Consider the following 110,279-nt stretch of genomic DNA (forward strand, 5'->3'; position numbering starts at 1 on the left):
CTGCTCTGCTCTGCATACAAGAACACACACAGAATAATGCTTGCAGCACAACTATCAAAGCTTTTTGCTCCAGTGCAACATTTGCTCCACTGCAAATAAACAACAGCTCATTTTCCAAAACTGTCCACAAGATATGTGAAATTAATACTGGATTGGGGGGTTTATGTGGAAGTGAATTTGTAATTATGAAAACCAAATTGACATTATGTTAATATATAATTGTGTTACTTTTAGCAAACAATATATAATGCTAAACTGAAATCGCTAGCCCTTTTTTAAGTGTTACTTTTGAAATATGTAATACTTTAATGAACTAATTGTTGAAATGATTGTTGTGTAATAAAGTGGTATTCGCTTTTCTGTTGAATTGTTCTGACTGATTTCGTTGAGGAATCAACAGTTTTCTGTAGCTTTGTAGCACAAACTGTGGCTTAGTTAATCAACACTATATCTGCCCCGCACTCCCCTTCTTTTCAAATCCACTTTTAGTTAGAAGATTCGTAGAATGAATCAATTAAGAGATGAAAGGGTGACATCACAGAAATGTTTGAACTCTGTATTTTTTCATAATTAGAGTTGGAGCTCTGCATCCAGTTTGTACCCTGTGATTAAAAAGCAGGTCAGAGCCCAGGCTGAGGGAGTCCTTCAGCACACAAAGCACACTGGAAAGCACTGCCGGTTTAGCAGCTGTCACTGTCACCCCCATCCTGAGAATACTGCATGGCAGTAAATGCTTTTGGAAAGCAACAGCAAGCATAACAGATGCTTCCACAGATCTGCTGTGCAGTTTCTAGAGCCAGGTTATAATACAATGAAATGTGCCAGGTACTGTCATGACAATCCCATTGACTTCCATTCTAGCTGAGCTTCTGCAGAAAATTGAAAAATATTAAGGCCAGCGTCTGCAGTCCCAAGTGTATCAAACCTCTTTTAAAGTGGTTCTAGCCTACCAAATCATTTCATCATTTCTACCATTTCCCATACAGACAAACATCTGTTTGCATTTTAAAACACCTGGTACTACACCAAGTAAAGAAAGTTCTCAGTTTGCTTGCCTTCCCTTCCACAAAATCTGCTGCTGCTTCACTTCCTGAGTCATTTCACCTCAGTGGTGCCTATTTTTGAAAGGAGAACAAATACCAACTGACTTTACAAAACTACTAGCAAACAAATAAGGAATGTAGTTGATGGTCTCAAGCATTCTTCAATTGTTTCTCAGTTTTGTACATTACTGTCGTACATTCAAAATATAGGAGCTAACTAAAGACTGCAGTAAACGCTTTGAAAATATAGCCCTATAGTCCTTATAAATGTATAAAACCCATTAGAAATCATCTTTCTTACAATGTAATAGTTATGTACATACGTGTAAGCAATCAGTCTGCAGTGCTGTTTCTCAAACTGCAACACATGCTATCATCTCAGCTGCTACAGATTTCTAATTTCCCTTTGGAATCTATATGTTACCTCGAGTGCTTTCTCTTAAGCTGAGGGAGCACAAAGCCACGAGACTGGGAGACCTAGTTTGAGGCAACTTTGCTGTATCAAACACTTTCCTAGCGTGCCATGCAGTCTCCTGAAACCAAGTTCCAACTAACAAAGTGGCTGTGCGTTTCCTCAGCTTAACATCCAGAAAACAAAATAAAAAAAAAAACCTTAGCCACAGTGCTCTCAACATTTCCCCCCATTCATATCATACATAAAAGAGTTTGCAGAGATTGGAATGAAAAATAACCTGTTATAAATAGATAGAAACACAGAGGGAGCATTTAAAAAAAAAGAAGCGACTAAATCTAATTGGATTCTGTGAGTTAGAGACCACATCTCCTGGAGTGCAGGTTTAATCATTTTTACATTCATGTATTTAGTGTGCTTTACAAATCAACAGTACTAAAAGGTTAACAGATATGTACAAAACAGGTATGACAAACATTAGGGTACAAAAAAATAAATTATTAAAATATAAAATCTGAAATACTTTACAAATACCACATTCAAGAAGTCATAGGGTCTGCTTTCCAAAGGCTGTTCTAAAAAATATGTGTTACCTTCAATTGTATGCTTAAAATGTAGTGTGTCCTGTTTTGATCAAGCAAGTTACATTGTTAAAATACATCTACACAAAACAGGACGCCCGACATGGTACAATAGATTTTCTACTGGCTTGTGGGTGCACATACATCTTTATTAAGACTCTAGCCTGGCAATGATACTCAATGTTAGCTTCCAAGTCCTGAGAGCAGACCCATAAGTGTAAAATAAAGACTGGCTGAATATTTTTAATATACGATTACAGTCCATGACTTGCTTTACAATATCTTACACAAGCTATTAATAATCACTATGCTTTAATACATTGTGATAGAGGACCTGTTAGAAACTAAATCAGGTATGACTAGGGTCCCATGCACAGCACCAGCATATAGAAAACATGCAGGACGCTCTCTGGACTGTCTCTAGGCAGTGCTGTCTCCGAAGTCTCTAAGTCTGTACTGAATCTCAACGTCTCCCTTTGGCTGAAGCATTCCGAATCCATAGCGGCTCACATCAATGTCAGGGATTGCAGCTTCTGGATCACACAACTCCAACTCGAAGGAGGTGAGGACCATGAACAGGAACCTAGGAGAAACATGAAACAGCTTTCACCAAAGGATTTAAACAAAGGTTTATAAACCCCTTTGTTTTTGGACTAAGTTAGTGGCAGTTAGAGCTGCTTACTCAGTTACTCGGATCAAGCTCTCTGCCAGTGAAGCTCATTGGTGTTGATTGGGCTGATGTACCATTAAAAGTGAAACAAGTGAAGACGCAGCTGCTTGGGTTTGTGGGTTTGTGGGTTTGTTCTCCACAGAGTCTAAGAAAATCAGCATTCACCACAAACCCAAGCAGCTGTTTCTTTACTTGTTTCACTTGGAATGGTACAGCCCAATCAACACCAATGAGCCTCACCTGGTTGTCAGCACCTGATTTCTGTGGAGAGCTCCATCTGTATAATCTGTTCGTGCAGCACCAGTGGCAGTGCTTGTGTTTCTGTGCTACAGGCACTAAGACCCCTCCTGATTCCACGCAGGAAACTAACGCAGGTGTGAGACTCCAGCGGGGTTCAGTGATTAAGGTAGAACGATGAGATGAGACAAACATATCTTCTCCAGTGTAGCTGAAATGCTTGTCTACTAGTTTCGTATGGTTTCACTGCATAATTCTTACTGTGTCTTGAAGTTATGGATTATTCAATTACTTGTAACACAGGAAGCGAATCTAAAGCGTCATGTCTGAAAAAACATCAGCAGCAAATGGGACTTGCGAGAAAACAGTGTGCTAATGCTGAAAAAGAAAATGCTGAAGTCTGTTCGTTTAACATAACAGTTCACAGCATACCTGCACTTTTAACAGCAGTCTTAATTTGAAAGCGTCTGCTGTGTTAGTGATTGCCATTTGTCAAGCTGTGTTTTCATGATCATGTATTTCTAATGGTGCTGTATGAGGGAGGCTGGTCTGCAGATTCATTCTCATGTATTTCTAATGGTGCTGTATGAGGGAGACTGGTCTGCAGATTCATTCTCATGTATTTCTAATGGTGCTGTATGAGGGAGGCTGGTCTGCAGATTCATTCTCATGTATTTCTAATGGTGCTGTACGAGGGAGGCTGGTCAGAGAGTCGGTTGAGTGGTTTAACAAGGACAGCTCTTCCACTCTCCTCTTACTGTGCTGGTTGGAAACCCAGGCCGGCTCATGCATTCTTTAACACACTTGGCAGTGGCTTGTTGTCAGCAGTGCTCCCTGTACTAAAAGTTTTCTTTTCCTCTCTGAAAACTTACTGTTTGATGCTATTGATTGCGAAGAACCTTCCCACGCACATGTGACTGCCTGCTCCCCACGGCATGTTGTAGTACTTCAGCTTTGACCCGTCTTTATAGAAGTCCTTCTTCTCCGTCCCATCAGGGTTGAGAAATCTATCGTATTTAAATTTCTGGGAAAAGACACAAATGGGGTCATTAGCATTTCGGACAGAAAACTGATAAAATCCCTTGCAAAATATCTTCAGTGGCAATGCAGCAGTGGTACTACCATGCAATGGTTCTTTACTGAGTTTAGCCATAATGGTATGAGGGTGCCATTGGTAGAATGGTGCCACAGTAGGAACAATTTCCTATTTTGTGTTGGTATTGAGTAAATCACCACACTAGCAATCCATTCCAGTACTATATTAGAACCACACAGCATGCTACTGTATCTAGAGCACTCTAGATACGGTCCTTCAGATTTTCTTTGTTGGTAATGCTATAGTCTGATAATGGCTCAGTCACAATTTTCTGGGCTAAACACTGAATGTTTCTTGAACGTTTGAAATAAACTGGTATTTGCACTTGCTTCTTGTGTTACAGGCAATAGGGCCCCCGGCCCCACCTGTGCTTTACACTTTGGTTCAAAGTTGCCCATAAGAAAAAAAAAAAAAGGTTTGAAAGGAATAGAAGTGCTTGGATAATCAGAACCACAGCAAAACCACTAGGAAGCTGCAATGCTAATAAAGTTAAAAAAAATGTTTTTGAAAGGAATGATTTAAAATCGATTCACACCTCAGTATTAGCAACAGTTTTACTGGCTCCTCTTTTAAGTCTTTTGTTTCTTCACTTGCTTTTCTTTTCTTATGTTAATTCAGTAGATGGAAAGATATTTGAACTACGACACGATAGATAAACAGCTGCATCCTGACTGCTGTAGGTCCTATAGTCTGAATCTAATACACCATTGGAGTCAGTTTGAACTTCAGCACATCAAGGGATTACTCTAAGTACGTGGAAGCAGTAGTAACCTTTCCTCTATAGTGTTGTCTTTGAAATACCTACATTTCAAAATACAAGCAAAGAACCAAATCTGAAGAAAAGGGGGCCAGTGATAACACTGCTAGTGCTCATGCGAGCCAAGCACATGGCTTGTTAGCACTTATTTAAAACCTTTTTGTTATCCAGTAAAGCAACCTCACTTTAAGCCAGCAGTAACTTTATCCATTCCAGATCTCTCAGATGCTGTTTTCTGGTTGTCTATTATCTGCTAATGAAGATTGCGGAGATGAGCACGTATCTAGTGTCCCTTGAGTTGGTGACATACCTATTTAAAGTGATGAACTAATGATTGTTAATATACCCACTTAGCCAAGTGTAAATAATAATTAACTAAGGACTGACTGGAGCTTCATCTACTGAAAACAAACAACTTGCAGATAATTGAAATTCTCCCTGATGGCTGTCCCAGAAGGAATGTCAATACGTTTCATTAACTGGCTTGGGGGTGAATATGGCAGGCTTAGCTGATTTACAATAATGAGAAATACTGTTTGAATGGCCTGAATTACCTATAAGTGCTCCTAGAGGCTTTATTGGTTTGGACAGTAAATTCACACTGGTATAATACATCTATAATAGCTTTCTTGCTTATGAATGGACATGATAAGATACAGTGCTCCCCCTTTATAACGCTGTAGTCAGGGGCAATAGTTAAGAGATAACTATAACTAGACAACTAGTGTTAGTGTAATGGCATTATGGGGCAAATGGGAGCCATGACCGTACTGCCTTCTAACCTGTTCTGCAGTATAACGGACTGCCTTATGAAGGGGAACACTGGAATTGTTTTATAGGTATGAGATTGAGATTTTTTCACTTATAGAGGTCACATAGTGAAGTCATGCAAACATGACATCCAGCTGAGGCCAAGCTGCTGATCTTTACTGGGAACCCACAGGGAACTCGGCATTGGCCTTTGTGCTCCTTTAAAAGTGGCTTTTTAAAAAGAAAAAACATAACTGTGATAAATCTAACAGATTTTGGTGTGCTATGCAGTGTTAGCATTAATGATTGCACACTGTTATTTTAGATTCTGTTAGTACATTGTAAAAGTTACTACTAGGCAGCAGCCACATAATTCGTTGAATCTAAGTTCATACCCAATCCCGGGTAACTATGTAAATACATTTATTAGACTCAAGGTTGGATTACTTTTGGAATATTTCACTAGATTGTTCATTACAGTATTAGTAAATGCTAGTCACTGTGCCAACTGTCAGATATCGTCCCAACTCACTAAGAAACAGATTGAAATGCTTATAATCTGGCAATTATAAAACCAGTACTATCTAGTTACCTGGGGCTCTTGGTGGATTTCGGGGTCCATCTGGGGGCTCAGATAGGGGAAGAGGCAGATGCGGTCCCCCTTCCTTATGTTGTATTGCCTGCCGTCAGCAAGGCGCAGCGGCATGTCCTGAAGGACTTCTCTGGTTATAAAGGGGGCTGCCGTCAACCGCAGGGTCTCGCACAACATGCTGTCTGTGGGACAAGACTCCAATCAGTGCACTGTACTACTAAAAAACAGCAACACATGTTCTTCTCTGACCTAAAACAGAATCCCCCTGCTGTGTGTCTTATGCTGATGTCAGTTTTATTAACTCATCAGTCACTAGGGAGAGATCCATTAAATGTTCACCGACTGACAACATGGAAAGCTTCAAGGGAGGGGAGGAAGCTTGTGCGCCTGCAGCAATAACAGCCTTAGGTAATGTAAACAAACTGGTAAGCCAACAAAACATGCTTTCTGATGAAGGCACAGAAGGCTATGGAAGAATGCAGCAAACATTCCCCTAGACAAGGCCTCACTGCTGCACCCACGTAGCGATCAGAGGGGCTGAAGATCAGTGTGTGAAGCCAATCACCTCTTTTCACCTTCTGCCAAACCTAATCAATGGGTATTACTGAGCTACTGCTCCCAGGGGCCCCGACTCGGAAGTGTCTGCCTGGGCTGGGCGTGGATGCTGAAGTGTGAGCAGGGAAACTAGCCCCAGACAGCTTTCTCTCCCTGTGGGCCGTCCAGTCAAGATCACAAACTAGGCATGAGTGGGATTCAAAACCACTCCAAACGCCTGTGCTTTTTACTGGGGGAGCCACAGGGGCTCCACCCAACAGGACATTAAACAGATCATGAAAATGTAGCTGTCCTGAAGTATTTGAAGCAGTTCTCCTTGTTTAACAAATTAAGGGCGGTATTTCTGGTCAGTAAATGAATATCTAGGAGCGAGACGAGAGAAGGACATTATAAGCTTGCAGTTTCACAGCAACCTCAGGGTCATTCAAATCATATGATTTATATATTCCAAACACTCCAGCTAAAGAATGGAGAGAAACGGAAGAGAAGCATTCCTCCACTCTGTCACATTGAAGCAATCTTGACAGTTATGGTTTCTTCTTAGAGCAGTGTCAGTGATACAAGATGAACACATTGAAACATGTCAGTTTAATTAGAGGGAAGCTGTTTCTGTTCCTATTATAGCAGAAGCATTTTAACACAGCGCCAACAGTCTGATCTATTGAGAATCTGTGTCAAAAATTCATTTCTTTTACATGAGGGCTGAGATCTGGATTGGTTTTGCTTTAAACCGTGTTTGCAAGGGTATGATTATTCATAAAGGTTTCATATCGGTTTTGTAACATTTTACATTTAGAACCTAAACATTATAATCAAATCCCCTAGTTTTGCAAATGTATTCATGACATGTCATATGAGCCACTGGCCCTAAATAAGCAGTATGAGAATAAAGTGCAACTATTCAGCAACAGCCATGGGAAAGCAGAAGAGTCTCAGTGAATCAGAAAAAAAGTGGTTTTGATAACTTCAGCAAGCCAAATGTTCATTTGTGCTGATCTCAACAGTTTTTAATAATGCAGCAATGCTGGTGATTACAGCATGGAGTGGACGGCTTTTGCGGTCATCTAACGTGGGTTAACGACTGCTCTACTCGTAACCCGATTGGCTGGACCGTGAGGTTTATAATAATATTAACAATAATAATAACACATAAGTTTACCGAAAACCGGAGTGTTATCCAGCATTTCTTGGGTGACGCTGTGCAGTGGAGGATTTTGACGCTGTCCCTGCTCTTTTGACCGCTGCAGGATTTTATTAAACTCATTCTTCAAGGCTGACATGGCTTCAGGGTTCTTCAACAGGAACACAAGCAACCAGAACGCAGCAGGGCCAGCATTCCCCTGAAACAGGAGGAAGGGAAATGAACAACTAAAAACAATCAGCTAGCTTCACCTACCTTTAACACAATCCATTTAACACAAATTTACTGTGATGGTTACAAAATAATCCCACATGTCATTTTCCAGGCCATGCATATCCATTCTCTAGCAGTTTTGAATATAATCATTTTTCAGACATGCATTTTTAAAAACATGTGATATCTGGTACTACGCTCGCACTTTCTCTGTCATTTCACCTTTAAACTGAAATTGTCCCCACTTATTCAGGGCCGTCTTTCCTGTTATTAACCAATCACCTGCTGCCCCTAGTGACTGACATGCTTTGCAGCCAATAGACAATCTTGACCCCATAGAAACTGCTGAACTGAAATGACCAAGTAAGTACAAGTGTATTTCCTGAGGACAAAGCAAGCACATTTTAGTTTACAAAGTGTAGTACAGATGTATCATTTTAAATTCAAAATACATGTTAAGATGTCATATTTTCTTATATTTGAGGCCTTTCTATTGGATGGCAGTGTACGATAGGTAAGATTCCTGTAAGGATTTTGTTACCTACACCCATATGGACTGATCACTGCAGAATGTACTGTATACCATGCAATACGACAGTTTTGTATGCTCAATGGGGGGAGGAAAACAGCACAACCTTGAGATTTTTTCTGTTGCTGTGTACTTTATAAAGCTGACAAACCTTCTGTCTTATACATGCAGACGTCATTGAATTCAAAGTTATGAGCATGGGATGAGCTGAAAACAGTTCCTCATTCCTCAAGAATGTACCACAGCATCGATTATACGAACACCTCTGAATATCTTCTTGTAACCTGGCTTGTTATGTACAGCACTCCCCTTACAAAAGTGTCCCATAGTAAAAGCACAGCAAAGTGTAATAAACCACAAAGGAAGCATGGTAAAGCCCAGAGAGGTATGGTAAAGCATAACAAAAAAAACCACATGGAATCAGCGGTAAACTATGGTAAATGCATTGTATAGCCAGGAGAAAACATGGGAAAACTAAAAAATGACCATGCAAATTTACAGTGGAAAACTAGAAAGGTTTTCTACCCTGTTGTCATAGAAAGGCCCTCAATCTCCGGTATTTACAGAACAGTGCAATATTGGGTGGTATTTATTTAAAGATAAAGGGGATGTATTATATATTTTTGATGGGGTTTGATGGGATTGGGAAAGTCATATAATCACATTAATTCAATAATCTGAGCACTCCATGGTCCCAATTACTTAACATAATAGAGGTTTTACTGCACTACAAACAAGGCAATGAAACCTAGTGAGCCTACTACTCAGACAAGCAAAGCCAATGGCACTGCATTCAGAGCAAGATATACTGCAGTCCACTGCAGGTTCTTAGTGCTTTAAATGGGATTCTCGTCCTGATAAGCTTGCACTTGAATGCTGCTAAAAGTGATAGAAATGTGATGTGATTACATGCTGATGGCACTAGGCAGTAATGTACAAGCTGAAGTGACGCTGTCACTGCCACGCTACCCAAACCCAGCACTTCAGCAACCCTCTGCGTCTCTGATCACTTTAAGGTCTGGTTCGAATGAACACTGGCGAGATTAAAACAGGCCAATCTGTTTCTCAAGCAATAGCCCATTAATATTTAAAACCCCGTTTTCAGTGCACTGAAACCTGGCTGGAAAACAGTTTCATGTGCTGTTGTGAATTATATTACTTTAAAAAGGTGCTATAAATATTTAAATATACAGGAGTAATTCATGTCTGCTTTTCATGTCTTTGTGTGTTGACTAAAGCAGAGACATACGCTTCTTCTAGCCTGTGGGATTCCATTATAATCCACACCCAGTCACAACGCTTGCAGGGCCATTATGGTTATGAACAGCTCTGGCTGTTATCGTTATTGTCATTTTTTGTTGTAGTAATTAACTCTGTCTGCTGTCCTTAGTAGGATCAACATTTGGGAGTATTGTCTACCAAATACTGTTGTACTTTCAGAGAATTTTCAAAGTGGAGAAAATCTATGAGAAATTAAAGTCAGCTGTTTTAAATACACACACAAAATGAGAGCTACCAGTAACATGAAAAAGTAGGTAATCACAACCTATACCCACTGTATACAGACAAATCCATGTGTCACATAAAGACATTCTGATATTACCAATATTGCGTGCAAAAGAATGTCCTTACCAAGTTTTATCATACTTAATTAAGCCTTTCTCTCTCCCTTTACAATTGATCGCTTCTCTAGATATATACAACATTTGAAAAGGTGACTGACATACAGGAGTGAGCAAATGTATTACAACACCTCCAGATGTGTCATTTATATCCTTTTATATAACTACCTGCATGAAAACCTCTGGGGGTGAACATTTCAGTTTTTGGTCAGTAATCAATGCTATAGAAACAGCACTCATGTGTAGAAAGTGTTTGTGCTTTAATTAGGCATCTTAAACCACTTCTAGAAAGCCTTGTGCATTTTATCATTTGTGGCTATGTTCCTTTTCTCTTATTATTTTAAATTGCATCAATGAAATTAGACAATCACCAATTTGCCTATTTTGACCATTTTTCTAGATTTTCAGTTCCAGTGGTTTGATTTCATATGCACAACAAATGAAAACTACATAAGTAATGGGGTGTTGTACTACATGTGCACACTGCTGTATTATATACAGAAGCAATGGGGTGTTCTAATACATGTGCATGCTGCTGTATTATATACAGAAGCAATGGGGTGTTCTAATACATGTGCATGCTGCTGTATTATATACAGAAGCAATGGGGTGTTCTGATACATGTGCACACTGCTGTATTATATACAGAAGCAATGGGGTGTTCTGATACTTGTGCACACTGCTGTATTATACTCAGTGAAGAATGAACTGAAGCAATAAAGGAGTGTGAAACCTCAGGGAGTACACTTCTGTTTAAAGTCAGTCCAGTGAGTCTATTTTGCAGAGAGAGGCGCGCTACAGGCATCACGTCTGGGTCATGTCTAGGATTTAGTGTTAGTGCTGAGGTACTGCTTACACAGGATTCCAGTCTGGTGACCCAGCCCCTGGAGTCTGCACTGAAGGTTTAGACAGGGACAGTTTTTTCTTTTCTAAGTCACAGGAAGTAAAATGTGATAAACTGTGGAATGGAAATGGTAGGAGACAGGCTGTCATCTCCAATTCAAGCCATCTGGTAAAGATTCACACCCCCTGGGGAAACGAGACACCTTGGCTAGGGACACAAGGCCGTCCTCATTGTGTTGCAGGGCTCCATCTGGTGGCCATGAGAGGGAATTGCTACCTAAAGTCCAGAGCTTGATTTGCTGTAAGTGTAAATGTATTTCTATTCCTGAAGGGCCGGTGTCGCTCCTGGCTTTTGTTCCAACTGTACCCTAAACCAATTAAGCTTCTAATAAGCACTTAATGGGTCCAATTAGGTAATTTAGGGTACAGTTGGAACAAAAACTAGGAGGGACACCAGCCCTCCAGGACCAGGATAGTCGTTTTTTTATTGGTTTGAATGTGGGTGGTATTAAGCTCTGACCGTATTCAGATGAAATTAATAGACTCCATGTGCTGGAGGTGCAGCCGTGTCCGCTCCTGCTCTGGCTAGCATGTGACAGTGTGACATGTAGACTTGATCAGAATGACTGAGAGAAACAGGTACCTGTGTTGCCCAAAGCTGCAACAGCATGGCTCGGCTCTGCATTTCCTCATCGAGTCCTTTCTCCACCAGGTGGCGCCGGTAACACTCCAGCCAGGAGCTCCTGTTCAGTTTGCTGACGATTTTCATTGTGGACAGCAGCTCCCAGAGGATCTCCTTTACACCCTGGGCTTCCTTCTTCTCCGCTGTTAGGAAAACAAATACAGGCATACTGGTGAATATGGGATACATGTCAGCTGAGCCAGTCATGGCATTTTGCTCCCTATAATATATAAAACTTGGTTACTTCTATCAAGTGTCTGTAAAATTGTTGGTGGTAACCATAGGTATTGACGTTCTGTAGTTAAATACTTAATTCACGTTCAATTGCATAACTTTGAATTCCAATACATATTGTTTTTATCATTGGTTCAAAATAATAAAAAAAAGACCCAAAATATGTTTAGTAAAGAAAATCTTTATCATTAGTACTGACACCCATTTGGCATATCTTTATTCAGATGTATCACTGCTTCTAGATTGAATGTACAATCTTGATTGCTCGTCTGACATTTTATTTCAGCTGCCTTCTGCAAGCATTTCTACACAGATCTGCCCCTTAAAACATTACTTTTAAACTAACTTACAAAGTGACCCATTGTACAAACATAATACAGATGGGTTCCCAGTGACAGATCAGACTTTCTTCCAGTTGTGAATCAAAGCCTGTGCGGCTAACTTGTGGCTTTGCCATTTGCTACGCGCTAGTCTATAGCAGGCCTTTTCTCACTGAGATCCACTGTGGTTTTCTTTACCAGATGTCAAGGTGGTTCGTGCAATTTTCATGAGGAGCTTGTCAAACTTTTTGAACTCTCGGTAGATGTCTGCAGACTGGCTCCTGTCTCTGGATTTCTCTGCCTGGTCGCCACCCTGCTCTGATTCATTGCCGTACAGAGTGAGGTATCCGGCTCTAGGGGGAGACAGGGAAACTATCTGTGAATGTGCTGAGAACGATTTGGAGCAAACCGCTGTCAACCTTGCACCTTGCATTTAAACCAAACCCTGATGGGATTCTCCACGTTTGATATGTTATTAACTTAATATTCAATGCAACTGCACTATTAATTATAAAATGAGACACTATGACACTGTGTGTATTGATGCCTGCCATTTGGATATCACAGCAAAACCACTTGAACTGCATGGAAGAGGACCTTGTGGTCCCAAAGCCACCTTAACCACTATGAAAGTTTCCCATTGTAAAAGCATGGCAAAGTGTATTAAGCACAGTGAAAAGATGGTAAAGCACAGGTAAGCATTGTAAAGCCCTGAGAGGTATGGTAAAGCCTATAAAAAAAAACATGTCAAACCATCGTAAACTATGATAAACACACAGCATAACTATTTAAATCACCATACAACTTTTGTAAGGGCCACTATACAAAACAATCAATCCCATTGGACAAGTATCCCTATTAAAGAGGAGCAAAGCAACCTATTTTATTACCTCATTTTTGCTTCCTTAACGTTATTACTAGTCACACCTTTATTATGCCAAGAATCTTGTGGTTCTTCAATTGTTTTGTTGTTTTGCATTATTTCAGGATATGCAGTTATTTTACATAGAATGCTAGATAAACGTCTGCATCCTGGTACCTTTGCTGTAGGGCACAAGGTTCGATTGAGTTCGACACATGACTAGGTACCAGGAAGCAGGAGCGACAGCTTTCATCTCCAGCTCTGTCTGACATCCTGTATCTGAATTTACCAAATTGACGAATAATAATTCAAGCAAAAATCCAGAAGATCTTAAACACAACAGTATTGGATCAGTATTTCTAAAGCTGCTAAGATGTCAGGAAATTGATTTGATAGCCTTGGTGAGCACTCCTTTAAAGGTTCAATAAACAGATCTCTGAAAGCAGCACTTGAAGCACATTGTAATTGCTGTGGATGTCTGTGGAATTCCCTACCTGAACAGAGCGCTGTAGCAGAAGTTAAAGAGCCCGTCTCGCCTCCACGTCCTCCTCAGGTCGTTGCTCTCTGGAAGTAGCACAGTGTCGAGGTTTGACTGCATCATTGTGCTCAGACTGTGCAGGGGCTTACCCTGGAAGTGTCTGCCAGACAGAAGAGAATAAAAAACGCTCTGAAACTGTCCTTCAGACCTCAGGAGCACTGTCATTGTACTCTACAGAGCGGAGGAATGGGAGGTGTACCAGCGATGGGCACTCAATCTTTGATATATAAAGAAATAAAAGAGCTTTCATTTTCTTTGGTTTTGTGTCTGTGTTTGTATGAGTTTGGGAACTGCTCTTCAGGTCTAGTTGCGTGTCTTAAACATACATAATGCAGTCTTTGTACAGTGTTAGTAAGCGCCAGCGCCATCTAGTGCAAAGCTGTTTATTGCCAGCAAGACAAAAGAAAACAGATGAAAGATTACTTCTATAAAGGCACCAATCCAGCCTACGTTACATATTTTGGCAGCAACTAAAACAGAAGAGCAGCTCCTGATCTCTAGAGAAAGCACTTTGACACAGACTTGATCATTGCCATTGTAGTGCCATGAGTCCATTGAAGACCATGTGGTACTTACAGCTTCATCATTGCCTTCTCTGTGTTGGGCTCATAGTCGGGTAGCCTTAGATTGAATATTCTCTCCATTAGCAGACAAGCGTATTTACTGAAGTTGAATTTGGAACCGGACTCCCTAACAACCGCATCGTAGGATTTTGGATCAAGGAGGACAGTAACATATCGTCCAGCCATACGCACCTAAATAATGCAAAAAAATAAATCACTAATTCAAAATGCATTTAGTAACAAACCACCTTGGCAAGTCCAATAACTGACTGGTTATTAATTTATTGGAGATATTTTTAACCCGTGATATGTTCTCATTACATAGCTTAAAGTATAAATCTCACATACAGTATAAAGTATAAATCCATTTGCCCTTCCAGTAACATATTGTATAATAATTAAACAAATATTGCATAGAAATTATAGAAAGGTAGCAGCTTCAACAGGCTAGTGGTATATTTATATGATAAACACGGATAGAGTGCTTACTCCCACATTATTTAACTTTGCCAAGTGTCAAATGTTCAGTCAAAACGATGGCTGGCTAATAGAGAAGTATGACCTCAGCTTTTGTGTTTATACAGTAAAGCATATATGTTAATAAGGCTTGTATAGTTTACTTTCCAAGGGAGTCTTCAATGAACTTCTACCTTTTGAAAGGAGAAAATTCCACGCTCGTTTTTCAAAGTCGAGAAACGAACAATGTACTAAAGAGACTCTGGGGTGGAATCACTGAGCTAAGCAGCAGGGATGGAAATAAGACTCCCATTGCACAGCAGTTTGATCCATACCTGGTTTTACTATGAGTTACACCTGAGCTTGTTACTTATACACTGTGACTAATCAAGCTCATAGTAAAACCAGGAATGGATCAAACTGCTTTGCAATAGGAGTCATATTTTCATCCCGAACAGTGACGAATCAACAAACTCATATTTGCTGTTACTAATTCACTCTGGCTTGATTTGGTATAGGGGAGCTATTAGTTTAGAGCCTAAAGGGCATATTTAACAAAAGGAGCATCACATAATTTAGTTATATAATTCAATTCTTTGTGGTTATAAACATGAAATGTTCTCCTGGAGTAAACTCTTTGAAATACTGGGCTCTATTCACAAAGCTTCAACTCATGAGCTGTTCAATATTGATTAAACTGTTACATTATTGTTGTTAATGAAACCATCAATAGTCCAGAACAGTTTCAGGAATATATATATATAAAAAAAACAGCTTTTCAAAAACCATTCTTGAACTAACTCCTGAGGCTGAGCTCTTTAGTTGCGTTTGGTTTTAATCTTGTTCAGCTTTCTTTCCTTCTACACTCTGTTATGTGAGCAACCTTTTGCACTCGTTACAGAACCCAATTCTGCCCTTTTGCATCCCAGCTGTATTTATTAAACTGTTAAGGTCTTTTAAAAGGCAGTCCCCAGCGCTTGTGCTGTGCCTTACCGTGAAGATGTCTCCATGTTTGCTCTTCATCCGACTTAAAAATTTAGCAGCATCTTTTCCAAACTCTAAGGCATGCCCAAGCCATGGTATACAGCCTTTATCTAAAGGTGGCTCCTTCACTAATCTGCAATAAATACAAAACATAAGTACATACATACTTACATACTTACATACATACATACATACATACATACATACATACATACATACAGTCAAAAGTTTTTCATTACAGAATTTTAGGATTGAGACATAACAAACAAAGACGTAATTTAGATCTTTCATTTAATATCATGTAATCAAAGAAAATACAAAACCATACCCTCCTGCTGTACCGATTTAGCCGGTGCAATACCTCATTTCTAACTTTGGTATCGAATCCCCACAAATGGATTGTGTGTCCCGAATTGTAAGCTTCATCTGAAGCCTTTGTTTTATTTATTTTTTCTGCACTGCCCCGCCAGGCCACTAGAGTCATGTGGGTGCTAGCGTCACATCCCCATGGTACTGCCTGCCCGGCAGATAGTTACCAGACAGCATCGGTAGAGACAGTCCATGCAAAGATATTCTGTTATTATAGAATCTGTTTGGTTCATTTCCGAGTAGGAGCAGTACGTCTTTTCCCTTCCTCGTTTCTCCCACGCTAAACTGCAGCTCAGCTCCCTCCACTTGGCTCTCTATCGCGGCTCGCATCCAATTCAAAACTCTTGTAATCGCCTATCGCTGTCTCGACCTTTATGCTCCCTCCTATCTCCAGACTATTATCTCTACCTACACCCCCTCTTGCCCCCTTCGCTCCTCCACCACCAGCATATCAGCTGTACCTCCTGTATCTTGTAATTGATTTTACTCTTATAGGTATCCGTATTCACATTTTTTGTAATATTTGAAATCATTTTTATCCATTTATCATACTTTCTACATGCTCTTACTGGACTTTACTCGTATAACAAAGCAAATATTTTTACAATAAGTTTAACGGCTCTTAGTGGAACTCTTACATGTAATTATTTACTGTATTCTTTATTTTGATCTTATTTGAATGTGATCTTATTTTCTATTGATTTTACTGTACTTTCTAACTGCTCTTATCTGTAATCTGTAATTTTGTAATGTGATATTTTGTATTGTGATAGTTTGTAACAACTGTAAGTCGTAAGAAATAAATAATAAAATAATAATAATAATTAAAAATGTCACATTTTTCAATTTTTGCCAGTTTTTCAGCATGCACATATCTGACCCAATCAAATTCTGTCTTCAGGGACGGTTAAACGCATGTGACACATATCTGATTATTTCATTTTGGCCCGTTCCAACCCTTGTCTGTTTTTCTGGGAAGACAGACAGACAGATAGACAGGCATCCAGACAGATAGACAGACAGACAGGCAGGCAGACAGACAGACAGACAGACAGGCAGACAGGCAGGCAGACAGACAGGCAGGCAGGCAGACAGACAGACAGGCAGGCAGACAGACAGACAGACAGATAGGCAGGCAGACAGGCAGGCAGACAGACAGGCAGGCAGGCAGACAGACAGACAGGCAGGCAGGCAGACAGACAGACAGATAGGCAGGCAGGCAGACAGACAGGCAGGCAGACAGACAGCCAGACAAACAGGCAGACAGATAGACAGACAGATAGACAGACAGACAGACAGGCAGGCAGGCAGACCTAGTTTATTTGCTTGTGCCTGTGTATTAAACTTCAACAGTGGTGGTTTACAAGTTAAACACACCTCAAACTAATTACTTTACAATTGGATTCGGAAGTAACAGTGACATACATTTTTCAAGCTGCTATTTAACACACCCAACACGTCAGCCTCCCGTGCAAAACAGGATTTTCTTTAGTAATGAGTAGCTTCCACGTTGCTATGGGTTACTGACATGAAGACTTGCCGCCATGAACAGGAAAGGTGGAGACTTGAGGCTACCGCTCCCTCGTCTTTCAGCAGTGTCTACTGTATCTTAAAACTACTGTACACATTTGAGAACGTAGTTACATATTGTTCAATCCATTCATTAGGTAAAATAAAGAAATACAATAACCTCGCACTGCACATTAAAATAACCAAATAATGCAACAGTTGACAAATCTATATCCACCAAACCTTTAAGTAGTATTGTTATGTATTTAGATGTGTTCAAAATGCCACTTCGTTTAATGTAATTTAAGAGTAAGGTAAACGTGAGACAGGTGTAATCACTAAACGTGTGCTTGTTGCATATTCTTCTTCTTCTTACTTTAATAGAAGTGCCAATATAATTACAGCCCATAGGAAAACACTACAGAACGTCACTAAATGATACCGCTAGTTTGTATTGGGGGTGTTTGCATTGGATGCATGTTTCTAACACACTTTTCAATGAACGTTCAGCTTGAAATTTAAGTTTTATTAAATCCATTCCTTTGACCGTATCGACCGTGAACATGTAGCCTACTCGTAATGTGAGCTGGGAAATGTCACATACATAATAAATATGTTATTAACATGAAAGTTATGAGGCATGTATACGACAAATGTATAATGAACGTATCAACATACACATAGTTTAATTCATCCTCTGTGAATAATTTAAAATGAAGCATTGGGAATGTAACTTACCTCGTTCTACCTCTGAAGATTAAAATGAGAATTAAAGGTACTGGCAAAATTAAAAGCACGGTCCAGATCATTATTTCCTTTAGTCTGAAATGTATTTATATATATATTCCTGTTTCGACCGCTTGGCTTTGAATCTTGTCGGTCTTCTTGAACTCAAAGCTAAAATGTAAAGCAGTCTCCGTGCTGTTGTCAAGAATATATACACTGCGTGAAGCGCGTGAGTTTAGTGCGCAATATTAATAGGCGTGTCTGTTTGTTTGTTTTTCTCACACAGGCTATGGATTTACCGTAATTGATCAACAGTCTCATATTTATTTTAATTATTTGTTGAATCAGTGTGATTCAACAGTACACGTTTTTATTTTAACAAGATATTTATGTTGTTGTTTAATAAAAAAAAAATTGTATTGCAGTTTGGTGATGCAAATATACGATATACACACACACTCTGTTTAAAGTATACCGTAATAATACCAGAGCGAGAGGATAAAATAATGTCCTACTCATAAAACAAACGTTACGAGCAGTAAAAAAAAGAAAAGAAAAAAAAAACTGTACCATATAGTATACAGCTCTGGAAAAAATTAAGAGACCACTGCAAAATTATCAGTTTCTCTGGCTTTACTATCTAGGTATGTGTTTGGGTAAAATGAACATTTTTGTTTTATTCTATAAACTACTGACAACATTTCTCCCAAATTCCAAATAAAAATATTGTTATTTAGAGCATTTATTTGCAGAAAATGACAACTGGTCAAAATAACAAAAAAGATGCAGTGTTGTCAGACCTCGAATAATGCAAAGAAAATAAGTTCATATTCATTTTTAAACAACACAATACTAATGTTTTAACTTAGGAAGAGTTCAGAAATCAATATTTGGTGGAATAACCCTGATTTTCCCCAGATTATGTTACCTCAATAACTCACGCTAAAGAAGCTCTTAGCAAATTTCATCACAGTTGGACAAGCACTTCTCTAAATATATGTGACATGTAAGCATGACAAATAAAAAAGGGAAACCACACACTCAAACATACTTCTAAAAGTCTTCAAAATGTATTGAGAAAGAAAACAACGTTTCCGCTGCAAAGCCTTCATCGGGGTTTAGAGAGACACTATTTTTTTTTTATAAACAAAGTAGCAGATGTTAACAATCAACAAATTAAGAAGTCCCAATCAGTCTACATAACTGATAGTTGTATAAAGACATAATAGATTGAAACAAGTTATTAATTAAAGATAAGTATAGAATCATTTGGATAATGTTGCGTAATTCATCAATAGTAATAATGCAAAAGATAAAGCTAATATATTCTACTTTATAATGGATAATATATTCCCGCCCCCAAAATGCCCAGTGTGTGACAATAAGAACTCACCTACTTGTTTTATTCACATTCTGTGATGGGCCCTGTTATTGGGGGGAGTGTGACTTTGTTGTAGCTGCTTTATTTTTTGTTTGAGTTCATCCTTATGACAACTCAAAGAAGAAATGCTGTGAGAAATAATTAAATACCCCATCAGCAGACAACTAGAGCATTCACTTCCTAAAGATGCCAATTATAGCCTTCTTAAAACCAGCCTCTCTAGTCACATCCTGTGTTTGGTAGTCAAGGTAACGGTGTACATCACAGTATCGACTTCCATGCCTACCTGAGGCCCCGTCCTCTTTATGCAGTTTAAAACATGCTGAGTTTATTATGGCTCATCGGTACTGTACACAGTAAGTGAAGGTTATACTCAGAGTTCATACAATTTCAGTATCTATTGATTCACACATTCTAGTTCAAGTACGTCATGCTGCCTCACGTTACTACCAATTGCAGCAGTGTACAGTATGTTCATTATCTGTGACTAATGTGCACCTGAAACTTGCCTTACAGGCTACAGCACTGACATCAGATGCTGCTGCTGTCATTGAATCACCGGTGAGTTAAGATCAGCAGCACAATGTGTAAGATAAACAAGAGGCTGTTTTGCTATCCTTACTGCATAGCACATGCTTAAAGAAAAAGTATATACAACTTTTTACTGGAGAAAAGTTGTTTCCCAAAAGCCAGCACTAAACCTAAAACACAGTTATACTGTACAATATAATACAATACAATACAAAACAATACAATACAATACAATACAAGAGAGCAGAGAGTAGAGCTGAGTGAGAAGAATGAAAAGAACGACCAAGAGTGGACAGCTTCACCAGCTCACAGTGTAATCAGGGCCAAATTCCCTACAAGCCTGATAGGTCACAAGTAGGACTTGAAACTCAATTCTCTGCTTAACAGGCAGCCAGTGTAGGGATGCCAAGACAGGGCTAATGTGCTGTCATGGCTGTGAGAGTCAAGAGAGCTCAGGATCAAAGATAACTCCAAGATCCTCTGCTGCAGATTTAAGTTCAAGTTGATTGTCATCAAAGCACAGTCTCTCCACTATCTCCCCATTACTGCGGAGGTGTTTTGCGTGTGGTGTGCCTACATTCTTAATGAAACAGAAGCACAATGCCATTCAGATGTTTATCCCACTAAGTTTCCATTGTGTACTCTACACTACTAAACACTGAGTCGAAATGCTATGTCAGGTCATGGAACATGTTGTGGTTAGGCCATCTTTCATCACATTATAGATACATTACAACAGACTACAATACATAATTTAGAATGCAGCTCGGAGATGATTACATTTACAGCAAAGGCTTCTGTTACCATACCGGAATTTGTGGTAGATTAACATAAGCAAGTATATAATAAAAAACTACTTGTAACCAAAACACAATATGCATTTTTCCATTCGTTCATCAATAACATGGGCTGGAATTGAAAACAAGCCAAGCATAACTTTGAATGCAACTGTTGGCGTCTTGCTAGTGTGTACTTTAATAATACTGACATGCCTGCGTAGGCTTACAAGGAGCTCATGTGGATAGATGGATAAAGTGCTAACCAAGGTTGTGGCAGTGGATATTTTTAAGGCTTGGCTACTGATTTCTGTGATTTGGCTTTTGTTGAAATGCAGTTTTGTTTTGGGTTTGTAGAATCCTCCAATGTGCTGCGTACATGTAAATGTTATGGTTTGGGTATGTGGGTAATCATATGTTTCTGCTTTGCTACCTAGTTCCAAACATGTGCTTAAGAAGTATCAGTGTATCTGCTGCGGTCTTGTGTGGGAGGAGGGTTAATGAGGGTGTAATTAATGGTTTCATTCTCTCAATGACTTACACAGGAGTCATTCTAACAAGTGCAACAAACCTTAATATAGAAAGGATGACGTCACTTCGTATTTTAATGAGTCATTTATTTAGGCTTTAGAGAACTAATTGAGCTAACCTTCTAATCTCTGATGCTTTTTTTTAAATTGAAGGATATATATATATATATATATATATATATATATATATATATATATATATATATATATATAGTGCCTTGCATAAGTATTCACCCCCCTTGGACTTTTAAACATTTTGTAGTGTTACAACCTGGAATTAAAATGGATTTAATTAGGATTTTTGTCACTGATCTACACAAAATAGTCCATAATGTCGAAGTGGGGAAAAAAATCTACATATTTTTCAAAATTATTTATAAATAAAAAACTGAAAAGTCTTGATTGCATAAGTATTCACCCCCTTTGCTGTGACACCCCTAAATAAGCTCTGGTGCAACCAATTGCCTTCAGAAGTCACATAATTAGTTGAATGGAGTCCACCTGTGTGCAATTAAAGTGTCACATGATCTCAGATTAAATACACCTGTTTCTGGAAGGCCCCAGAGTTTGTTAGAGAGCATATCTAAACAAACAGCATCATGAAGACCAAGAGCTATCAAAACAAGTCCGGGATAAAGTTCTGGAGAAGCACCAATCAGGGTTGGGTTATAAAAAAATATTCCAAACTTTGAACATCCCCCGGAGCACCGTTAAAGCCATTATTAAAAAATGGAAAGACTATGGCACAACCGTGACTCTGCCTAGGGAAGGCCGTCCACCAAAACTCAATGACCAGGTAAGGGGGGCATTAGTCAGAGAAGCAACCAAGAGGCCAATGGTAACTCTGAAGGAGCTGGAGAGATCCACAGCTGAGATGGGAGAAACCACCCATGGGACAACTATAACCCGGATGCTCCACAAAGCTGGGCTTTATGGAAGAGTGGCGAGAAGAAAGCCATTGCTGAAAAAACTCCATATCAAATCCAGTTTGGATTTTGCCAAAAGGCATGTGGGAGACACAGCAAACATGTGGAAAAAGGTTCTTTGGTCTGATGAAACCAAAATTGAACTTTTTGGCCTTAGCGCAAAACGCTATGTGTGGCGCAAAGCCAACACTGCTCATCACCCTGAGAACACCATCCCCACGGTGAAGCATGGTGGTGGCAGCATCATGTTATGGGGATGCTTTTCATCGGCAGGGACTGGGAAACTGGTAAGGATTGAGGGCAAGATGGATGGAGCCACATACAGGGAAATTCTAGAGAAAAACCTGTTTCAGTCTGCAAAAGACCTGGGACTGGGGTGGAGGTTCACCTTCCAGCAGGACAATGACCCTAAACACACAGCCAAAGCTACACTGGAGTGGTTTAAAAACAAGAACCTGAAAGTCTTAGAATGGCCCAGTCAAAGCCCAGACCTCAATCCGATTGAGAATCTGTGGCAAGACTTGAAAATTGCTGTTCACCAACGGTCCCCATCCAACTTGACAGAGCTTGAGCAATTTTGCCAAGAAGAATGGGCAAAATTTGCAGGATCCAGATGTGCAAAGCTGGTAGAGACTTACCCAAAAAGACTCACAGCTGTAATTGCTGCCAAAGGTGCTTCTACCAAGTATTGACTCAGGGGGGTGAATACTTATGCAACCAACAAATGTCTTTTTTTTTGTTGAATTAACTTTTGTGTCACAATAAAAAATATTTTGCACCTTCAAAGTGTTAAGTATGTTGTGTAAATCAAATGGTAAAAATCCCAATTAAATCCATTTTAATTCCAGGTTGTAACACTACAAAATGTGGAAAAGTCCAAGGGGGCAAGGCACTGTATATATATATGAAAGAGTTAATCAGTCACTGAGAGAATGAAAGAGTTCATTACACACTAACTGACATGATCATTTCAATGAAACAGACACAGACCAGTAGTATTCAAATAGCTGTCTATACGATTTCCAAAAGATAATAATAATAAAGGCATCGGTCAGTTTATTTCCCCTGCATACCCACAAGCCCTAAACTTTGCACTTAATTATATGACTTTGGGATATCAGATCCTGTTATGTGAGATGACAGGACAGATTGGACAAGCAAATGTCACAAAGAGTCCGCTAGCATAGCCCAAGGGTGGCCAACTCTGGTCCTGGAGATCCACAATCCTGCAGGTTTTCTGGGTATCTTTAAATCACCAATTAAGAACATAATTAGTTCAATTAAGTAATCGAGAACTCAGGTGGAATGAAAGCCAGAAGACCCTGTGGCTCTCCAGGACAAGGGCTGGCCTCCCCTGGCATAGCCTGTCACCAAGCTAAAAGCATCAATCAACTAACTGTAATTGAAGAAATAGGACCCAAAGCGAAGAAAGATGAAAACGGCTGTCATATAATTGCTCTATAGTGTCTGGGGTGCAAATTGTTTTGAAAGTTGATGCTAAACTGTTCTGAAAGTGTAGCTGGTGCTAAATTATCAAGCCCCCCCCCCCCTCTTCATTTCGTTTTTAGGGTTTTGAGTTACAGTGCGACACAATGAGAAACTATCATCATCCAAGGTTGCTAAGGAATTAAAAAATAAATATAATAAACATTTTTTACCTGTCTACTGGCACCAGAATGTAATGTTGTTGACGCAATAGTATGTAAACTGAGGCTAGATTCTTGTGTCATAGCACCAGATTTGTCCCCCCTGAGTGTACTTGCAGACTCCCTCCCTAGTATAACATAGTCATAGATAGTGTAGTCCAATTGAAAGACTACTATCGCCTCTTACATTGTATGCACCCTGTAGTTACTTCTTAAATCACGGAAATGCTTTTTGGCATCTAAACAGAATTTGAGAAGGAGCATTGCCCCTCATAGTGAACCTCTTGTTTCTTAGATACTCCATAGGGCCAAAGGACCAAATAACTGCACCTTGCAAAGTTATTTCAATTCCTTTATTGCACAATAATCAACCTGGGATTCAGCAGCATGAAAGCTATAAGTAATGTGTTAGTAATAACAGCTGGGTGTGTGGCTATTGTGTAAATTACCATGCCTTCAATATGCCCTTCAGCATGGGGTGTGTACATTACACAAACTGGAGAGCGCTGTTGAGTTTATAGAATAGCGATGAGGTCATGGTGAACTGATGAAACCTGACATTTAACTGCCGAGGTTGTCATGGGATTTGGGTATTGGCTTTGTTTTAAAATGTAATCTAAACCATGCTAGTATTGGTTCCAAATTAGGAACTGGAATTCAATTTAGAAATAGCACTGCAACTGTTGTACTCCGACACATCAATGCCATCTTATTTTCTGGTTGAATTGTATTTTGCGGTTCTGGAGAAAGCCTTACCAAAGATTACTACCACAAATTGTGTATTTTGGTCTTTGTCGTATTAATGAGTGGCAAATGTTTACTTAATGCTTGTGGTTTACATGTTTTCTTGAATGATCTCAAGGTGTAGATAATGTAAGCTGTAGGGTGCCAATGCTGTTGTCAGAGACAGTAAATCAGATCCTTCCTCTGTACACACTGCATAGAGCGTGATATCTGCTAGAAAACCCCATGCATGAAAGGAGTTACACCCTGAGATTGTGCTGTGATTGTATAAAAGATCACACTGAAAAGTCCTGCTGAAGTGCAATAGAAAAAAAACACAATGAGTTTGATTGCAAAATCAATCGCATCTTCTTAAAGGGACAGCCAAGGCTATGAAAATAATGCAAAACACCACACATTTTTTATTTTCTGTTTCTGCCCTGCCCAGTTTTTGTTTTTCATTTTTTTTTGTGCCACAGAGTATTGTATGCTCCAAACCGTGCTTCAGCAGAGGCGTGGGAAAGCTTCCCTGAAGCCATGGCACTGGTTTTTATAATCCCAGCGTTTATGTTTCAACCTAATAGCAGTGGTATCTGGAGAAAACAACATGAAAGCTGCTTTGATATCAGCCTCCTTTGGCTTGGAAAAATGCTGTGCTTTGTTTAAAACTAAAATGTTCCTACTAAAATTGCCTCACCTTTGTTTGGATACATTTGTTGATGCAGTAATGAGTGATTACATACTTCCGGCTCAAAGTGGGCTGTTCGGTTGACCGGTCAGTTCAAAAAGGCCACTACACACCACAAGCGATGCGGTTTTTCATCGGGCAAAAAGACAGGATCATACAAACCTGAAGAGACAGATTTGAACTACCAGATCTATAAAACTGTAAAAAATTGCTATTGACACAACTATGGAAATGGAGCGAGGTAACCAGTGGAGTACCACAGGGATCAGTATTGGGTCCTCTGCTCTTCCAAATCTACATTAATGATCTAGGTTCTGGTATAGTAAACAAACTTGTTAAATTTGCAGACAACACAAAAATAGGAGGCGTGGCAAACACTGATGCAGCAGCAAAGGTCATTCAAAACGATCTAGACAGCAATCAGAACTGGGTAGACACATGGCAAATGACATTTAATATAGAACAGTGTAAGGTACTGCACGCAGGCAATACAAATGTCCATTATAAATACCATATAGGAGACACCGAAATTGAAGAAGGAATCTATGAAAAAGATCTAGGAGTTTATGTTGACTCAGAAATGTCTTCATCTAAACAATGTGGGGAAGCTATGAAAAAAGCCAACAAAATGCTTGGATATATAGTAAAAAGTGTTGTTAAAACTTTACAGTGCATTAGTAAGACCTAATCTAGAATATTGTATTCAGTTCTGGTCTATAAAAAGGCTATTGCTGCTCTAGAAAGCGGCCAGAATTATTCCTGGTTTAAAAGGCACGTCATATGCAGACAAGCTAAAAGAACTGAATCTATTCAGTCTTGAACAAAGAAGACTACGCTGCCATCTGATTCAAACATTCAAAATTCTAAAAGGTGTTGACAATGACGACCCAGGGGACTTTTTCGACCTGAAAAAAGTAACAAGGCCCAGGGGTCACAAATGGAGATTAGCTAAAGGGGCATTCAAAACAGAAAATAGGAGGCACTTTGCATTTAGTTTCAATTTAAAATAATCTTTTATTCACCAATGTGTACAATGCAGCAGCATGATTTATTTTGTGTTACCGGTAGCCTATAGGCTAAGTAAAAAGAAAGTGCGCTAGGTATTCATTTGATTTTACTACTGTACTGTATACTGTATAGGCCTACTGTACAGAGTTATATTTTTTCATAATGTAATGTGTAACCTACCCAAAACATATTTTGCACAATGATCATTTAAAATACATTGAGCACTATAAATGTGTGTGTGTTATTGTATTTTTTTAAACCTGACACATCCTTATGAGCCCCGCTGTAGAATCTGATGGGATTAAACTGCCTTTCATTGTTTATTCGAAAAAATGTTGCACAGCTCTCGCAATGCTAGAGATCTCGCTAAGATAATACAACAGAGATTTAAATTAGTATATTGTGGCTCTCTTTATTAACATATTTTCTCTTAGTATATTTGACAAAATGTATACTTTGCAAATTGTTGTAACAGGAATGCAAATTGTGGTAACTCATAAGAGGCAGATAAGTGATAGCTGACACTGACAAGACCTGTTTTAAGGAATGTTTTGTTCAGGAATGAAGGAAATCAAGTTTGCAGTAAATGAAACCCTTTCAACTGTTTTAGAATGGGATTATTAGTTCATTTTCATTTATCAAAGCACTTTTTGTTAACCTGCTGTACAAGAACTCTTCAAAAAGCAGTCCTAAAACACATGTGTTGCATTTTCTTTTAAGTTTTGTGAATAAGACCCAACATAAAAACAAATAACTAAATAAAAATGACATAGTTCATTTGTCTGGATGTTGATTACTATGACAACAAGACTAATATGGTGTGTTGGTAAGGTGACCATATAGCTTTATGTTCAGCGGGACAGTTTGGGACAGTTCAGGCTTTTCAACTCACAACCCAATGCATTCTGGTACGTTTTACCTGTCAACCCAATGCATTCTGGTACGTTTTACCTGTCAACCCAATGCATTCTGGTACGTTTTACCTGTCAACCCAATGCATTCTGGTACGTTTTACCTGTCAACCCAATGCATTCTGGTACGTTTTAACTGTCAACCCAATGCATTCTGGTACGTTTTACCTGTCAACTCAATGCATTCTGGTACGTTTTACCTGTCTAAGGTACCATTCTTTCCTTTAAGAGAAGCAGGACTGCGCTTACCAGAATGCATTGGGTTGTGAGTTGAAAAGCCTGAACTGTTCCAAACTGTCCCTCTGAACATGGAGCCATATGATCATTTTATGTATTGTTATCTGTTTACAGCATTCCTCCAAACCTTAGTTTGTATAATTTTAAGCATGACTTTAAGTACAATTGGAAATGTACTTCAAAGAGACATTTGTTTCTGATCAAATATTTGGATTGGAACAATCATGTGTTTGTTCTAGTGTAAAACCAAGCCCAAAGCTCTCTTCAAATACTATTTTCTTCAGACCCACTGGTGTGCCAATCCTAACAGAGCCTATCTTCCCTGTGTTGATGGTGGCATGAAAAGACAAGGGCGTGCATTTCAAATGTCACAGGCGTCTGAACAGGTTTTAATATATATATATATATATATATATATATATATATATATATATATATATATATATATATATACAGTACTGTGCAAAAGTTTTAGGCAGGTGTGAAAAAATGCTGTAAAGTAAGAATGCTTTCAAAAATAGACATGTTAATAGATTATATTTATCAATTAACTAAATGCAAAGTGAGTGAACAGAAGAAAAATCTAAATCAAATCCATATTTGGTGTGACCACCCTTTGCCTTCAAAACAGCATCAATTCTTCTAGGTACACTTGCACAAAGTCAGGGATTTTGTAGGCATATAGTCAGGTGTATGATTAAACAATTATACCAAACAGGTGCTAATGATCATCAATTCAATATGTAGGTTGAAACACAATCATTAACTGAAACAGAAACAGCTGTGTAGGAGGAATAAAACTGGGTGAGGAACAGCCAAACTCAGCTAACGAGGTGAGGTTGCTGAAGACAGTTTACTGTCAAAAGTCATACACCATGGCAAGACTGAGCACAGCAACAAGACACAAGGTAGTTATACTGCATCAGCAAGGTCTCTCCCAGGCAGAAATTTCAAGGCAGACAGGGGTTTCCAGATGTGCTGTCCAAGCTCTTTTGAAGAAGCACAAAGAAACGGGCAACGTTGAGGACCGTAGACGCAGTGTTCGGCCAAGGAAACTTACTGCAGCAGATGAAAGACACATTATGCTTACTTCCCTTCGCAATCGGAAGATGTCCAGCAGTGCCATCAGCTCAGAATTGGCAGAAAACAGTGGGACCCTGGTACACCCATCTACTGTCCGGAGAAGTCTGGTCAGAAGTGGCCTTCATGGAAGACTTGCGGCCAAAAAGCCATACCTCCGACGTGGAAACAAGGCCAAGCGACTCAACTATGCACGAAAACATAGGAACTGGGGTGCAGAAAAATGGCAGCAGGTGCTCTGGACTGATGAGTCAAAATTTGAAATATTTGGCTGTAGCAGAAGGCAGTTTGTTCGCCGAAGGCCTGGAGAGCGGTACACGAATGAGTGTCTGCAGGCAACAATGAAGCATGGTGGAGGTTCCTTGCAAGTTTGGGGCTGCATTTCTGCAAATGGAGTTGGGGATTTGGTCAGAATTAATGGTCTCCTCAATGCTGAGAAGTACAGGCAGATACTTATTCATCATTGTCACAAAGACGGCCAGAGTGGGTGGCGTCAGACCAGACAGGAATACACAGACAGAGACGGTGGTTGTGATGAGCTGAGTGCAATGGCTGCACTCAGCGTTTAATAACAAAATAAAAAGGTTTAAACAACGGAATACAAAACAGGACACGGCACTTGACGCCAAAATAAACAGACAGACAAAACGACTGACACTTAACAAACGGTGCACGGAGACAAACAAACACGGTGAGAACAAACACTTATCTTTACTTCTAATGATTTTAACTCTCCTCTCTCTCTCACCCGTTCTCCTCTTCCGAACACCCAACCCTGACTGAGTGCTACGTGTCTCTATATATACTGTTGTGCTGGGATTCAATTACTAATTAATTATTCACTTGAATCCCAGCACGTGAATTAATTCTGTGCAACCCCGTGCTCACATATTACATTTTAAATGCACGTGCGTGATGTGCAATCCCGTGCCTAAATACAAATATACACTTTTTAAATACACGTGAAACACAGACCCGTTTATATCCCGTGTACCAATCTATACACCAACATTTACACACGCACGCATACACACAAATGCACACAGGGACGGGGCACATTGCCACATATACCCCCCCTTGTGCGCAGCACACATGGCCTCAACGGCCACCTCCCCCCTTAAAAACCGAGCCGTCCAGGACAAAGTCTCGGGCTGGGAAGGGAGGCTTCAGTGGGCCCATGGCTGGACATGCTGTCAGCACCCCTGCCGGTAGTGGCACGGCTGACAGCCTGTTGGTCCCGTCCTGCAGCGAAAAAGCTGCAGGGGCAGGTGGTCCCCCGACCTCCCCCTTCTTCGTAGCCGGCAGCTCCCTCCTGTGGGGCTCCGACCACAGTACTGCCGGCAGCGAAGAAGCTGCAGTGGGAGCAGGTCTCCGGACCTCCCCCACGATCTCCGGCAGCGAAACTGCTGCAGTGGGAGCAGGTCTCCGGACCTCCCCCACGATCTCCGGCAGCGAAACTGCTGCAGTGGGAGCAGGTCTCCAGACCTCCCCCACGTTCTCCGGCAGCGAAACTGCTGCAGTGGGAGCAGGTCTCCTGACCTCCCCCACGATCTCCGGCAGCGAAACTGCTGCTGGGGTTGGTGGTCTCCAGACCTCCTCCCCCTTCTTCGTGGCCGATGCTCCCCTTTCTGGGGCTCCGGCCACCGTACTCCCCGTGGTGGAGGTATGGGAAGCAGAGACAGCTCCTGCTGTTCTGCTTCTGGCAGTGGCAGAGGCAGAGGCAGCTCCTCTGCTCCTGGAAGTGGCAGAGGCAGCTCCTGCTCCTCTGCTCCTGGAAGTGGCAGAGGCAGCTCCTGCTCCTTTGCTCCTGCCGGTGTAGGTGGCGGAGGCAGAGGCAGCTCCGGCTGCTCTGCTCCTGCCGATGTAGGTGGCGGAGGCAGAGGCAGCTCCTGCTCCTCTGCTCCTGGAAGTGGCAGAGGCAGCTCCTGCTGCTCTGCTCCTTCCGGTGGAGGTGGCGGAGGCAGAGGCAGCTCCGGCTGCTCTGCTCCTGCCGGTGAAGGTGGGAGCAGCGTGTAGTCTCCTGCCGATGGAGGTGGGAGCAGCGTGTAGTCTCCCCCTTTTTCAGGGGACTGGTGCTGCTCTGCCTCTCTTGCAGCGGACTGGTGCGGCTCTGCTTCTGAAGGGGAAACCAGCAGGCATTCTTCCTCTGCTGGTTGTGCTGGGGAAACCAGCAGGCATTCTTCCTCTGCTGGTTGTGCTGGGGAAACCAGCAGGCATTCTTCCTCTGCTGGTTGTGCTGGGGAAACCAGCAGGCATTCTTGCCCTGTTGGTTGTGCTGGGGAAACCAGCAGGCATTCTTCCTCTGCTGGTTGGGCTGGGGAAACCAGCAGGCATTCTTCCTCTGCTGGTTGTGCTGGGGAAACCAGCAGGCATTCTACCTCTGCTGGTTGTGATGGGGAAACCAGCAGGCATTCTTGCTCTGCTGGTGAAGGTGGGAACAGCTGCCTCTCAGGCTTCGGATTCCCGCGGTCCCACCGTCTGGGCGCTGGACGCTCGCGGTCCCCCCGTCTGGGCGCTGGACGCTCGCGGTCCCCCCGTCTGGGCGCTGGTTCCTCCTCTTCATACTGGGTGGGGCATATGGCTAACGTGTGCCCATAAGCCCCACAGCCAGGGCATAACTCTGCTGCGAGGTTCTTTAAAAAAACCTCCCAGCCATCATCCTCGACCTCCTCCCTTTTGGGCTGTGGACGCCCCGACTCCTCCCTTTTGGGCTGTGGACACTCGGGTTCCCCCCACTCAGGCGTAGGACGTTCGGGTTCCTCCCACTCAGGCGTAGGACGTTCGGGTTCCTCCCACTCAGGCGTAGGACGCTCAGGCTCCTCCCACTCGGGCGTGGACGCTCAGGCTCCTCCCACTCGGGCTGTGGACGCTCAGGCTCCTCCCACTCGGGCTGTGGACGCTCAGGCTCCTCCCGCTCAGGTACTGGAGAGGGCAGCGACTGCTCCTCTCCCTCTTGCTCACTGGAAGGCATCCCTCCCATGTCTGCAGCTAGGTAACCCAGCACCACAATGGTGAGGTCACGAACGGATGCCGGGTTGTGCTGTTGCTCCCAGTCCTCCCATCGTTTCCCATCTCGCATCTGCAGTGCGTGAATAACCATGGGGAGGTCACTGGCGAAGTTCCCCTCGGGGTGCACCAGCCAGTCCCATATTTCCCGGGACGGTGGGGAACCCGGTGGCAGTGGGGGTAGAGGGGTGGCTACTGCCCCGTTGTGGCTGTCCTCCTCCCAGCCCGGCATGCAGGATGAGGGCTGCAGCTGTTGTTGTTGCTGCTGCTGCTTCTGCTGCTTCCTGCAGCTCTTTCTTCCCATCCTCGCTTTACTATATTTTTTTTTTTTTTTTTTTTTTCACAAAACCCCCTCTCCTGGTCTGACGCTTGGAGGCGCTATTATCCCACGATGACACCACGTGTCACAAAGACGGCCAGAGTGGGTGGCGTCAGACCAGACAGGAATACACAGACAGAGACGGTGGTTGTGATGAGCTGAGTGCAATGGCTGCACTCAGCGTTTAATAACAAAATAAAAAGGTTTAAACAACGGAATACAAAACAGGACACGGCACTTGACGCCAAAATAAACAGACAGACAAAACGACTGACACTTAACAAACGGTGCACGGAGACAAACAAACACGGTGAGAACAAACACTTATCTTTACTTCTAATGATTTTAACTCTCCTCTCTCTCTCACCCGTTCTCCTCTTCCGAACACCCAACCCTGACTGAGTGCTACGTGTCTCTATATATACTGTTGTGCTGGGATTCAATTACTAATTAATTATTCACTTGAATCCCAGCACGTGAATTAATTCTGTGCAACCCCGTGCTCACATATTACATTTTAAATGCACGTGCGTGATGTGCAATCCCGTGCCTAAATACAAATATACACTTTTTAAATACACGTGAAACACAGACCCGTTTATATCCCGTGTACCAATCTATACACCAACATTTACACACGCACGCATACACACAAATGCACACAGGGACGGGGCACATTGCCACAATCATGCAATACCATCAGGGAGGCATCTGATTGGCCCCAAATTTATTCTGCAGCATGACAACGACCCCAAACATACAGCGAAAGTCATTAAGAACTATCTTCAGCGTAAAGAAGAACAAGGAGTCCTGGAAGTGATGGTATGGCCCCCACAGAGCCCTGATCTCAACATCATCGAGTCTGTCTGGAATTACATGAAGAGAGAGAAGCAACTGAGGCTGCCTAAATCCACAGAAGAACTGTGGTTAGTTCTCCAGGATGTTTGGGCCAACCTACCTGCCGAGTTCCTTCAAAAACTGTGTGCAAGTGTACCTAGAAGAATTGATGCTGTTTTGAAGGCAAAGGGTGGTGTTGTGTGAAATTTTAATTACTTTAAATTTAGAAGGAAGTTGATGTGGAGGTAAATAAGACAATTACTACACAGAGTAATTCCAAATAAGGTCCGCTTTATTTCACACCCTTGATACAATAATAGACAAACACACATACAAGAATATATTAATCAGAGATATAATATATTTATGAGACGCAACTGAACTAATTCTTACCCTTCCAAGCAGATCGGGAGAGCCCCTCGACCCTGGTAAGAGAAAGCAGCTGTCTCCAAAAATACCGAGCAGGACTGCGCAAATCCTCACGGCTGACTCTCACCAGAGTAGGGGAGGAACCCGTCCTTTTATTGCTTACCAAGTTAGGTTTCTGTGTGCGAGAGAGTAATTGGCCAGATCACTTTCTCGAGGCTCGCCCTGTGAATCATTTCTGTAAGCTATCCCTTTCCCATAACATTCTGAGAAAAACAAGATAAATTAGCAGTACAGAAACAAGTTAGATAAGTGGTACAAAAACAAGTTAGATATGCAGTACAAAAACAAGTTAGATAGACAGTACAAAAACAAGTTATTACAGGGCAAGGGCACAGATGAACTCGAACGCATTTCCAGAACTTTCTAGAACATTTTTTTTTTTATTTCAGGTGGTCACGCCAAATATTGATTTGATGTAGATTTTTCTTCTGTTCACTCACTTTGCATTTTGTTAATTGATAAATATAAACTATTAACATGTCTATTTTTGAAAGCATTCTTACTTTACAGCATTTTTTCACACCTGCCTAAAACTTTTGCACAGTACTGTATATATATATTTATATTTATTTTTTATGTCACATAACAGTAGATAAAGACTGAACAGTAAATGGACCATTTATAAATAATAAATTCACCTTTGATGAAAAGATCATACTGAATAATGAAAATACAATGGAGTTTATTTTAGTGACAGAGGATGATTGTAATACTGCCACCTTAACCCTGTTGCAAACTGGTTCTGTCCCATCGTTCATCATCTATTTACCCTAAATGTGGTGCAAACACTGATAGCACAGCAGGTGCACAGGTCCCAAGTTTCATCAACTGGAATGCTGGTCCAGACTATCTGCAGCATTTTTTTAAATCTCCCAAACAGTGATCTTACATGTAGGTTGTATTCTGCAGGTTGCACAATGGCTGTCGCAGGTCTGCAGGTTTGAATGTCAGTTTGCAGGGCTGACCTGTGAAATGCGGGTCACTTGGGTGGTCTGCAGATGAGTCTTGTCTCTTGTACATTCATTGCAAAGGTAACTTCTCTACTGTTTCAGGTCAGGTGTCTCCCTACAGTAAATATCATGCTGCATTTTTAATGCACGTTTCCACTGATCGGATCAAAATGATTGGGAATCTCAAATTAGCGTTTCATATACCATATACCAGTTACATTTTATAGGCAAATTGCTGCAGGCAACCCACTCTATTAAAACCTTAAAGTTTCTCACAAACACACAACGTCAAATTGTTAATCTTATCTAGGAGAAAAGGGGTGGCACAGTAGCGTGGTGGTTAGTGCTGCTGCCTCACAGCTCCAGCATCCTGGGTTCGATTCTGGCCTCGGGTCTGTCTGTGTAGAGTTTGCATGTTCTCCCCGTGTTCGCGTGGGTTTTCTCCGAGTACTCCAGTTTCCTCCCACAGTCCAAAGACATGGTGGATTGGTCTCTCTAAATTGCCCCTTAGTTGCCCTGCGATGGACTGGCGTCCCATCCACGGTGTAGTCCTGCTTTACGCCCTGTGTCTGTCGGGTTAGGCTCCAGCTCACCGCGACCCTCTATAGGATTAAGTGGTTACAGACAATGGATGAATGGATGGATCTAGGAGAAAACACTCTAGAGCAGCAATAACATATAGACAGGAAATCAGTGGGGAGTTTAAGCACTTTAAGCACTGAGAAACAGTGCTGTCAAATCCTGATTGCTGATACATCCTTTATATATATGTAAAAGAAGAACATAATGTGACTTATTTACCAATATATTCCTGATGGGAGCTGATGTGGCTTATTTACCAAAAAATTCCTGACAGGACCTCTCACAGTCATGAGCAGATTAGCAGAGACAGTAAAAGGACCTGGCACTGAAAAAGCTAAAATAATATGAAATCTCATACGTTATGCTCAGATAAATAAACAGATCCTGTGTGCATTGACCTTATCGCAGATCTGTTTACATTGTACTTTAATGTTTCCTATGATGTCAATCCTCACCTAACTGACATCACCCTTCAGCAATCACATTTAACAGTACATTGTTAAATCCTGATAACCTTTTGGCAACATTCCTTGTATTTCTAAACATGTCATCCAGCATGAGGGTGGTGCAGATGCTGCTATCTGGAATGTTCTGCCAGTTAAAAGGACAGGAGGGGCTTGCATTGCTTTTCCTAGTCTGATAACTGCTTGATTGAACTCTTGGTGGAAATGTGCTCCCATTAGCCGTTCATTACGATCAAGATTTCAGCTTTGTTGCAGGAGGGAGCAAGATCTGGATGCACGATGATGCTCAAGAGACAATTTTCCTTCATGTGTTGGAAGCTCCCAAAAGTTGAGGAATGTTTTTGGTTTTATTTCCCAGCTGATTTATGTTTTTTACTCTCTTTATTCTAAGAAACGTTCTGGCTTTTTGGAGATGGCCGAAAACGGGTCTTTAAAAATGTAAGGGAATTGACTGGCTCTGCAGCTCTGTCTAGTATTGGCTGACAGTACTTCCATACTTTTTATTATTATTATTATTATTATTATTATTATTATTATTATTATTATTATTATTATGATTTATTTCTCAGCAGACGCCCTTATCCAGGGCGACTTACAATCATAAGCAAATACATTTCAAGTGTTACAATACAAGTAATACAATAAGAGCAAGAAATACAATAACTTTTGTTCAAGCAAAGTACAAGTGTGACAAACCACAATTCAATAATACAGCAGATAATAGTGATAGTTACATCAGGATATGATTAAATAGTGATAGTTACATCAGGATATGATTAAATACAAAGTACTACAGGTTAAACACTTGGCAGATTACAGTATTCTGAAGTACAGGATTAAATGCAGTAAAATAGGGGGCAGATAAGAGCAAAATAAAGCACATTTACATGAAGGGTGATAGTGTCCCAGGATACAACAGAGGAGTTCTACAGGTGCTGTTTGAAGAGGTGAGTCTTAAGGAGGCGCCGGAATGTGGTCAGGGACTGGGCAGTCCTGACATCTGTAGGAAGGTCATTCCACCACTGCGGAGCAAGGGTGGAGAAGGAGCGGGCTCTGGAGGCAGGGGAGTGTAGCGGAGGTAGAGCTAGTCTTCTAGTGCAGACGGAGCGGAGAGGTCGAGTGGGGGTGTAGGGAGAGATGAGGGTCTGGAGGTAGCTGGGTGCAGACTGGTCAAGGCATCTGTAGGCTAGTACAAGAGTCTTGAACTGGATGCGAGCGGTGATCGGGAGCCAGTGGAGCGAGCGGAGTAGTGGAGTAGCGTGGGCGAAGCGAGGCAGAGAGAACACCAGGCGGGCAGCAGAGTTCTTGATGAGCTGGAGCGGACAGGTGGCGGACGCAGGGAGGCCAGCCAGGAGGGAGTTGCAGTAGTCTAGGCGGGAGAGTACCAGGGCCTGGACCAGGAGCTGGGTAGCATAGTTGGTGAGGAAGGGTCGGATTCTTCGGATGTTGCTCAGGAAGAATCGGCAAGTGCGTGCCAGAGTGGAGATGTGCTGGGAATAAGAGAGGCAGGGGTCCAGGGTGACTCCAAGGTTCTTAGCTGAGGAAGAGGGAGAGAGTGTGGTAGATTCCAGAGGAACAGAGATAGAGAGATCAGAGGAGGGGGAGGAGGAGGGAAAGAAAAGGTCAGATTTAGAGAGGTTGAGTTTGAGGTGATGCGAGTGCATCCAGGAGGAAATAGCAGACAGACAGGTAGAGATACGGGAGGAGATGGTGGAGTCAGAGGTGGGGAAGGAGAGGAAAATCTGAGCATCATCAGCATAGAAATGGTATGAGAAACCATAGGATGCGATGAGGGGGCCCAGGGAGCGGGTGTAGAGAGAGAACAGGAGAGGACCCAAGACTGACTCTTGGGGGACTCCAGTTAAGAGAGGGTGAGGTGTGGAGGTTGCTCCACGCCAGGTTACCTGGTAAGTGCGGTTGGAGAGGTAGGAGGAGAACCAGGCCAGAGCAGTGCCAGAGATCCCCAGGTCAGCAAGAGATGATAGTAGAATAGAGTGATCAACAGTGTCAAAGGCAGCAGAGAGGTCGAGGAGAATTAGGACAGAGGAGAGAGAGGCAGCTCGGGCACACTTAAGTGAGTTGGTGACAGACAGGAGGGCGGTTTCAGTGCAGTGAGCAGAGCGGAAGCCCGATTGGAGAGGGTCAAGCAGAGAGTGGTTGGACAGGAAAGCAGAGAGCTGGCGGTGTACAGTCCGCTCGAGGGTTTTGGAGAGGAAGGGTAGGAGGGAGACAGGATGGTAGCTCTGGAGGGAGGTGGGGTAGAGGGTAGGTTTTTTGAGGAGGGGAGTGATAGAGGCTTTTTTGAAGGCAGAGGGAAAGATACCAGAAAGTAGAGAGGTGTTGAGGAGGGAGGAGATGAAGGGGAGTAGAGCAGGAGCAGCAGCTTGAAAGAGGTGAGTGGGGAGGGGGCCCAAGGCACACGTGGTGGGTTTGTGACCCTGGAGCAGGGAGGAGAGGTCAGAGTCTGAGAGGGGCGAAGAAGGTGGAGAAGGAGGGCGAGTTAGTAGGGGATGTAGTGGGTGTAGGGGTTGGAGCAGGAGCGGGTGCGGGGGAGGGAGAGGTGTTAAAGAGTTTGCGGATATCTGAGATTTTAGAAGAGAAGAAGGAGGCAAAGTCATCAGGGGAGATAGAGGAGGGAGGAGGAGGGGGGGGAGGGTTAAGGAGGGAGGAGAAGGTAGAGAATAGTTTACGTGGGTTGTTAGTGGAGGCTTGGATTACAGATTGGAAATAAGCACATTTAGCAGAGGAGAGAGTAGAGGAGAAGGAGGAGAGGAGAGTGCGGTAAAGGTCTAGGGCAGCAGGGAGTTTGGTTCTCTTCCATTTCTTTTCAGCAGATCGCAGTGTGATTCTTGCCGAGCGGAGTGCAGAGGAGAGCCAGGGATGGGGAGGGGAGGGGCGAGCAGGTCGGGAGGTGAGGGGACAGAGGGAGTCGAGGGAGGAGGTGAGTGAGGAGAAGAGGGTGGAGGTAGCAGAGTCTACGGAGAGTTGTGAAAAGGAGTCGATAGGAGAGAGGTGAGAGAGAGCAGTGGAGGCAAGGACAGAGGGGGAGAGAGACAGAGAAAAAGAGATGAAATAGTGATCAGAGAGGTCCAGGGGGGTGACAGAGAGGGTGGAGGGGCAGCAGGCCCTGGAGAAGGTGAGGTCCAGTTGACGGCCAGCTTTGTGGGTAGGAGGGGACGGAGAGAGACAGAAGTCGAAGGAGTGAAGGAGAGGGAGGAATCCAGCAGAGTGGCTGGGGTTGGAGAGATGGATGTTGAAGTCACCCAACAGGACAGTCGGGGTAGACAGAGAGGGGAGGGAGGAGAGTAGATAGTCGAGTTCATCCAGAAAGTGAGTGAGAGGCCCAGGGGGGCGGTACAGAACAATGAGCAGGAGTTGACAGGGAGAGGTTATTTGGACTGCATGAAATTCAAAGGTATTGACCGAGAGTGAGGTGAGATCGGAGGGGACAGAAAAGAGTAAGGAGGGAGAGAGGAGAAGACCCTTCCCACCTCCCCATCCAGTGAGACGCGGGGTATGGGACAGGACGTAGAGAGAGGACAGGGCAGCAGGAGTAACAGTGTTATCAGGGGACAGCCAGGTTTCAGTGAGAGCAAGGAAATCGAGCGAGAGGTGGGAGGCAGATATGAAATCAGCTTTGTTAGCAGAAGAGTGACAGTTCCAGAGTGCACCAGAGAGTGTGCGGGAGGGGGGGAGAGGCAGAGAAATGAGGTCAGAGGGGTTGGAGGAGCAGCGGAGGGAGGGCAGAGGACGAGGACGGGAGGACAGAACATGGATGTGAGAGACAGTCATAGCAGGACAAGCAAGACAAAAGGCACAGTAGGAGCAGTAGGGTGGAGGGTACAGACCTGGCTAGTAGATAGCTTCTTCTAGAGGCCCGTTAGGTTCGGATCTAGTCGAACAGCGTCTCAGCGCAGGCCTCCCCTCGCTGGACTCCCACAGCTAGACTCACGGCTCTTTTGTTGAGGCTCTTCTGTTTGCTGACGCTTCGTGCTGGCGTGGAAATAGGCTGCTTGATTAAATGTTACACCTGCTTGGCAAAAGAACCAACTAAACTGTGTGGAAACCAATCAAATAGCAAAATCAACTGCTAATCAATTTAGCCACTCACCTGGCACTACTCACACACTAACTCAGCCAATTCAAACACCACCTTACAATGTCACCAAATGTAGTTAGTTAAAATTACTAGAAGCAGGAACTTATCTATCTGCCTCTGTCCCTGGTTACCTGTAGACATGTGTTGATGCATCCTGAGAGCTGCTCAAATCCAATACCAGCTATGGGGATTGCAGCCAACACTGTACCTCTATTGCACATAACAGTAAACTCAACACTGTAACCACTGCAAGGTGTTCTGTTACCCTTTATAACTACTACAAAATACTTCACTAGATTAAACAGTGTGCTCCAAGATAAAGGGGAAAGAAGGTAAAAACGGTAAACACGCAGAAGGACTTCTTTAAGAAGAGAGACATAAGCAGCTAACAGCGAACTGACTAGTGCAGAGCACAGTCCTTGAAACTAGTCTGATATACTAAGACCATTAGCCTACTCTGAGAACGGTGGCTTGAATTGTGGCTGCATTTTCAATCAGGCAGGCCAGTGAGTGTGTTCAGGAGACAGGTAAAGAAGGTCTACAGAGTGCAGCTCACAGGGGAAGTCTTGTTCATGTTGTGGCTGCTGCCATGTCAGTGTTATTGCTTTTGTGTAGCTACATCAGCATATAAGCTGTAGCTGTGCTGTTTGCTATGATAGATTCAGCGGTTCTTACCAGCGTGATGTGAGTATAATGGAGATGAGTGGTAGGACTGGTTTAGAAAACAGTGAAAAACTAAAGCCATCACATATATGCAATTCATTTTACACACACACACACACACACACAGTGCCTATAGAAAGTCTACACCCCCTTGAACTTTTTTCACATTTTGTTGTGTCACTGCCTCAGAGTTTCATGCATTTAAATGAGGATTTTTTCCACTTATCTACACACCATACTCCACACTGTTAAGGGGAAAAAAGTTTTTATTGAGAAAAAAATATATATTAAAAATACAAAACAGGAACATCATAATTGGATAAGTCTGCACCCCCCTGAGTTAATCCAGTTTCAGCTTTCTTGCAGAGGGCAGCAGGTTTTCTTCAAGGACTTCTCTGTACTGTGCTCCATTCATTTTCCCTTCTATCCTGACAAGTGCCCCAGTCCCTGCCAATGAGAAACATCCCCATAACATGATGCCATACACCTTCCACTTCTTAATAATCATCTTGACCGTGCTCCAAGGGATATTCAAGGCCTTTGATATTTTTTTATACCCATCCCCTGATCTGTGCCTTTCAATAACTTTGTCCCGGAGTTCTTTTGAAAACTCCTTGGTGCTCATGGTTGAGTATCTGCTTTGAAATGCACTACGCAGCAGAGGAAACCTACAGGAACTGCTGAATTTATCCTGAAACCATGTGAATCACTACAATTTAACACAGGTGGAGGCCACTTAACTTGGTGTGTGATTTTGAAGGCGATTGGTTACACATGAGCTAATTTAGGATTGATATTACAAGGGGGGGTGGACACTTATTCTACCAAGCTATTTCAGTTTTTATTTTTAATAAATTTTCTACAAATTTCTAGAATATCTTTTTCACTAGAGAAGTTGTGGGGTAGGATATGTAGATCAATGAAAAAAAAAACAATTTTAATTAATTTTAATTCCAGGCTATAAGGCAACAAAAGGTGAACATTTTGAAAAGGGACGTAGACTTTCTATAGGCACTGTATATATATATAAGTATATATATATATATATATATATATATATATATATATATATATATATATATATATACAGTATATATATATATATATATATATATATATATATATATATATATATATATATACAGTATATAACACTTATTTTAGGCTTTCTATCATTATAAAACAGTTTTTGGTCCTTTTTGTTTGCAGTTTTAGCTCAGTTATATCCCGTTTCAAATGTATGCATTTCTGCCAAAGAAATGTGCAAATAAAGCAGATTGTATGTATCCTCACGCGCATCCTGCTTGAAAGTTATCTTTCAGTAGTAAAGAGGTTCGGTTTTCTTCTATTTACGGAGTTGCCATGACGGTGAACCCTGTGTGCCTCAAATAGTTCTGAAAACAGCTGTAAACACTGGGGCTGAATCAGTGATTACAGTATAAACAACACTTCCCGAAGGCAAACACACATCTGCAAAGATAAGTCCAGGATTTCAAGCATATTGTGAAGGAGCTAGGAAACGACACTTTAACTGCCTGTGCCCCAGTCTTCTCTGCTTGAACATGCACATTAGAAAAATGACTGTCATTCTTTGAAAGCTGTTAATAGGTATAACAGGCAGTGCCTGTAGTGGAGGGCTTCCTCTTAAAGATATTGCATACTGTAGTGATCCCTGGAAGGCAGAGGTTTAAACCTTTCTGCACTTACTTTAAACTTCAACAGGTTTGCATCACCGTACAGAATTAACTTATTTTGCTTCATAAAGTCGAATGAAACCAGCTGAATAATGTTATGTTAACATATTGAATTACATCCCGCTTTGTAGTTTTCCATATACTTAACAAAAAACTGACAAAAGTGGAAAAAAGTGATATTTCAAAATCTAACATGAAATACTGTACAACTATTGTGGCTTCTTGTAGACTTTTGCAATATCATTTGATAGTTATTTGATTACACGATGTTAAATAAAAGATCTAAATTATGTTCATATATATATATATATGTCTCAATCCTAAAATTCTAGGTGATGCAAAACTTTCGGCCATAGCTTGAAGCATAAACATTGAAATCTCTTCATTAGGACCAGTCAAGGAACTTTAACAGAGAGGTGGTCTTAATACTGAAGGCACATACAGTTTGTTGTAACTAATTAATATAGCAGGATTTTGACTGTCTAAAATGTTATTAGTTTATTTTCACTGGCTTGTGTAGTTAAACAACAAAATCTAATGTGTGAATGAATTGCATAAACGTTTTAAGAGTTGTTTTTTGCCCAATTATTTTACCCCCCCATTTTCTTCCCAATTTGGAATGTCATTCATGTTCTCTCACTACAGCAATTCCACACACAGCTCAGGAGAACTCACGTTGGGTGATTCCATGACCAAGCCAATTGCCTTTTAACACCCAGGAACTCGAGACTAGATGCAGGGAGCTCCCGGCCTCTGTAGGATGAAGGCCAGCTCTGCAGGTGTCCGTGTGAGCTCTCCAGGCACCTGAAGATCCAGCTATCAAACCCCCTTGTTCCCTCCTCTGACACCCTTTCCCAGCAAGCGTGTTCATGTGACATGCAAGGCTAGCATCGTCAAAACGCTTTATAATTTTATCCATTAGCCATGGTTTTTAAACAGTAATACATACATTGAATAGTTTACCAGGTGAGGTAGAAGCAGTTAAAACTCCTTCACATTGAGGCAGCTGAGATCAGATTGATAGGGACAGTATGCCCGGTAATTGTTCTAAAGAACCTGTAACATTTTGAGAACATGCTACAACGTCTCCAGACTGTTTGTTTTTCCTTGGAAACCGGTCAAACATTGCAGAAACAACATCAGTTGTTCTTTAATGTGCCTTGCAATATTTTCAATCACATTTCTGATCCATTGAAAGGGCCTGTAATTAACATAGGACAGCTTGTCATTATGGGTATAAAATATAGTGTAAAAGCACAGGTAATGAATGGAGGACAGTATTATCTGGGAGCGTGTGTCAGTTACACATATACTCTGCCAAGGCTCTAATGATGCCGCACACCCCCTCCCGCCTTCAGTTTGTGTTTGTGTTCTTGCAGGTTGTCACGTAAACGGAAAATTCCAACTGCTGCAATTGAATAAATATATACTGTGGTGTTGAATGACAAAACCAGAGCCATGAAGCGCTCTGTGGTTGGAGCACCTTGACACAGTGTAGGTTCAGGACCAGGCTAAGACACTCAATCATCCAACACGCAGCCTCTGGAAAACTTTCTTCTACCCTTTCAAGTACGAAATGTAAGCATTACCTAACAGGTGTTTACCTCCTAAAGACCCCCAACCTAAATATTCTTTACCAAAGCTGCTCGCAGAGCCTGTGATGCAGTCATGCCCGCCCTCGAAGGTATAAAAGGACTACCCGCACAGATCAGCGTCATTTTTCCTTTTAGAGAACTGAACCTGACAGGACAGCCTATACAGAGAAGAACTTGTTGCTTTTAGCTACATATATTACTTGCTAATTTTGTGTATTACACTGATTTATGTGATAATTATTAATGGTTTATTAGTTGACTTATTTTTTGCACATAGCCTGATGTTTGTTACGTCCCGCAGTGGCCTTGTGCCCCGCGTGAAGCCGGCAGCTCGTGTCACCTCTTCCCCAGGGACCAAGCAACTTAAGTCAGCTGACTTGTGCTCTCCTCAGAGACCGTTGCTTTTTGTTTTATGGTAAACAATATTATTATTTTCTGAACTGTAATTGTTTTATTATTATTTTCTGTGAGAACATTTTTTCCTCGTGTGTTTTTCTTTTTTTCACAGAAAGACCAGCACAGCAGCTGTCTCTATGATTGCTCTGACGCTGATCTGTGCGGGCAGTCCTCTTTTTATGCCCTCGGGGGCAGGCATGACTGCGTCACAGGCTCTGCAAGCAGTTTTGGTATAGAATATTCAGGTTTCGGGGTCTTTAGGAGGTAAACACCCCGTAAGGTAATGGTTACATTTCTATTTCAGGGACCAGGGTCATGAAATTAACCTAATGTTCTTCGTGTTTACTTGTGCAAACATTGTTTATGCAACAATCTGCCTCCTTAGTCACTGTTAGGCTGTATTTTTGTTACTGTAAAAATAGCTTCTTTCACAAAATTTGTACTTCAGGTACTTCAGTATATTTCACGATAAAACATATTAAAGCAGACAAAAATAGTGCTGTTGCGTTAAAAATGTATCATTTTCTCTAGTTATTATACAACAAGTGTGCCTAAATATTTAAATGCTTACCTGGAAAAGTGTAGAATTTTTTTTATAACCACCTTTTAAAGACCTTCTATTTTCACCATCAGTGAATTATCTATCAAAGAAAATAAAAAAATAAATAAATGTAAAAAATAACACAGACAGACACATGACACGTTCTCTTCTTGTGCTTAGCAGAAATATTTCCTATCTTTGATGCAGCTGGTGTCTTTTTCGTTGAAGACATTTGAAAAAAAAAATGTGCAGGTCTATGTAGTGTGTGTTCAATCATTTACTAGAAGCAAACAAAACTGGCTGCCAGGTTGCTAAATGCAGCGTAACAGGTAGTGTGTCAAAAAGACAAACGTCTGCTGTATGTATATTTACACTATTCTTTCAGATATGGGAATTTTCACTGGGGAACTACACATTACACAGCAATGAGTAAATTTCATGGAAATCATGAAATCCGTGAAAGAATACAGCCTTAGTCACGGGTATCTTAACTCATGCATTCCTCTTCTTTAGAATGACTGTTCAGAACATACAGGGATGGCAATAAGACTCATTTTGCAAAGCAGTTTCACCTTTAAAGTTATAAGTGTAAAAAGTTGATGATTTTTCTTTTCATTGGATGTTAACAATGCAAAGAAAAATGCTAGGTACATTATTTAAAGAGTTGTAGCAACATGTATAACGCTATATTTTTCAGAACTCTGCTACTTACTCTTTAAATCACCATGGTGGCCTCAGTAGAGCTCTCAGACAGCAGTTCTTGTACTGTGCAGGGAGGGACACAGAAAAACCAGTCCAGTTGTATTTTACTGATGATCTGTAAGACGAAGCTCCCAAAAACTGTTTGAAAGTAGGGGTGTAGCGATTCACTGTGTATTGATGAATTGTGATCATTTCGTTACATGATATACTGAGGTAAATGAGTTGATTAAGAATCTGCGTTGTTCAAGCCAGCCGGTGGGGCGGTGGAAATGTGATGATGTGGGGAGGAATCTCCTTTAACACAAGAACGCCTTTGGTGCAGATTGAGGGCAACCTTACTGCTCAGTGATACATTGATGAAGTCCGTGAGGCAACAGTTTTTCTGTTCCTGTAAGCCAATCTGGACGTGTTGGTTTTCCAGCAGGACAATGCAAGACCACACAGTGCTAGGAATACAATTGCACGACTTCAAGAAAACAATGTCGTGGCCAGCTTTATCTCCTGACCCGAGTCCAATAGAACATCTGTGGGACCAAATCGCCAGTGCCATCCACAGGAGACAACCACAACCAGCCAACCAGCTGCACAGGAAGAGTGGCGGAACATCCCACAGCAGTCTATCCAGAGGCTGATCAGGTCTATGTGTCAACTCTGCCAGGATTGTGTTAATGCTCAGGGAGGTCATACCCGATACTAACTTTGTAATGTTTTCATTTTGACAGTGTGTCACGTTTCGTACTGAAAACGTATCATGAATCTTTGATCTGTATTTTGTTCACACTTTCTGTGATTTCTGATATCTATGTTTAAAACATTTGATTAAATCCATCAGACCGGAGTGTTGCTCTTTCATTGTGCATCAGCATATATTGTATCATAATAGAGGCATGAGCAAGACCAAAAGCACAATAACGTGATGTATAGATGGGATGAATACATATTCTCTATATCTCGGTACATTTGTGTCTTACAACAAAATAGTCCATCATTAAATGATCATTTGATCTTATTGTGCATCATACAAGTAGCCAATCAGGAAAATGGTATCATGACATTAGTGAACCGTTACACCCCTAGTTTACATACAACACATTTTTCTTTGCCCTGGGCTATCGTAAAAACAATGAGATTGGCAAATACACACTGTGTTTTTTCAAACCTGCATGCAGTTTTCAGTCCAGTTAAAAAGATCACAAGTTGCTACTTCTAGAGATCCTAATAGCTGTTGCATGCACAGACATGTAAATCACAACTTTCTTTTAAAAATATAATCCTTTCTCTGACCCTGCAAAGCAGTGCTTACTAAACTCCTCAGCATATAATCCTAGTTAGGAACTATCAGTTGAAAATGTAACACAATAAATACATACATTTTGATTGCTATTAACAAGTTCAACATTTTGATTTTATTTTTTCTTAGATAAAACTAAATTCTGAAACAGAAATACATCAAATTAAAAACATATATGATACAGTATCAAACAGTACTACATATGCTATTAAAATACAGTGCTTTTAGGATTACATTTAACCGCAAGGTATGACTGATATTCTTCATATTACCTGGACGTTATTTAGCTAGCTTGTGTGTGAGTGTGTGTGTGTGACTATGGTTGTGTGTGTGTGTGTGTGTGTGTGTGTGACTATGCTTGTGTGGATTTTGTTGGTACATGGTAAGTGTTGTGGGTTTCAGCTATCCAGGACATTACGTTAGTATTTATTATGTAATACAATAGAAAATAATTTTTTTGCTTTAAATTGGCTACTTTTATCTAATTTCATTTATTTTAATTCATATACTGCTCGTTGTCTATACCATTCTTAATCATATATTGTCTTTATTATCATAACTGATATCACTGATAGTCATTGAAATTGGGGATTTAATCTTACATCTCTGTCAGTAAATATGGGAAACCTCTGGACATAATAATTTACTAACTGAAGTGGCAGCAAAGCTTTTGGAGGCTAGCTTTAACTCTGTAGTGCCCAGGTCATCTTCCTCCTAAACAACCATTGTTTAATGCAGCACCAGGGCCAAAAGGAGAGAAAGAAAAGACAGGAAGACAGGAAGAAACAGGAAAGACAGACACAGACAAAGGAAGAAAGAAAAAACACCTATTTCAGGTACCCAGGCAACTGATGATCTATTGTAACCAAGACTTTGGAAGCTAAATGTACAGTTTCTCTGCTTAAAAAAGACAAGCATGTATTGACAGGTGACTTAGGAAGTCATACATTACTGAAACAATATTTTTGCTTAATATGAACACACAGTGAATGACAATGATTTTGAAAAAGCGTTCTACAGTAAAACAATATGCATCACCAAACCTGTTATTGCAATGGTGAGGAGAGCCTCATCTTTCACTTGTGACAGCCTACTTCACATGTCACTTAGTTTTTCTCTTTCATCAGGTTATTATTTGATTTGATTGTGTCTGAGCAGTGCTGTTTGTGTTCATAGAAACCCTCTGTCTTCCCTGATTAGCCCTCTCCTTTTCAAAGACCCGAATTGACTCCACCGACACGTCAACCCTGAACTTGCAGGTGAATCCATAAACACTGCTTCATCAGACCTCATTGTGGAGTTTCAGGCTTCATCAGACCTCATTGTGGAGTTTCAGGCTTCATCAGACCTCATTGTGGAGTTTCAGGCTTCATCGGACCTCATTGTGGAGTTTCAGGCTCAGTAGTCAAAATAAGCATCACCTGGAAATAATAATGAAATATTTCAATCAGCAGGATACAGATCAATAGTAATCCCTGCTGTGGCAATGTGCTCCGCCCCTGTGTGCGTTTCTATGTTGTAATTTTGCGTGTGCTGTGTTAATGTTGGTGTATAGGCATTGGTACATGGGATATAAACGGGTCTGTGTTTCATGTGTGTTTAAAAATGTATAATTGTATTTAAGCACGAGGATTGCACATCACTGCACGTGCATTTAAAGTATTTAATATGTGAGCACGAGGTTGCACATAATTAATTCACGTGCTGGGATTCAAGTGAATAATTAATTAGTAATTGAATCCCAGCACAGCAGTATATATAGGTGCACGTTTGACTCACTCGGGGTTGTGTGTTCGGTGAGTGGAGAACGGGTGTGGAGAGGAGAAAGGAAAAGAAACAAAGATAATAATAATAATAAGAAGAAGAAGTATTATTTCACTCACCGTGTTTGTTTGTCTGTTCGTGCACTGTTTACTGCTTTATCGTTTTGTTCATCTATTTATTTTGTGTCCTGTGTTTTCTGTTTAAAACCTTTTTTATTTTATAATAAACCGGCGCAAGCAAGCGCTTTCATCATTTCATTTCATCTGTCTGTGTTATTCATTTCCTGGTTCTGACGTCACCACTCAGCCAGCCGTGTGACACACTGTCAGTGGTGTATAATCCCTGCTGTATCACCGTCAGTGGTGTGCATAACTACATAATCCCTCAAAAAGGTATATCAGATCCAAACAAACATTCTCACATCATCTTTTTATTTGCACACAACTGTTATGTTATCTGATGTATATCAGGAAAGGGTCATGCATTTCTGACATCCATAACATCCACACCCAGTTCTCACATCACATATCTTGAAAGCCATATCTGCAGATGCTCAGAATCAATGCAGAGCTCAGTATTGTAATTGTAATATTTCAGTTTCCTGAATACCATTGCTTGGGGTTCCAAATACCGTAATTATCAGATATAGCCGCACACCAGTGTAAAACACTCTCTGATGCATTCCACACACTTTTTGTCATTCCTGTAATGAGTCTGTTGTATTACAGGCTGCTATGGATAACACGCACTGTTTTATCAACCCTGGTATCGGTTCTTAACACTGCATACTTCACACAGTAACTAGCAGTGTACAGTCAGCTACTAACTCTGCCTTAGTGCAAGAAAAAGCAGTTCAAAATCTGAAACATTAATGTGACTTCTGCTTGAATGTATTTGGTTTATTTATTTTATTATTATTTAGTATTTTATGAAAAATACAAATCTGGTTAGATGGAGTTTTGTACTGTTTTTTTTGTAATCGTATTTGGAAAAGGGCTAACACATTTCTACAGTACTGTGTTGATATGTTGCAGAATTCAAAACACAAGCTCGTTGAATTTCACAATTAAAATAAAAATATGCGCTGTTCTGAAATATTTTTTGTAAAGTATTACAAAACTTCATTATTTCCTTTTGTTTTAAAGATCGGCCAATGTATTGGATTTTACATTAAGATGAGGTTATGTAATCAAAACACTATACATTGTGAAATTCAGAACAAGGAGCTGTAACTCTTATAGTATAGGAATTGAAACTGAATTTACGAGCTGCTGTGTCTAAAATGATCTACTCCTCGGGAGGGGGTGGAAGGGGTATTTATTAATGTATGGAAATGAGTCGAGCAAAGATTTGTGTGTTTGGGAGAATAAAATATAGTGCACGTGTTTCTTCTTTATAAATGAATCCAATACGTGAGAATAATAGCCAGAAATTTAGAATGAATGCCAGTGGAATACTTTAGGAAGAACTGCGTTTTCCATCGGAGTGGATGGAAGTTTGTGGACCTCGTTGTAAAGTGTTAGAGCGCGCGTGGCTGCTCACCTCGTGGTTCTCCCCTCTGACACCCGCTGCTGTCACAGCCCCCAGGGGGGCCCATCTCTCCTGGTGTCCCCACGGCCCCCTTCAGCCCCGGGGCTCCTGGCTGCCCAGGCACTCCCTCTGGCCCCCTCGGCCCCACCTTCATTTCCCCTGGAGGACCTGCACACGGAAAGACAAAACAGGGGCTTGAACAGGAGCCTGATTGAACAACACAGGGGCTTGAACAGGAGCCTGATTGGACAACACAGGGGCTTGAACAGGAGCCTGATTGGACAACACAGGGGCTTGAACAGGAGCCTGATTGGACAACACAGGGGCTTGAACAGGAGCCTGATTGAACAACACAGGGGCTTGAACAGGAGCCTAATTGAACAGCACAGGGGCTTGAACAGGAGCCTGACTGAACAGGAACCTGATTGAACATCACAGGGGCTTGAACAGGAGCCTGATTGGACAACACAGGGGCTTGAACAGGAGCCTAATTTGGACAACACATGGGCTTGAACAGGAGCCTGATTGGACAACACAGGAGCTTGAACAGGAGCCTGATTGAACAGGAGCCTGATCGAACAGGAGCCTGATTGAACAGGAGCCTGATTGAACAACACAGGGGCTTGAACAGGCTGCAACATCTACTAATATCCAGAGAATTCCTGTGGGTGATTTCAGGGGTAATTATTTTAAAAGGGACACTTTATATCATCTACATTTTACCTACAGTTAATTTTTTACCTGTTTAATATCCTATTATGCATGTTCTGTATGGTTTCCGTTGGCTGTTTCTGCTCAGATCACTATTTGCCATTAAGAACGTGTGCTTCCATCAATGCTGGTTCGGTTCCTAATAGCTGATTGATCTCACTTTGTCAAGTCGGGTCTTATAGGATCCCAGTGATTCAGCCTCATGGTTAGGTAACCCATTCCCTACCCTTCTGAAAGTGAGGTTTGTGCTGTGTACTGAAACTAGCATTGTACGCTGAAACCCATACAACAATGATTAGCTTACCCACCTCATTACCCCACAATCAGCCCTAGGTGTCTTTTCAAAAGCAACGTTGGTTGGAATAGCAGGCACAGTAAATAATGATCATACAATAGACAATCTTAGGAAAATATAGATGACATCCCTTTAAATTAAACCCATAAAACAGTGGAAAGATGTCCGTGATAGAGATGGTTCACAATATTAAGAGGATTACCTGGTGGCCCTGGTGGCCCCCCGGGCCCTTGCACGTTGGGCCCTTGAGTTCCTTTCTCACCGACTGGCCCTGGTCTTCCTGTTAAAACAAATACACCAAAAGTGTATAAGACACAGTTCTCTGGAGATTTGAGTCAGGCTTGGCTTTGGAAATTCAGTTTGTTTGACTTCTGCATTTGTAATTGACATTAACAATGTACTTTGCTAAATCTGAAATATACAGTATTCTTAATTGGTAAAAATAAATACTATGAACATTAGTCCCTCATTCATATGAGGAAATATAAGAAGCATTGATCGGAGAAAGAGAAGTTATGAAATGTGTGATACGACCGGTAATTATGCAACCTGCCCATGTCAACATTAAAACAGCAAGAGTTTAGGATGATGGTGCAAAAGCCAATTAAGGAAAGGCTCACTGTCACACACTATTTATATTTCATGTTAACATTACTACAGGTTTACTACATACTCAAAGAGATTTTAATACTGTATATACAAGTTACAGATGAGATAATCATGTTTTTGCAAACATATTTTTGGAGGTGATCGCTCATGGACCTTTGAGCTCTCTCTCCAACCAAATAATCAGAGTGTGGACAAGCCCATCTGTGTTTAGTGGCAGTACAGGCTGAATATATTACATACCACTAGCTAGTAAAACTAGGATGGACAGAGTTGTTTTGTAGCTAACATAATTCAATTACATAAGGTTACATTCAGCCTCTGGAGGATGGCCAGCCCTGCAGATGTCCATTTGAGCTCACTAGGTGCCTGACCAGTAGAGTCCGCTGTAGCATGATGAGGAGAAACAGTCCCAGCCGGTTTTGCCTCCCTAACGTGTGGAAGCACCACAGCCAACGCGATGCTCCCTCCACATTCCCATCGAAGATGGGCGACTTCGCTAACCTGCGCTACTCTGACTGTATGACTCCCCCTGCACACAATGCATCCATCCCTTTACCAGGCTGTATGACTCCCTGGGCACACCAAACGCCCGTGCCTTTATCAGGTGAACCATTCAGGGACCCCTCTGAAGGCTCTGATCTTAAACTCATACTTCCCCCCCACTCCATCCAACTATCGTGGCTCCAACATAGTCAGAACCATGTAGTAAACCAATAGAGAAATTGGTGCCAAAATGGCAGGGCAAAACTTAAAGGATATTTGGAAACTGATGCCATTCCGGCGCAAAGGGAGTCAGCCTCCTGCAGTACACTATAGAGCAGGCAGAGCCAGCTTGGCAGGTACAGGGATTCAGTTCCACAGCCCAGTCCGTGTGCTCACCTCGCTCTCCCGGGTATGCAGGCTTGCCGGGGTCTCCTGCTGCCCCAGCTCTCCCCGGAGCCCCCCTCCTTCCTTTGGGGCCGGTGGGTCCCGGGATGCCTGGCTCCCCTATAGGCCCCACCTCCTCCTTCAGTGGGGCCGGGTTCTGCATTTCATGAAGGAGGGAGTCAAACTTCATCACGTGCGCTGCAATCACAAATATTTCATGTTAGATTTTGAAATGTCATAGTTTTCAATTTGTCAGTTTTGGTATATGGAAAACTACAAAGTGGTATGTAATTCAATATGTTAACGTAACATTATTCAGCAGGTTTCATTTGATTTTATGAAGCAACATTTGTAGATTCTATAGGGTGATGCAAAGCATTTGGCCATAGCTGTACAAGCACATACAAAGATTAAGATTATACAATTTATATATATATATATATATATATATATATATATATATATATATATATATATATATATACATACAGACATGCTCAAATTTGTTGGTACCCCTCCACAAAAAACGAATAATGCACAATTTTCTCTGAAATAACTTGAAACTGACAAAAGTAATTGGCATCCACCATTGTTTATTCCATATTTAATAGAAATCAGACTTTGCTTTTGATTTTTTATTCAACATAATATTGTAAATAAGAAAACAAATGAAAATGGCATGGACAAAAATGATGGGACCGCTAACCTAATATTTTGTTGCACAACCTTTAGAGGCAATCACTGCAATCAAATGTTTTCTGTAGCTCTCAATGAGACTTCTGCACCTGTTAACAGGTAGTTTGGCCCACTCTTCCTGAGCAAACTGCTCCAGCTGTCTCAGGTTTCTGCAAGTTTCAGCTCTTTCCATAGATGTTCGATAGGATTCAGATCAGGACTCATAGAAGGCCACTTCAGAATAGTCCAATGTTTTGTTCTTATCCATTCTTGGGTGCTTTTAGCTGTGTGTTTTGGGTCATTATCCTGTTGGAGGACCCATGACCTGCGACTAAGACAGAGCTTTCTGACACTGGGCAGTAGGTTTCGCTCCAGAATGCCTTGATAGTCTTGAGATTTCATTGTGCCCTGCACAGATTCAAGGCACCCTGTGCCAGGCGCAGCAAAGCAGCCCCAAAACATAACCGAGCCTCCTCCATGTTTCACTGTAGGTATGGTGTTCTTTTCTTTGAAAGCTTCATTTTTTCGTCTGTGAACATAGAGCTGACGTGACTTGCCAAAAAGCTCCAGTTTTGACTCATCTGTCCAAAGGACATTCTCCCAGAAGGATTGTGGCTTGTCAATATGCATTTTAGCAAATTCCAGTCTGGCTTTTTTATGTTTTTCTTTCAAGTGGAGTCCTCCTGGGTCTTCTTCCATGGAGCCCACTTTCGCTCAAAAAGCAACGGATGGTGCGATCAGAAAGTGACATACCTTTACCTTGGATTCAGCTTGTATCTCTTTGGCAGTTATCCTTGGTTCTTTTTCTACCATTCGCACTATCCTTCTGTTCACTCTGGGGTCGATTTTCCTCTTGCGGCCGCGCCCAGGGAGGTTGGCTACAGTTCCATGGACCTTAAACTTCTTAATAATATTTGCAACTGTTGTCACAGGAACATCAAGCTGCTTGGAGATGGTCTTGTAGCCTTTACCTTTACCATGCTTGTCTATTATTTTCTTTCTGATCTCCTCAGACAACTCTCTCCTTTGCTTTCTCTGGTCCATGTTCAGTGTGGTGCACACAATGATACCAAACAGCACAGTGACTACTTTTCTCCATTTAAATAGGCTGAATGACTGATTACAAGATTGTGTGATGATAAACATGTGCGATACTAATTAAAGAAACTAATTAGTTTGAAATATCACTATAATCCAATTATTTATTATCTTTTCTAAGGGGTACTGTCACAAAGACGGCCAGAGTGGGTTGCGTCAGACCAGAAAGGATTTCAAACACAGAGACGGTGGTTGTGATGAGATGAGTGCAATGGCTGCACTCAGCGTTTAATAACAAAATAAAAGGTTTAAACAACGGAATACAAAACAGGACACGGCACTTGACGCCAAAATAAACAGACAGACAAAACGACTGACACTTAACAAACGGTGCACGGAGACAAACAAACACGGTGAGAACAAACACTTATATTTACGATCTTTCACTTTTAATTACTCCTCTCTCTCTCACCCGTTCTCCTCTTCCGAACACCCAACCCTGAGTGCAAGAAATGTGCGTCTATATATACTATTGTGCTGGGATTCAATTACTAATTAATTATTCACTTGAATCCCAGCACGTGAATTAATTCTGTGCAACCCCGTGCTCACATATTACATTTAACCAGCACGTGAAGTGATTTGTGCTCTCCTCGTGCCGAAATACAAATCTACACTTTTTAAATACACGTGAAACACAGACCCGTTTATATCCCGTGTACCAATGACTATACACCAACATTTACACACGCAACATACAACACATAACACACAATTGCACACAGGGGCGGGGCACATTGCCACAGGTACCAACAAATGTGTCCAGGCCATTTTAGAATATTTTTGTAGAATAAGCAATAATTCATCTCTTTTCACAGCTTCTTTGCTTTATTCTATGAAATACCAAAGGCATGCAAGTATACATGATAAAAATAGCTTTTAATTTCATCACTTTTCAGGAGGAATGAAGCATTATTTCAATGAGCTGTAAGGGTACCAACAAATTTGAGCATGTCTGTATATATATATATATATATTGCATATATATATATATATATATATGTATATATATATATATATATGTATATATATATATATATATATATATATATATATATATATATATATATATATATGCAATTTATGTGTATATTTGCTCTATTTGAAATGCTAGTGTTCGAGGTTGGATAAATGAAAAACTTACTATGGACAAGTTGTTCACAGGACTGGGTTACAAGTTGATAAATGGTAGCTAAGGATTGCGGTTCACCCTGTAAATCAGAAAAACACTGACTTACTAATACTACAGTACATACAAGCACTTAAGATAAGCTAACTGCAGTAAAAACAATTCCAATCATTGAAGTGTAACAATCACAGGTCCCAAGTTTCAACAACTGGAGATTATTTTGAAATTTACATTTCGAATCAATAAAAGAAAAAGAAAACAAGAACATTGCTTCATTTACAATGATATCATTTGCAACTTGAAATAAGATCCCATCAATAAATGCAGTGTACCTACAATCATATGCAGAGAATGACAAACTACATCACCAAACAGTGATCTTACACAGAAGTTTGGTTTTGTGGGTTGTACAATGACTGTCGCAGGTCTGCAGGTTTGAATGTCAATTTGGGCGGTCTGGTAACAAACTTGTGCACTAACATTAGAACTGCACACTGCAGCCTGGGCTTTTCAGCAGTGTTTCTTGCATGAAGAATATTTCAGAATAAATAAATAGCAGCTAGGATGTTGTTTAAACTGCTGTTAAAACTGAAGCCCACAGAAAAACCCTGAATGGTACCAAATTCTATGCGAAGGGAGTTGTGAATAAAACATACACCGACCTTTTCTCCTCGCTCTCCTTTGTGACCAGGGAGCCCCTGTAACACAGCACACCATTAATATTGCTCAACGGTACATCAAAGGTGAGTTTAAGCAACTTGATAAGTAGTGAGGCTTATCAAATCAAATGGATTTCTCTAGATAGTAGTTTGATGAATAACAAAACTCATGGTATTGTTTGAAAGGAGTCCAAATCGTTATTTATCTTTCCATGGGAGGCTGTGTGGTCCAGTGGTTAAAGAAATGGGCTTGTAACCAGGAGGTCCCAGGTTCAAATCCCACCTCAGCCACTGACTCATTGTGTGACCCTGAGCAAGTCACTTAACCTCCTTGTGCTCCGTCTTTCGGGTAAGACGTAGTTGTAAGTGACTCTGCAGCTGATGCATAGTTCACACACCCTAGTCTCTGTAAGTTGCCTTGGATAAAGGCGTCTGCTAAATAAACAAAAATACATAAAAATACGTAATGCACAAAAGAACATTGCATGGATAAGGTGTCAAATTTCCCTGGGCACCCACAAGATGGCTCCCTTTTCAGTAGGCCCTCACTATCAGCTGCTGTATTTCAGTCAGTAAACAGACAAGGATCTTTAAGATGGGAACTTTGCCTACAAGTGATGGCCAAAAATGAAATATTTTACATGGTTTCACCTTTAATAGAACTACCACAGGGTATACCTGCACATCTATTGTCACATTCCAGTTTTACGCTGTGCACTTTTAAGGTATTTTTTGTTCTACTTTGCAATCATTTTTGAATGAGAGCTCCATCTTTAAATAACTTTCTTTAGCATGATGAGATGTGATAAATATTAAAAGATGTTTACAGAGAGCTTTCACCTTAAATTAAATTGAGGCAAAAGTAGAGGTTGATCAAATCAAGCCAACTGACCAAATGTTTCTGCTAATGCCCTACCTAATGTACTGAGAAACACTGGCCACTGAATCAGCAAGGTATTACTATGCTTTGTTATTGCTCGCATGATATGGTAGTGCTTTCTGAATTGCTAACTAAATGGGGAGTAATGTTTTAGCATTGTTCAATATTACACAATTCCTGAATGTAGCTGTTTTTTTTTGGTCTCATTGCGTGAGTAAAAACCGTAATCAAGATACAGTTTGGGTTTGCTGCAGTGAGTGTACATGTTTACAATAGAACTGTAAACCTGAAAGCCGTCAGCAGAATGACTCAGCGCCTGGACTTCAGTCATACATGTCAAACTAGTTTGTCAGCGTCTTTCTAGATAATACACTTACTATGGGTCCAACTGGGCCTGGCGGTCCTCTGTCCCCTCCTCCACCTGGGGACCCTGGCATTCCTTGAAATCCCTAAACCACACAGTGTAGAAAGAGTCACACACACAGCATGGATCCACTAGGACAAAGCAGTCGTGTATTAAGCCTCCCTTATGTCTGCAGGTCATCAATTTGTAAGCTTTTAGGAGTGATGGGGAGGGCAGTATATTAAAGTTGAGGACTGACTACACAGAGATCTGATAGCTCAGATGTCACCTGATCATTTAAACAACATAGTAAAGTATTTCTGTAACCCAGGACTGGGTTCAGTGTCTAACCCTGTATAACCCAACAGAACTACAGCAGCTTGAAAACAGCATGCAGCATTACAATGTACTGTTCTATAGCACTGCCATTAAATGCTGGTTATGTTCAACAGAATCGTTTTACTCAGATTTCATGGCCGACATTTCATTTATTTACCTATAAAAACAGGTACACTATATATCACTTACCAACACAAATGGTGTTTTTCACAGACACAGGCACTAATCTGGGATCACCTCATGTTAGCTTGGGTAAGACAGTGGGTGTTAATCATGGGCCGTGAATGCAGCTGTACAGTACAGTACAGTAGTAACACAACCTACCCTTGGTCCTGAGGGCCCCCCAGGGCCCGCCACACCTTCCACTCCTCGGATCCCCTGAAACAATAAGAATTGCACCTCAGTGTGACAGTCAGGGCTAGAGACTGAACACAAAACAGCAGCCTGAGATGCAACTACTTCACTGAAATGAAGAAAAGCATGTTTTCAGAGTCTCCGGTTCTGAATTTGCATGTTTCTGAGCACTGCAGGTTAATTTCCTGACATTGCTGAAACAGAACACAGCAAGGTGGTTGAGAATGACTGACTGAGACAAAATAATGCAGCAATTGGACAGATCAAGAAATACTATAACTAACAATTAAAGGAAATAAATGATTCAGTAATGTGTTGCTTCTTAAAAAGCTCTGTTTTTAAGAATGTGCAAAGCAGGTTTTCCGAGCCTGTTAGGTTGTTTAAAAACAATTTCATAGTGGTTTTAAACAGTTAACATGAATCAATGGCTCTCTCGAAATGTATCTTGGAACTTCAAAAGCATTCCATCTTGCCTTTGGGCCTGGTAATCCGTCTCTTCCTTTAGGCCCTGGAGGGCCGGGGGGACCCTAAAAAAGAAAGAACAAAAAGAGAATAATACTAAAACCAGGTCCGAATCGTATATCATTTAGAGTGGACCCTGTAGCTGTAGCTGTAATAATTCTTATTTAACTATATGTTATAAAACAGATTGTAAGATACAAGCTGTGTTCTACCCCCTCAGTGCTAACAAGACCTGACCTCTCGTGGGTGGATATCATCTTGGATCACACTGACCCTATATGATATTCTATATATACTTCACTCAGTGATCAATATAAACAGGAACCCATTTGAGACACACAAATACCATTGCTGAGATTATGATGATAGAATAAAGCTGAGGGAATACAAAGCTATTTTTCAGTTTGGTTCCAGGAGACCGGGAGACCTAGTTTGAGGCAACTCTGCTGTATCAAACCTCAAGTCTCCCCTGGTGTGCCATGCAGTGGCGTGAAACCTAGTCTACTAAAACCAAGTTCCAAGCCTCAAAGTGGCTTTGTGTTCCCTCAGCTTAAGTAGATACATTGCTCAATATTACAATAACACAAATAATTTACGAAGAACCTGAAACAGTTTATCCATTATGTTTTATGAATGACAGCCATGTACTGTCACACTAAATTCGATATATTTCAGTGTAGCGTGTACATACTGCACAGGTGCCTCCAGAGTTTGTATCGCACACAGTCAGCACTGTGATATACATGACTGAGAACATGACTGAATGAAGGAAGGAGCACACAAAGCCAGGTAAGAACTATTTGGATACCAGTCAAAACCACAGGAATCAAATGACTAAGTCGGTAAAGGATATACCTCATATTTCTCAGGTGCAATTAACAGACTATAAATACACAAAGCCGGTTTCATCCCAGAAGAACAATGGAAACTTGTGTTTTGCTTCTGAAAATGTTCAGCTGTTAACCCCCTACTGTCCTGAGTGGGTATACAAACACAATGAGAAGAAATGCCGCATGGAACCAATGGGGGATCCCTTCCATCCACTGGGGCAGAGTGTTGCTGGGCGGGGACAGATTAATGGTGACACTCTGGTGTACTAGCTGCTGAGAAGCCTTCCATTCTCTGGGATGGAATAATTCATCCAGGTTAGCTTGAATTAGGACAGCAGGAGAGGGAATATTAAAACATATTACAGCTGTTGGAAATGCTGAAGTGTTAGCTACACACTGCAAATCAATTCAAATTAAAATATACTGCCAGTAGCACTGAGAGTTTGTGCGGATTCATGCGTGGAAATTATTAGAACGTTCTGAAGTGCTTTAGGGTGTGGTGTAGCTGTTATTTTGTTATTCTTAAGATCAGCCCCTCTCTAAAGGAATGTGGTACGTACAATGAAAGCACAGTGGCTTTATTGTTTGAAATACAGCTTGAAGCTAGGAGTGCCCTCCAAGCTACAGTATGCAACTGTATTGCAGGCCACCTGTATTGTTGGGGTTGATCTATGCATTAAAAAGGGATTACTATCTATAGCTAAAGGGACTAACACGCTTTATGCATTTAAAGGAATAAATATCTCTAGAAAAAGGGACTGCATGTCCCTCTCAGGGGGGAAATTCATTGTCTTTTATAAGGAATGTCAGTTGTAACTTGGGTGCTGTGCACACAGAGGGTCCTCTGGACAGCATGATAGGATCAGAAACTGGACGCTGAGCCAAATGACCACCGAGTGTTCTGGAACTGACATAACTAAGGTTGTAAATCTCGCTAAGAGAACACTTTTATATGATATTTACAGTATACTGTGAGGGAGAAGCCCTGCACTCTTTTGTGATAAGCAGTTGGGTATATATGCTAGGGGTTTCACAGTCTTTGTTTGAGACGTCTTTCACCACAGAGATTCTACATGTTAAATCTGAGGGCCTCTCCTGGACTTTCGCTTTGTAAGTTTGTTTAACAGCATGTGGTTTGACCCTACCCTGTGTGTGCTGTTCTCTGTTCCAAGAACCTACATTATACAGTATGAGCACAGCAATAAGATACAGGACCTCAGACCATACACTTGTCGATCTAGGATATCTACCACAATCATTTGGTCATTCCTAGACTTGTTTGATTTTTGAGTCTATGTTGCTCAAAAATAGAAAGCTCCTTGGTTTAGGGGAGTGAGGGACGGAGCAGTTCAGTCTCCATGCCTCAAGCCTGCCCTGGACTGGAAGGAGCACCCTTTCTCTTAGGGGGGTGAGGGAGGGAGCAGTTCAGTCTCCATGCCTCAAGCATGCCCTGGACTGGAAGGAGCACCCTTTCTCTTAGGGGAGTGAGGGAGGGAGCAGTTCAGTCTCCATGCCTCAAGCCTGCCCTGGACTGGAAGGAGCACCCTTTCTCTTAGGGGAGTGAGGGAGGGAGCAGTTCAGTCTCCATGCCTCAAGCCTGCCCTGGACTGGAAGGAGCACCCTTTCTCTTAGGGTGGTGAGGGAGGGAGCAGTTCAGTCTCTATTCCCACCCAATCCTCAGCTTCTCTTTCGGAGACCACCAGATTTGAGACGCATTTCCCACATTCCTTCTTGAACATAATTATAGTCTCTTGGGACTGTAAAATAAGGGAGCCTCATAGCCTTGAAAAGCCATGACCTCGATTGCTGTTACCTGCAGTCCTGGTTTACCACTGTCTCCTTTTTCTCCTTTCTTCCCAGGAGGGCCCTATGAAATAAAAATAAATAATGTAGACCAGTATTGTGGATTCACTGGCAACCAAACACCAGCTCAACCCTATCAATTTTATCAAGTACTGAAGGAGAGTTTTTTTATCACATTGTACCCCCTTTTGGCTGAATGAGGGGTCTGGCCACTCTCACCATACCTCCCAGTAGAGAGATAGTCACCTCAGGCCCCCGGACAGCCATTCCACTTGGCCCCTGGGACCCCAGTGGACCTCCCCTTCCATCGGGCCCCGGCTTCCCTGGAGGTCCGGGCTCTCCCTGGGGAACAAAGTGGTGCCATTTTAAAGTGTAGTATTGAACTTTTTCAGAACTGTTTTATTTCTATTAACGTAAAATAAAGCACAAACTTATAATGCTAAAAAATTATCTTTCACTTTAAAAACTGAACATGTCCATCCCTGAAAACACATAAATACCACAAGTTACACAGAAGACAGAATAATAAATATGGGGTACCCATGCTAACTTTTAAGAGTCATGTCATTTTATGAACCAAAAAAACCTTGTTTCTTTAGTTTACTATCCCTTGGCAAAACAAGGGTTATAGAAATGTTAGTCACATATAGTATCTTTTTTAATGTTAAAATAAGCTTTCTTTCTTTTATTTTAGGAAAAAGACATTGAGACTTTCCTTGAGAAATGAGTCTATTCTTAATAGTAATGCCAGGTCATTAACTACCATGAATCAAGGGGATTGTTACAATTATTAACCAAACACAACTTCATTTTAAACACTCATTCATTGTTAGCCACTTCTGGCATTGTTAAGGGAACCATTTCTTTCTGCGAAGCTCTGTGACATTTTATTTTTCATCATTGTCTACGGAAAAATGATTTATGAAAATTGTGCTAATCCCAGTCAAACACATTAAAACTACAACAATTACACAGAAAAAAACAGCAGTTCTGTGTGGTATTATCTTTCCAGAGCTGTCTACAGTGTTGAAAGAGCTGAAGCAGGTATTCTTAGTCATTAAGAAATCCAATCTATACAAGTATTTTAACCTTACATTTGAATCAGTGACAGATCAATAAAGCAGTGCTCCAGTAGTGGGGTGCTTTTGTTGTTTCATTCTCTATCCAACTTCCTCCTGCAAGAGGTTCCAAATCAAGGGCTCTTTGTGCTGAATCACAGCACTGCTGAGCAGCCACGGATTAGAGGAAATTAAAAAAAAAAATTAAAAAAAAACGACTTTTCCAAGAAACAAGCATTACTATATTGAACTTGATGTCAGTCATGCTCAGATAAAAATGTAGAAACTGTGAAGTCTGTGTACCTCTGTTCAGCCAGGGTGGTCTTTTGGGAGTGTTACAGAACCCCCTGAGGTTTACAAGACACACTTAACGTTAACGTTCCAGATTAGCTTGTATTTACTTCATGCTAATATTGGACTCGGCTTTCCCCCAGATAAAATGAGATAGCAGTGATGGGGACCCAAGATGTAGCTTTGCTGTAATATATGAGCCTTCAGCACTTTTCCTCCAGGTAATGTGGATTTCCTATTGTTGATGGCTGTAATGCTGGCTCCAGGGATCAACCAAAGTGTGGCCTCCTTAGCGCCTCAGCATGGCAGCCGTGTGGAATGAGCTGGGTGGAGCACCCAACTCAGCCCAGTTTACTTTCCATCGCCACCCATTCCTTTACATTGATGTTAACTTCATCCATCACCTCTTTTGAGGTCCCCAATCCTTAACCAGAGCCAGCTGCTTCTCTCAGCCTCCTCGGGTAGAGCCTTTACTATATACCGCGATTCTTGTCCACGGAATCCAATATCTCTGAGAAGCCAGGTCATGAATTGATGCAGGCTACTGTTGTATTCATGGTGGTCACGTCATCCATGTATGCTCTAAGTGGTGACAGCCGCATGCCAGAAGCCAGGCGTTCTCTTCCCACTACCCATTTCGAGGCACTAATAATGACTTCCATTGCCATGGTGAAGGCCAGTGGAGAAACGGTGCAACCTGCCATGGTTCCAACTTCAAGAAATTGCCAAGCAGTGTCAAACTCTGGAGAACTGCAAGTACCTGAAGTAGGCTTTCACTAACAATGTTATGGGACCGGATACGCTGAAGAACTCAAATGCAGCCCTAAGGAGCTTATGTGACACTGAACCATATGCATTAGCTAAATCCAGGGATTCTACATGGAGGTTCTTCTGCTGCTAGATCATACTCACATGCTCCAAGCATCCCGGAATGCCTGGGGTATATATCTTTCTTCATAATCCCAACTTTTGTGATATTTGTATTCACACACGTCATGAGTCGTATAGCTATACATTTCCTTACATTTTACTCGAGGGCGTTCACCAGGAGGGAGAGGATTTCTCTCATGAGCATTGCAGTGTGTCCACTTCATGGTCCCTCCTGCAACAATGCTGGTGTTCTGACAGAAATGAGTGGTGGATTGAGGGAACGGAAAAGCAGCATTGATGCAGAAGGGAGCATGGTCTGGATACATGATGATGCTCAGAAGAGAAATTCTCTTTCTCCTGGCAAATGAGCCCCAGTAAAAGTTGACAAGAGATTCATGAAAAATACATTGGTGCAATACAGACAACACAGGAGATAGAAATGATACAGTGTTTCATTTACTACAGTCTAGCAAACCTGTTTGTAAGCCTTTCACACACAAATTAAGCCCTGTAGTGACCTCTAGTGGAGACGAACAGTAAAGCATATGTTTTACCCTTATCAGACTTTTTCAACACGTTCAGACTGGTGTGATTATAGAACATCCATCATTATTAAACTATAATTAATTTACACATGTTTCAACCAGGAGGATTTTTCAATGGATTATAGAACAACTGAAAGCGAACTCAGAATCTCACACAGAAATAGAACCCACTATTACATTCAAGAATATGTTCACTGACCTTCTCTCCTTGTTCCCCACTGTCACCTCTGGAGCCCCTTGGCCCGGGAGGACCCTGGGAAAGTAAAACGGATCAGAGAACTGGAGAAGCTGAAGGAAATCAGGGGATATGTTATATTACTCGTTCGTTCTACTCACTGAACGCGTGTAAGGTGTCACAGAGTGGCCACTGTAAGGGTTATGAATTAAGCTAAACACGGAATTAACTACTTTGTTACACTAGAAGGATGAGACCAGACCATGTTTCAAATGTTAGCAATTATTAGCTCCAAATACCCACATAACATTCTACATTGAACGTATTGTTTAGATACAATACGCACCACTAGTATTAACAGAGAGAGGCAATTGATCAGATGACCTGAACCCCTGGAGAGAGCCTTCAGACTGATTGACCGATGATCCATGATGATCCTGGAGGTATTAGAGGCTTCTCTGTCTGTCTCCTCCATGTCCGATATTTATACCATATGGGCTTAGGACATACTGTTTTTGTTATCATACTAATTATCAATAGAATTTAGCCCTTGGTGGAAGCACTTACTGGGGGTCCTGGGGGTCCTGGCGCCCCCTTGATATCAGAGGTACAGGTGCAGGCGTGGGCTGGAGGGGGGCAGCTCTCCTCGTCCCTCTGGGGGAAGACACACAAACCAAATCAGTACCGGTACAGCGAATGATCCCACACACTGTATTACTGCATTCAATCAGATCCAAAGACTGCTCTCTGAAATGACTTGTTTAGCCCTGGCCTGCATGCGATTACTCAAGCTCAGCAGTCTTTGTACTGCAGCACTACAATGGATATGTACTGGAGATTTATGAAGCAACGTCAATACATACTGTGCAAGATTTACTGTGAAATACGACAATCTGAACTACTTACATTAACACTGTTCTTATTATTATTATTATTATTATAAATTTCTTAGCAGACGCCCTTATCCAGGGTGACTTACAATTGTTACAAGATATCACATTATTTTTACAATATTATTTTTATTATTGTTCTACTATTACTAATCAATCAATCAATCAACCAATCAATCAATCAATCAATCATTATTTTATATAGCGCCTTTCATAGTGGACCACCATCACAAAGCGCTGTACAAGATACAGAAACAACAAGAAAATCCATAATACTTTAAATACAGAGAAATGCATAATACATGATATACAGTAAAAAACAATGCATAATACAATACAGTGACAAGTGCATAATAACTCATGGATACAGAACCATTGAACTGCCAGTATAGTGCTACTAAAGATCATTTGGGTTGTTAGCTATTGGACTTTTAAATCAGTGGTTCTTAAACTTCTTAGATGGCGCCCCCCTTCTTATCTGTAGTGCGTGACCAACCCCCCCCCCCCCCCCCATACATATGCTGGTAAAAAAATTCAACATGCCACTGGTTTCTCTGTATGTGCACACCATGTAGTAAGCCAATAAGCAACGTGCATCATCACATGGCAGCGGTCTTCGTCCAATAATATGCAAGCTTAAATAAAAGGCACCAGTCAGATGCACAGCACCATCTAGAAACGCTGACATGCCAGGAGGTGTAAGCAGTAAGATTTGCTTTATGTTCATATATGTAGGTTAAGATGTGTGCGGCAGCCCCCCAGGATACATTGTGTGCCCCCCCAGTTTGGGGTAAATGGTGAAGCAACAGTGATTTCCGTTTGCAGTGCGGTTGCTGTCAGCGTCCCTTACCAGGGCTGGGATGTCACAGCAGGCATCTTGGGAAGCCCAGGAAGTGCTGCACACAATCTCAAAGGACTGGATCTGGAACTGGACAAGAAGACAGGAAAGTGACTGCAGCTCAGTTACACAAGGCTTCACTACACTGTCTGCACAGGAGGGCTCCAGTCAGGCAGCCTGCGCTTAGGTATTAGAACAGAGGAAGGGGTTGGGAACGAGAAAAGGCCAAGAGCACACCATACTCCCCTACTGCTGGGAACTCATTTAACAGCACAGAATCTAGTCTTCTTTTTTAATGTTCCCAGTGTTTTAAATTCTTTTTCACCTGGTAGGCTGTTCCATGCATTTATAACTCTCTGTGTAAAAAAAGTGCTTCCTACCTTCTCTTCTAAAACTTACTTTTAGTGTGCCAATAAGCCAAATATTTGCTGTATTTATTTTAAGTGATCAAAATATGCATATTTTCACTGTTCTGTTAGTTATACTCTATTTACCATAGTTTGCCGTGTTTTTGTTTTGCATGCTTTACCATACCGTTCTGGGCTTTCCAATGCTTACCTATGCTTTGCCATGCTTTATTACACTTTGCTGTGTTTTTACTAAGGTAATATAAGGGTACACCCTGGCTTAAAAAGGGAATGTTCCAGTCTGTTCCATGTTAACCAGAGGAAAACATATTATTTTGCATTATTATTATAACACTACTGTATATAACAGGTTAAAAAATTATATACAGTAGTGTGCAAATGTATTAGAACACCTCAGGAGTTATATATATATATACCATCCTTCATGAAAACTTCAGGGTGTGAGAATTTACATTTTCGGTCTGAGATGCACAATTATCTGATGGACACTGGAAGCAATTCAAGTGGATATGACAGGATCTGCTGTAGTTGGGCCCTGTACATAGCACCGGTTTGCTATTTAAAAGAGATGAGACTGAGTTTTACACACTGGTTTAATGGGGGATGTCACTTACTGGTGCGGATCCACTCCTGGGTCCCCTAGTCTTCACTAGTTTGCCAAGCATCTCGAAGCCTGTAGTGGGAATGTTTCCCATTGGATTCACTGAGCTCTGAGCAATCTGCTGGCAGTCAATGTAAAGAACAGCACTGGTCTGGCTTACAACCACGTGCACCTAGAAAATTAAAAACACAAGCTTCTAACATCACAAAGTGAGGACCACACTGTCAGTCTTCTTACTGAACACCGCCAGGGTGTGTCCATACACATGACAATCAGCCAATAAGCAACCTGTTTGCAAATAGTGATGTCAGCATACATCCTTTATGACTCCACAAAAAAGCTTTATTTAGAAAAGCTTGGTTTACTGGAAACGCATCGCTGCCCTGTGGCCGAGACATTTACCAAGGGTGTCAACATTTCTGATGAAAATCTCTTTCAGATCAAAACCCTGATCACGTCACTATTGTAGCTAACAAAATGGTTCCATTAAACTTCTCCACCATGCACATCTATCATTGTATAGGAGTTTTGAAAGAAACGCATGCTAACATGTATTTTCATTTCAGAACTTGATATCTGGTACTATACTAAGTTAAAGAAAACTGGGTTTTCAAGACATGCTTTTAGACTGTCCTGCACTTCCTGGATCATTTCACCTGGACAGTAAAATTGTCCCCACCGCTCCTTCCCATCATTAACCAATCAGCTGCTTCCCTGATTGACTGACATGCTTTCAGCCAGTAACATGCGTTGACCAAGAAAACACTGCTGAGGTGAAATGACCTAGGGAGTGCAAACAGGTAACCCAAGAATATGGCATAGAAGCATAGAGTGTCCTTTAACCTAAAGCAGTACCAGTAATCTTGTTTTAAAAATCAAATACATATGTGCTATAACATGTGCTTATTTTAAAACTGCACATCTGAGACCTATGGAGCCAATGGAAGTGTAAAATGGCTAAGATTTATGGTATTATTTTGTTAACTACAACTGCTTTAAATGGAGCACATACTTTAAGTAAGTGTATATGTTTGTTTTTTTCCTCCCTAATTTCAAAGTCACCACTGCAACTTGCTTTCAGCCATTCGCCTCTTTTGAGCGCCGACCCTGACCTTGTGAAAACTCCCATAGAACACCTTCCTGAGCTCCGGCTGGTCGAAGGTCACTTCCTGAGTCGCTCGCCTGTAATCATGGTTGAAGTACTTGAGGGTTTTCCTGCCAGCTGAACACAAAACAAATGTCAGAGCACTGCTCGGAAACATCCTTTTAGCTTTAAACTTTGAGTAAAAAGCCATTCAACTTGTTAGTAGATTCTGGCAGTCTCTGATTTAAAAGGGAGGGTCTTGCTCAGACTGGTCATCATAGATGCTGCAACTCACAGGGGTTTGATACACTGATAAAACTCAGTGCTGCCTCCACATTGAGTTCAACAGAACCAGATTCCAATTGGCAACAGCCTCTCTATGGATCATCTGTCATGATTGTTTATCCAAACTGTACTCTGTCCTGCTATAATCACAGGATAGCAAGCTCTGGAACCCCAAGGAAAGTGAAGGGCAGAGAGGGTCCCCTTGTTATAAAACGATAACACATTCCAGGTTACCTGAGCTTGATTTGAACCCATTCCTCCAGAGATGATATGACTGAAAGGCCAGTGCAGAAGTCTTTATAGTTTTTAACAATGATAATGATGAAGAAGAATAACTTACAGTCCAGCACTACTCCCATTTTTGGCTGGAAGTCCTCATCTGTGATCTGCCAGACTGCGAACGGCTCCTTGGGCGTGTCTTGGAGGAGCCTTATTAAAAAGCTAATGGTGTGCTCTGGTGGGATCCCAGCAGGGTGTATGAGACTAAACAAGAAATATTACAACACATTCATTCAGAAACATAAACGCTCATGTGTCCTTATAATCCCCTTGGTTACAATATATTTTCTGTGATTTCCCAGTAGCAGAAGTGGTAGACTCATTCAATAGCAATTTATACGTCAGCAAAAATCTTTCATGAACTGACTGAATTAAAGATGCAAGGCCTGGATGAGAAGCCAGCTTCGGGTGTTTAACAGCAGAACTCGCCTGGTGCTCTGTGTAAGCTGCACGTCCTTGTAAACAGTGTAAGAGGGAATGTCGCTGAAGACAAAGGGCTCCACAGACACGCCCTCCACGGAGGAATACTCAGCCTGGGTCAGTCCAAATGCTTCCATCATGTTAAACCCTAAGGGAAGAATCAAAACTAGCTCCATTATTTCAAGCATTGAAAGAAGAAGCACAGTTGGGCTTGACCCATGTTCAGTTTAGTGATTTCCCATACTGCAGACTTAATTTTTGATACAAATCTCTATTTAAATAATTTCATACATTCCATTTGCTATACAGGCTTCACTAATGCTTGTTCTTATACAGGCTTCACTAATGCTTGCTCTTATACAGGCTTCACTAATGCGTGCTCTTATACAGGCTTCACTAATGCTCTTATACATGCTTCACTAATGCGTGCTCTTATACAGGCTTCACTAATGCTCTTATACAGGCTTCACTAATGCTTGCTCTTATACAGGCTTCACTAATGCTCTTATACAGGCTTCACTAATGCTTGCTCTTATACAGGCTTCATTAATGCTCTTATACAGGCTTCACTAATGCTTGTTCTTATACAGGCTTCACTAATGCTTGTTCTTATACAGGCTTCACTAATGCTCTTATACAGGCTTCACTAATGCGTGCTCTTATACAGGCTTCACTAATGCTTGCTCTTATACAGGCTTCACTAATGCTCTTATACAGGCTTCACTAATGCTTGCTCTTATACAGGCTTCACTAATGCTTGCTCTTATACAGGCTTCACTAATGCTCTTATACAGGCTTCACTAATGCTTGCTCTTATACAGGCTTCACTAATGCTCTTATACAGGCTTCACTAATGCGTGCTCTTATACAGGCTTCACTAATGCTCTTATACATGCTTCACTAATGCGTGCTCTTATACAGGCTTCACTAATGCTCTTATACAGGCTTCACTAATGTTCGCTCTTATACAGGCTTCACTAATGCTTGCTCTTATACAGGCTTCACTAATGCTTGCTCTTATACAGGCTTCACTAATGCTCTTATACAGGCTTCACTAATGCTTGCTCTTATACAGGCTTCACTAATGCTTGCTCTTATACAGGCTTCACTAATGCTTGCTCTTATACAGGCTTCACTAATGCTTGCTCTTATACAGGCTTCATTAATGTTCGCTCTTATACAGGCTTCACTAATGCTCTTATACAGGCTTCACTAATGCTCTTATACAGGCTTCACTAATGCTTGCTCTTATACAGGCTTCACTAATGCTCTTATACAGGCTTCACTAATGCTTGCTCTTATACAGGCTTCACTAATGCTTGCTCTTATACAGGCTTCACTAATGCTCTTATACAGGCTTCACTAATGCTCTTATACAGGCTTCACTAATGCTTGCTCTCATACAGGCTTCACTAATGCTTGCTCTTATACAGGCTTCACTAATGCTCTTATACAGGCTTCACTAATGTTCGCTCTTATACAGGCTTCACTAATGCTCTTATACAGGCTTCACTAATGCTTGCTCTTATACAGGCTTCACTAATGCTCTTATACAGGCTTCACTAATGTTCGCTCTTATACAGGCTTCACTAATGCTCTTATACAGGCTTCACTAATGCTTGCTCTTATACAGGCTTCACTAATGCTCTTATACAGGCTTCACTAATGTTCGCTCTTATACAGGCTTCACTAATGCTCTTATACAGGCTTCACTAATGCTTGCTCTTATACAGGCTTCACTAATGCTCTTATACAGGCTTCACTAATGCTTGCACTCACACATACCTTTGACGAGGTTGTTTCTCATGTTGACTTCCGGACACACTAAATAAAAGAGAAATATTAGATTTCAGAATATAACTTTGTATACATTGCTATGCACTGAACCGCTATAGGAAAAGTAAACTGTATGCTGCTGCCGCTGCCACAGTTAATAATTCTGCACTCTTTGTAACTGACACTCAGCTGCTTTCTGTATATCGTTACATAGCATTGAAATGTACTGAATAAAAACAGACTCTTCTATTACTGTACCAGGTTCACACATTTGAGTTCAACGTTTTCCATTATTCAGAATAAACTTTTAGCACTCACCATACATGGCTAAAATGAGATCTATCTCTATCAAGCCATATGGAAAAAGAATACCTTTTCAATGTTATTATTATTTGTTTATTTAGCAGATGCCTTTATTCAAGGCGACTTACAGAGACTAGGGTGTGTGAACGATGCATCTGCTGCAGAGTCACTTACAATTACGTCTCACCCGAAAGACAGAGCACAAGGAGGTTAAGTGACTTGCTCAGGGTCACACAATGAGTCAATGAGTGAGCTGGGATTTGAACCAGAGACCTCCTGGTTACAAGCCCTTTTCTTTAACCACTGGACCACACAATATATACATATCTATAATCTATAATATCATTTTATGTTTCATACATGTAAAATGCAGGTACAGCATACGTATTGTAAATCTATATATTTTAAATGTATGAACCATATACTTTACATAATAAAACATATTGAAAGTACATTTTCTTTCCATATGGGAAGATACAAGCCCTATGACATACAGTCACAGTATGCGTTAAAGCAGTGTAATATAAAGCAGTGTAATATAAAGCCTGTAATATAAAGCGTGTAATATAAAGCAGTGTAATATAAAGCCTGTAATATAAAGCAGTGTAATATAAAGCAGTGTAATATAAAGCAGTGTAATATAAAGCAGTGTAATATAAAGCCTGTAATATAAAGCAGTGTAATATAAAGCCTGTAATATAAAGCAGTGTAATATAAAGCAGTGTAATATAAAGCAGTGTAATATAAAGCCTGTAATATAAAGCAGTGTAATATAAAGCCTGTAATATAAAGCAGTGTAATATAAAGCAGTGTAATATAAAGCCTGTAATATAAAGCAGTGTAATATAAAGCCTGTAATATAAAGCACTGAAAGCTCCTACCTTCATTGTTCTTAGGGATGAATCTGGGAGAAGACGGTAGTTTTGCTGTAGCAGAGCCTGATAAGAGATCAAACTAATTTAATAACGATTTATGTCAGCAAAACCCCTGAAGTATTTACAGCAGTGTGCACGTTTATTACAACACCCCATTGCTTCTGTATATAATACAGCAGTGTGCACATGTATTAGAACACCCCATTGCTTCTGTATATAATACAGCAGTGTGCACGTTTATTACAACACCCCATTGCTTCTGTATATAATACAGCAGTGTGCACGTTTATTACAACACCCCATTGCTTCTGTATATAATACAGCAGTGTGCACGTTTATTACAACACCCCATTGCTTCTGTATATAATACAGCAGTGTGCACATGTATTAGAACACCCCATTGCTTCTGTATATAATACAGCAGTGTGCACGTTTATTACAACACCCCATTGCTTCTGTATATAATACAGCAGTGTGCACGTTTATTACAACACCCCATTGCTTCTGTATATAATACAGCAGTGTGCACGTTTATTACAACACCCCATTGCTTCTGTATATAATACAGCAGTGTGCACATGTATTAGAACACCCCATTGCTTCTGTATATAATACAGCAGTGTGCACGTTTATTACAACACCCCATTGCTTCTGTATATAATACAGCAGTGTGCACATGTATTAGAACACCCCATTGCTTCTGTATATAATACAGCAGTGTGCACGTTTATTACAACACCCCATTGCTTCTGTATATAATACAGCAGTGTGCACGTTTATTACAACACCCCATTGCTTCTGTATATAATACAGCAGTGTGCACATGTATTAGAACACCCCATTGCTTCTGTATATAATACAGCAGTGTGCACGTTTATTACAACACCCCATTGCTTCTGTATATAATACAGCAGTGTGCACATGTATTAGAACACCCCATTGCTTCTGTATATAATACAGCAGTGTGCACGTTTATTAGAACACCCCATTGCTTCTGTATATAATACAGCAGTGTGCACGTTTATTACAACACCCCATTGCTTCTGTATATAATACAGCAGTGTGCACGTTTATTACAACACCCCATTGATTCTGTATATAATACAGCAGTGTGCACGTTTATTACAACACCCCATTGATTCTGTATATAATACAGCAGTGTGCACGTTTATTAGAACACCCCATTGCTTCTGTATATAATACAGCAGTGTGCACGTTTATTAGAACACCCCATTGCTTCTGTATATAATACAGCAGTGTGCACGTTTATTAGAACACCCCATTGCTTCTGTATATAATACAGCAGTGTGCACGTTTATTAGAACACCCCATTGCTTCTGTATATAATACAGCAGTGTGCACGTTTATTAGAACACCCCATTGCTTCTGTATATAATACAGCAGTGTGCACGTTTATTAGAACACCCCATTGCTTCTGTATATAATACAGCAGTGTGCACATGTATTAGAACACCCCATTGCTTCTGTATATAATACAGCAGTGTGCACATGTATTAGAACACCCCATTGCTTCTGTATATAATACAGCAGTGTGCACGTTTATTAGAACACCCCATTGCTTCTGTATATAATACAGCAGTGTGCACGTTTATTAGAACACCCCATTGCTTCTGTATATAATACAGCAGTGTGCACGTTTATTAGAACACCCCATTGCTTCTGTATATAATACAGCAGTGTGCACATGTATTAGAACACCCCATTGCTTCTGTATATAATACAGCAGTGTGCACATGTATTAGAACACCCCATTGCTTCTGTATATAATACAGCAGTGTGCACATGTATCAGAACACCCCATTGCTTCTGTATATAATACAGCAGTGTGCACATGTATTAGAACACCCCATTGCTTCTGTATATAATACAGCAGTGTGCACATGTATTAGAACACCCCATTGCTTCTGTATATAATACAGCAGTGTGCACGTTTATTACAACACCCCATTGATTCTGTTGTTTTGATTTGTTGTGCAGCATATGAAATCAAACCACTGGAACTGAGAATCTTGGAAAAATTGTCAAAATAGACAAATTAGTGATTGTCTAATTTAATTGATGACTTGAATAGGCCACACATGCAGTTCACTTAAAAAAGTCAGAGAAAAGGAACACACAGCCACAAATGGTAAAATGCATAAGACTTTTTAGAAGTGGTTTAAGATGGCTATTTAAAGCACAAAGTGGTCTAACATTTTCACATGAGTACCTATTGTTTCTATGTCACTGATTACTGACCGAATACTATTAAGGCTTATTATTTACAGTTGTTGCTCAACCCCTGGTTTCATTCATGTTTCACAGACTTGGTACTCACTTGTGGAGTGCAGCACAGTGACTGGAGGCCCCTCTGCAGTTTGCAGCTGTGCGTACACACTGACCCGATACATCACTGCAGACTGCAGCTCCGTGAAGCAATGACTATTAGAGCCTGCATCCAGGACCTGCTCCACCGGCTTCCTGTCTGAATCAGAGGCAAGGCAGCACAGGGTTAGAGGCACGGGTCCCATGTTAGTGCTCCTCTCAGCTTGAGTCACTGGAGGAGATTCTAGTAAATAACAGTAAAACTACACTACATGAAAAGTGTGGAGAGCTCGAAAGCAGACATCTTCTCATATTCAACGTGGCTGCGTGAATATCTTTCTTTCTCATTTTGGAATGTTGCATACATTTCAGTCCTAAACAAAATCAGGCAAATTTCCAGTCATTGCAAAGCAGAGTATGATCTAAGGAAAGTGATTCTCTTCAGAGAATCCATGTTCTAAATTTGAGTTTGAAGATACAGCATGGAGTTTAGGTTCCCATTTTGTGCAGTACTTTGCAAAACACTTTTTATAAAGATTATATAAAGTATTGTAGAAAAAATTAATTAAAAAAAGGGTCATTCCTCCCTTTTCACATAATGATGGCTCTGCATGGGGTTGGTTTTGCAGGTGTTTCCCACAGCAAACGCTACCTTTCAGAGACTCCAACACAATCCTGTAACTGGTGGCATCTGGGCTCAGCTTCCATGCAGCACACAGACTGGAGTGATCAGACTTGTAGACATTCAGACTGGACACTCGCAGCTTCACTGCAAAACAAGCACTCTTATTTTCTATGTGTATGTAGAAAAAACACTCTGACTGATTATATATAAAAGCTGCATATCCCTGTTCAAGTGCGAGCATTTCCCCTCAACAAATGAGGCAAAACCAAGGAAAAGCTGGCACAGAATGAGGAGTGGAATAACAATCCACAAACATTTTTCCAGAAGTGAATTTGTTCCTGCAGGCACAGATCTGCAAGGCAATTAAACTGGATTCGTAGTAGATTTCTGTATAAAGACACATCAAGTGCATCACTTTAGCTGCTCATTGTATATTTAACACTGTGCCCTTCACCCCAGGTACAGCATGTTCAGAACTGAACAACCCAAGCTAGCATAAATCCTTTTACGGCTGGCTTCAACAGAGCACTTCAACATTAGCACTAATCTTGGATTGCCTAGTACTACCTTAGATAAGGTAGTCCAGGGTTAGTTCGAATCAGGGTCTGTGAAACCAGATTGAAGGGTTTGAAATACATTATTATGCAATCTGTACTCACATGTTTTTCCTTGTGCAGATTCGCTGTCCCCTTCTCTTGTGCCATAGACTGCTGTTACTAGGACACTGTATTGAGTGTCTGGGACCAAGGACTTCAGTAGAACACTGCTGTCTCTAGCTGGAACTGTTATCTAGATCAGAAAGCACAGTCAAACTGTCCATAAACCACACTCTCTGTTTACATTACCATATTGAAATGGCCCATATTGAGTGAATCCCATGATACCTCTCAGTTCTTACTATGCAGTGTCTGTTCACTAGATGGCGCTGGCTGACTATGCAAGTTTAAAAAAAAAACACACAATATTGGAGTAACCACAAAAAGAACAGAATGTCTGAAAACCTCATAAAAAAGGAGCAGCTATTACTATTTAATTCAAAGAGCAAAATAATTGAGGGTTGACTTTTATAACATTTCCACAGCTAACTCTGTATTTTTTATATGTTTTCTCCACGTGTAAAAAGGCTAATTTTATTCTTCTGACCGTCATGTCAAAGCTGCTTTCCTGCTGTACTTACAATGTGCTCCCTTGGCTCTCCTCTCAAAGCTGTGTAGGCCACCCTGTACTGTTGCACATGGGCATTAGGGTGCTGCCATTTCACCACAAGGCTTGTTGCTGTCTCACTGTCTATTACCACACTGACTGGGGCAGTTCTTGAAACTGAGAAAGAGGGAGGAAGAAATGTCGTGTCAGAATGGCTCTTTCTTACTAGACATACTTAAGGTTGGAAACTCATACAGTCACACAGGTGGAAAATATAATATCTTGCCTCAAACTTCACATTGCATCCTAGCTAGTGTAAGCACAGTAATTGGTTATAACTGTTGTTGGTTAAATACTGTCCACTAGTGGGTTTTGTCAGTAATTATTGTTGGGTATGTCACTTCCTGAGTTTGAGTAAAAGTAAAAAAAAAAAAAAAAAAGTGGGAGAGACAGCTTTGTTAATGTTAATGTGTCAGTGCTAGCGTGTCCTTTGTTTAGCCTACAGTATGCGGCACTGTTTAAGCTGTAATGTTCTAAAACATTGAGAATATAATTGTGCCCTTGACCGAACAAACTGCCTCCGAGTCTTACGAGGGGAGACGTCAAGAAAGCAGACAAACAGCAGAAACGGGAGTTAGAGAGAGAGAGAGAGAGGACACCCATGTAAGCAGCACGTAAATAAGACCTATTATACTAGTTCATGTCATGGGACTGTAAGGCTGGCCTTATTGACATGAATACTTGTATACTGTAAATCAGAGTGACATTACTTCACAAACAGTCTCACTGCTCTGAAGATAGCTTTAGGTAAGTGGCTAATATAATAACAGTTTCTAGATGGGCAGGATTTAAAAGGTAGGTGTTTTATAATATACATGTACAAATATGACTTAGTAACATTGTAGTTATTGACGCAAGCCAGTTTTTACCCCTTTAATAATAATGTTGTGGGGGGAGGGAAGAAAACCCTGTGTTAAACTCATTAACATTGTTTAAGTGCAAATGTAACAGGGCAGAGGCTGGGTGTGAACAGACGACCCTGCACGCCGCAGGCGAGCGCCTTAACCACTATACAAAAAAGTTTGTCTGTATTTGTGGTTTTAGAGCTTTTCACCTCATCTTATCTCCCCGACAGGGGACAGAATCCGTAACGGCAGTGCAGCACACAGCACTGCCCACTACACAACCAGAGGGAAAGAAGAGTCCTGCTCTTACGTACAGGTGCTGTAACGAGCTGCCACTGCGTCGCTTTGAGCTCCATCACTGTAGAGGGCAGACAGGGAGATCTGGTACTCAGCATTGTCATCCACTGCCTCCAGCACTGCCGATTCTGCATCTCCACTCACTGTCAGCTGCAATCACAAACACACCTCCCTTAACAATGTAATACTGCTGCTTTTAATGTGCTGGGGTCTGGGAAGTATTGTACCAAAAATAATAGATACTCCTGCAATAACACTGTCAATCGATCAGGGGTGAAAATAAGACTCCCTTGCATAGCAGTCTGATCAATTTCTGGTTTTACTATGAGTTTAATAAGACACACCCGGGCTTGTTACCTATACACTGTGGCTAATCAAGCTTATATTAAAACCTGGAATGGGAAAATGCTATGCAATAGGAGTCTTATTTCCATCCCTGCAGATTAAGAAATCTCAACTATAATGTGTTTAAGTAGCATGCAATTTACCACAATTCAATTGTCATATAAGATTCATAATTATAAAGCATTTCAAGGTAGAATATTTAGTAATATTAAACTAAACAAAAATCTTTAACAAACGTGTTGACTACATTCATGTCTCAGCAAAGACCCGCACATGACCTGCATTAACTTGCGACTTTCTTGGGTTCTCTGACGGGCTCACCTCGTTCAGCTTGCCTCCGCTGAGAGAGATCCACTTGATCTGATAGGAGAGGACGTCTTCAGCTGCACTCTTCCACTTCAGCACAAGCACCTTGCCAGAGAAGTTTGTCACTTTGAAATCGGATGGAGACGGGACCTTCACTGAAACGAAAGCACTTAATAAAGCATACTGTAAACAGCAGTCATTAAACCAGCATCAAACAGCATGTCAGATTTCACTGAGGAGTTCCTACACTGAAAGCAAGCTTTAACTGGTAGTGTTTCTTACAGGTGGTGATGTTGCCTTCTGTTGGAGCGGAGAGTCCCTCATCGTACATGGAGTGGACAGTCACAGTGTAGCTGGACAGCGACGAGAGGTTTCGGAGAAGCACTGATGATGTGCCAACAACTTCTACCTTCAGAGAGAAACAAAGAGGAGCCGAAGCCTTGAAACACAGTCCCTGTCTCGGTACAGCGCCTCCCTCTGAGCCGCTGTGCACCCATATAAAATCAAACCACTGGAACTGAAAATCTTGAAAAATTGTCAAAATAGGCAAATTAGGAACTTTTTTGTTTAAGATGCCTAATTAAAGCACAAAGTGGTCTAACATGTTCACTCTCATAGCTTTGCAGATGTAGAGAAGGGCGTGGCCTCTCATAGCTTTGGAGATGTAGAAGGGGCAACTAGTACCAAACAAAGAGATGACAAAGCTGGCGTGATATGCTGATGCATAGCAATCCAGGGGGATCCCTAGTGCTGTACAATGTTCTGTGAGGTTAACCACAAACACCTTGTTTCCAAGCACCACTCAACCTAGGTTGAAAACCCTGCTGCCCCTCATACTGCGTTTCCATGTTAATTGAGCCAATCCACATTGGCTACCAATCCAAGCTGCCCCAAAGCAGGATAGATGGAAGTACGTCACACAACACTGACCAATCACGTGACGAGTGGGTGTAAACATTTAATCCACATACGAGGTGACCTTCTGGTTTCTCTGTGCTTTCATATTTTTGTGTCGTTTTCTTAGTAACAAAAAGCTCCAATGAATTGTTAGGATTGTCAGAATCACAGCAATAGCACCCATCCTTTTGGTTTTGTAAACAAATTAATGTGACTTTAGCTGCAACGCTGGGAAAGAACAGCCAACATCCGTCAAACTGAAACAGATTCTTTTCACTGAACTCAAGTAGACTATCAATGCGGGTTCAGCTCGGATTGGCAGTAAATCCATGCTCAACGGGAAACAAGGTCAAAATCAAATAGACATTTGGGCTAGTGCTTTAACCAGAGTAACATTGATGAACCTGCTCCATGTCTGGTGGTATAACAGGTATGGAAATAAGACTCCTATTGCAGGTTTTAATACGAGCTTAATTAGCCCCAGTGTACAGGTAATCTCAGGTGGGTCTTAGAGCAAAAGCAGGATTGGATGAAACTGCAATGGGAGCCTTGCTCGCATCGCTGGTGTAAGGAGGGAGGTCTGCACTGTTAAGTGTTGGAATGGCACCTGTTTGACGTCACTGCCCCGGTTTGTGATGTAGGTGATGCGGTGTCGGCTCACTCTCTCTGAAGCCGGGACCCAGCTGACTCGCACACTGCTGTGGCTCACCTCTGGGAAATACAGGCTTTTGGGAGGATTCAGAGGCACTTCAACAGAACCACAGGAGAAAAACAGGCATTAAAACAGGACCTGAGAAAACTACACCAGTACATCAGTACAGCTCTTCACTATATGAGAGATGCACATGTTATGGCATGTATTTCATTATTTAATGGCATTTTGGGACAAATAAATGCAGCTACTGTATACGGGTAGTGCCATCACAATTAAAATGCAGTTTGCTTAACCTGATAAAAGCTTATTTAACTTTAGCTTTGCTGTTACACATTGTCAGGTTTCTTGTTAAATCAAACCTGGGTTACTGTCTGAAATTGTATTTGTGTTTGTGGCTCTTCTTGTATTAAGAAGCTGCTTTCTTTAGAAAGCCCTGTAATCCTCTCATGCTCACATGTGGTTCCTGTTGCAGTGACAGGATCACTGGGCTCCTCCCCATACAGGGCGTACACAGTTACAGAATACGCCGTCGAGGGCTGCAAGCCTTCAATCTCAATGTCTGTCTGCTCCGGCTCAAACTTCACCTGCCAGACACAGCATTATTAGGGTCGTTATCAAGTAAAGATAAGGTTTTATTCAGCAGCTTCTATGACAATGGGACCCGGTGGGTGTTATAAAAACATGCCCCCCCACACACACCCCCAACCACAGCAAATATTGAGGACCAACATTCCAGTTGATGAAACGTGGACCTGTGTTAAACCGTGTGCCGTTCCTGCCCTACCTCTCTGCCATCATCTGGTTCTCCCTCCGACAGCATGGAATACAGGACCAGGTACTGCGTGGCTCCCCCTGCTGGCTGCCAGCGGACACGCAGGCTGTTGTGAGTTGAGGAGTATATATGGAGAGACTGCGGGGGCGCCAGAGGCACTGCAATTCACACAGCAGTGTTAGTGTTACACAGCAAAGGAATACAGTACAACCTGCTTTATATCACTCCTGTTACTGTCAAGCTTATTATCACCACACTGAAATGTTCTGGAGATAATACGCTACAGGATGATCTCAGGACTTAATGACATGAGCTATGAGTTAAAAGAATTACATCTCTTCAGCATAGAAAATAGAAGGGAACAAGGGGACTTGATTGAAGTCTTTAAAATCAGAAATGGCAGAGATAAAGTTAACCCAAGACACGACTTCAAATTTAGCAGAGAACAAGAGGATATACATGGAAGCTGAGTAAAAGTAAGTTTAGAACAGGAGGTAGGAAGCACGTTTTTACACAGAGATTTATAAATGCATGGAATAGCCTGCCAGGTGAGGTAGTAGGGTCTAAAGAGAGAGATTTTATGCTTTTAAATTAGGTCCCTCCCCAGTAGGGGAGAATGGACGAGCCTCGATGGGCCGAATGGCCTTTCTCATTTCCAAACATGTCTTAGACTCTTCTTATGTACCATCCCAAGCGGCTCAATAACGTTCACATGCATCACTTTTATAACTGATTTCCATCCCATGTATTATTACCTAAATAAAAGCATACGATTAGAAGCTTTACATGTACTGTATGTACAGCACAACACAGCAAACAAAACACTGCTGTGTGTAGAAGCTGAAACACTGAAGAAACAAAGATGCAGGGCATCCCTTCACCATTGCAAGATGGTTACGTAACACAAAGGTCTTCTAGAAAAAATGGATCAAACTGCTATGCAAGGGAGTCTTATTTTCACCCCTGATCTATTAACAGTATTATTGCAGGAGTATCTATTATTTTTGGCACAATACTTCCAAGACACCAGCACATTAAAAGCAGCAGTATTACAGTCTTGTTTCCATCCCTGTAATGCTGTTATTGTGTAAATCCACCTACATGTAGTCTGTGATCCTCGCAGTCCGTTCCCAACGCTCTTTTCATAAACAGGGAACACTGAGACGTGGTACTCTGTGAGGGAGGACAGCCCCTGCAGGACAGTGCTGGAGACCAGCCCGTTCAGCACCACCTGGAGGAGAAGAGTCACACCATGAAATAGAGGAGAGTGCTGGAGACCAGCCCGTTCAACACCACCTGGAGAAGAATCACACCATGAAATAGAGGAGAGTGCTGGAGACCAGCCTGTTCAACACCACCTGGAGGAGAAGAGTCACACCATGAAATAGAGGAGATTGCTGGAGACCAGCCCGTTCAACACCACCTGGAGGAGAAGAATCACACCATGAAATAGAGGAGAGTGCTGGAGACCAGCCCGTTCAACACCACCTGGAGAAGAAGAGTCACACCATGAAATAGAGGAGAGTGCTGGAGACCAGCCCATTCAACACCACCTGGAGAAGAAGAGTCACACCATGAAATAGAGGAGAGTGCTGGAGACCAGCCCGTTCAACACCACCTGGAGAAGAAGAGTCACACCATGAAATAGAGAAGAGTGCTGGAGACCAGCCTGTTCAACACCACCTGGAGGAGAAGAGTCACACCATGAAATAGAGGAGAGTGCTGGAGACCAGCCCATTCAACACCACCTGGAGGAGAAGAGTCACACCATGAAATAGAGGAGAGTGCTGGAGACCAGCCCATTTAACACCACCTGGAGAAGAAGAGTCACACCATGAAATAGAGGAGAGTGCTGGAGACCAGCCCGTTCAACACCACCTGGAGGAGAAGAATCACACCATGAAATAGAGGAGAGTGCTGGAGACCAGCCCATTCAACACCACCTGGAGAAGAAGAGTCACACCATGAAATAGAGGAGAGTGCTGGAGACCAGCCCGTTCAACACCACCTGGAGGAGAAGAGTCACACCATGAAATAGAGGAGAGTGCTGGAGACCAGCCCGTTCAACACCACCTGGAGGAGAAGAGTCACACCATGAAATAGCAATGGAATAGCCTGGAAAGAGCCTGACACACATTGGAGTATTCTCATTGGACTGCAGACATGCCTAAGCGGTAACACAGGTAAAACAGTTTGAATTGTATTTTTTTAGATGTCTTATAGACAGCAATGGCATTTCCTGAGGGATTAAACTTTGGGCCTTTGATTCTCTTAGACGTTTATGAATCGTGAGAGTTTAGGTTCAACGATTTGAAGTTATTGAGTTTTATGAATGAAGTTTGAGATTCATCCAATAGCAGTAAAGAAATTAAAATAAAACAAAACCATGTAATCAGAATACACCTAATAACCACAGATAGGTGGCTGACACAATCCAGGGTGATTCCCCATTGCTGTAAAATGCTCTTGGGTAGAGGCAGTCGAAATCTGAGGGAAAATATGCAAAAAACTGCAAAAATGAAGCAGATATCTGCAGAGTGTTCTGCAGAGCATCTTATGTGTTTAGTATTTGTATTAATAATGGCTCATAAAACTGCAAATCATGTAAACATAATATGTTGAATCTGTGGAAGACTGCGAATTCCAAGGGAAGCTGCTGATTCCATGATTCCGTTATACACAGATTTGGACTCTAATGATGTGTTGGAGCTCTTGAATTAGGGCCCATTGTGTGTATATTGGAGAACATGGTGAGTTGTGCACAAGCTGCTGTTTGCTCCCCTACCTCCCTCGGGCTGCCTCCGCTGGCACTGTGATAGACCACCCTGTATTTGTTGACGGGCCCCGGGGGAGCGGTCCAGCTCAAACGGAAGCTCCTGGCTGTCAGCTCAGAGAAAAGCAGATTTGTTGGAGCAGGATAGAGCTGTGTGGGTCTGTTCACTGTGAAACACAGGAGCACACTCTGAGAAACTGTCCCCAAGGCTACAGGTGCAGCACATACATGTGTGTGCGAAGCTATCAATGAAAAACAAAAGCGACATTTCACTTCTGTACTATAGCACCTGCCGTGCCTGTGAAAATCACCAGTCCATGTGAGACGAATTCAAATGGTGGCGACAACAACTCACAGCAGTACTACGTATGTTAAACTGGCCCATCATCCTCCTGCTCACATATGTAACTGAGATGGATTTACCAGTGAGCAGGAGAATGATGGGAAATGTAGTTCTGAGAGTTCCATGCGGGTACATGGGAAGCCATCTTGAGGCAGGGAATGCAATTTAAAAGTTTAAAAAAGTGGTCAAAATGTAAAAAAAAAAATTAAAACAATGCACACACCTTACGTAAACAGTTGTAGCAACACATGGGAACATGTAACACAATAACATAAAAAGGTCCTTATGTACCCTTTAAAGCCATGGATTTCTTAGAATAAATCAGTAGTTTTTTTCAGATGAAAAGAAGTAAAAACTAAAAGGCCTTGTTCATAATATTTAACAGAAACATCCCTTATAAAACGAAACCACAGGATTCTTGCAGTTTCCCCATGGTTTACTGTGCATTTACCATAGTTTACCCTGGTTATTTATATGTAAACCTCACAATTCTTTACAATGCTTCCCTATGCTTCCACTGTGCTTAATTACACTTGCTTTGCTTTCAACTTGTATCAGGGATTCTGCACACAGACATGTCTGTTATATTCCTAGAAGTACATCCATTTTTATAACTGCATGCACAATCACCACAACCATCCATGATAGTCACTGTAAAAATGATACAACAAAATCAATACAATGCCATTAGCTTGTATATAGTGCTTTGCCTGTGGAATATCCCAGGGTGCTTTGCAATACAAATTCTATAAACTAAAAAATGAAAAAAGCCCATTGTCCAATCAATCTAGCTCAAGAATAAGCCAACGCACACAATTCTGCTTTTTACTTTTGATTTAAAAGACTTGACTGTGGCTCGGGACGGGGTTCCAAAGGCAGGGAGCATAACAACTCGAGGCCCCCTCGCCCCTCCTGGTGTCAGACGACTTTTTGGAACAACCAAAACGTCAAACTTCAGTACATAACACAAGTACTGCAGCCAAGTCTGTATTTCAAATGGCTTTGGGACGTAAAATGGTTCGTTTTTATTGGACATTATTACAAAGGAATGTTTTTAAAATGAGACCTGTAACTTTTACAGTACTGACTTCAACCTATAATCTAGCAGTAACACCTTATAGCACTTTAATTAGTCCCATGTGCACAGTTAGTGTAGCTGTGTGCTGTATCAGACACACTGGAACAGAACCCATGTGCACAGTTAGTGTAGCTGTGTGCTGTATCAGACACACTGGAACAGAACCCATGTGCACAGTTAGTGTAGCTGTGTGCTGTATCAGACACACTGGAACAGAACCCATGTGCACAGTTAGTGTAGCTGTGTGCTGTAACAGACAAACTGGAACAGAACCCCGCTCTCCTCTTACTCGCTCTCTTACTCCTCTCTTCGATTCTTCCACACAGGATCCTGGCGAGTCTGTCCACCAGCAGGCTTAACAGTGGGAAGTCATTCACATTGTGCACATTCACTTCAATGGGCTCAGAGGCAATCTGTCTGAGCTCAGCTTCATCTGCGTTCTTCACACCTGGGAAAACAAACACAAACAACTCAACTAGGGGATTTCAATTGAATTAGTTAGATTGGTGGTTTCAGCTCCTCATGTTCTCAAGTTCTCATGTTGTCTGTAGACAAAACCACCTCACAAAATCTAAAAAAGAGAGGCCGAGAATTGAGGGTGCGTGGTTGAACTTCTCCCTCACCCCATAAAAGACTTTTATCTTCAGGGTTGAGACAGGTCCAAATAAAATCAATACATCAATTCCCATCAGTTTAATCCCATCAGATTGTATAGTGGGGCCCCAACCTTCACCCCCAAAAAGCTTTTCATAATCATACAGTAACCCCTCGCTAAACCGGACATGTTTGTCTGACATAAGGAGGGGTCAGGCTTAAGAAACAATATAATAAAATCACACACATACATTTATAGTGCTCAATGTATTTTAAATGTAAATCATTGTGTTGAAATAACACCAATGTGTTTTGGGTTGGCTACACATTACATTATGTAAAAATATAACTCTGTACAGTAGGCCTATACAGTATACAGTACAGTAGTAAAATCAAATGAATATCTAGCGCACTTCCTTTTTACTTTAGCCTGTAGGCTATCGGTAACACAAAATAAATCACGCTGCTGCATTGTACACATTGGAGTACAATGCAAATAAAAGATTATTTTAAATTGAAACTAAATGATTTTAGCAGGGTTTTTTATTTTATTTTTATTATTATTATTTTCAACTTGACTTACTTAGTGGCCTAGACAATTAACACAAAATAGATAATGGTCCTATACAGAAGCTCATAATGAGCTGGAGGGGTTAGTGCCACATTGCTCCCAACACGTTGGGGAAACCAGAAATGTCATAGAAATGTGTTTTCAAGTCCTGCAAGTACACCCTGACTTCAGTGAAAATTAGGTACTTGGGTGTTCACCTGAAAAATGCATTGAGCACAACTGGCAACACACGAGAAAAAGTGGACTGGGAAATGCCAGCAACAATTGCGACTGTTGAAAACATGCTTTCAAAAGTTCTGAACAAATTGATGCAATTGTAAGTGTCGTAATTGCCGGCAGCTTTAGTACATCTCATTATAATATCTGAGAACCCTCATTGCACTATCTCCGTCCCCTTTTTGTGAATTTATGCAGGAACGCCCATAATTACATATTAATCTAAGGCTGAACCGCAAAGAAAAACTGCTGCCGCAAAGCATTCCCTAAAAAGTCGCTAACAGCATTGCGCTTGTTTAGTACTTTTTACCCTAGACTTCCGACTCGTTTGCAACTGGTTTGCGACTATTGCGACAGGCGCAACACTTCAGTACATCTACCCCAGAGTGGCTTCATGTTCCCGCAGCTTTGACGTCACCAGGATGCATCCAGCATCAACACGGCCACATTGTTAATTGAACCATGTTTCCTTGTGTTTGCTCTCCTCACTTACCGACCGCAATGATTTCAACACCAGCGTTCTTCAGATTCTGAGCCGAAGCGTTGGCGTCATCCTGGGATTTACCGTCAGTGAGCAGAACCACAAACTGAGGGAGCCCTGGCCGCGCCCCCGACTCCACTGCCAGATTCTCTTCAAGGACGTGTGTCAGAGCAAGACCTAAACAGAGACAAGAAACAACACGTGTGTCACAACAAGACCTACAACAGAGACAAGAAACAACACGTGTGTCAGAGCAAGACCTACAACAGAGACAAGAAACAACACGTGTGTCACAAGACCTACAACAGAGACAAGAAACAACACGTGTGTCACAAGACCTACAACAGAGACAAGAAACAACACGTGTGTCACAACAAGACCTACAACAGAGACAAGAAAACCACCAGGAAAATGATGTATGTTACATTTTTTTAAATATTAACACATTACAGGTGCTATGCATATTTTCAAAACCAAATAAGTGGACACATGGTTCTCAAGGTATAGCCTTATAATTCCATTACAATTGTTCTAGATTGTTCTCAAGGTATAGCTGTTCCAATTCCTCTTGGTTCTACCAGGCACCGTGCCTCACTGGAGTCGGTGTTATTTAATCTACTTCGGGTCCTATTCACAAAGCTGAAACTTTCAATACAACAGATCAGGGGGCGCTCTTCAGTTCTAGTTGCATGTCAAAGACATACAGTATGATCTACACAGGCTAGATCATCCAACGTGCTCTTATAGCAGTACTAGCCAGCACTATCTAGTGATCAGCTGTTTTATATGAGCTTTCCTTGTTCCACCCAGGAGCTTAACAGAGCCCCTAGAGGACAAAGGCTAGCCTCTTGAGTTCATAAGCCTTGCCAATAGAGGTCGCTGTAGCGCGATGAACTGAAGCAGTCCCTGATGATTTGGCCTTGAACCCATGGTAGTGTCAGGGCCAATGTAAAGACCTTGTCGGATCCCGAGTCAAGACTAACACTAGGCACAGTAAGGAACCTGCGCTCCCCTGAGTGTATGACTCAATCATGCACACACTTTACATATTTTAAATGAAAAAGCATTCTCAAATTGCAGGCGTGTTTATTGTGCTAGCTCTTCCTGCTACAGTTCTCAGGTTACCTGTGAAGGTGTTGCCCCCCTTGTATCGGAAGGTTCGAACAGCCTGTAGAAGTTCAGCTTTGCTGGTGTGATTGTTGAGATTCCACTCTGTTCGGGGATCCCCGCTATACTGGGACAAAGCTACAAACAAGAAGGAACAACATTTCAGAGCTGAACTGGTGTCTCATGCTGTAATACATGAACCGGAATAACCCCACAGAACTAAATGCAACTCCCTATTGCTGAGGAGTTACTGGACAAAACAAGCACAGTCATTAAGACAGGTTTTAAATGATGAGTCTTTCAGGGAACTTGGGGAAGTGGAAATGCCATGAAGTCTGTTCTCCAGTGTTGAGTTTACTCTCCCATAGAGCCAGTAGTTTAAGCTATCTTTGATGCAGGGGCACCTGCAAGCCCAGCACTCCTCTATTTCACTGTCTGTCAGATCTGCCGTCTTGTCTATCTGAAAGTGACTTCCAATGCTTTTTCTCTAAGCCCTGTATATTATATAGTACGCAGTGCTCCTGTTCAATATGAAACCAGGATTCACAGAGCCGTGTAAAGGGTCTTCTTACCTATTCGTATTTTGTCCTGTGCAATATTGAATGGCATGACCAAGTTTTCTAAAAACTCTCGAACCCGTTTGAAGTTTGTGCGACCGATACTCCATGAGCCATCAATGAGAATAACGATGTCTGCGGGAGCCGCTGTTTGGCACACGGAGGCTTTACCTGCCAAATAAAGAAGAAATACGTTGAAGAAACATAGAGTTGCCCTGTGGCACATGTTTCCACTGCCCTGAGGAGTCTTTTTAGACGCCACCGTTGTTGGAATAGTTAGTAAGCATGGAAAATAATGATCTAAGCACAAACTTCAGGACCATGGCTATTTTTTATTTTAAATATGATCTTGAAAGTTCCACCAGCCAAGTTAGCCTTTAAGTTAGTCCCTATTGTGTTTTGATTAACACTGCCATTTTTATAACTGATTTAAAATTATGTTTTTAATGAATAAATTATAAATAATTGAGACACGTTTGGGATACAGACTTTTATTTATCGGGAGTTGCCCTATTTTCTCTTCGGCGGTGACAACATCTGAGAAGTGTTTTTATTTAACTTTTCCTGGGTTGTGCTATTATATACTTATTTTAACTGTATCAATGAACTGAAGAACAAACCCCCCCAGCATGGAACACTGTTGGATTGATAGCTGTGAAGGATGACGAGCCCCCTACCCCTCGTGTTTTAAATTGTGATCCACAGCTGCTATACTGCACTGCAAGAGCCAGAACACTAAATCATATTCACTTCAAATGAAGCCGCATAAACAGATTTTTATTAACAATTTAAGTTTGTTATATTATATTATTTTCACCCTGCTTCTAAAAAAAAGTTTAAACAGCATTAAACTGGAATCATTTTAAGAATGTGTTAATTTAAAATGCGTGTGGCCCTTTAAACAAGTACTATGGCACACCCCTAATTTTATATATATATATATATATATATATATATATATATATATATATATATATATATATCACCCTTTATAACGCTATAGTGGGGAGCCATAGTTACATAGCCATAGTGTTCCGCCTTATAATGAGTATAAAGGGCTACTGTAATGGCATTATGGAGCAAATGAGAGCCACGAACCTACCGTGTTATAACCGATTCTGCACAGTAACGAGGCGCATTATAACGGGTGAGCATTGTGTGTGTGTATATATATATATATTTGCAAATGCAATGTTGTTGGCTAAACAGCTGACTGGCTCAATTCTAAGCCTGGCTCCACTGCTGTTTGTCATTACTCTGAGTTTCCATCATTATCTAGACACGCTCCTCTTTTTAATGGAATAGTTTCCTAGCAGGTGGGTCTTTGTGTGGAATTCCTTAATAAACGGTGATCTCAATGCACAGGAATGCTGAATAAACCGGAGCAAGGTTCCCTAAGAAAACAAGATGGAAACAGAGTGCAGTTCCTCTCTGAGCCCCTACCTGCTCTTGCTTCACCCTGTGCGGGGAGCGTTTCCCTTGCTTTCTCCTTGCTCTCGCTCTCCGTTTTGCTACCTGCTCCTGCTTCACCCTGTACAGGGAGCTTCTTGCTTGTGTTCTCCTTGCTTTCGCTCTCCGTTTTGCCTTCCTTTTTCTCCACTTTCTTCAGCGCTTCGGTCCCCGTTCGGTTTTTCTTTCTGCCTTTTGAACTTTTTCTAGCAGTTTCATTTCTTGGAGCCTTAGCTGGAGATACACAACAATTAAAAAATCTTTAAAAAAAACTCCTGGAATTTATAAAGATAGAAATGCTTAATACTAATTATAAATACATCACTGTAACTTTATAGATCCTTAGTTTAAATAAAAACATTATAGCATATAATCGTTTACCCTCCATTTGTCATGATCAGCATTTCTTTAGCTCCCTGCAATACACCATAATAAATCAGTGGCTTCTGCCAGCCTCAGTCAACGTGCATGGAGCTGTGTGCACACTGCACTGCCAGCCTCAGTCAACGAGCATGGAGCTGTGCACAATGCACTGCCAGCCTCAGTCAACGTGCATGGAGCTATGTGCACTTCACTGCCAGCCTCAGTCAACGTGCATGGAGCTGTGCACACTGCACTGCCAGCCTCAGTCAACGTGCATGGAGCTGTGCCCACTGCACTGCCAGCCTCAGTCAACGAGCATGGAGCTGTGCACAATGCACTGCCAGCCTCAGTCAACGAGCATGGAGCTGTGCACAATGCACTGCCAGCCTCAGTCAACGTGCATGGAGCTGTGTGCACTTCACTGCCAGCCTCAGTCAACGTGCATGGAGCTGTGCACACTGCACTGCCAGCCTCAGTCAACGTGCATGGAGCTGTGCCCACTGCACTGCCAGCCTCAATCAACGAGCATGGAGCTGTGCACACTTCACTGCCAGCCTCAGTCAATAAGCATGGAGCTGTGCGCACTTCACTGGCAACTCAAGTCAACAGTTTGAATGATGGCTCCTTGAAGCTGGGGGGAGGCGTCAAAATAATAAATCATTTACAGGAGTCCTAGCTCAGTGTCTCTACCTGCTAGGAAAAAAAAAACATTCGGAAAAGCATTGATTGATCCTGAATGGCAATGTAGCAGTGGCACGCCAATGACAATGTTCTGTACTGAGTGGCAATGACAACACGAGGGCAGCCGCAATGGCTTGAGTCATTCATGGTACTACAGTGTGCACATGTGTGATATACCATTGCAAGTCCATGTTAAAATGAGAATTGAAATTTCTATGCTCATTAAAGTACACAGAGCTAATAAACTATCTCCAGTAAGTTTGATCTCATTTGTATTACCAGCACTTCATAGATGTCACACGTTGTCCTATACGAAAGATGCACTCATTATGCTAAAGGTGTGTTTGATATTTAATGGTATATTTTCATTGTATTTGTGAACAATAAAACGTCTCTTGCAGCACTTCCCACTGCAGGAACACACCTGACACAGGTAAGTCCTAGGAAAAGAAATTCAGAAAGTTCCATTTTTTTAGGCAAAGACTTGTTGTTTCTTTTATTTATTTTCCAGAAATTAAAAAAAAAGATGAAACAAATGTTTCCCGGTTTATTTTCTCCCAGAAGCTAGACGCATTGACACACATCTGAGTACCAATCACATCTCTTCCTAGGCGACCTTACGGAGTTAACCAGAAGTGTTGCATTGAAGTACAGCAGTGTTTCAAAGTTTGGAAACAACAAATGATTTACAACAAGACTAGGGGTGAGGATTTTATTGTCCATTTTTCCTCTCTCAGAGCCTTTACTAACTAAACATCTTAGTATCCCTGAATAGATAATCGTCTCCTCTTTAGAAATATGCTGAATATTTTAATAAGCAAGACATCTCCCAAGTAGCATGTTCTCCCTTTTCTAGGTAAGCAGCACCACTGGGGAGGAGAGGTTTGTTGCCAGATAACTTCACTCAGACTACTTGCTCAATAGATATCTTGGTATCCCTGAATAGATAATTGTCTCCTCTAAAAATAAGCTAAGAATTTTAAGACTTTCTATAAATTATTTGTCGATTCCAAAATTTTAAACACAACTGTATCTGCAAGGAGCGTTTGATTAGTATTCTTCACTAACAGCTTCAAATAAATTGCCATTAAACAATCAAATTCACGTTTAACATAAGAAATGATGTGAATATCTATTGGGTAATATGTACTGGATTCATTTAGTGATTTTGTACTTTAAGAACTCCCTGAATGAATGTGACTAAGCCCGTCTCGGGCTGTGATATGTTGCCCTGCAGTCTGTGAAGGACAGCAGGACCAGTACCTGGTTTGTGGGGGTCTTCGTACAGCACTGGGCTTGCAGACTCCACTGCCTCTGTTGTATTCTCCACTGCTGACTCTCGTGAGGCTGTTCTTCTTCTTTCATTTTTTTTTTCGCTTCTGTTTTTCGATTCTTCCCTCAAGTTGTCAACTGCAAGAAGAACGAGTCATAAAGACACTTTGATGATTCTAGCCTATGTGATGTAGCAACTAGAACAGCTTCTGAACTGAACACAGATTTCAATATTGTAGTAATTGAATGACTGCAAAGATCATGTAACAGGTACGTAAAAAACAAAGTGTCATGTGACTAGATTAAAAGGGAGGCACACCAGGTATAAAACACTGTCTTTCAACGACATTAATCCCATCTTTCTATAGACTTATTTACCTGAGCTCACTCAGCAGTCTCATTGAACTAGCTCCCTTAGTAGTAAACAACAGAAATGAGATTTTGCTTAATAATAAATAAATTGAAGTATATTGCGAGTCTATAGCTTAAATTCAAGGAAAACCACTCGAACCACTAAAAGATAAATGATACACAATTATTTGCTGACTGTTTTGTCTGGGTATGTAAGTAAAGCACACATACAGTTACCTAAAGTAAGAGAGGGTGGGGTTTCTTTTGTAATTTAATATCGCCCCTGAGGCGTAATGTTCTGAACCATGCTGTTTGCAGTGTACTTCAGAATCACTATTTATAAGAAGTATTTACAGACTGTATCCTACTAAAAAGAAGAGAGGGCTGTAAAGTCTGCCCTTGCCTTGTTCTTATCCCTGTAGGGTATTTAGTGGAGGTGCCTGTCCATACATATGTAAGATTGTCAACTGTTCAGTTGTTTTCTGGTGTTTGAAATCATTGTGAGGTGTCCTGGATTCTGCTGCTCTCATATCGAGCTTGTCTGGAATTAAACAGCCTTCCACATTCCACCCATATCACATGGCAGGGTGGCGCTGCAACTGTCAGCCTACTCTCTCTGTCTCTTGAAAGGTAGAGTAGGTGGGGCGGACATGTGCTACATTGTCACATGACTTCCATGGAATGAGGAAGGCTGTTTGGTCCTGGCAGTTAGGATTCTCCTGACAGACTCAAAGCCATGTAAAGGCAGACTCAGAGAAAAACAGTAACTCAATACTGGAGCAAAAGAGAGACCACTATGTCTGTCACACTAACATTTAATCATTTGTATAACACTTACTAAGGAGTGATTAAAGTTATAGACGAATCCTCTACTGCTTTCAAAAAAGAAATACCCAATTCATTGATAAAGTGGGAGTACTCTTTTGGTTTTAATTCAGCTGGGGAAAGACTATGTTCACCCACCATGTTAAATTGCTCATAGACAGAGGGGGGGTTGCCTGTGATGCTGTCCACCTGCCCATGGTCAGGCATGGTTTAAGCCAATGGACAAAACAACATGACCAGGTAAAGGAATCATGGAACAGCAGATTCAAGATAACTGTGCATGGGCTCACAAAAGGCATACCTGAGGTGGGGATTTATAAAGGGGTGTTTGGTTTGTGGATTGTCTTTGAGAAATACACTGTAATTAAGGAGGAGCAGTCTGGAGCCTAACAGCTGGAGTTAGTGGCTCAGTTCCTGTGAGGGGCTTGCATTCCTCCTGTATACTGCTTTGTAAACAGATTGCACACATTTGTGACCCAATCTGAGAGCGCAGATATCAAGCCAACTGATCTGGGAGGATTAGAAGCTGCTGCATCCCACAACACTAAAACAGGATTCCTGGGTGAGCGTTTACTACAGTCTTCCATTGTTTCACTAGAAACCGGGCACTATTGGCTTTCCCGTTAGTTTATATTACAGTTGTTTTAGCAGGAGGCCAACAAGCTTTCTCCCTCCTTGAAGATTTTTGGTCACAACATCCCTAAAAAAACATTTTATTTATTAAAAATAAATCTAATCAGGATACTCTTGAGTTGCAACAACTCATTTAAAGTGGGTCCCAGATAAATCAAACAAGCATTCAGTCACAACAAAAACCCACATCATACACACTGCATAAGAAAAACATCTTGTGGCAACAACCGTAGCAATAATCAATAATCAATAATCAATAATCTATAATCGTAAACATATAAACTGTGCTGTACCTCAGGAAGGCAACACAACAATGTAAACTAAGGGACCCTTTGATAACATTTTACAAGAAACACCTACAGTATGAAGCTTATGAAGCTAATAAAGCACAGTGCAAGCACTGTAAAGCTGTGAGTTCAAAACATGGTAAACCATGGTAAGTATAATCGTGTGAGGAGCATGGGAAAACAGCAAGATTATTGGGCAGATTTACCGTGGTAAACTTAAATAAGAATGACTCCAGCTTCTCACAAGGAAAATGAGTTTGGTGGTCTCAACTGGTGGTCTTCAGAAGATAACAGAAGATAAGGCCACATTAGAAACCACCACACATTACGTTAGTGTCAGAGGGCCAGGACTGAATGGCAGGCTGGGGGTGTTCGGGTTAGATTTGAGGTGTGCTCTCTCACAACACAACAGTACAAACAGTAGAAATATTTTGGATACTTACTAGTAAACTTTCGTTTGGCTAACAAACGCTCCTGTGTTCCATTTAACACAAAGATCTGAAGTGCATATTCTTGAGTAGAAATGAGGCCAGCTACAGTGGCTTTGGCTGTGTTGGTTTTCAGCATCATTTCGTGTTCAGTTTCGGCTTGAAATTAAAAAAAAAAAGAAGAAAACATTTTTTTAAATGTGAATATTTTAAAAAACACCTGTAATGCACACTGCCCTGATCACAGCCTTGACATGACATGGCACAAACTCCACAAGGTGCTGGAAGGCGTCTTGAGGGATATTACTCTAGTCGGTCAATACTATTTCACGCAATTCATACAGCGAGGTAGGCAGAGGATCGTGATGAAGAATGTGTCATTCCAGTTCATCCCAAACATGCTCAACTGGATTGAGGTGGCTATGGACACTGCCTGGAAGACGTTCCTGTCATCTGTGCAGAGTTCTGGCACAGTAGGGTCGTGCACCATACCATACAAGTGCAGCATGGTTGGGTGGGCTTGACCTGCAGCAATGCTTCAGTAAACTACAGCCTTCGTTCGGCTTTCCAGAGTAATCAAGGGACCCATGGTAGACCTGGAGAAGGTGCCACACATCGGGGCAATGCAAATTCGATCAGTCAGGTCCTAATAAAGTTGCCAGGCAGTGTGTGTAACATCTTTCAGTTTCTGTTGGGTTTGGCAAGACAGCATGTATGGCATATTTTGAGCAAGAGCTGAGTGTTTGGGTGATTGTGTTACAGTATCCTACTCTGCACCGCATGCTTCACGGGGAAAAGCAAAGAGAAATGGCGATGGCCATTCGAGAGAATAGACTTGCAGTATATGGTTGGTGGTTTTTTGGGGTCACGTACCCCCCCAAACCTAGTCATGTCAAATCAGTGTTGGCTCTACACCTCACTGTCAGTGTTATCCCAGGTCTTTCTAATTGTGTCTGATCCCTGGATAATAAAGACTAGAAAATCACATTTAAAAAGGAGCTCACATCTTTAACTGCAGTAGTGTCCAAATTATTAGAACACCTCAAGGTTTGTCATTTTATATCCTGAATATACCTACCTGCATTAACACCTCTGGGTGTGAGAATTTCAATTATCGGTCACTAATCAGTGATATAAAAACAATAGGCACTCCTTTGTGAAAATGTTAGACCACTTTGTGCTTTAATTAGGCATCTTAAACAACTTCTAAAAAGTCTCGTGCATTTTACCATTTGTGGCTGTGTGTTCCTTTTCTCTTACTATATTACATTCATTGCATTTGTGGGCCTATCAAAGCCATCAAATAAATTAGACAATCACAAATTTGCCTATCTGGACAATTTTCCAAGATTCTCAGTTCCAGTGGTTTGATTTCAAATGCACAACAAATCAGAACAACAGAAGCAATGGGGTGTTCTATTACATTTGCAACATTTAGAAACACAAAATGAAACGTAATAAATTCAAGAAAGAAGTTCTGCCTAGAAGTCTGTTACTATGTCTTTCTAAAGATAATGTTATTGTTTGGTTTATTTGAAGAAGCGATTGAGAGAAAACTGGCCTCTGTTTGTTTTGTCAGTTCTCTCCCCCTGATAAACTGTGCTCAGGCTTGCTGAGAAAGACATTCTGGCACTCTGCCTATCGATTCTCATTCTACGGGACCAAGACAAGCTTCATTAGGCTCAAATCCATGACAGCACCTGTGCAGAACAGGTTGCCTTTGAACTGACATAATGGGAAAAGAATTTCTGGAAAACGTTCATTCACCAAGCCAAAGGAGAAAACACATTCACTTTAGCAATCGCATCATGTAGTTTTCCTGGTTTGTGTTGAATGCCAAAGGACTTCATTAGACCCAGGATATACACGAATCCTGCTTAACAAGACATGTGTGAGGGCAGTCCACACGAAACTCAGATATCACTTCATTTTGCTATTGGTTTAGATCTGGACTAATGTTTTTTTTCAACCAGGGGCTCTGCTTCTGAAAAGACTCCTTAAAGCTGCATTTCTCAACAGTTTTAGAAAACAGTATAAAAAATTATTTAAAAAAAAAACATTTTAGTATACTCTGCAACTGTGATATACTGTGAGAGAGAAATACATAATCACATTCCTGGCTGTACCTGATAAGGGCTTCACTTTCACTTTGTATCCCTGAATAGTTCCTTCAGCTTCTTTCCATTTCATTTGAAGTCTGTCTTCAGAAAGAACAGTCAGCTTTAACTTGCCTGTAAAAGAAAAAATACGTTTCTAAAGTCTCAGTGGTCTTAATAAAAATGTTTTGTATACAGTGTGATGCTCAACAGAGAAGTTCTCTCTGAGCTGGTCAACGTAGAAGTAAAGAAATGTACTTCTTCTGATTTACCTGTGATGTGTGAATAAATATATCTCGCTAATATAACATCCTTGGCTTTGTCTCAGATTCCACTCCAATCTCCTTGTACACTCCATGTGTCCTGCGTTATCATTTAAATATGAAACTGTTGTTTCAAAGTGTCTGTCTTTGTATTTGTATCAACCATATAAAAATACAAAATACTATTCATTCTATTCTGAAATATTTTTCTTTTCACTGGGAAATAATATCACAGCAGCTATATGTGAAAAATGTTTGGCTTTACCTGTATCCTGTCAATTGAATTTCACTAGTGAAACAGCTGCTTAGTGTGGATGAAGTGTTATTAACAATGTATGGCAGCAAAGACAGCCCCTCCCACCAGGAGCAAGCACTGTCTTGTACCATCCTCGACTCTACAGCAGGAGCGTCGGAACAGAAACATGTGCTCGTGATACAATGATCTTGTCGTTTCGCTGCATTGCTCGTATTGCTACTCAACCTTGAGACATAAAAACACATGTGTATCGAAAAGGCTATTTTTGTTTCTTGAAAAATGACATTTCTGGAACTGCAGTGCAGCCATCCCCTTTCATGACATGCTGTATTCTCTATCCAATTTATATTGACAAGGTTCTAATTACAGAATCCAGATCAGGGGTTTCATTTGCATAACAAAGTCATCAGCCGTGTTCACAAAAGTGTGTGCTACATATTGCAAGTGTTTCTAACTTTGAGGAGCATCTGCCTATTCGATACAGGCCCTGATAATTTCACATGGAATAACTGTATTGTGTTAAATGCTATAAAGCTGCTGGACGAACAGAACAAATATATCCACTATAGTAACACAAAAAGCAGGCTTATGCGGAAATACTGATGCTGGCCAAAGATTCTTGAGTGCTATAAAATACTTTTTTGACTATCTTTGAAGTCAGTGACTTGTGTTCATCAATCATTAAGCACAGCTGGGTGTGCATATTCCTTATAGCATTATTATTTTTTTAAAAAAACAAGTCCTTAATAAGGGACTTCATCTTTAATCTCGCTAGTAAATTAAAAGCCATTTCCTTTAGATATAAAAACACTGAACTGGGCGCAAGCCAAGAGTTGACCTCATTTGCCAATGAGATTTGTGGAAGTCGAATCGCATCAGATGAAAGGGTCATTTAATGACAGTTTGAGAAGCTCAATGAACTGAAGTGTGCTTCTGCATAATTCTGCGATCCTCTCCTGACCACGGCAGTCAGAGTGTCCATGCTCAGTATTTTGCAGCTGGAACTCAATCCCCCAGTTGTTTTGATCTCATTTGCATTTTTTCCACTGCATTCCACTCCTACTGAAACAGAAGAGTGTCTTCTTTGAGACTGAGCTTCCCGAGTGTCCCTCTCGTTTACAGTGTCAGAGCAGCTGGGGGGGTCTCCCCCTCGCACTTTGTTCATTGAAATATTAATAACTGTCTGTCGGTTACACAGGAAATACGAAAGGGGCAGAGGTTAGACCAGGTCGAATGGTGCAACTTAAAACTCTCGCTCATTGGAACAGCTGGGAAAATGAAAGAAGTGTTCATATTTTTCTGATACGCGTTGTGTCTTTCCCTCAAACAGTGATATCTGTGTTGTTAATAAGATACAGTTCAGTGCTGGCGACAAATAAAAGGAAACTGGGTACGCTTTGTCGGCCTGTAAGAACATGCTATTTTGTAATAAGAAGTAGCTCGCTTTTCATGTTTTTATGTAATTACTCAATTGTGTAAAAGAACCCGGATTTGCTTCATCACCACCACTGAAGTGCTATTTGCATGGCTCTGCAGCATGTGGATTTCTCATCTCCACTGGGGATGCAGTGTTGCAGGGGGGCAGGTTAATGGATGCACGGTGGTGCACCAGAGAGATGGTTGAACTTTCAACTTCTACAAAGTCACAAGGTTGCCTCCTGCAGCAGGTAAAACAATATTTAAAAGCATTCCAATAATAGAACATTAAAGCCCTGATTTATTCCGAAACGTTTGTTTTTTAACTAATGTGAATTCACTCCAGTACTATACACTGCCATTGCATTCCTCGTGTATTGTTCTATGCATGTTGACCATGCCAGTACTTGCTTTTCTGAAACAGATTCATAGACGCCTTGTTGTCTTTCAGTCTGAGCTGTACAAACCTGAGCTGTCCTGAACTCACCCGGCAGAGCGCAAGTTCAGACTAAAGAAAGCTGGGCTGACTTGTTTTTTAATTCAAATCAGCAAATGATGGAAATGTCAATAACATGTGCAATACAGGCAACACAAGAAAAGACATTCCAATACCCAATTGTAGAGTAATGTCCAAGTGTTCTGTGACTCTGAAAAGACTGCAGTGTGCTACATTAAATTCAAGGTAAAGTAGAAATATGAACAGCAAACTTACCAACTGACCGGTCTACCGGCACGCCCCACTTTTATCTGAAGTATGCAATCACTCAGCCATGCATGCAATGCAACCAGACAGGCACACCTATAACTAGCGGTGTGCTGGTCATCATGGCAAAGGTTAATGACCCTGGAGTTATCTGGCCTGATTTAATCTATGATCCAGAACTTGATCAATGAGTCTAGGGTTAGGGTTCACAATTGTCATTCTATCAGCATATTGATTGAATTCAGAAACGATTTCATCTGAGTCAACTTGAAGTTGATTAAATAATTGCAATTTTGAAAACCATCAGCTACTCAGACATGATTTGCCACAGTACAACAAAGAATTAAAAAAAAAAAAGTGTGAGTCAGTGTGACAGGGAAGCCATGTCGCTGGTTCTTGGGTGCATGTGTGTCTTTATGGAAGCAGCTGGGACTCATTGGAGTGGAGACGCATTGCTAAGTAAATAATTGAGCAGGTAGGCTCGCCAGATGCTGAGCTGATCGGGAGGTCCTGATTGGCTGGGGGCATGCCCGGGGAGGCTGCATGGACCTCAAAAAGCGTCTGCACTGCAGCTCGAGGCTACTGCATAGACATAGCCATGCAGACGGGCGCTGAGAGAAAGATTGCTGTGTTGTGTTTCGTGTTGTGTTGCAGACTCGTATCAACCCGGCAGCTGAAGCTACGAAGCCAGCACTAACCCCGGGAGAACGACCACAACCCAGGGGAGGGTCCGCTTGGCAGGAAAACTACATGAAACCCTTCCACTCCAAGATGGTGCTCGTGAAGGCATTGCCCAGGCGAGGCCATGTGAAGAGGCAGGAGTCGCCGTGAGAATTCCGGGACTCCAGAAGTAGGTCTGTTTAGGGGAGCTTGATCCCAAACAGTGTATTGAGAGGGTTTGCGTAGAGTAGTAGGTTCCTGGAGCGGGATGTTCCTTTTAGTGGGACTAGCGCTCGTCATTTGTGTGAAAAACTTTTATTTTTAACTTTGTTTGGTTTTGTTTTCTTTATTAAATGTGACACTGGGGCTACCATTGCTGGTACCCTAGTGGCAGCACTTGTGTTAATAAATCTGTGCACCTGTGCGGCGTGTCAACACCCAATGCTCTGTGTCTGCCTCAGTATTGTTCAGTGATGACCCACACACATGACAGTGCCCCGTTATAGTCCCCAAGATCCACACTTTTTTTTTTCAAAATCACTTTGTTGTGTGGTTGATAGAGTAATATCAGTGTATTATTATATATTAATTACCTTGGCATTCGACTTCATTAGTGAGGTAAGCAACAGCTGTCAGGCAGGTAATCAGGATGTAACTGCTGGCAGTCATAGTGAGTAACAGCGACTGAAGACCTGCACAGAAAAGAGCATTGCATTTATTAAAACAGAAGAGGCAACTGGAACCCCTCTCATTAAAGAGCAGATATCAAGGGAAGAAGAGGGGTTTTATAATGCTAACACATGTATTTCTAAGGATCGTGTGTCTTCTTGTTGTGCGCACTGAGCCGTCACAACGTACTGTAATTGAAAACAGGTGTCAGGTAACGCCGTGCTTTGCATCTTGTCATTACTGTTTCTGTTAAATATATACATTAGGAGCTCTGCTCACACTGCTTTATAGACCCTCAGATATTTGGGAAGAAAAGTACAGAATTCCTCACACGCACAGTAAAGGAGTATCTGGAAATGTATGTAGGTAGGCGTTTTGAAAGTGGTTGTACCGGCAGCTAACAAAATAACTCCATAAAATCACCTTGCTTTATAGGTCTCAGAAACACACAGCAAGCCTTTCAGAACACGATATGAACTGCTTCACACCGTTTTGAGGTCTCTTCCTTGGTGTTTTTCACCTGGAGAGTGAAACGTTTAGCCAGTGCATGTTAAATATAGCGGTCAGCTGTAGTGTTTATACAGTAGGATGTGTACAAGGTTATTTATTAAAAGCCTTTTCATATACACAGACATGTTGTACAAGTCGTTGCGTTCACAGTAATTGTAAAAGTAAAAGCACTGGAAGCTTCTCATGATGGCTGTTCTGATTGGTTACAAGCATTTCTGTGTTAAAGTTTAAACATTTAAATGTGTGTAATACTCAAGTTTAAAGACTTGCGAAGTTAAACAAAATCTAACATTCCTAACAGCAATATAAATAGAAGCAATTAAGCCATCTCAAATAAACCAAATTGTTTTAGCTAATATCTTCATCACTGTTTTCCAAAAGAAGACTTAGCAGAAGTTATTATCTAAAAAAATATATGTTCTCTGTTATACTATTGAAAATGTATAAATATATATAATCTGTGTACATTTATTAGAACACCCCATTGCTTCTGTAGGTATCAAACCACTGTCACTAAAAATCTTATAAAATTGTCAAAATCGGCAAATTAGTGATTGTCTAATTTAATTGATGACTTTAATAGGCCACACATGCAGTTCATTTAAAATAGTAAAATGGTAAAATAAAGGAGACTTTTTAGAAGACGTCTAATTAAAGCACAAATTAAAGCACACATTAGCCTATTGTTTCTACATCACTGATTACTGAATGAAAATTGAAATTCTCACACCCAGAGGTTTTCATGCAGGTAGGTATATAAAGGATGTAAATGACAAATCTTGAGGTGTTGTAATACATTTGCACACGACTGTATTTGAAATTAAAATGCTTCTCTTCAACCTGCACTTGTGAGATGTGCTGCACAGCTAATGGAAGTGCCCTACAAGCAAGCTTTGTGGAATTAGTGTATCTGCTAGAAGCTTCCATCAGTGATGATTAATAAAGGGTTTCCTTCCTGTGTCTCCACGTTGCTTCTTTCCTGCTGTGCTGGGGAAAGGAATGTATTCAAAGAAGGGAGGGACTGCAAACAACTGTGTTTCTGCTTGTCCACTGAACTCTCTCCACATGACAGGCAGCTTATCTGCTTCTTGGAAGAATGCCATTACTAGTTATAGGCTAGTGCGGGTCTGTTTTCCAATCAGCTGTGTCAGTTCTCTTACAAACGATGGGGGGGATAGGTAGCACAGTGGGTTCATTCACAAGCATGTTTTTTTTCACTACAGGCCCTGGGTTCAAATCTGGGGATGCACGCAGGTGAATGAGTTTGGGTGGTCATAGTCACTTTGCCACTCCACTCCACTGAATATCACTACACTGAATAACACTCAAGGTTGTCCAGGAAGAAAACTTGCTTCCTTCTGCTCTGACAATGTTCCCCAACTCTGAGGATTGGTTTTTCCAGCAGGACAATGCTCCATGCCACACAGCCAGGTCAATCAAGGTGTGGATGGAGGATCACCAGATCAAGACCCTGTCATGGCCAGCCCAATCTCCAGACCTGAACCCCATTGAAAACCTCTGGAATGTGATCAGGAGGAAGATGGATGGTCACAAGCCATCAAACAAAGCCGAGCTGCTTGAATTTTTGCGCCAGGAGTGGCATAAAGTCACCCAACATCAATGTGAAAGACTGGTGGAGAGCATGCCAAAACGCATGAAAGCTGTGCTTGAAAATCAGGGTTATTCCACCAAATATTGATTTCTGAACTCTTCCTAAGTTAAAACATTAGTATTGTGTTGTTTAAAAATGAATATGAACTTATTTTCTTTGCATTATTCGAGGTCTGACAACACTGCATCTTTTTTGTTATTTTGACCAGTTGTCATTTTCTGCAAATAAATGCTCTAAATGACAATATTTTTATTTGGAATTTGGGAGAAATGTTGTCAGTAGTTTATAGAATAAAACAAAAATGTTCATTTTACCCAAACACATACCTATAAATAGTAAAACCAGAGAAACTGATAATTTTGCAGTGGTCTCTTCATTTTTTCCAGAGCTGTATATATATATATATATATATATATATATATATATATATATAGATATAGATATAGATAGATAGATAGATAGATAGATAGATAGATAGATAGATAGATAGATAGATAGAAAGATAGATGAAAGGCCCACTAAACAGTAACTTTAAACCAATGTTCTTACTTCTCATTAGCCCCTTATCATTTTGATTAACTTCTCTGTGCCTGGTGAAGCCAATATCCATCCACCACACTATTCATTCACTTCCTGTGCAGGTGGGGTCCTGTAACCTGCTTCACAGGAAGTACATTTATAATGCAGTGGACTTGTGAGAAGCTACATGTGGCTTGGATATTGCACCGTTAAATAAACATTTAGGGTTATACAATGTGTAACATGAACAGTTATTCCTGGCTTACTGCTTACTAATTCTTCCAATGTTTAGCCTTCAGAAACAGACCTGGTTGGCATACCTGTTTGTTTATATGTGTGCAATACAGTTAATTTTTCTCTAATCCAAATTTTTTCTTCCCATATTCTTTCATCATATCCCTGTTTTTTTTACTTTGCATCATTTGTGCCAATGTGTCCCCTTCTTCCTCACAATCCTGCTTCTCTCCAGCACTCTGCTCTGCTCTGCCCTCACAATCCTGCTTCTCTCCAGAACTCTGCTCTGCCCCTCACAATCCTGCTTCTCTCCAGCACTCTGCTCTGCCCCTCACAATCCTGCTTCTCTCCAGCACTCTGCTCTGCCCCTCACAATCCTGCTTCTCTCCAGCACTCTGCTCTGCCCCTCACAATCCTGCTTCTCTCCAGCACTCTGCTCTGCCCCTCACAATCCTGCTTCTCTCCAGCACTCTGCTCTGCCCCTCACAATCCTGCTTCTCTCCAGCACTCTGCTCTGCCCCTCACAATCCTGCTTCTCTCCAGCACTCTGCTCTGCCCCTCACAATCCTGCTTCTCTCCAGCACTCTGCTCTGCCCCTCACAATCCTGCTTCTCTCCAGCACTCTGCTCTGCCCTCACAATCCTGCTTCTCTCCAGCACTCTGCTCTGCCCTCACAATCCTGCTTCTCTACAGCACTCTGCTCTGCCCCTCACAATCCTGCTTCTCTCCAGCACTCTGCTCTGCCCCTCACAATCCTGCTTCTCTCCAGCACTCTGCTCTGCCCCTCACAATCCTGCTTCTCTCCAGCACTCTGCTCTGCCCCTCACAATCCTGCTTCTCTCCAGCACTCTGCTCTGCCCTCACAATCCTGCTTCTCTCCAGCACTCTGCTCTGCCCTCACAATCCTGCTTCTCTCCAGCACTCTGCTCTGCCCCTCACAATCCTGCATCTCTCCAGCACTCTGCTCTGCCCCTCACAATCCTGCTTCTCTCCAGCACTCTGCTCTGCCCCTCACAATCCTGCTTCTCTACAGCACTCTGCTCTGCCCTCACAATCCTGCTTCTCTCCAGCACTCTGCTCTGCTCTGCCCTCACAATCCTGCTTCTCTCCAGCACTCTGCTCTGCCCTCACAATCCTGCTTCTCTCCAGCACTCTGCTCTGCCCTCACAATCCTGCTTCTCTCCAGCACTCTGCTCTGCCCTCACAATCCTGCTTCTCTCCAGCACTCTGCTCTGCCCCTCACAATCCTGCTTCTCTCCAGCACTCTGCTCTGCCCCTCACAATCCTGCTTCTCTACAGCACTCTGCTCTGCCCTCACAATCCTGCTTCTCTCCAGCACTCTGCTCTGCCCCTCACAATCCTGCTTCTCTCCAGCACTCTGCTCTGCCCTCACAATCCTGCTTCTCTCCAGCACTCTGCTCTGCCCCTCACAATCCTGCTTCTCTCCAGCACTCTGCTCTGCCCCTCACAATCCTGCTTCTCTCCAGCACTCTGCTCTACCCCTCACAATCCTGCTTCTCTCCAGCACTCTGCTCTGCCCCTCACAATCCTGCTTCTCTCCAGCACTCTGCTCTGCCCCTCACAATCCTGCTTCTCTCCAGCACTCTGCTCTGCTCTGCCCTCACAATCCTGCTTCTCTCCAGCACTCTGCTCTGCCCTCACAATCCTGCTTCTCTACAGCACTCTGCTCTGCCCTCACAATCCTGCTTCTCTCCAGCACTCTGCTCTGCCCCTCACAATCCTGCTTCTCTCCAGCACTCTGCTCTGCCCCTCACAATCCTGCTTCTCTCCAGCACTCTGCTCTGCCCTCACAATCCTGCTTCTCTCCAGCACTCTGCTCTGCCCCTCACAATCCTGCTTCTCTCCAGCACTCTGCTCTGCCCCTCACAATCCTGCTTCTCTCCAGCACTCTGCTCTGCCCTCACAATCCTGCTTCTCTACAGCACTCTGCTCTGCCCCTCACAATCCTGCTTCTCTCCAGCACTCTGCTCTGCCCCTCACAATCCTGCTTCTCTCCAGCACTCTGCTCTGCCCCTCACAATCCTGCTTCTCTCCAGCACTCTGCTCTGCCCTCACAATCCTGCTTCTCTCCAGCACTCTGCTCTGCCCCTCACAATCCTGCTTCTCTCCAGCACTCTGCTCTGCTCTGCCCTCACAATCCTGCTTCTCTCCTGCACTCTGCTCTGCCCTCACAATCCTGCTTCTCTCCAGCACTCTGCTCTGCCCTCACAATCCTGCTTCTCTCCAGCACTCTGCTCTGCCCCTCACAATCCTGCTTCTCTCCAGCACTCTGCTCTGCCCCTCACAATCCTGCTTCTCTACAGCACTCTGCTCTGCCCTCACAATCCTGCTTCTCTCCAGCACTCTGCTCTGCCCCTCACAATCCTGCTTCTCTCCAGCACTCTGCTCTGCCCTCACAATCCTGCTTCTCTCCAGCACTCTGCTCTGCCCCTCACAATCCTGCTTCTCTCCAGCACTCTGCTCTGCCCCTCACAATCCTGCTTCTCTCCAGCACTCTGCTCTACCCCTCACAATCCTGCTTCTCTCCAGCACTCTGCTCTGCCCCTCACAATCCTGCTTCTCTCCAGCACTCTGCTCTGCCCCTCACAATCCTGCTTCTCTCCAGCACTCTGCTCTGCTCTGCCCTCACAATCCTGCTTCTCTCCAGCACTCTGCTCTGCCCTCACAATCCTGCTTCTCTACAGCACTCTGCTCTGTCCTCACAATCCTGCTTCTCTCCAGCACTCTGCTCTGCTCTGCCCTCACAATCCTGCTTCTCTCCAGCACTCTGCTCTGCCCTCACAATCCTGCTTCTCTCCAGCACTCTGCTATGCTCTGCCCCTCACAATCCTGCTTCTCTCCAGCACTCTGCTCTGCCCTCACAATCCTGCTTCTCTCCAGCACTCTGCTCTGCCCCTCACAATCCTGCTTCTCTCCAGCACTCTGCTCTGCTCTGCCCTCACAATCCTGCTTCTCTCCAGCACTCTGCTCTGCTCTGCCCTCACAATCCTGCTTCTCTCCAGCACTCTGCTCTGCCCTCACAATCCTGCTTCTCTCCAGCACTCTGCTCTGCTCTGCCCTCACAATCCTGCTTCTCTACAGCACTCTGCTCTGCCCTCACAATCCTGCTTCTCTCCAGCACTCTGCTCTGCTCTGCCCTCACAATCCTGCTTCTCTCCAGCACTCTGCTCTGCCCCTCACAATCCTGCTTCTCTCCAGCACTCTGCTCTGCCCTCACAATCCTGCTTCTCTCCAGCACTCTGCTCTTCCCTCACAATCCTGCTTCTCTCCAGCACTCTGCTCTGCCCTCACAATCCTGCTTCTCTCCAGCACTCTGCTCTGCCCCTCACAATCCTGCTTCTCTCCAGCACTCTGCTCTGCCCTCACAATCCTGCTTCTCTCCAGCACTCTGCTCTGCCCTCACAATACTGCTTCTGGTACTGTGCACAATTAGCACACATTATAATGTGACCACATGACACAAAGCGTGCTAACCTAGTCCGCATGGAAGCCCTCTTAGATATGAAAGGTACCCATATCAGCAGTTAACAGTTTCAGACCGCACACTGCATTGCACCGTTTTAAAAACGGACGTTAATGTGGAAAAGCAAAGCAAGTAAATAAACGCTATAAAAGATAGTTTGAACTGATGTGTGACTGAACGCTGACAGGTCTCACTTTGCGCAATACGCTTCTGACCTGTTGTATAAAATGCGTTTGCCAGCCCTCCATCTTCAGTACAGTACTATATGTTAAGTTTTTGCTCAAAAGAGCCAACTTCTCAATGTTTCATTATGTTTCATCAAGGGACAGTGTTTGCAAACAAACAGTACAGGTACTTATAGGCTTTTGATGCCATGGTAACATTAAAATGTTAAAGTATTGTGCTTGTATTGAAAATATGAATGTATTACATTAATGTATACACTATTGTATTTCTACATCTAAATTCGGCACATGTTTACAATTCAAACTGCACAACAGCACGCAGATATTTTATAGGGGAGAATTCCTGGTTTTATTATTTTCTTTGTCAAAAACAATAACCCATAAAATTAACCTTAAAATAACTGCAGTTTCAAAACAGGTAACGAGGTAACGTGAAAAACACAACTATAAACGAAACCAAAAAAAGAGAGAGAAAAAAAATAACAACTAAAGTTAATACATTCTTGAAACTTGTTACAATAAATCCTTGCAGCATGTCCCTCGTTTTTGTATGTGTTGTACTTGTCTTGACTACGTAGCTGTTTACATCATGATATCTGTGGTTTTAAAGAAACCACAGCTATCATGATGTAGACAGGTACGTATTGGTACAACTAAATTAAAAACGATAATACCGTTTACAGGTCATTCCAAGAATAAAAGCAACTGCGCGTCACAGACACATATTTAATGTATATACATGTTCTTTAATGTACTGAGCAAATTATATAAGACCCACAAAAACCAAACTGCGAGACCAACAAATAAATCTAACAAACGTGCATTACCCCCGAGCATGTTTAGGTTATTTTATAATGTTAGGCACTTCACACACATGCCATATCAACTACAACCACACACGTATAACATATCAACTACAACCACACACGCATAGAATTAACCAAACTAATCGATTCGCTCACCTGAAGAAACGTCCCGTTCTGTGTCTTGTTTTCTGTCCAGAAAGGTAAACTTCTATTCTACATTCCAAGGCTCTTATAAAATCATGCCTAACTTAACTGACTGTGCTGTTTGTATGGCTAGCTCTCTTCTTACAGCGGACTGATGTGATATTTGATAGCCCCCTGCTGTAAAACGAGGGTTATGTGTAGAGAGAAAGACTCACTTTCATGGATTTCCACAGGGCGGAGTGAAGGACTTAAAAAAAAAGATTCAGACAGCATGCGTGATCTTTCTTTGCTGTAGTGCGCGTATGCATGGTGGATTAAAGACTTTACACGTGTTCTTTCCTTGTAAATTGTAATAAAAACGGAAACACTTTAGGGATCCGATATAGGTTATTATAAACAACATATAAACATGGCATTAATTATGCTATTAGCAATTATAGAATATGATTAGAATTAAGAAGGCTATTATTGTACACTTTTTTTTTTTTTTTTTTTTTTAGCTATTGTTTATAACCACTTATAACGGATCCGTAAACTAAGCGTTACCATAAAAACTGTCGTTCTACCTGACGTACAGTTAGGGTATAAACACAACGCCAGGTATGTCTGCGTGGTGCGCAACGCCTCCTCCAGTTAAATAAATCTGACACATTGTCTGTCTTTTTTTTCATTTTTTTGTATCAGATAGTTTGTATCGGTTTGTTTTAAGAATATACAAGCTGGTTTTCACGCCACTCAGGAAGTGAATTTATTGTGTGGAGGCAGAATAAAGGGAAGTCTGGAAATGGTCGAGAACAAAGCAACACCACAGTGACAGAATGATGTAAGGTCTTTTGAAAAGTCTTGGACATTACCCACGATTGAAGACAACAGAATTATTTCAGAAACCTTACTTACAGTTGACTTCCTATCGGTCTGAAATGTGCAGTTTTGAAGGAAACGTTTTCTTTTAATTCATCCTCCCATGTCATTAATCTAGCTTGTTCCCCGAGGCAACACTGGAGTTAAGGCAGTAAAAACAGCTAGTGCTTTATTTCACAGCAAACATCTAACGAGAATGGTAATAATACCAGTACCCGAAGTGACATCAATGGCTTTTATTTTCATTAGTTACAATACGGAATAATTCGTTTGTAAATGTTTAAGTTCTAATGTAATTGTTCCTGAAAATCAGACCTGTATTTATACTGTAACTCTGTGGCAGTAGATGAGTGTGATCCATTCAGATGCTTGTTATTTGCATTGGTGTAGAACTCCAGAAAGCAATTGCTTGCAATGTGAAGCAGAGACACAGACTGCACTTTGAGCTCTGACTTATCTTTTGGAGCCCCTGCAACCTGATCTTTTGTCATTTATTGAAAACATTCTCTATAAAGTTGTACATGTGTTTAATATGATCACCCATTGCATGATGTAGCTTTCAAGCAACACATAGTCATTATGAACAAACAGCATGGTGACTTTCAAGTCTGGCTTCCTAAAGGGCTGTCCCACCTCCTCCCATTGCATCATATTGAACCCTGGTCCTCAATAGATTGTAAAAGGTGTTGCTTTCTGGAAACATCATGCATTGAAAGGTGAATGTTATCACCCACGGGAGGGATTTTGACAAGGTTATATTTTGTTGCTTTAAGGCAACAGCATGCGGTAGAAGAGGGGTGACACATGCTGTGCCCTCCTCCTGTTTGACAGGCGAGTACATTCCGTCCTGATGGGCATTCCTTCATGTTCCACAATCACAAAAAACACATGTGGCCATCTTAACATTGCAGTTTATTTCTATGAATACATTTCTGAGATGCTGAAGGACGACAGAAAGAGTTTAGCATTACCACATATTCAACCATGAAGTGGTTTTGGATGAAGAAACAGATTCACTGTGCAGTATCTACATGACATAAAAAGGTAGTGCAACAGACATTCCAGCTCTGCAATACTGTCATATGCAATGTCTGAATGCAGCTGAATGCATTCTCCACAGATAGGAGTAGTGGTTAGGGCTCTGGACTCTTGACTGGAGGGTTGTGGGTTCAATCCCCAGTTGGGGACACTGCTGTTGTACCCTTGAGCAAGGTACTTTACCTAGATTGCTCCAGTAAAAACCCAACTGTATAAATGGGTAATTGTATGTGAAATAATGTATAATGTGATATCTGTATAATGTGATATCTTGTAATAATTGTAAGTCGCCCTGGATAAGGGCGTCTGCTAAGAAATAAATAATAATAATCCTGAGAGAATTAATTGGATCTCACAGACTGATCGAGGGCTCATAGTGAATGATTGGTTGCGATGTCATTTACTACATAGGTAATGATGTAACGTCTACTTTTTCATGTATCATGGTATTCAGTCTATTTATCAATTTATTTTCCTTTCCTTGTAAATTATCTAAATGCATTTCTTCTGAAGCATTCTTCAATGTGTGTGAGTGAGTGAGAACTGGCAAGAATCTGAATGGATTGTGGCAATATATACTGGCCTGTAGAGCTTTGATTACAAAGAATTCTGTAACGTATTAACATTATTACAGTATGTAACAAAATTAAGCAATCCCTCAGTTTACCAGGATCTGCATACTATTTAAGCACCAGCTGGATTGTACAGCACCGAGGAATCACCCTAAAGAATTGATTGATCAGGTGGACGCTTCAATATTTCTCAGGGACAAATTTTACTGTTTCTAAAAAGTTACCCAATTTTTTACTGACTTGTACTATTAATATTTTCACTTTTTAAAACGCGTCACTACCCTTCCAAAATCATATTTAATAACAATCCAGTTGCACTAGTTCTCTACTCTGGGGCAATGGTAGCTATAATGGTATGAAATGGTGTAAACACATTTATACATAGCCTGTACAACAGGCCACTAGATGGCTCTTTACCAGCAGTTCCCTTTCAAGTAAGAAATGTAACTATTACCTTATGGGTATTCACCTCCTAAAGACCCGAAACTGAATAAGATATAACAAAGTTGCTCAGCGAGCCTGTGGCTGACTTTGTACTCTCCCACCAGAATGCAATAGCACTGGCTGGAGTTTGTTATTTCTCGTTTTGGCTAAAAATACGAGGTGTTTTATATTATTAATGTAATTGTTTAAATTACTGTATTTGTTGAAAAAGTTTGTTCTCTTGTGTTATGCGC

The 110,279-nt window shown here is 41.6% G+C and overlaps 2 protein-coding genes across 4 annotated transcripts; both read right to left on the reverse strand.

The window, feature by feature from the left end:
* Positions 1-1,797: 1,797 nt before the first annotated feature.
* Positions 1,798-18,485, reverse strand: LOC117416641 (prostacyclin synthase-like). The gene is made up of 10 exons (XM_034027931.3): positions 18,297-18,485; positions 15,690-15,813; positions 14,254-14,432; positions 13,634-13,777; positions 12,476-12,630; positions 11,685-11,866; positions 7,853-8,033; positions 6,139-6,320; positions 3,816-3,967; positions 1,798-2,619 (listed from the first exon to the last, which is right to left on the reverse strand). Exons 1-10 carry the CDS (start codon positions 18,365-18,367, stop codon positions 2,457-2,459), a joined length of 1,533 nt encoding a protein of 510 aa, XP_033883822.3. The 5' UTR covers positions 18,368-18,485; the 3' UTR covers positions 1,798-2,456.
* Positions 18,486-46,381: 27,896 nt separating this feature from the next.
* On the reverse strand, positions 46,382-107,302 carry LOC117403590 (collagen alpha-1(XIV) chain-like). Of its 3 annotated transcripts, none has more exons than XM_058991187.1 (42): positions 107,144-107,302; positions 99,562-99,660; positions 95,701-95,805; positions 93,590-93,733; positions 91,042-91,188; positions 88,801-88,968; positions 87,301-87,456; positions 86,747-86,866; positions 85,634-85,798; positions 84,049-84,207; positions 82,351-82,505; positions 80,667-80,796; positions 79,578-79,723; positions 79,248-79,377; positions 78,746-78,885; positions 77,524-77,650; positions 77,257-77,396; positions 76,608-76,740; positions 75,423-75,565; positions 74,905-75,034; positions 74,273-74,389; positions 73,634-73,780; positions 71,302-71,358; positions 70,127-70,165; positions 68,351-68,489; positions 67,983-68,125; positions 67,386-67,495; positions 66,287-66,445; positions 65,317-65,394; positions 64,144-64,230; positions 63,601-63,654; positions 60,884-60,979; positions 60,648-60,701; positions 58,016-58,069; positions 57,513-57,566; positions 56,884-56,955; positions 55,630-55,665; positions 54,983-55,049; positions 52,078-52,263; positions 50,792-50,869; positions 49,596-49,751; positions 46,382-47,710 (listed from the first exon to the last, which is right to left on the reverse strand). In XM_058991187.1, exons 2-42 carry the CDS (start codon positions 99,635-99,637, stop codon positions 47,688-47,690), a joined length of 4,620 nt encoding a protein of 1,539 aa, XP_058847170.1. In that variant the 5' UTR covers positions 99,638-99,660; positions 107,144-107,302; the 3' UTR covers positions 46,382-47,687. The 3 variants fall into 3 exon arrangements, with proteins under 3 accessions (XP_058847170.1, XP_058847169.1, XP_058847168.1); XM_058991186.1 differs by having other exon boundaries at positions 84,061-84,207; positions 88,729-88,968; XM_058991185.1 differs by having other exon boundaries at positions 88,729-88,968.
* Positions 107,303-110,279: the final 2,977 nt, after the last annotated feature.

The sequence above is a fragment of the Acipenser ruthenus genome, chromosome 18 (genome assembly GCF_902713425.1).
Source record: "Acipenser ruthenus chromosome 18, fAciRut3.2 maternal haplotype, whole genome shotgun sequence".
NCBI classification, from domain to species: Eukaryota; Metazoa; Chordata; class Actinopteri; order Acipenseriformes; family Acipenseridae; genus Acipenser; species Acipenser ruthenus.

What these genes read in the sequence shown, in the direction of transcription:
- LOC117416641 (XM_034027931.3), bottom strand. Translation starts at nt 18,367, where the DNA reads ATGATCTGGACCGTGCTTTTAATTTTGCCAGTACCTTTAATTCTCATT. An exon ending in TGCTACAGCGCTCTGTTCAG is followed by an intron (nt 12,631 to 13,633) that starts GTAGGGAATTCC and finishes GTCTCCCCCTAG; the next exon opens with AGCCGGATACCTCACTCTGT. An exon ending in ACGAACCACCTTGACATCTG is followed by an intron (nt 11,867 to 12,475) that starts GTAAAGAAAACC and finishes TTTTCCTAACAG; the next exon opens with CGGAGAAGAAGGAAGCCCAG.
- LOC117403590 (XM_058991185.1), bottom strand. Translation starts at nt 99,637, where the DNA reads ATGACTGCCAGCAGTTACATCCTGATTACCTGCCTGACAGCTGTTGCT. An exon ending in TAATGAAGTCGAATGCCAAG is followed by an intron (nt 95,806 to 99,561) that starts GTAATTAATATA and finishes TTTCTTTTACAG; the next exon opens with GCAAGTTAAAGCTGACTGTT. An exon ending in GGGGCAGTGACGTCAAACAG is followed by an intron (nt 77,651 to 78,745) that starts GTGCCATTCCAA and finishes TTCTCTCTGAAG; the next exon opens with GTAGAAGTTGTTGGCACATC.